The sequence below is a fragment of the Arvicola amphibius genome, chromosome 6, assembly GCF_903992535.2.
Source record: "Arvicola amphibius chromosome 6, mArvAmp1.2, whole genome shotgun sequence".
Lineage (NCBI taxonomy): Eukaryota > Metazoa > Chordata > Mammalia > Rodentia > Cricetidae > Arvicola > Arvicola amphibius.
In genome coordinates this window covers 91,444,566-91,588,744 of record NC_052052.2, presented here as the reverse complement: position 1 = coordinate 91,588,744, position 144,179 = coordinate 91,444,566, and the positions used below count along the sequence as shown (strand labels likewise).

The window sequence follows — 144,179 nt, the reverse complement described above, 5'->3', positions numbered from 1 at the left end:
GTAAACAGCATAACATAATTATGTTTCTTTTTTTTGGTCCCATTTTCAAAGTGTTTCTAGAATTCCTAACCCCAATATCTTTTTCTTTGCTTGTACAATCATCATTAACTGTTTTCATAGTTCTATAGCACACCCTTGGGTTCTGTCCACCATACGGTCAAGTATACCAGGGTTTGCTGTTGCTACTGTTGCTGTTGGTTTAAATTTGAGTATTCTTCCCCCACTCAGCCCTTCCCCGCCATTTTGTAATAGAGACCAATTCCCATCCATGCTGTCATTCAGTGGAACCCTGATTTCCTTCCTTTATAGATCTTTTCAGTTTTCAAAGCGTAATATTCAACAGCTTTTTAAAATATTGACCATTTAAATATCTAAAATGATGCTATCTTTATACTTGGTTAAAGTCTCTATCTAGAAATCTGAATTTTGAAAGAGTTCCCTTAAATTTATCTAGAAATAAAAACCGCTATTGTTATTCTTCTGTTATTCGTTGTGGGCGGGTCTTCTGTTCATGGGTTGCTTTCATTGGTTAATGCATAAAGAAACTGCTTTGGGCCTGTTAGGGCAGAACTTAGGTAGGCGAAGACAGAACTGAATGCTGGGAAGAAGGACAGAGAGAGAGAAAGAGAGAGAGAGAGAGAGAGAGAGAGAGAGAGAGAGAGAGAGAGAGGCCATGGATCCTCTGCCTGAGATGGATGCCGGTTAGAATCTCCAATAAGCTACAGCCACGTGGCGATACACACATTAATGGAGATGGGTTAAACTAATATGTAAGAGTTATCCAATAAGAAGTTAGAGCTAATGGCCAAGCAGTGTTTTTAACTGATACAGTTTCTGTGTGGTTATTTCGGGTGTAAGCTAGCCGGACGGCCAGGACAAACTAGTGGCTCCCCCTCCTTGTAACAGTTATTATTATTGTGAACGAACCAATGTTATTTTAATTCCTGATACTTTTTGTGTGGACTTATTTTTTAGAATCTCTTTTTTACTGTGTCTGTTTATTTGCAATATTTAGATCATAACCTACAATTACTGTAGGTTAGGGAACCACAGACGGTGAAGCTCCAGGTGGGAGACTACATATCTGTATTTTCAGTTTATGCCTCGAACAACTCTCCCCCACTCCCCGTGTAGGTCTTTTTTGTATATTGTCCCTCCTTGTAGACAAAGTTAGGGCTTCCACTCTGAATGCTATCTCCTCCATCCTTTCTGCCCTTTCTTTTTTGTTTTCTTAGGAAATATTGAGTTTGGAGAGATGGCTTTGTAGTTAAGAACACTGGATGATCTTCCAGAGGACTTAGATTCAGTTCCCTGCACCTGCATGGCAATTACAACAGTCTGTAACTCCAAGTCCAAGGAGTCCCATACCCTCACACAGACATATAGGCAGGCAAAACACCAATGCACATAAAATAAAAATAAACAAATCACAGGGTGACTGTGGCAGTGAATGCCTTTGACCCCAGCATTCAGGAAACAGAAGCAGACCAATGTCTATGAGTTTGAGGCCAGCCTGGTCTACAGAATGAGTTCCAGGACAGCCAGGGCTACACAGAGAAACCCTGTCTTGGAGTGTTTCGCACGGGGAGGGGGGAGACTAAAAATATTTTTTAAAAGAGATGTTAGCAGCCGGGCGGTGGTGGCGCATGCCTTTAATCCCAGCACTTGGGAGGCAGAGGCAGGCGGATCTCTCTGAGTTTGAGGCCAGCCTGGTTTCCAAGAGCTAGTTCCAGGACAGGCTTCAAAAGCTACAGAGAAACCCTGTCTTAAAAAACCAGAGAGAGAGAGAGAGAGAGAGAGAGAGAGAGAGAGAGAGAGAGAGAGAGAGAGAGAGAGAGAGAGAGAGAGAGGTTAGCATATCATCCATTTGATATTTCAAAATTTTATTTTTTATTTCTGATATTATTAGATGTTTGTGTTAAGCCCATCATATGTAATCACAATCATAAAGGACTCTCAGAGTGAGTCTTTGAAGCTAGAGATGGTCATCATTTTCTGCGGAGTTGCACATCAGAAACAGGGAAAGAACTGGAGTGTACAATTTCTCTTTTCTTTACAAATTTAACTCCCTCCTTCTGGCATACAATGATGCAAACAGTATGGACTCCAGATTTCCCTTCTGGCTCAAGGTCCAATCCTCTACTGATGTCTCCGCTTTTCCTTTACTGATAAGAAATAAATATTTACTATTTACATGCCTGGGCTGAGCAAGGAATATAGATCTATGAGTTCTTTTGCGTGACTGCTTCTAAATCTGACCTGGAAGCTAAATCACCTATGTTTGTATTCTGTTTACATTACTTGTTAGTCATATGACCTTGTACAAGATACTTAATCTCTCATGTGTCCTATGCCTCGTCTGAGAAATGGGAACACAGTAGGAAACAGCTCCTGAGGATATGTTAAAACAAAATTATGCTCACCCACTTTAAGTAATATGTGTGTTTACCATGATTATTGCTGTTCCCTTAAGTGACAGGTTGTTGGGAATGTTACTTCGGTTCTCAGTAAGCTCCTTGCAGGCAGAACAAACCAGAACAGCTGGAGTCACAGCTATTGCTGGAATACTAGACAGCTGGCTTACTCTTTAGTAACAAGGCATCAAGCAGCACATGAAGGACTTTTCTGAAGATGTATATGTTGTCAGTATTTGCTGGGTAAAGTTGGTGCTCGCCTACAAAGCCCCCACTCTCTACAAGGGTGCAGAATGGATCAAGAGCCTTACATGAATGCTCGGCACCCCACATTTCCTCTTCCTTGTCTTCAGGAAGTCCTCTTTCTCATCTGCTTCCTTCTCCATAAATAAATAGAAAATGCTTGGGAGGATGTAAGTAACGTGGGGTTTGGTGTGAAACTCTGCCCTGGCTGACTTGAGTGTTGAGTGTGACTCAACCCTGGAAGGCAGGTAGAGAGCAGATGGTGGGATGGGAGTAGGGATGAGGGTGGGGGAGGTGGGACCTGAACTCAGGGCCAGGGGTCAGCGAGCACCAGCAGACACACACTTGCCCTAACCTCAACTTTTTACCCCAAGGACCTGTGGTATTCTGGAAAGGTCCCCAGGCCCAGAGTACCTTCAGACGTCTAGTGTAAAAACAGTTTTAGTGTATGTAAAATTTGGCATAGCCCAGAGTCCTTCTACTCTCATTTCTTTCTTTCTCACTCCTTCTTATAATTTTCTAATTATGCATAATTATGAGTCCACAAATATATCTCTGGCTTCTGGTAACAAGAGGGATCTGGTCCAGGCAACACTAGAATGCACAGGTCCTGTGAGATTACACCACAGACTACATGGAGACATAGAGATTATACTATTCACTGTGGAAGAAGCTGCAGAAAGGAAGATTTTCAGGGCTGTCTTAAATGACTCCTGGTAAAGCCTGTTCTGGTTGCCAATTGAGTCATGGGCATCTGATTTAAATTTAACAGTATTTACTAAGCCCCGACCAGTGTCCTGGGTGATACAGAGGGCATTAAGGGAGAATAGATTATAATTTTTCAAAAGGACCCCCCCAAATAATACAGAGCTGAACCAATTTATTGATTTTGGTCTGGAAAATGCTGAATTCAGAGAAGGAATGGAGCCTGACGCTTGGTTTGCATAACTGCACTGCAGACCCTTGTGCTGGAGGGTGCTGTCCACACCTGGCTAGGACTTGGGTGGGGGGGTACTTGTCTGTGTGAGGCAGGATCTGGGAGCTTCTGGGAACACACACAGACTTGACTTTAGGAGCCCAAACCTTTTGAGCTCAGCACTGTTACAGTAAGGAGGGAAAACAAAACAACAAAGGCAGCAATGCAGCAGGTACAGCTTCTTCCTAGAACATTTTCCGCTTCATGCTCAGCGGCCTGTGGATTTTCACTTTGGAGATTTGCTGGAAGTAGGACCTCAACTTTGTAGGGTGCATCTTCTCTGGAGCACAGAGTCTCTTCTTGTCGGCTCCCCACCACCCCCACACGCCATGGCCCCATTTCGCTCAGAGGGGAGGAAACCACTGCTTTGGACGTCAGTGAAATACTCAATCCATCCATACCCTTGTCATCGTATAACTTCAGGTTCTCTGAAGATGGTGCTAAAACCAGCCACTTAGCACCCCTCAACTAAATGGCGATAGATGGAACTGAAGGTTCCTCTTATCTTCGTCCTTTTGATTCCATAAGAATTAGAATGCAGGCTTTGCCATGCTTGCTCCTGCTTTTTTCTTCTGCTTGTACCCTTGGCTCTGGTGTGATCCGCAATAATATTATGTTTACTTAATTCGACTGTGTGTTATTCCTTACTGGAACTTTCCTAGCTTACATTTCACAGATAAACAAGTCCAACTTTCTTGGTCCTGGCACATCCTTCTGTCATAGTATCTCTGGGACTCTTGGGTAGATATTTCTGAGAGATGCCTAGTTGGTGTTTCTTGTGTCTCTACCTATAAAACGCTAAAGGGTTGACTATTTGCTCTCCTGCTTTGGTTTCCCATGAAATGTCACCTTGGAACTTGCACCCAGGCATGAAGCAAAGGCACTGACCCTTGGACACTCTCACGAGCTGGGGTTGCCTGCTGCTCTTGGAGTCACTGGCCTGCAGTGAATGCATTGCTACTTCAGAGCTGCTGTGCCAACATCATACTGAGACAGCCAAAGCATCCTGATGAGCCTGCCAATAGAGCCGCTGCCCGCAGGATGTACTCTCTCACTCCTTCTGGGTAACTACCACCAGAGTGGGTCCTGATCTGGTGGCTGTAGCTGCTTGTTGCATCCTGGGGCTTCAGCCTCCTAGTGCCTGTGACTCCCTCTGCAGAGATGGCTTAACAAAACTAGGGCTAAACCTTCCTGTAGCCATCAGGGTACACTCTTACATGCCAGGCCAATGAAGTGTTGCTAACCCAAGGTTCTGTTGAGAATGTCCATGCTAACAGTGTTCTCCATTTTAACTAGCCTCCTTCTCTTCCCCAGATGAGATGCTGAAGCTTGCTCCCTAAGGATGCATTGGTAGGAATGACTTTGTCCTCTGTGCAGCTAGATTCTACTACAGTGAGCATGATGTTGAGCTAAACTGCTGAATAATTTCCTAGGGGAGATGCAGTTCCTCAAAACATCAATCTACTTCTAAATATCCCTCCGAATTCCAGCCATAAGCACAGTGCACAAACGTATTTCATTGTAAGGAAGTATATCAGTGTGGTTAAGGATTTTCAAGAATAAAAGTCAGTTTCATTAGGATAGAATGATATGAGTAAAATGGAACGAAGGAAAAAAAAACAGGTGGTTCCATCTCCACATAGAAACAATACTTTTCCTGTATGTTTTAGTAGCTGGAAATGGACACTAAATGATCAGACACATGTAAAAATGACATGACATTTTAAAGTCAAATGTTACTGTTTATAATCTGCTAGAAGCGTCCCTAGCCGTTACTTAAGCTTATGTGAAAATTGTTGAGCGGCATCCTTAAGACAGGTGAGAAAGTGATGAACTTTTCAAATTTCTAATTTTGAGTGGGTCACAGGGAGTGTGAACAAAATGTTGAAGGATCTCCGGTGGAGAGATTTGTAAATATGCTTGGAAGAATGGATTGCTTTCGATGAATATGTTTCACATTTTATTTTATAAATTTGTTTAGGCTTGTTGAAACTTGAAAGAGGACAATTATCCTAGAGAAGTAAGTTAAATTAGGTTAAGCATGGTGGTGCTTGCCTGTAATTGTAGCACTCGAAGGTAGGACAGGAGGATCCTAAGTTTGAGGTCTGTCTAGGCTATGGAGTGAGACCCTGGCCCTAAAACAAAACACAATGAACAGTAAGTTATAACACTTTAGTTAACCCTTGTCTTTGTCACCATCTGTTGCTGTGAAGAGACACTAAGACCAAGGCATCTCTTACGAAAGACACCATTTAATTGGGGACTTGCTTACAGTTTCAAAGGTTTAGTCCATTGTCATGATGGCAGGGAACATGGTGGAATTCATGTTCCTGGAGAAGGAGCTGAGAGCTATATCACGGTCCGTAGGCACAGAGATCCTAGGCCTGGCAAGGGCTTTGGAAAGTTTACCCTTAGTGACAGATTTCTTCCATCAAGGCCATACCTCCTAATCTTTTCAAAGAGTCTTTAGTTCCTGGGGACTAAGCATTCATATATACAGGCCTATGGGAGCGATTCCTTATTCAAAACACCATCACCCTCCTTCCCTTTATTTTTTGGATATTTTTTTCAAGACAGAGTTTCTTTGTATAACTGACTGTCCTGTAACTGTTTTTGTAGACCAGGCTGACCTCTAACTCAGAGAGCTACATGCTTCTGCTTCCTGTGCTGGGATCAAAGGCAAGTGCCACCACTGCCTGCCCCCTTCTTCCTTTTATAAGCGGTTCAGTCTCCTGCTCTGGGGACACTTGGGAGGGCAGGCAGACTGCCACTCAAGAGCCTGTCTTGCAGGGGAAACCATCTCAGCACCTCTGTTTTAGTCAAACCCAATCTTATTCTCTGTTGCCTCCCCCTTGTCTGCTCTGTTAAAAACAAGTGGCAGAACCCAGGGTTGCTTGTTGAGGAGGCTGGGTGGGACGGGAACACAACCCTCCATGTGGTTTCCTCACGGCCTCTCTGAGTTCTGAAGATGAAGGGAGGTACTCTGGGTAAGATGGGAAACTTGATTATCAAGAGCAGCCTTTTCTAACTGAAAGAGGGCATTCTAAAGGAGGTGGGTCATGGGGATGGCCCTTCCACAGCCATCCATACACTGTGTTGCTGGTAGTCAGAACAAACAGCCTTCAGGTATGGAGGTGGAGAGGCCCTTTGGATGAAACCATAGAGAAATGGAGTCTTCAGGATCCATGGCCAAAGACAGCAATCTCTTCAGAAGCGGTTACCATCAGTGGGCCATTTATGTTGGCAACAGAGAAAACCAAGTAAAGCTTAGTGTCTAGGTGCTGTGCAGAAGCTGAACATGTGCCCCAGCAAGGCCTCAGACCATGAGAAGATGCTCTGGAGTCAATGAAGTTCATTGATACCTCACACTGGCCATGAACACCAGTCACGCTTAAAATGAAAATGAATAGCCTGCATCTATATGTTTATACTCCTCGTGTGGCATTTTAAATAACATCGTCTCCAAATTTAATGCCATTTTTTTAAAAGTTGTAACTCTTACATGATTATCCTGATGAGAATACATTCATAGTTTGATATGTACGCAAACATTTAGGTATATGTATTTATACATATCTTATGGTCGGTGTTTCTACACAGACAAAATACCCAAGAAGAAAACCAAAGGCTGTCTATCCTACTTTACTTTCTGTTGCTGGGATAAACACTACCACCAGAAACAGCCTGGGGATGGAAGGCTCTATCTCATCTTCCATTTCTGTCTCACATCTTCCAGGGAAGCCAAGGCAGGAGCTTCCGCAACGCAGGAATCCAGAGTCAGGATCTGAAACAGAAGCCTTGGAGGAACTTGTTTACTGACTTGCTTTCTGTGGCCTTTCCAGTTTGCTTTTTTATCTAACCAAGGACCACCTGGTGAGGGGTGGCACTGCCCTCCCATGTCGCTCATTAATCAACAACATGCCCTGCTCTTGTGTCTCCAGGCCAGTCTGATGAAGACAATCTTCAACACAAGTTCCTTCTTCGCAGCTGACTCTAACGTATGTCAAATTGACAAAAAAAGCTAACCAGCCCTGTGCTGGACGTGGTGGCTCCCGGGCCCAGAGCCTCCAGTCTGTGGTCATTTTGCTCTGTAGCTTTGGCCTCATGTGTGACGAGGCGGGATATCATGCGGGGAGCAGGTAGTAACCAAAGGAGCTTACCTGATGTTGACCAGGAGGCAGAAAGAACAACGTAGGAAGGGACCAGCAGGCAGAGCTAGCCTTCAAAGACACACCTTAGTGGCCCTCAGTCAGCCTTTCCTTCCTAATAGCCCATAAATGAAGTTAGAGCCTTCACAATCCAATCGCCTCTCAGTCAACTAGCAGCTGGGGACAAAGCATCCAATTCTTGAGCCTTTTGAGAAGATGCTTCATATTTTGAGCATAAAAACCATCAATTCTTCAGATATTGTTATTTGTCAATTCAAACTGTAGATGCTGTGTCCAAGAAGAAATCCCAGTGTTCCTAAGACAGTCATGGCTAATACACACCTTAGTCTCATCCACAGAGGTGGTAGCTGTGGGTCGTTCTGTGAACTCATGGCCTTGTCTTCCTGTACACATGTTTCAAGCCCTGCGAACCACTATCTCCTGTTCTCTGACTTAAATGTAAGACTCCTGCTAGAGGAGCTGAAGAAAATGTGGAAAAGGAGCATGTAGGTTTCAGAGACACACCGTAGATTAGGTTTCTGGCTAGGATGGTGTCAAATGACCAGGTGGAGCATCCTCTAGATGCTGTTTATACAGGGACACCGTGTGCCCCCAGAGATGGTGGCACCAAGAGTGCTTTGTATAGTAAACTCTCATGCCTTAGGCCAAAGCCACTCCTGGCCATGTGGGCATCACCATTCCCTGCTTTGGCTCAGAGACTTGTGAATGAAGGCTTTTTGTACAGATTGTAAACTCCTTCCTCTGAAGTCTCACCTCTGAATGTCCCGGAGTTACATACAGCAAAGAGACCTATTTACTTGTTGTTCTTGGCCAAGTAGAAGGAGGAATGTTGGAAAGAGCAGGACATTCCCAGAGAAAAACAGGGCCCTGCCGTGGTATGTGGTTCACAGAGTTCCTTTCGGAGTGAAATTCCACAGCCCAGAACTGGCCCGGGCACAAGTGTTCACAGCTGCATGTAGGATGCTGTGGAGAACACAATGGCTGCTGTGTGTGCTGGCGGACAAACATTCCCGCACAGGCCCGTGCCTGGGAAACAATGGGGAAACGAATCGCCTGCTACACAATGCATTCATTTCCTGCAATAACAGTGGGCTTCACTGGTCGGCTCCACCTGATCAAGAGACCCTTCACCAGGGACCATGATTTTCAGAAGCCCACTTTTTATGGGAGTGAAAGACTTGCCTAGAAAGGGACATCGGAAATGATTTTTTCCTTTTTTTCTTTTTTCTGCAGCGCAAGATATAATTAAAATCATGATTTTTAATGTCCATATAAAATTATGTGGTAAAAATACCATAGAGATGTTCAAAGCTGTCTCAGTGTTAAGTCCTGCTGACACTAAATGCTCATGATTCACCATCACTGCTAAACAATATGAGCAGGAGGTACCACAGGCTTCTGTGGTGCTCAGCAAGTTGCTGGCTGTTCCATGGTTCTCCGCGCTAGCCTGTCTGAGTTGCTATGGTCATGTGGGTGAAGGCTCTGTGGAGAATTGGTGTGGAAGAGGCTCCCTAATGTAACAACGTTAATAAGCATCGGCTGAGTACTTGAGTTGCTGGTCCAGTGTGATTCCTGGAATCTTCACAAGAACTCTGTGGGGGGGGCACCATTTTCAGTCCTTGGTGACTTAGCCAAACTCACAGCTCAGGAGCCTCACGAACTACACAGCAGAGGCTCCCAGGAAAGCACTCTGTTGAGTAGCATTCCACTAGGAATGGGTGACTCATTCCTAGTCTGTGATGAAATGGTCATCTCTGCCATTGCCATTAGAAAGTTCTGGAGTTATCATAGGACAGACAAGAAGTCTCCAAGAGCCTGGAAGGGTGTTCTTTTAAGAGTTAGTGTAAGGGGAGGCTGCACTGGGACTCAGGATCCAAAAAAACCCCGCCTTACTCCGAGACAAATTCTCAAGAAAGTTATGGACCAAGAAAACTGCAGACAGCTGTCTTGTTGCTGTCATCTCCTGGACAGCTAACATACATCAAGAATATCATGATGTTGGGAGAGTCTTTGGGGGGGGGGGAGTCCGACAGTGACAATGGGAAGAGAGAAGGCAGGATGGAGGGAACACTACAGGGATAGAAATGGCACTTTGGAGTAGGAACTGTCATGGGAGGCTGAGTAACAATAATCATGGTGTCCTTGCTAATACCACCCATGGGGCTTTAAGATGGAGCCAGGATCCAAACTGAGTCTACTCTGTGACTCCCTGAAAGAGAAAGCCCAGTGAATGCCAGTCTTTACCCAGAGAATGTAAACATAAGGGGCTTCTGGTGCACATTTGCAATCTAGTCTCCCAAGGCTTGAACTTGGCTAAATCGCAGAGAGTCCCAGTGTCTCCCATTGCCTGTGGTCGTCATGGGGAAGATATCCAAGATAAGACTCCTTCCATTCTGAAAATTGCATTTAAATCTGGAAGTACACAGTGGACACAAGCTTGCACCGATGGGAGTGATGCAGACCTTCCCCTTACGACTCTGGTGTAAGTGTAAGAAGAGAGAAAACCAGCTCCAGGGTGATCTACCTGGGATGGTGGTAACTCAGAAGCACACAAAGAAACCTGTGAATCTGGAGAAAGCGAAAAGCATCCAATGACAAAATACCATTCATGCCCGCGGTCAAGGCAGCAGCAAAGAAGGGCCCTGATCCCAGGCAGCAAACTGGTCTGTTTGGCTGGGCCGCAGACCGTGTACTAACAAGCAATGAGAATGACCTCACTAAGACAAACCAACTTTTACAACATTCCTGTCATACCTGAAGGTAGGGACTGTCTGTCATTTGAGACACTGAAGAGTCTGCCCTGGCTTGATAGGTAAAGAATGAGGCTAATTTTAGGCAAAACAGAGACATTCCTGGCTTGCTTTCCCAGAAGACCACAGTTAGCCCCACCAGTGATCCCGAGGCTGTTAACTGAGAGCCATAAATCAGTGCCGGAAGAATAAGAGAACTCTACCGAATTCCAGGCATGGTGCTGGGCTTTAAGGACATGACAGACATGCTTTTTCTTTTTTTAATATATGTTTTGTCCCAATAGTTCTAGAGGAAAACCTACATTCTCAACGTCACTGAAAATATCCCCAGAAACAGTAAATAACCAACACATGTTTCATGCCCTTTTAAAGGTACCAACGGTCCCTGGGCTTTTTCTCCCTGTTACCTACTTGTAACATTTACTAGTAAATGGTCTTCACTCTATTGGCTAAGAGCCAAGGCAGATTTGCTGTAGACTTGGTGTCAGTTAACTCTCCATAGCTGTGGGGACACATCTAAAGACAACTTAGGACAACTAAAAAGAGAAAAGGCTTATTTATAATCACAGCTTCGGAGCTGTTATTTTCTGCTCTCTGGGCCCTTGCCTTGGACCCAGGTTACAGCATACATCATGGAGGTAGTGGCAGCTTCCTTCATGGCAGGCCAGGAAGAGAGAAGTGACCTATGACCCAATATCTTCATTCAGGAGTATGATCCCAAAGACCTAACTTCATTCAAGTAGACCCTGTCTCTTATAGGTTCTTTTCTACCTCCCAATAGCACTGTAGACTGGGGTCCAAGCCTCTGGCACATGAGCCTTTGAGGAACATTTAAGACTGTACCATAACAGGTATACAATGGTGTTGTATGGTTTCTGGACTTCATTTGACTTGTTGAGACAGGGTCTCACCATGTAGCCTAGACTGACTTTGAGATTACAGTCCTCTGTCCAGTCTTCTTAGTATTGGAATTATAGGTATGTACAAACACAACCAGCCAACTGAACTGTTGTCATTGCGAACATCCCTGGATAACACTTTGAAAGACCATGCCAGGCTACCCTCAGCTAGTTCTTATTTGCAAAAGTCATAGGCAAGGACTCCTGGAGCAGAGGAAGTTGGGGCTCATTGGAAGGGAGGCCCAATCCTTCTGCTCTAGACTCACAAGGAAGGGTCCAAGATAGTTCAAAGGGGACTCGAGTAAGGAAAGTGTTTGCATTAGTGTAGACGGTGGGGAGGTTGAACAGTGTCTCACTATGTCGCTCCGGGTGATCTATAACTTGTCTTTCTCCTGCTTGGTCTCCTCAGTGGTGGGGATATATATAAGCATGGATTACCATGCCTGGTGCAAAGGTCTGCATTTTAATAAGAAAGCTACCCCATCTTTGTTGAAGGGCGGAATGAACAGAACTGCCTTCTTCTGGGGCACAGGCTGTATCTAGGTTACAATAAGTCAGGCCAGTAAGTCAGTTTTTCAAATAAACCAATTCAGTTGTAACAAAGCATGCATCAGGTGCTTACTATGCACAATGTCTTTGGAGAATGTTGACATTTTTTTCTAAGAGCATTTCTTACCATCAGATGGCTAAAATTCAGGAATTGTTACATTTAGAAATGGCTGTATGTTTTTTTTTTCTTTATTGCTATCCCTTTGCTTCTTCCAATCTTGTTTTCTTCCAGTATCAGCTTGGCTATGGTGTGGGAAGACAACTGATGCCCCAGGGTAAGGACATGTATGTGGCCTGCAGTGTCTTTGGTGATGTGAGGACAACCAACACGGAACACCCAGGACACTGTCAAAAGAAGTTTCGAGGCTGTGGAACAGATAAGTTTCCCATGTGCATCTTTCCCCGTCTCTATGGCAGTTTGGGGTCAGGTTAATTTGGGAGCTCCCAGTCCCAGACACTGCTTTCAAGGACCTGCACAAGTGATTATGTGTCTGGAGTTCCTGTTCCTGAGAGGATCATGGTAGAGAGTAGAGAAATAATGGAAGACATAGGACTGGAGAAATACCTTATAGGTAAAAGTTCTTTGTATGCAAGAATGAGGACCTGAGTTCGAATCCCCAGAATACAAATAAAAGCCAGGTGGAAAGCATATCTGTAATCCCAGCACTCCTGTTGGGAGATAAGAAGCAGAAACAAGAGAATCTCGGGAGGCTCATGAGTCAGCTAATCCAGCATATGCAGCAGAAAATCAATGGAGATCCTGTCTCAGAATGGTGGGAAGATATGACCGTCCCAGGGCTGTTCTTTGACTTCAGCAAGAGTGCCATGGCATGTACTTGTGTTCCTATGCATTAATACACACTCATGCATGCACGCGTGCACTCACGCACGCACATGGAAAAAGGGAGCTTTGCCGAGTAGCAGCTTCTTTGCTAAAGGAGCAGTATTGTGAGGAAAAATGAATGAAATCTAGTTCCAGACAGTTGAAGACAGCCAAGAAACCTAGGCTTATCCTAGGATAGCTCAACTTCGGTGTCCCTAACGAGTCAATGTTAGCATCTGTGCAGAGAATGTCCCAGTACTTATGCGCTGTAAGGCATCGTGAGCAGGTTGCAGGCTGATGGCAGAAGGCTCTGGACACGTGGGAGGATGTGCCGGGAGAAGCAGAGGAAGGGATGTGTTGGTGAGATAAAATCAGTTTTCACATTAGCAAGTTTTTTATGGTTTCCAGAGCCTCAGTTTACTCATCTGGAAAATGGGGAGGGAGAATTACAGGTAGCTTCTTCACTTCTCAGAAGTGATCCGAAGAAGCACTTCTGCTCGTCTGAAGCTCATTTATCTCCTCCATTGTGAAAGAAGGGAGAAGGATCACTGTCATGGTCAGGGAAAGATAACGGTTGTGGTGTTCAGTAGAGATCCATGATCTATCAACAGGATAGGTTTGGAGGTAGGAGAAATGCAAGCAAAACGTTAACACACTGCTTGACATGCATGGGTAGTTAACAAGTGTTGGGTACCTGGTGACACAGTGGGTAGTTAACAAGTGTTGGGTATCTGGTGTCTTCGAGCAACCTAATATTTTTTGAACAAATGATCAAAGGAAGAATGTGTTTTTAATTTCCTTTTCTTTTCCTTCCTTTTGTCCTTCCTTCTCTTTCTTTTCTCTTTCTTTTCCTTCCTTCCTTCCTTCCTTCCTTCCTTCCTTCCTTCCTTCCTTCCTTCCTCCCTTTCCTCCTTTTTTTTTGATATTTTGAGACAGGGTTTCTCTGTGGCTTTGGAGCCTGTCCTGGAACTAGCTCTTGTAGACCAGGCTGGTCTCGAACTCACAGAGATCCGCCTGCCTCTGCCTCCCGCGTGCTGGGATTAAAGGCATGCGCCACCACCGCCCGGCTCCTTTCTTTTTCTTTTCTTTTCTTTTTTCTTTTCTTTTTTTTTTTTTTTTTTTGATGAGGTCTCACTGTGTTTCCCTGGCTGGCCTGGAACTTGTTTTGTAGGCCTAGGCAGGCCTTGAGCTCACAGAGATCTGCTTGCTTCTACCTCCCAAGTGCTGAGACTAAGGGTGCACACCACCATGCCTGGTCTAAGACTATGTCCTGCATCTGTGCTTCTCTGGCACTGGGTATATCAGTTTCTCATTCAAAGCGATTCAATATCTTGAACTGGAAGATATCTCAGACAGTAAAGAGCTTGATTACAAGCATAAGGACCTAAACTCAATTCCTAGAACCCATGTTTTAAAACAGTCAGGCATGATGGGATGGTGCAAGCTTGTAATCCCAAGACTGCAGAAACAGAAATAAGGGGTCCTTGGGGTTTGATGGCTAGTCAGCCTTACTTATTGGTGAGTCTCCTGGCTGATGAGAGACTGTCTGAAAAACCAACCCAAAAGCCGGGCGGTGGTGGCGCATGCCTTTAATCCCAGCACTAGGGAGGCAGAGGCAGGCGGATCTCTGTGAGTTCGAGACCAGCCTGGTCTACAAGAGCTAGTTCCAGGACAGGCTCCAAAGCCACAGAGAAACCCTGTCTCGAAAAACCAAAAAAAAAAAAAAAAAAAAAAAAAAAAAAAAAAAAACCAAACCAAACAGGGACAGTGCCTAAGGAATGACACATGAAGTTGCCCTCTGAACCCCTATGTGCACACATGGACATGTACAAATATGAACACACACACCCACACCTCATATAAACACAACATGTCAGTATCAATCAACAGCAATATCTGTGTCTAACTGTCCATACATTCATTCATCCACCTATCCATCAATCATCCATCCATCTTATCTATCTGTGTATGTATGTATGTATGTATGTATGTATGTATGTATCTATCTATCTATCTATCTATCTATCTATCTATCTATCTATCTATCTATCTATCATTCTAGTTTTGGGAGTCAGAAATTCAAAATGTTTTCCATAAAACTAAAACTAAGTTGTCAGGAGATCTATGCTCCTTTCAGAAGCTCATTATGGAACTTGCCTCCTTGTCTTGCCTTTTCCAGCTTCTTTAGACCACTTGCATGTCTTGGCTCATGTGCCCTTTGTCCATCTTCAAAGCTGGTCATGCCACATCTTCAAGTACCTCTGCTGATGAATCTGATGCCTTTTTCCATCATATTTTTTCTGTCTTTGCCCCGACTCCCACCCTTTCTGTCATAAGGACCCCTGTGAATACGCTGGGCCAATCTGTATAAACAAAGAGAGCCTCCTTGTCTCAGAATCTGTGCTTTAATTACTAGAAAATCCCTCTCTGCCTGGTGCAGCAGCATCACCTGGGAGTGAGGGTGTGGACCACTCTCGGGACCATTATCGTCCCTACCACTACAGGAATAAACGAAGAGCATACTACACTTCCTTCCAGGGCTTCTGCTCACTGTGTGACTTTGCCTAATGGATGTCGCACTGAAAAATACTTCTCTAGACTGCATAGAAATTCCAAGAGTGTTTGATTCTGCAATGGGCATTTCCAAATGTTGGTGGTTTAGCAGCTTTGCCTCAGTGACAAGGGCAGTTCAAGATGAGGGTGAGTATCTCAGGACAGCTCTTGATCTTAGCTTCTTTGTCCCATATTAATTTTAGGCATCTTAAAGTTGGCTTTTTTATCAATATCTTATGTTTATTAATTGTTTATATCCTGAAGCCACACAGTAAGAACAACTTCCAGATAAACAAAGTAAAAGTAAGCAGAGTGAAGACTAGAGAGAATCCACTGGTACCTAGATTGGGCATCAGTGGTACAGAAGTCAGACGTTTGGACTCCTGGCTTTGGCATTTCATTGGTAAAGGAAGGTGGAAGCTGTTGGGTCCTAACTGTTCATAAGATTGTGTATGATGAGATTAAAATTCTTGGTACGGAAGAGTTCACTTAACAGTTAGGAGTACTTGTTAACCTTGAAGTGAGATTCAGCCCCCAGCACACACATGGCAGTTCACAACCATCTGTAACTCAGTTCCAGGGGATCTGACACCACCTTCTGGCCTCTGTGGGCACTGCACACACATGGCATAAATACACACATGCAGACAAAACACTAATAGGCATAAAATAAAATACATATGTCTAAAGACCTTTTACAAAGTCTTTCTGGCTCCCCTGTCAGCTGGCACACTTTCCCTTTGAAGGCTGCTATAGTTGTTTCTGAACTGGGACACTGACCTAGTCAGGGCAGAGGTTCTCACCCAGGGCTCCTATCCTGTGTGGAAATGATGTAACAAAACATTCTGTATTCTTGATTACAAATTGAGACTCCTTTTTAAAAGTTTAAGATTATAATCAGTTCAAAGATGATTGCCAAAACAATTTGTACTTTTTAAAAGGCCATCTGTTCATACTAAACCAGTTCCATAACTGTCTTAACTATAACTTGAATAAGAGTGTCTTCAAAAGCTCAAATTCTGCATTTTTATGTCAAAACCAAAGTTTAAGAAGTCTTGCCTAGCACATCTAAGATATTAAAGGACTATTCTAACTGAAAGGGACTAATGTTTTATAATTATTAAATAACACACATGAACGTGAAATAATTCAGAGGAGAGATGTGTATTTTTTGTAAGTCTGGAGTTTGTCCTATAAAATATCCTTAGTTTCAAACTTTGGGAAGCTCACACACATCCAAGAACCTAGGAACAATACACAATGAGTTGCTTAGTGTATTTCAGAAATGAAGAAGCCTTCTAAGCTCTTCGCCACAAAATGAAAAGGGCTGAAGGGTAGCTGATGGTAGAATAAGTGCGGTAGCATGCGGAGGTCCCAGATTCCACTCCCGACACAAAAGAGAAAAAGGGGCAAAGGGGGAGGAAGAGAGGAAGAATGAGGGAAGGAGGAGGAAGAGAAGAGGGAAAGAGGATGAGGAGGAAGAGTGGAGGGTCAGGGATGGGGAGGAAGAGGAGTTGGAGCAGTAGGTTGTCTAGAGAGGAGATGTGCGGAGGGGAGAGAATCCCCAGTGGAGGTCGGTGCCGTCCCCAGACACCTATCTCCATGCTCACAGACTCCAGCACAAAGGGGACTTCTTCAGCTGCCTGGAGCCTGTGAGCACCAGCTGCAGATGAGGAACGGAGCTAAATGCCAGGTTCTTAAATGCTGCGTGTGGGAGCATCTGAAACAGATCTTAGTCACTTGGACTCTGCCTTAAACACCCACACAACAGAGATGGACCCCAGTGTATCAGAGAAGGCAGAGCAGCTGCACACCTAAGAAGAGTTGCTTGATTAAATCCGTATTCCTTCACTCTTCTCACTTCAGAAGTAGGCTCTCCATCCCCTTTCCTGAACACTGAGAATATAGACTTCTCCAGATAGGGAGGATGTGAGCTTACTGAAGCTTTCAACAGCTTTCTAAAGAAGCACTGCACTCAATTACTTTCCAGTTTCATTTTCAAGCATCCTCCTGCACCAAATCTGGGAATTTATAAAATCCCACCAGATGTTGACAGAGTGAATTATTTGACATTGATGAAGTTCAGCAACAGAACATCATATGTGGATTTTGGTTGCCACGAAACAACAGGGTTCTACTTGTTTGTCACCACTGTGGAAAAACACAAAGCATAAAACTCAAGAGAGTTAAAACCCTTTCCGAGGAAATATTTCTTTATAGTCCTGATAGCAAACACATACCAAATTTACCATCATAAGTCTTTCTAGTGTATGCAGTGTGTAGCGTTAGGTACATGCACACAAAATTCTAAAATGTTTTTATTGGTAGAAATGAAACACCATAACCATTAAACACTCCCAGCCCTTGGCAATGGCTGTTCTATGTGCTTTCTGTAGCTTTTCTTACATCTCATAGGCATTTTAGAGGCCTTGTATGAACAGAACCACATAGTATTTGTATTTTTGTGGCTGGTTTATTTCACTCGCCGTATTTTCTTCAAGGTTCACTCATGTTGCATGCAACAGTCTTTGTTTTCCTTCAACCCAGGCTAGCCTCAAACTCCCCGTGTAGTTGAGGACACCTTGAGTTTCTAGGCATCCTTCCTTCACCTCAAATAACAGGATTACTGGCGTGTGCCACCATGCCCCATTTATGTGGTGCTGGAAAAACTAACCCAGGGTCTTGTGTATATTGGGCAAGTAGTCAGCCAACTGAGCAACATCCCCAAATTTTGTTGTTGATGTTGTTATATTCTGGGTGTTGAATCCTCCATTATATATGCCTCCCATTTGTTTCTTCATTCATCCATCAACGCCTTTGACAGATGATTGGGTTGTTTCCATTTCTTTGCTATTTGTGAACTTTGTTCTATGAATATAGATGTCTAGGAAGTAGTAATTTCTTAACTGAGGTGCTGTGTCACCGCCGGGAAGAATGAGTACAGCTGAGGTCTCACTACGGGGTGAGGGCATGCACAAGAGAGGCTCACGGTGATTTACAAAATCACCGACATAGTTCAAGCTCTGCCAAGACCTCAAAGAATGTTGCCGGCAGCATCTTCAGTGTCTACGCTCATTTCTTTCAAAAACTGATGGAGGAGAGTTATCTATGTTTCTTTCATTGGTTAATTAATAAAGAAAACTGCCTTGGCCCTTTAAGAGACAGACAGAACAGAATTGTGGGAACAAGGAAGTAGAGAGGGGGAGACGCTTCAGGCAGTCGCCATAGTGAGTCTCCATGCTGCTCCTCTCCGAGATGGACGCAGGTTAAGATCTCTCCTGGTAAGCCACACCTCGTGGTGCTACCCAGATTACTAAATATGGGTTAAAGGAAGATGTGAGAATTAACCAATAAGAGGCTGAAACTATGGGCCAGGCAGTGTTTTAAAAGAATACAGTTTCCGTGTAATTATTTCGGGTGTAAAGCTAGCCGGCGGCTGGGTGGCGGAACACAGCCCGCCGCTTCCCACTACAAAAAACAAAATGAATTATTCTAAAAAAAAATTGTTTTCCTTTTGGACTTGATGACAATGTTTAGTATTCAGTAAAATGTTCTGAAGTAAACATTGCAAAGGCTGTAGAAATGTTATATTTATTAAAATCTTTCTAACCATCAAAATTGGCCCATCCATTTATGAGTAAGTTAACCTAGTTCCATGGAAAGATAAATAAAAAATAGTTTCTGTTGAACATATTAATTATATGAACATATAATCAATATTAACTTATGAATATCCTAAATTGGATGTTAGCAAATTATTTTGAAGTCATTTGGATCCTTTTAAATATCGAGTCAATTATCATCTCATTGTTATACAAATTTTTGTACAGGTTTTTTTTAAACTCCTGGATTCTCATTGGACCCCTTCCTACCCCCTGAAAAATGGATATAAAGACATGTGGAGAATAGTGTTTGTAGTTCATGCTGTTCCTTTTCTGCCTGAAGTAACAGTGGTAGAAAAGTTTAAACGCATTTTCAAATGTGCGCAATTCCTTCCCAGCAGCAAGCTTATGTTCCCTACTGCCTTTCCAAAGATTAAAGAGAGACGAGACTAAACCATGAATGTGAGAAAATCCTGGAACATTGTTAGAGCCCTCCATCACATGAATATTGTTCATATTTTATTTCTGTTGAAGAAACTGACAGAAAGGATGAATAAAAAATCTGGAAAAAAAAACTAGCTTACCTGGGGATGCACTTTGAAAATTGTGAACTTTGCCTTCTTTGCGGTGGCTATCAGAGAGACCCCAGAAATTTCTTAATATAAATTTCTCCATAAGAAATAGCATTCTAAACCAGGTGTATAAACCATACTCCCAGCTCTTGGGATGCTGAGGCAGAAGGATGGCTCTAAATTTGAGGTCAGCCTGAGCTACAGCGTGAGACTCTGTCCCAAGAATCCAGCCCTAACGAAAGTGAACAAAAAGGCCACCACATTCTTCCCTGACCTGCACAACACGGGGATTTTACTGCTTCGAATTCATTTCCAATTATTTCTAGTTTTCACTTTTTCATTTCAAGATCAGATTAACGCTGAGCAGATTAACATTGGAGATCCAGGAATCAGTCGCTGCCAGAGTTTATGGTGCACTACTTGACCAAGTTCCTGCATATGTTAATCTTCACGGGGAAAATGGAGATGCTTGTTTGACTACACAAAGAGAGCAGCCACTCGGAGGGAAGTGGAAGGCTGCCAGGTGCAGAAACACGGCGTCCAGAAAAAATCACGGATTGTGAAGATCATCCCTCCCCTTATATAAGCGACCAGATGTTGTTGAACTCAAGTTTTTAAAAAAGCTCATGAGTCATAGAGAGCTGCAGAGCTTAGCAGCTCCATTAGCTACAGCACGTTGTTATATGTGTGATAAGCAGCTTGTAAAATGAGGAGAATTGGTTCTGTACCAAACAATTTAAAACTCTTAAGTTATAAATGTGAACGACATTGAGCATGAATGCTGAGTAAGTGAATGAGAGCTGTGTACACAGCGTGTGAGAGCTGTGTACACAGCGTGTGCTCAAACGCCAAACAAACAACTGAAATTAGGGCCAACCGATCTAAAGAACTCCGGAAGACACTCAGCTCTGGATAGACCTAGTTGTACTTTATTATCAAATGTGTGTAGGTGTGTCAGGGTTTATTTCTATTGATGGTTCATGGGGTGTGAGGGGAGGCCAACAATTGGAGTGTGAGGAAGCTGGCCAGTCACCTTGCCTACACAGCTGGGAAACCAAGAGATGGCTGTTCTGCTTGCTTCCTTTTTTTTTGAGACAGGATTTCTCAATAGCTTTGGAGCCAGTCTTGGAACTTGCTCTGTAGACGAGGCTAGCCTCGAACTCACAAAGCTCTGTCTGCCTCTGCCTCCTGAGTGCTCAGCTTAAAGGCATGTGCCACCACTGCCTGGCTTGCTTCCTTTATATTCAGTGCAGGGCCTTTGAGTAGGGGGATCGTCACCAGCATCCAGTGTGGGCCTTCCTTTCTCACTTAAACCTATTTAGAAACACCTCACAAGCAAGCCTAGAGTGTTATCTCCTAGGAAGTCCTAAATTTAGTCTAGGTTAATTATCACAGTGGAGATCTGCACACATATTTTAGAGATAAGAAAAATGCCTTTGACCTTTGTCCATTCAGAGATCTTGCCAGTTTAAGAGAGCTGAAAGGACTCTGGGAGGTCTAGCCTGTTTTTAAACAGTGCAGCAGCAGAGGAGTTCACATGGAAAGGAGGCTGGCACACAGTTCTCATGAGAAACATGATTCAGCAGAAGGGATGGTGTCCAAGCAATGCGCCTGTAGGCAGGAGAGAACGTTAGACAGAAAAGGGTTCAACGTGTTAAAGACCGCTTAATGGGGGCCTTAAAGGAGAGGCTTCCCTTTAAAACCTAGAGAACTTCGAGACAAAGCATGCCACGGGAGGGGTGGAGGTGGAGCACGAGGAAGCTCTTCAGAGCCTAGGCTAGGGGTCTTCTGAGACACACCCCTTTCTTTCCAGGGAGATCAGGAATCTATCTGTTTGGCTCTCAAGAGTCAGTTTTCCCCTAGAATACAGCCTGGTACCCCCAAACCTCTACCATCCCTAAGATCTCCTCAGGGTTCCTTTATTTTTGCTTTACAGACCTTGCGCTTCCCCTCACCATTTTCTGTCCTTTTCTGTGTCTCTTATTTATTATTTATGATACTGGGAACTGAACATAGGCCTTCTCACATATTATTCCAGTCCTGAGCTATAGCTTCATAATTCTTTTTTTTTTTTTTTTGGTTTTTCGAGACAGAGTTTCCCTGTAGTTTCTAGAGCCTGTCCCAGAACTAGCTCTTGTAGACCAGGCTGCCCTCGAACTCAGAGATCCGCCTGCCTCTGCCTCCTGAGCGCTGGGATTAAAGGCGTGCGCCACCACCGCCCGGCCTGCTTCATAATTCTTATTTGAGGAAGGGCCTTATTAAGTTGCTCAGGCAGACCTGGGACTTGGGATCATCTTGTCTGTCCTGCCCTGCCCTGCCTGGCTTTCTCTGTAGTTTTAAAGTCTGCTGTTGCCAAAACTACCAAGAAGATGCTGGAAAGTTGCTTGTTCTTAGGTCAACAGAACAAACCACCTTTATCACCACCCAGTATTCAACCGGCAAGCATCTGTAAAAGCTTTTTAGCATGGATATGGGAGATTTCAATGTTATTTCTGTCTCAAGACGGATGCATATACTGTGTGGGTAGGGATGAAATACTAGTCTGAAAACCAGACCTAAAGCTTCAGAAGCATTTAACGCATGGCTGTCATGGGAGCTGTCACCTGGTCACCAGATGCAACGGACTTGTCACATGTCTAGTTCAGTCTTTAAGGTAACTTGCACTTGACGGAATGACAGTTCAGTGCGTGTACCACGCGATATGCTTCTGAGTGGGATTACACTGGCTAGTTCATTTTCTCTAACAGCTTAAGATATTTTAGATTCATTCTGTGTGTGAGGGTTTTGCCTGCATGCATGTGTGAGTATGATTACCTCCACAGATATCAGAAGAGGGCACTGGGTCCCCTGGAACTGGAGTTACAGGTTGTTGTGAACCTGCATGGTGAGCCTGAGTCATGATTCTTCCACCATCTGCCTGCCATGTTACATTTGTGACAGAATCCTCAGTGAACACCTAAGATTTGAAGTTGTGTGGTACAAACTATTTTCGAGGTTATGAATATTTTTCACATGGCAAAACCTACTTCCTTGTTAAAATAAAGACAGTTTTGGGTTTTGTTTGTTTGTTTTTGTTTTTCCTTGCAACCATCCCTTCATATTAGATTAGGAGCACTGATGGGCTTCCGCTGTAAATCCGTGACGGTTAGTACTCAGTAGCCTGTTGTTTAAGATGATTTGGTGGTTACTGTTTCCAGGAATAAGATTATAGCCCCTATCATTTTATACCACTTGCATGTGATAATGGGCTGCTGCTGTCGTATCCAACCCTATAACTTCTGTGAGTTAGATAACACCCAGCCCATGATGGGCAGGCAGCTCAGGTTGTATGGTAACTTAGTGGTTAATTGTTAAATGCTTAGTTTCCACTAAGGCTACCTATTGAAGGAAGAACAGTTGTCTGTATATGACAGTGAATCCTGGCTCCCAAATCCCAAAGGCCTCCTCATCACCTAGAGGGCCCTGCCAAAGGTTCCTAACTGCATCTCTAGTTACCATGGATACCTCAAGTACCACAGGGTCTGCTGGATTGTATGGACCAAGTAGTAGAGCAGCCTGCACAGCAACCAGGACCTGTTATAGAACCTTCTATTCCAGATATCACTTAAAACTTGTAGCTTTCTGAGTAGTTTGGTACATGGGCCGGAGTAACACCCCCAGAGGAGGAATAGCTGTCGGGGATGTAGATAGGTCCACTAGCCATTGTGCTTCCTCCCTGGTGGTGGTCCGGGCAGGTGAAACAACTCAGAAGGAATATCTCTGCATGCCCCGCACTCCTTGAAATAGAAGGTCCTTGATTTTGACTTTGAATTTTTTCTCATTGTTCCATGCAAATCCCATATTTACATATTTTTTGCATGTAATCACTCTGCTGGATAGTTTTATAAACTCGACAAAAGCTAAAGTCATTTGAGAGGAAGAACCATAATTTCAAAAATGCCTCCATAAGACTGCGATGTAGGCAAGCCTGTGGGACATTTTCTTAATTAGTGATTGATGGGGGAAGGCCCAGAGCATTGTGGGTAATGCCAATCCCTGAGCTGATGATCCTGGGGTCAATAAGAAAACAAACTGAGCAAGTCATGTGAAGCAAGTCAGTAAGTAGCCCTCCTCCAGGGTCTCTGCATCAGTTCCTGCCTCCAGGTTCCTGCCCTGTGCCAGTTTCCTCTCTCACTGCTATTGATGACACACTATTATATGGAACTGTGCGAGAAGTAAGCTCTGTCCTCCCCAAGCTGCCTTTGGTCATAGTGTTCCGTCACAGCAATAGTGACCCTAACTAAGACAATGACACATACACACATGCACACACACACAGAGAACATGCATAAGTAGATATGTTTTATTCACACTTTATAACCACTGAATAATCAACTTCTTCACTGATCTTAATAGGAAATGCACAGGACATGTGTCTTAGGGTTTCTTTTACTGCAAAAAGACACTATGACCATGGCAACTCATTCCCCACCCCCCCACTACCCCACCCCCTGGAAGGCAGACCAGGCTGACTTCAAATTCACAAAGGTCTTCCTGCCTCTGCCTCCCAAGTGCTTGGATTAAAGGGAATTAAAGGAATATGCCACCACCCTCCTGCTGCTCACAGAAACTCTTGTAAAGGGAATCATTTAATTGGGGCTGCCTTACAGTTTCAGATGTTCAGTCCTTTATCCTCATGGGGAAAGCAAGGTGGCATGCAGGCAGACATGGTGCTGGAGAAGGAGCTGAGAGTTCTACATCTTGATGGGCAGACAGCAGAAGGAGACCTTGTTACACTAGGTCGGGCTTGAGCATTTGAGACCTCACAGCCTGCCCCACAGTGACACACTTCCTCCAAAAAGACCACACCTACTCCAACAACACCACGCCTCCTAATACTGCCACTCCCAATGGGCCAAGCTTTCAAAGGCATGAATCTATGAAGGCCATACCTATTCAAACCACTACAACACATAACTTTCCTGAGGGGACTGAAGTTTGAAGGTAGTCACAGCAACATATACCCATGCCCCTGATCTTTTAATATGTTTCTATTCTTCTATTAGGTGTTGCTAGTCTTCTACCTTCCTTTGTAATGCCAAACTAAAAAAACAAAAAACAAAAACAATTGTGGTAGAAGTGAGCCTGCCATATAAAATCCAATGTAGGCCACGCCCCTTACCTTTATCACTCAGCTGCCATGTTTAGAGGAGGACTGGGCCTTCGAGAAGGGCGCGTGGGCAATACTCTCAGCTAATCCAGCTGAGAGCCAACAGTGACAGCTAAACGTTCAGGCCTTGGGTGTTTGTGTGACTTTCTATGAGCAGGGAATTGTCCATGTCTGCCCTGCCCTTTTGGGGTACCACACACCACTCCAGCTTACTGAGCAATAGTGATGTAGCTAGCTTGAATGAGGACGTGTATTGTTGCTTTTATTTAGCATTGACTTAATCATGAGCAGCTAATTGTTGCCCTGCTGGAAAGTTTAGTGTCACTTGGTTGATCTCTCAAAATTTAGGTCTTCTATCAGACCTCATAAAACCTAGACCATGCCCCTCCCAGATGCAAGAAATACCAAATAAATACCAATTGTTGGTTTACGCTCCTCAGCCTGGGGATGTTTTATTACAAAGCACCCTAGTAAGGGTTTCTATTGTTATTATAAAATACCATGACCAAAAACAAGTTGGGGAGGAAAGGGTTTATTTGGCTTACACTTACACTTCTAGTCCGACATTGAAGGAAGTCAGGACAGGAACTCAAGCAGGGCAGAAACCTGGAGGTAGGAACTGATGCAGAGGCACAGAGGGCTGCTGCCTACTGGCTTGTTTCTCATGGCTTACTCAGCCTGCTTTCTTATAGAACCCAAGACCACCAGTCCAGGGCTGGCACCACCCACAATGGGCTGGATCCTTTCCCATTAATTAATAAAACGTCCTGCATTCGGATCTTATGGAGATATTTTCTTAATTAAGGTTCTCACCTTTCAGATGACTCTAGTTTCTGTCAAGCTGACATAAAATTAGCCACCACACAAAGCAATAATTGATTCCTCCTCTCTGGATTGTGTTATGTCTGTAGCAAACAACAACAACAAAGCCCAAGTGTCTCCCCTGTCCTTTCTTGTTGTTTGTTTTCCTTTGATGGAGGTAATCACCACTGTCGTACATCACAACCCCATCCCCTAGCTTTTAAAATGGCTACTGTTTCTTCTTACCCTGGCTTCTCAAGTGAACCTTCCAGGCCAGCCTGGTCTGCTGAGTGAGTTTCAGAACAGCCAGGGACACACAGAGAAATCCTGTCTTGGACCCCCTCCCCGAAAAAAATGAGGCAACAGTGACATGTGTGCAGGCTTATTCTCTCCCTTTGAAGATGGAGGACTCTGCCCTCCCCTTCTCGTGTCTCCATGTCTTCATGTTCACCTTTCAATTCTGAGGAAAAGTCTGCTCTGGGGAAAAGCCGTTTACTTCTAGTTAGCAACTGCGCACATTAAGAACAAAACAGCCAACCTAACTTTGAATAGGTAAGAAAAAGACACCTTTTCGGTAAAAGTGACCACATCCGGGAGCCACCACAGCTATTAGCAAGGATCCTGGCTGGGTGAGCATGGAGTCCGAACAGCTGCTCAGGCAGCGCAGACAAGACTCCTGTCTGCTCCAGGCTTTCTCCCATTTCCATCAATAGTCCTACCCTGTGGTCCTCTGGGCATGGTGTCTGTGGTGCATGAAGCCTCTGGAATGTGGCCTATTGTGACTGGTGTGAACTGTCTTTTCACAACGCCCTTTCTTCCTGCACTATACACCCCATGGGTCCTAAAGTGTAATTGCTGCTTTGCCCCTCCTTGTACCAAAGCATTGACATGCCCACAGGTGCCCTTGAGCTGGGTAAAGTGGAGAGTACCACTGTCTTGACTACGCCTTCTTTACACAGGGTTCAGATGCAACCCTAAAGTCTGACGTGCAGCCCCCTCAAGAGCACCCTTTTCTCATCCCTGCACACCTTTGCATGGGGGCATGGCCACCACTTCCACAGTCCCCTCCTTCCCTCCTGGAATCTGCTTATCCACCCATCCTCTCCTATTGTCTTGGGATCTGAAGGAATTTCATGACCAGCAATTAAGTAAAATTCTCAAAATGCTAAATTTTCCAAATTAGACAATTGGGCGGAGAGTGTAGGGTTTTCTAGAATGCAGTATTTCTATTCCAAAGGGAGGGAGTAGCTTCCTGATGCCTGGGAGGGGATGAGTGATCCCTCTCTCACTGGAAAGACATTAGTGTCTAGCACAGGGGCTGAGCAATGCTAGACTACTCCTACAGGTTGCTTTCATTGTTTCAGAATGCCAGAAACATGGCAATCCATCGGAGATAGCCAAAGAACACCAGGAGAGCCGTTTATTGGCACCTGATGCCTGAGTATGAAGCTAAAAGTGTAATAAATTCCAGCCAGTTTATAACTAGGCATTTTAATTCATTTAGAAAACTCCAAAGTATTACTAACTTTATTGATTAAACAGCCCAAACATTCTAATTTAGTAACACATATATTTCCCCACCCCCTCCTTTCTGCTTTTGTGGTGTTGGGGCTGAGCATGGCCCCAAAGGCCCCACTATGGAGATGCAGTCCCAGTCCTACTCCATGTTTGTGGCATTAGTGCTGTCAACTTGACAGAATCTAGAATCATCTTGGAGGCTGGATATGCCTGTGTGGCATTATCTTGATTAGATTAATGATGTGGGACAACCCTTTTAATTGTGGCCAGGAGATCTTGGACTGTCTAAAATGAAAACTCTGAGCTGAGCCCTCGTCTGCTTTCGTCTGTCTGTTTGTTGATTGTGGATGTGATCAGTTCCTTCAAGTTGCTGCTGCTGTGGCTGACTTCCCTGCCAGGGTGAACTGCAACCTGGAATGGGGAACTAAAATCCTTCCTCCCTTACGTCACTCTTGTCAGGGCTCACAACGGAAGGGTAACTGAGATAGACCCTTACAGGTGCTAATTGCTAACTGCTAAATAAATACCTGGGTTTGTTGCTAAGCAGATCTTATGTTTTTGGAGTGATGTGACTAAACTCAGGAGCATAAACCCCAGTCAGAGTTTTGCAACAGGAAAAGAAATGTTTCTCCCAAGATGACATGCTTGCATATCAGTGTCAAAATAGTCTGATACGAAAAAATAGTAGAAAAGATTAAACTGCTGTGCTTTACTGTTTTTTTCTTTTTGATGATTAAATATATAAGCCTTCACAATTTTGAGACAAATCAGTTTTCTAATCTGAACAAACACAATTGTCACAAATGATAATGATGCTTACTTAAAATGCAAGATTTTTAAGAAAACATTTCTAAGCTGCCTACTTCATGGATAAATTTCTATTCCAAACCAAGTGTGTGTCTGTTTTTCTAGGCCTTTGGGTAGAAATATGGTATAATGGTAAAGTATATTTAAAATGTGAGTCTTATGAATTTAGTTCTACATGACTATAAATCAGTAATGTGCTTACGGAACAAAGCCAGAAGTGACTCCCTTTGTGGCTTTCCCCTTGGGGAATCTGGGCAGGGTCTGTTTTCTTCTCTGGCTGAGATGGGGATAGATATACAGGAAATCTTCCTTCACACGTGAATTCCTTGTCCTCACAAAGCAGGTTTAGGGAGGGCAACAGGGAAGTGGCAGATGGCTCCTGGCTTGACGTTTGCTTATCTGAGTGCATGTTTTGGATTTAATCCAGGCTGACCATGGGATAGCTACACACAGCCATGCATTTAGGCTACTGGCTCACACACAATTCAATGACTGAAAACATATGAAAGCAGTTGGGAAACATGTCTTTTTTATTATTTTAAAGGACTCAACAATGTAGCAATATGCCATAGACGGTTCAGAACCAAACAAAGACTATTTAGTTATTTTATTTTGCATTTTCTCCTTTTAGGAGGCAATATATCCAGCACTGTGGACTCCTAAGCTTACTTTTAATTAAAATCCTTACAAATTAGGAAGTGTCACATATAATGGTGCTAATAGCTCTGTGTGTGTGTGTGTGTGTGTGTGTGTGTGTGTGTGTTTGTGTGTGTGTGTGTGTGTTATGCACAAGGACTTCTGTATGTGTGCTTGCTTCCTCTGGCACCCTGGATTGTGTGAGAAGTCATATAAGGACATTGAGTTAAATAATTCAACCTCTGTTCATGATTAAAACAATATTTAACTGTCTTATTCTTCCACGCAAATAAGAGAAAAAAATCCACACTTGCTTAGTGCTGATTTTTGAAAACACCCTCTGCCTCTCAATCCCGCCATTTGCTCATGTCCCACGTGAATAAAAGGATTCAGCTCAGGGGGGCAGGCCTTGCTTCCATTGTGTTTTTTCTAATTAAAATGCAGAGGATTAAACACAGTCGAGTACATCCATGCACACATGACATGCTGTCATCACATACAGGAAGTGCAGCGCAAGAGCACACAGTGAAGGCTCATTTCATAACATCATTAAGGTTCATTGTACCCGCACTCCTGAAAGGCTTTGTCAAAGCAGATAATAACGTCCTGTCACAGCCCGGCAAACAGACCCTCCCGGGAAGCTGTCCTTTGGCTCCTGTGTTAGTGAAGGAACCTAGCTGCATTCTTACTGTACAGGCTCAGGGATAAGCAAAGGGGGCTGCAGGTTCTTATTACTGTAAAAATGTTATACAGACATATAGCGTTAGCAGAGTTAAGTGAACAATATTTGAGTAATCGGGTGGGAGTTTTCCCAGGAAGAGCCCCTGAGCAGTGCTTGTACTAAAGCAGCAGGTATGTTCGGGAGCATGAAGGTGAGTGGGATTTGGGGTATGAGAAGTTCAAACTGGAATGAGTCAAAAGCAGGCACAGTCTTCTCTTTCCGAAGAACTGTCGGTATTGACATTCTAATATCCGAAAAGAAGAGCTCATTTTTAAAAAGTCTTTTATATCCTACTGAGTGAAGAGAGCCATGGAGACAGATTTTACACACTGGCTTACTGAGTAGAAGAATCATATTATCTGGGAAAGAGACACTGAGGAGTTTTGTTTCATCATATTCGGTATTTTTCTTTACCGTGTTCGTTGATCACGCATATGTGCTGAAACCATAGAGGGTGAGAAGGCATCTGCATTCTATTTTCAGCTTAAAAGTTGACATAGAATGTGCTAGATGCCCTGACGACATTCCCAACAAGTGCGTTTTGTGGGACCCTTCTCCCAGCAGCATCAGCTGTGTAACAAAAGGTGAGGCAGAGAAATGTGCTTAGGTAATAGCGCCCTGACATCCTGTGATCGGTTACTGTTCATCTAAACACATGTATGTTTACACGGGTGTACAAAATGTAGAGACCCATTCAAAGCTCAACAGAGGTTCTTTGGTGGTTTAGCTTCGAACCCTACTCAGGATCTGGTTTCAGGCTCCCCAAAAGTAGAAATGTTGAGGCCACAGTATGGTTGTCCCTGGCGGGACAGTTTTCCATCAGTAAAATGACAATAGGTTGATTGAGAGTAGAAAATAAATTACTGGGAAATGCCATCTATACCTGTGGACCCTCTTTGGGTAGCAAGAAACATGTTAGGATCATGAAATGGTGAGCAGGGAAGCCATGGGAAAGGGGCAGACCTCGAGCCTGCAGCCTGCTGTATTAAGGATGCACCAGGCATTGCGACTAGAGTTTATACCCAAACCCTTGGTGAATTTGGCTTTCTAACCTCTAAGAGTGAGACATTGGTTGGTCACTTTCAGTAAGATGCCCTCTTTCAGATCACTTAGGGTTGATTAGGGTCATACCATTGGGTACCATGCTGAGGTTTGTTTCTTTGTATCCTGAGACAACTTCTTCCACGTCACTGGGATCCCAACAGCCAGTTATCAACACAGACATAAAATGGTGTGTAGAATACTGACTGCTTGGGGTGACTGGCTGGGCACCATCAATGATTATAGCAACAAAACAAAACAAAACAAAAAACCAGTATAGGGCCATTGTTCTGCTTCCCTTTTCTCAGCACAGAATAGATAAGCATGGCATGTTTCTATCATCCTGATATCCCACTTGTGGAGTACTGGAACGATTGTAAGACTTAACTGTTTCTCCCAAAGTGTTCCCAACACAAAGTATAGCTACATTTTGCTACTGTTTTAGTTATCTGTTAAATTGCCGTAAGTATTAACGTCTTAGGTATAGAGGATTTGGGTTTTCTATGCAATACTTACATTCAGGTCTCGGAAGTATTCATTGTAGTCTAAGGCATAGCCCACCACAAAGACATCTGCGATCTCAAATCCAGCATCTTAGCCGAAAGAGACAAAGAAGAAAGTTTAGAACATACTATTATTGCTCTATGCCGCTCTGGCACTTAAAAGGTAAACAGAAGTAAGAAGCATTGTGCAAGACAATCCAATGAATGCCTGGCCCAGAATGATGGCTTGGGGACACAAGGCAAACAAGCAAGCATGTATAATCAGGAAAGGGCCTGGAATGTACAGAGTTGAGGAAGGGTTCAGGAGGCCCAGTGGATGATGAGAAGTGTGTGTATGTTAGCCATGTGACTTTATTCACAACAAGCAGTATGTAAATGTCATAATGCCTAAGGAGATGGTCTCAGAAGCACAAGGCCCACTGAAGCAGAAAGCATCATGGTACTGCCATATGTAACCAGGTGCCGTGACAACTGGGAAGCCATTCTCCCCCTGTGTCTCTGTCCTCAGCCCGCTGACGGGCTGGAAAGCAAAACCTGGGAGACAAAATGAAGGAAGAGGGGCTTGTGAGCTCGAAGGAGAGGATGCTGAGGGTCATTTCTGTGCCGATTTACAATGCAGGCTCTTTATCTCTAATGAGCGTGGACCGAGAGGAAACGGATGCAAATGCGGTGCAAGGCACTCAGGTTCAACAAAAGAAGACAGTTGAGAACATGATGTTTATTAAGGAACAAACAACAGGGGGTTGGAGAGATGGCTCGGTAGTTAAGAGCACTGGTTGCTCTTCTAGAGGAATCCGGTTCAGTTCCCAGCATCCACAGGCAGCTCGCAACTATCTGTAACTTTAATTCCAGGGGATCTGACACCTTCAAACCAATACACATAAAATAAAGTTAGACAATTTTTTAAAAAAGGAAGAAACAGACAACAGTTTTCTCCCAGAGATCATCAGGCAGGATAATGTGTGTGGTCCAGTGGTTTTCAAATTTGCTTCAGTATGTTGGAATCTTGTAAATTCATTTGTTATAATACGATAGACGAGAGGTATGTATGCCTAGTTCCATGATACTGCCCTTTGGTCCAGCCTGTGGACAGTGATCTTCACTGTCACTACCATTTGGGGTATTCATTTTTTTATCTGTTTATTTCTTTGTTTGTTTTGTGGCTGTTGTTGTTTTCTCTGGAGACATTGTTTCTCTATGTAGACCTTGGCTGTCTTGGAACTCACGCTGTAGACCAGGCTGGCCTCCATCTCATGCTGGCCTGTCTCTGCCTCCCAAGTGCTGGGGTTAAGGGCATGTGCCACCACCGTGCAGCCCATCATTTTCATCTCTATGACCTAATATGTTTTCAGTTTACAAACAGTGCTAGAAGGATCAGTCTTCTAGGGGCCTGAATTATGGTGTCACTAAGTAGATGCCTGTTTGATTCCTTGAACTTGCTGTTTCTAGGAAAAATAATCCAAGAGGAACTGTGGACAGGGGTGATGTCTGTAATCTCGGTACTTGGGAAGCTGAGCCAGGAGGCTTTTGAGTTAGATGCCAGCCCGGGCTACACAGACAGACTATCTGAACAGAGAGCAACAAATTTAAAGAGGAGAAGCAAGGGCAGAAGGAAAGACATTAGCATTTGAACATATAACAAAGAGTCAAAGACGCTCAAAAATGCTGTCTCGGCACTTCAGAAAGGGGAAACAGATTCTGAGCTAGCCAACACATCAGAATTAGATTCCAGGAAACTTTACTTGAACAATAATAGACTTTCCAGGGAACAATGCCATCCCTACAGTGGTGTGGCAAAGCAGACTGTGAAAACTGAAGCCCAAAGCCGTGTAGAAGGCCGAATATTGTGAAGTTATGGAATAGGAAATTGATGAGTCAGTGGGGCTGTCAGGAATGAGAGCGGCCCATCACTCACTGGTAAGTGCAGCTCCTACTGTGTTTGTAAATGCTGTGGTCTGAGGCAGACTGCCTGGGATTATTACTGGCCCTCTTTGTATGATTACATGACCCTGGCAAGCCATTTAAGCTTGTTGTGTTCCATTTCTTTGTCTTTTAAATGGGCATATCAATAGCGGCTGTTATGGAAACTAAATTAACTTACCCTGTATGCTGTAAGAACCTGGCCTGGCACATCATAGCTTCTCACAGTGTTAGTTGCTGTTACTTAAAAGTATGTGTGTGTCCTACGAACACCTGATTTTTGATAAAGAAGCAAAAAATATCAAGGAAAAAAGAAAGCATATTTAAAAAATGGTGCTGGCATAACTGGATTCAACATGTAGAAGAATGAAAATAGATCCATATCTATCACCATGCACAAAACTCAAGTCCAAATGGATCAAAGACCTCAACATAAATCCACACTGAACCTTATAGAAGAGAAAGTGGGAAGTACACTTAAACACATTGGCACAGGAGACCCCTTTCTAAATATAACCCCAGTAGCACAGATACTGAAAAAAAAAAAACAATTAATAAATGGGACCTCCTGCAACTGAGAAGCTTCTGTAAAACAAAGAACACAGTCAACAAGACAAAATGGCAGCCTACAGAAAGAGAAAAGATCTTCACCAACTCCACACCAGACAGACATTTAATCTCCAAAATATACAAAAAAACTCAAGAAACTGGTCATCAAAAGAACAAATAATCAAATAAAAAATGGGGTTCAAACCTAAACAGAATTTTCAACAGAGAAATCTAAAATGGCTGAACGACACTTAAGGAAATGCTCAACATCCTGAGTCATCAGAGAAATGCAAATCAAAACAACTCAGAGATTCCATCTTACACCTGTAAGAATGGCCAAGATCAAAAACACTGATCACAACTTATGCTGGAGAGGATGTGGCTAGAGGGAACACTCCTCCATTGCTGGTGGGAGTGCAAACTGGTACAGGACCTTTGGATTTCAGTATGGCGATTTCTCAGAAAATTAGGAAACAACCTACCTCAAGACCCAGCAATACCACTTTTGGTATATACCCAAAGGATGCTCAATTGTGCCACAAGGACATGTGCTCAACTATGTTCATAGAAGCATTGTTTGTCATAGCCAGAACCTGGAAACAACCTAGATGCCCCTAGACTGAAGAATGGATAAGGAACATGTGGTACATTTACACAATGGAGTACTACACAGCAGAAAAAAATAACGACATCTTGAAATTTGTGGGCAAATGAATGGGGCTAGAAAACATCATATCAAGTGAGGTAATCCAGACCCAGAAAGATAAATATCATGTGTACTCACTCATAAGTGACTTTTTGACATAAAGGAAACAAAAACCAACATACAGTCCACAATCCCAGAGAACCTGGATAACAAAGAGGACCCTAAGAGAAACATACATGGATCTAATCTACATGGGAAGTAGAAAAAGACAAGATCTCCTGAGTAAATTGGGAGCATGGGGCCTATGAGAGAGGGTAGAAGGGGAGGGGAGATGAAGGGAAGGGAGCAGAGAAAAATGTATAGCTCAATAAAATCAATAAAAAAATTTTTAAAAAGGAAAAAGTGTCTCTGTGTGTCTGTGTGTCTTTCTGTGTGTGTGACTGTCTGTATATCTGTGCCTATGTGTGTGCGTCTACATGTGTGCGTTTGTGTACGTGTGTGGTGCTGGGGATCTAGGATACTTCTTGACAAGTATTCTTCCACTGAGTCACATCCCCAGTCTTAGTTGCTCTTATTTTACGTTGTTCTTATAAAATGACACAAGAGATTAATAACTAATTGAATTTGGTTTTGTTTGGTTCTGTTTTCTTGATATGAGGTCTCACTATGAAGCCCAGGATGGCCTTGAACTCGTGAACCTCTTGCAGCCTTCTGAGTGCTAAAATTATGGGCACATGTCCTCATGCCTGTCCTTAAGTGGATTTGTTTGTTTTGTTTTGCTTGTTTTTTAAGGCTTTATTTTTAACTCTATGGTGTGTGTGTGTATGTGTGTGTAGATGGCTATGGAGCCCAGACAAATCCAATCCCCATGAAAATGGAGTGACATTATGTTGTTAGCCACTGGCTCATCTCTCCAGCCCTATGTATTCAATGTTGATTGAAAATCTCACAAAATTTCTGCTCAGTAACTGCACATAATGATAGTGACTTACAGACCCGAGCCCAAGGCCAGCAACCAAGAGGAACAGGCCATGGGCTCCAGTTATCTGCCCAGAGATGACCTGGTGTGCAATTAGGAATCCAACAGAGGAAACCTGTGTTTAGAATGAAGAGACCCTGGCGCATGACCCCTCCATACTATGCTAATGTTTTTTCAGCTTGCTGATGAGAACTGGAACCAAATGATCCTAGAAACTTTAGAGCAAACGCAAGTCTGAAAGCAGCTGAAGTCTGCTTTAAGTAAGTAAAAAATTAAAATAAAATAAAAAACTCTTATTTAGAATAAAAAATAATTCAGTGGCTTTGGCCCTCCTGGGAACAGAGCCAATCTTATTGTGAAGAGGACAGCAAGGCACCCTGGACAAGGGAAGTCCCCCAGAGCATACGCCTGAGGTCAGGTATGAACATGGCATACCGAGAGCTCTGCTTGCTCTTGTTCTGTGCTCCTGAATTTTTGTTGGCGGTAGCAGGGAGATGTCTCATTAATGTGCAGGGTCTGGAAGGGGGCAGGATAATCCTTCTAAAGCTTTGTAGTGTCTCTTTGATTGGTGCAAATAGCTGCCAATCAGGGACCCTGAATATCTGAATTGGTCTTAGGGGAGGAAGGCCTTTCCACCCTAAAACTGATCAACTACATAAAATGTAACAGTAGAGTTGGGCATGGCGGGGCATGCCTTCAACCCCAGCACTTGGAAGGCAGAGGCAGGTGTATCTCTGTGAGTCCCAGGCCAGCCTGGTCTACAGAGAGAGAGTTCCAGGACAGGCTTCAAAGCTATACTGAGAATCACTGTATCGAAAAACAAAATAAAACAACAACAACAACAAAAGTAACAGTTGAAGTATCCAATGCACCAGGGTATACTGGGGAAGACCTGTAATCCCAGTACTCAGGAAGCTGTAACAGAAGGGTAGATGCCTGTTTGAGGCCAGCCTGGGCTACATAGCTAATTTGTATAGTTACCTGGACTGAATTACATACCAGTGAAGTTCTTTAAAATATAATCAATCAATCAACCAACAAATAAATCCAATACATAGAATGGGGCTGTTGTGAGAGATGCAGTCATAAGATGTGTACCCTCGAGGAGCCCGAACCTCAATCACGAGGTGGTGGACACAGAGAGTTTGTAGGACTATTTGTATTATCTGAAATGCCACCAGCACCAAAAACCCACCCCAAACCCTGAAACACTTACAGTCGGGTCTGAAGCTGTCACTTCTGGCTGTTCTCTTTACCAACAAACTGCCATTAAAAAAAAAAATCACTTTAACCACTCCAATAAATTAGGATATGAATTGCAAAGAGAATTAAACACTGTTAAGTTGTGTACTCCCCTGCCCCCCATGCCTGTGGCACACCACTGTGGCCTGCTTTAACTCCTGCCTGTGCAGCTGCAGCATGCCATCGCTGAGCTGGATAAGGGAGCATGCTGAGCAACTGCTGAGGGCTGACCTGGCTGCTCCTGGAAGCATGTGGAGCAAGGCTGCTGCTGAAGGCCTTGCTCTCTCATCCCTGTCTCCCTCAGGCTGGCATTCAGATGAGTTTTGTCAGGGAGGTCAAAGCCCAGCATCCCAGGTTCAGGGCCAATGGCTTGGGACAGTGTTCTGGGAGAAGACGCCTCTTGGTCTTGTTTGGGAAGACAGGGCACTGAGCTGTGCTGTATCTGACTCACCTGGCTACCTTCACCATGTTGGGCTTGTATTTCTCGATGCTGCTGAGCAGCGCTTTCATGGTCCTCCGAGTTCCAACAACATCCTTTGCAAAAAGCAGAAAGCTCACCAAAGCAATTTGCACAGCATACTGCTCTTTACATTTGCAGAGCTATTCCTTATTAATAAAATGCACATTCATTTCAAATGCCAACCCATAAGAGTCCACACAGAAAGCAGAATCAGTTATGCGTTCGTGGGCATATCATTTGGAAGCTGGAGATTGTGCTGGTGAATATTCTTCTTGCATCCTTCAGCTGTGTTAAAGGATTTGGTTCAGCCTCGGGGGAGCATGTGGGTCCTTCCTCATTGAGTAGACCCAGACTCTTGCATGCACAGTCAGGGACTAAATTTGGCCTGGAGGTTACATTTCACAAAACAAGAGACACATGAATTTTCATGGAGATGGGATGTACATCTGAATACACAGAGAGGATAAACGCCTTGGCCTCCCTACTCCTTAGGGGATGCCATGGCTGGGAAGCTAAGTGTGTCTGCGCGGCAGCTGGTGACAGCCAGGGGTTCCGAGCTCCTCGGCTGCAGCGAACACGGGGTCTCTGCTGCTGACGAGCTGTGGATGCACGATTACACAGAACTGGCAGCTGCAACCTATTGTCCTCCTGACAGAACTCAGCTGTCAGGGGTTGGTGAGGAGCACAACAGGTCCCAGTCTAGCCAGGGTCCAGCGACTCATTTGGCTGGAGGGGCTACTCCCTGAGCTGTGTGCAGCCGGAACTGTGCACAGAGAAGGACACACCGAAAATGTGGAGCAAAAGCCTGACAACAGAAAGATTCTTTGCATTTTCTGTGGCTGATTAGACAGGTGTCCTCCTGAGGGAACATGGCCGTTTACTGTGGGAGTCTGCTGAGGTCAAAAGACAGCCTTTCTGCATCTTTCTTAACAGAAAAACAAAAACAACAAAAAGACCCTCCACCACCAAACACCCATAACTTTCCCTTGGATTGTCATGTTGATTGATTGAATTTATGATTTTTGAGGCTTGAGAATGGATTAAAGGCATTAGAGGTCATTAGGTGAGGAGAGTTCTAGCCTTGGTTTTCCGGTTAAATAAATAGCAGTGAATGTATTGGATGGTTCCACAAGCTGGTTTACTCTCCCTCCAAATGTCTGGCTCATAAATCATGAAAGAACCGACTGAGGTGTCTGCGAGATTGGCTATAACACAGGACCAACTCCCACATAGGCATTGGAAACTGTTGGGTTTCCAATGAAGTCCAGTGACTGTAGCTGGCTTCTGTTAAACACCTTTAAAGTGTTACATGCCGGGTGGTGGTGGGGGAAACGACACTCGATACTTGGTCAATTTGATAAACAAGGCCAACATTTTGAAACTCTCCTTTAGACTCTTATAACTTCCAATATCGAAAAGGAATGGCCAGCTTACCTCAACAATGAGAACATTCTGGAGGGAAAGAAAAAGACAAAAAAACAAAAGCATTTCAGAATATGATTAAATAAATAAATCAATAAAAAGCATGGGTCACAAGACAAAGACGAGTTTTGCTTACAGTTAGAATTTCATAATGTGCTCGGTAGATCTTTCCCATCCTATAAGTCCAAACAATCAGAGGAAACGGAAGTATCCCAGATTCATTCTAACATCGCCATGGGATTACTTGGTGTTGCAATTTTATTGTCCATATTCAGGTTAGTAGCAGGCTCAGGTCAGACCTTGATGCCTGTTTGAAGTGACTATCCACAAAATTATGACATCTCAGTAGTCCATGTCCCTCTGTCTCCCATCTTTGGGATCCTAAGCTCACCAGCAGGAAAGCCGGCCAACGTAAGCTACATCATTAATGGAACTCAGCAGATATTATACACTTAACTGTGATAGCCCTCTTCCCATGTAGTCACCCAAACCTCCGCTGTGTCTCCCCTTGAATTTCCAACCCTGAAGAAACAGAGCTGGGGTGTGGTTGGGTGGGTAATTGAAAGAACTTTGAGGGACCTGCTGTGTGTTTTTACTGACATGTCAGATTCCTCGCTACGCACTCACAAGGTATTCATCGACTTTCCCTGAGAAACAAATTATGTTTCATTCCATTTCTTGTTAGGTAGCTTCTTCGCCCACTAGACTCTAAGTTTCATGTAGTAGGGGATTGTGTCTGTCTTGTCCACTGATGTATTATTCCCAGACCTTACTGAATTGCCTGCACGCAGAGGCAACAGTTATTTATTTATTTATTTATTTTTAAAAGAATAGGAACTGTTAGTTTTTAATCAATGAATTAAAATAAACCAACTATGTGAATTGGTAGTAGTTAATAAATGCTGCCCACCAAATTATGACTATGATAATATACTATTACAATCACTAAGTGGAAAGAATTTTTCTTGAAAGTAAAGGGGTTTTATTTTATGCTTTAAATTTTTATATTTATTTATTTTGTGTCAGTGTGTGTGGGCACATGTCCCATCCCCTCGATCTTTCATTCATCCTTGATTAAGTAACTGTAATATCAGATCAAAGCAGAAACTTCTTATTCATATCTGATACAAAGGAGACTTAATGAATGAAGAGCATTAACAAGCCACCTCCCCATCAAGAAAGCTGGGAAACTTGCATTTTACAGTTCATGTCAAATGCGTTGAAACGCCTGTCTGGAGGACCTTTTCTCTTAGGTATGACATTCTCATTACATCTATTTATTAAGAATATTAATTTTCACCTGGGCGGCAGATGCAGGCAGGTCTCTGTGAGTTTGAGGCTAGCCAGGTCTACGAAGTGATTGGCAGGACTGTTACACAGAGATACTCTGTCTTGAGAAGAAAAAGAACATTAATTTTATCATCAAGATGAAAGGCTGTATTATCTACTCTCAAAGCCCTTGTATTCTCTCTGTGCTAGTGGACATTAATGTCATGTGTGGGGCTCAGCCCACTATGGCCTCTAAGACTCACGCTGCCAGGAATCTGTTTAGCATTTTTAACATGGCTTGCTATGACCTTTGCCCTAGATTCATAGCACTTAACTTGGACATGTATTTTCAGTTTGACTGAGGCTTGACCAAGACTATTAGCTAACCAGGGTGCTTAGAGAATGCTGTGGTTAATTGAATTTCCTTGTTCACAATTCCTTTTTGGTTCAATTATGTAAACAAAAATTTCTTTCCAAATATGTTGGTATGCATTCTTGTCTAATTATGGAGCCCTTTTGAAAAGAATGGTCTGTCTGTCTGTCTGTCTGTGTCTCTCTTTTTCTCTCTTTCCCCCTCCCTCTTCCATTTAAAAGCTATGTAACATAGAAGTCATGTTTGAAAAGATTAACCGCAGTCCTAAGACTGCAGGTAGGAAGTGGGACTTGCATGTGCACTGATCATAAGGTACAGTATTTTAAGTTTGAACAGTTTTAAAGAAAACTGCCACCTCTAATTTCAGCTCGCCTCTCCCCACATGTTGCTGGAAGAGGCCATCAGTGTGAGCTCTGCACTGCCTTCCTGGCTGGTTTGCCTGTGTTTTTCATATGTGCGAGTACTTTACATTTCTGAAAATACATGCATTATGTATTTTTTGCAAGGCTGAGATTGAATGTTGGACCTCCTGCATACCAGGCAAGTGTTCTTGTCTTAGCCTGATATATTTATATTTACTAACACAATTTATATAGTTAATTTGGTTTTTAAATGTATCAAATCATGTTTGAAAACAGAAAACCTAAAGATTTTCCTTCTCCACTCCTTCCTTCCTTTTTTCCCCCAAAACACACAAAGTAAGCAAGTGCTCTCCCACAAAACCGTACCCCAACCCTGACCTTTTTTAAGTTTTGGTGTGTACTTAACGTTAAAGAATTTACATGTATGTATGTTTAAAAATATTAAAATTACAATAACATTCTCTATTTTATATAACCAAAATCTCACGTCTAACAAAAATGATAAATTTTTAATATCATATAAAGTCAACTACATATTCAAATGTTTTCAGTTGTCCCTACAAGGGCCTATGTAATTTGTCTCTTCAGTCTAAGACCACACATAGGATTCTACTGTGTTTTTGAATGTATTCTCCAGGATTCCTGCATCTGAAGATTAATCATCAGCAAATGTTAAGGTGGGGCCCAATAAAAGGTGATCCAACCATGTGTTCTGCCCTCAAGAATAGAGTATGGCCATCATTGCAAGAGTGGGTTAGTTATCTTAATAGCAGATTGTTATTAAAACAAGGTAGTCCCCTTTCGGTCTCTCATCCCTCTCTGTTTCTTGTTTTCCACTCTGCCGTGGGATGATACAGTATGTATGAAGGCCCAAGGTATAGAAGATGTAATGGTCCCAACCTTGGAAGCATTTGTGTTGGTATCTAAGGGAACTGATCCTTTTGTTTTCATGCACCAAGATTGGACTCAAGGGCTGAGAGACAAATAGTTGCCCATTTCCTCTGGTCAGCACAGAACACTGGCTGACAGGAAAAGATGACAGGAAAAGGCAGTCCAGAAAAGCTTATGTTCAAGGTGTGGTGGTGTACACCTAAGCAGAGCCCCTGGGAAATAGAGCCAGGAAGATCATGAGTTCCAGGTCAGTTTGGGTTATATAGCAAGACTCTGTGGAAGGGAGGAAGGAAGGGACGGAGGGAGGGAGGGAGGGAGGGAGGGAGGGAGGGGGAGAAAGGGAGGGAGGGAGAGGGATAAAGGAAGGAAGGAAGGAAAAAGATGGAGGACAAAATAAGAAAGGAGAGCCCTGTGTGGTAAATGAATAATTTTGGCTCTTTTCTTTCACTTTCTGCAACTCATTTTCCGTATGAGATGTCGTCATCTGCAGTTTTCCCTACCCGGCCTTTCATTACCATCTACTGCTTTTTAATCTGAGCAAGCAAGCAATCCACTAAAATCTCCACTTTCTGAGTGGGCAACCGTGGGGACTTTTTCCAGAACTCTCTATGCCTCCAAAAAACGCTTCCCATCTGATAACCGTGGTCGCTGAATCTGAGATGTTTGCCAATTACTGTCTTAGTCATCTCTTCACACCTAGCTCACTTCCTCCCAGAAAGCCAGTAAAAACCTGCGGGGCTGTAGGCGTAAACTCGATAGGGACTTTAGACTCCAGTGTGTTGTTTTGTTGCTATTCTGAGGTCTGAGCAAAGCCCATTGCTTTGAGTTTTCCTCATGAAGAAGGGAGAAGGTAGGAAAGAATTATACAAATATACATAACGTTCTTAAGTTGTCTGCCCCTACTTTTAACCTTTGAAAACACAAAGCAATCAACACACTACACTGTCTCAGCAACCGCAACAGGGGTTTGTGGGTGTGGTCACCCTCGGAGGGATTGGCACGGGAAGGATGAGCTGGAGGGTGGGCTGCTGACTGTGAGGAGGAGCGCGACTCTAAGTCCCACAGAGAAAGGAATGTCGCTCAGGATTTCATTTTATGCCATAACTCCCAAAGTTGCCAGAGTCATTCATCAGTGGGCATTTCCACTATTGTTCTCAGCCGAGTCACAAGCAATAAAAAGGAATGATTTAAACAGTTAAGGCAGCCCGGGAGTGGGGCAGGGGGGTTTTTGGATTTTGGCAAGTTTCAATGCTTCGTTCTGGCATTTGATTAGAAACTTACTTGGGAGTGGGGCGCTTGTCCCCTGAACTCTTGCACGGAACCTGCACAGCTGTGCGTCCGCGCTGCCAGATCCGGGCCTGGCTTCCCTGCTTCCCTGGTTTTCTTTCACCGTTCCAGGGGTTTCTCTTCACCATGAACAGAGTCTCCCTGCTTTAATGGATACACACATTTTATGAAGTGCCAGGATTAAATCAACTTGGGGATAAAGAAAATGAAAGCGAGAGCGTGTTGTGCGGACAGCTTAAGCTCACTGAGTAAATGCTTTTGAGCGCGAGAGGTGAAGGGACAGAAGCGGCGAGGGCTCATTTTGTTCAGCAGCAATGACCTACTTAGAACTGTGACTCAGCCAGCCTCCCTTGAAAGTGAAAGAAGGCAAGAAAGAAAAGGAGAGGGAAAGACAGAATCCTTTCTCTTATTTGAACTCCAGCATCTTGAGAGGACCCCAGAGGTCCCAGAGCTGTTGGTAACACACACGGCACAGCTGAACAAGGGGAGCTGTTTCCACGTGATTTCTAAGGCCCCTTCTTTCATAAACAAATCTAGGAACCATTTCCATGCCTCCCTCTTCATTCTTGCTGCATCCCTTGTCTGCAGCTTTGCACACACAGACAAGGAAGTGCTTGGGCGGCTCTGCCCCTCCTCTCTCTCACACTTCCTTCGCTCTATTTTTATTCATATTAAATTAATTAGTTAGTTAGTTGATTGATCTTTTCTACAATATACCACAATTATAGTCTTTTCCCCCCAAGTAGCTCCATGATGTCGCCTCTGCCCAAACTCAACAAGTTCAACACTTTATTGAGACAATCAGTATACTCTATAAATCCAACCCAGCCACATTTCCAGCAATTTATCATTTCCTTGTTCAGTTCCTGACTTGTTTCCTTAGTCATGCAGGACCAGCCCTGGGCCTCCCTACTTTCCCTTTTCTCTCCCATTCTAAGTCTGCTTCTCTTTTCTCTTCCTTCTTCTATGTTACTCCTCTCCCTACACATTCTCCTTAAGATCAACACAGTATGTCGTCTTCTTCTTCTTCTTCTTCTTCTTCTTCTTCTTCTTCTTCTTCTTCTTCTTCTTCTTCTTCTTCTTCTTCTCCTCCTCCTCCTTCTTTCCAAAGAAAAGGATTTGTGGAATAACTCAGAAAGCTATTCTTCTGGTGCTCAGCACTGAATGAGAGCAGCCCTACCTAATTCCTGGTAGAGTAATAACATGATAAATGCACATTTATTGACTGACGGATGGTCTGTGTGATGAGCGTATGAGAAGACAGAAGTTAGATGATGACTTGTAACAGCCTTGGCACCCAATGCAGACTTTATTATACTTCTGGACTCTTCATCCACCAAAGTAAGGGCCCATTAGGTGTTAAATTTTTATTCTCTTAAGTTTTCCCTGGCTCATGCAGAATCTGCATAACTGGGAAGAGATTCTGGAATTTATGAGATTTCTTTGTTGTCTTGAAAATTCTTCTTGGACAGACAAGACTGAACAGGTGAAGGATTGAATATAAACTGTCCTCCCCAAAGGCTGCTGTGTTGAAGGCTGTGTGCCCAGGTGGTGGCACTACTGAGAGATGATTGTGCCAGGAGGACCTAATTTCATCACTGTGCTATTTGGAAGTAGAGCCTTACTAGAGGAAGTAGGTTGCTGGGAGTGTATCTTCGATAAATGATATATGTCCTGCTTTGGAAGACTCTGCCTCTCCCACTCAGCCTCTCCTGGCAAAGTGAGCACACCCTCCCTTCACCTCTCACCATGCCTTTCTATCATCATGTTCTGCCGCACCACAGACCCGAAGGCAGTGGAGCCAAATAGATTGAGATCTCCGAAACTGTGAGCCAAAATGAATCCTTCACCTCTTTAGCTGTCTTCTTGGGTGTTTTGCTATAGCCCTAAAAAGTATGAGAACACTAGGTCCTTATTTTATAAGGAAAAGGACATCCCTAAAGTTAAATGAAAATTTTAATTCCCCACCCTCCAATATACTTGCAGTTCAACCCAGGGACTTGTGAGTGCCAGGCGAGCACTCTACCACTGGGCCACATCCCCAGCCAGGCGAGCACTCTACCACTGGGCCACATCCCCAGCCAGGTGAGTACTCTACCTACCGCAGGTACACCCAGGGCTAGGGAAACCACTGCTCCACCTCCATTGAAGCAAATGTTCTACCACTGAGCTACAGCTCCAGTTAGGCAAGCGCTCTACCACTGATACACCCCCAGCTCCAGTTATCTTCCCTCTCCCACCTTAGTGATGCAGTCTTTACTTCTGCCATCTTCCTTTTTAAGGTTCATTAATACTGAAGCCTTTTGCCTTCTCTTGGACACTCAGCACCTTTCTCCTCCAGTCCTACCCTAAATCAGCTGCTTTGATGTGTCCTTTCATAGCTACTCTCATTAACTTCTGTTGCTCTCCAAACCATTCTCTGTAAAGCTGCCAACGTGTTCTTAAAACACAAGCTGGATCCCATGGCTTGCCACCAGAAGCCTTGCCAAACTGGCTTAGACTTAGCATTTCTCTCTGTCATGTCCTTGCTCAAAAACGAACTGAAACCGTCTTCCTGATTTCTGCATAAGATGTTGCACTCTATGCTCATCCAAAATTTATTTCAGCCTGTGACAGACCAGGCTGTGTGCGATGCTACAGATGAGATGGGGAACACAAGTGTTCTCTGCGCACTTAACCGTTGACTTCCTGGTGGGGAAAGGCAAATAAAAAAGGGCCTCCTAAGTAAGAGCTAGCTTGTAGATTGTAGAAGGGGTTCTAAGGGATTGGGCTCGCATCTAGCTATATACTGGGCTGGAGGACTGTAGAAAGGCTTGCAGGTTCCCACTCCTGACAGCTCTGCAGGGGAATCATGCTGTACAGAGAGGATATTGGCCTTCAGGAAGAGGAAAGTGGGTTCTAGGAAGAAGGTGCAGCTTGTCCAGGGGGTTGGCAGGAAAGATTTAGCTAGTGAGGGTTCCAGACCATGAGGCCAGAGAAGTAAGACAACATGGTGGGGGTGCCAGCAGGAATCGAGTAGGACTTCTTGTAGTCAGGAATTTGGCTCATATTTACAAAATTATAGCTGAAGGTTTGCTAGGTAAACCACAAACATATAATTATATTTGAAAGTCAGGTAATCAGTGAATAACGTCTTAGGGCAAGTATGTCCCAAATACCACACAAGACACAACTACAGAAAGTATGTTTACTATATACTTATAATGAACTTTTATTCAATATTTAAACTTCAAATTTGACTGGGCTACTTGGTTTTTGTTTGTTTTTGTTAAGTCTGGCAACTGCTAATTAAGAGGCCACTGAAAGGTTTCAATTGGCAAGCAACTTGGCCCAGTTTGTATTTTAAGATCTCTTGGGTGAGTTTGTGGAGAATGGTTTGAAGGCTAGCGAGAGTCAGCTGGAAGCTGAAGTTCAGGAAAGCAAGGTGGGCTCAAGGGAAAGCAAGAGTGGTTCAGCGGAGGTGGTGAGTTGGGTTGGGGTGTCCAGCGCCTTGCAGGGCTCGAAGTGAGAAGAGCCCATCTAGGAAGTTGCTGTTGGGAGCTCTGGTGTGGCTCCCGAGATTCTGAATTTCTAATAAGCTCCTAGATGGTCTAACAGAACCTAGGTGTTGCTGACCTCCAGCCAGCAAGCTCCTAGAAATAACTGCGGCCCCAGGACCACAGTAGGGCCTCATCCCTGCTGATGTGAACAAACTTGTATTGGAACACATCACCGCTAGTTGCTCTCACGCTACAACAGGGACTGTTAGTCCACGCTGTCTAGAATATTTATATTTGGCTCTTTATAGAAAAACTTGCCTACATGAACTATACTTTGAGTAGTAAGGGTCACAACTTGGAAGACAGCCATGAAGGTAAAATACAGATAAACACCCAGGCTAGCTGAAGATGTGATGGTTGGGGGATGGTCTGCCATGGCTCACCTAGCCTTTCCCTCTGCTCCTGAAGTTTAGTCTTTAAAATCAAGTGAGTTTGTCAGTTGCCGAGTGGCTAGTCATTGTTGATTTACTTTAGAAGTTCTTGGCCCAAGGGGTTCTACTTGGCACCTGTTTAAACGTATAGAAATCTTTCTTTATAAACAGGAGTTTATAGATATAACTAGATAGCATGGAGTAGCCTGAAAGAAACGGTCCTGTGAGCAGGAAGCTGATGTTGACTCCCGCTTCTATGCACTCTTGGCTAGTTGTCCACTTTCTCTTGATTCGCGCCTGCTTTGATCTCTCAGTAATTTACAGCAGGAGACACCAAAGCCAAGACCGGCCCTGTCTTCTGCCTACTGCACCACTGGTAAAAAGCTACCCCACCCCCGACCCCTACTGCTAGCACTCAGAGGGCACACCTATGCCTATGAGGGAAATCACTTCAGAACAAAATGGGAAGGGAGGAGGGAGGAAGCCCAAACGGAATCCTTGGGTTGTCCTTTAATGGGTCCTCTCAGCAAAAGCACAGACAAGATGCAGGCTTTGTGTAGTGGTAACTGTATGGAAAGAACTAAGCTAAATGACTTAACGCACCCTTCTAGGGTGTTGAAAGCTATGGATTTTAGGAAATTGCTTCTCCAGGAGTAGCTTCTCCAGGCCTTCCTGCTGCAGTGTAGCGACGCCAGATGCCCAGCAATGGGCTAATGTTAACAAGTTCACTGCAGTTGCCACCGGACAGAATTTCCTGCTCCTGGGACCCACGAGGCTGTCTTCCGAGGAAGAAGAAGCTGCTTTCTAGTCAGGGTCCAGGCAGCTCAGTAGCGTTTCAAATATTGTGATACGTACTTTTATTAAATACGGCTGCTCTTCTGCTTTTCCCCATCCGGGGAATTGTGTAACGGTAACAGCTGCCAAGGATGAGAGATTAAAGTGTGTGAAATAGACTGACCGGTCTACTTAGAGAGGTGAAGTTGTTTTGTTTTTGTTTATTTGGGGTTCACAGGGGAGGGGATCAGGCTAGATCAGTATAGTTGAAGAGAAACAAATGCTACACTTGCTAGTTTCTTTCACCCCCAGTGACTCTGCATTCCAAATCACTCCAGGATCATCTGCTTCGGAAAGCTGCCCTCCTCCGAATCCCAGAATTCAGATTAGAATCCAAATAGTCCTTTCAGGACATAATTAGTCAAGGGCAAGTTTAGAACTCCAAATTAAAATACAGTTTTACTTCGCCTCCCATCCCCCGAAATCTAGTAGGTTTTATTCTTTATGTGGGGTGTGGGATGGGGTGGGGGTGGTAGCCCTTCAAAAATGGCTAAAAACTGTACTCTCAAGAAGCGCAACAGCATGTTGCACGTTTCAATGAACCTGTTTAAATGTCTCACCACAGTGTTTGCTGCAAAGCGACAGACAGAAACCCCAAAAGAGAAAGCTTTTTGGGGGTAGAGATGCCTCTGAGGTGAGTGGAAAGAAGGCCATCAAAGGCCAGGGTTTTGCTGTCTGAAATAAGACTGCAATTGGAAGCTACGAGGATTTGGCCTGCAGCGCGCCCTAGACTGTGTTTGGGACAGGAGACATTATTAAAGGGTTTCACACGTCTATTTGCATGAATTAGCAAACCCAGGAGAGCTGCTGAAATTCATTTGAAGCTCTGACCTGACATGAAGGTCACATAGATGTCCCCAGCACTGCGCGCCTACAGAGAAGTTACATTAACAAACCTTCCCAGTCAGTGTTGAGAGATCCTCGCCTCCTATGATCTGCATCTCGTCCATGGACCGGTCATTCTGCAGAAATCGGGGAGCGGGGAGAAAGGGAAGACAATGACTTTCATGCACAGGAAAACTTGAAAAGCACATTTTCCCATCTCCTTGGTTAATGGCTAGATTGTGCCTTGCGAATACAGTGCACATAGCTGGCGCACATAGCTAGCAAGGGCTCATGGTTGCCTATGGTTACCAAGAGCCACTTTCCTGCAGGCTCTTGAGACAAAGCCAGCTAATGACTGGCTGGTGGGGAAAGACTGGAGAGGGGGATGGACAGCTGCAGGGAGGATAGACAAACTTAATAAACCATATCCAGTACTGTCCTGGGGCAGACAAGTAGGGAAAGACATCACTTGTGGGCTTTTCTGAGGTGAGGGTTGGGAGCTCCAGGAACGATTTCTAAAAAACCCTAGCTAAGGGTTGCACTGAGGAACAATCCGATTTTGATTTCACAGGAAATGGAGCCCTCATCTGTTCTCTGTTCTTGAAAATTCAGCCCCTCCTCTGCTGACAAGAGCAGTGGCAACAGACCGTGGGGTCAAGAGAGACTTGGTCTTCTGACATGAGTGATCAAGCCTTAGGACCTGTCTGTAGCTCCAAGAATATGAGAACCAGGGAGATTATTTTTTTAACTTAAATCTTCTAAGAGTGAGTTTATCATTCATTGTTTACAATGTTTAAATATCAAACATTCCTGTGTCCTAAGAAAACTTCAAAAAGAAAGCAAGCACACAAACAAGCCAGCAAATACTTGCTTTTTATTTTTAAGTATACATAGCACAAATCACTTGGGGAAGAATCGAAGTGGAACTTGTTCTTTGCTTCTGCCTCTGCCTTGTGACAGACACACATCAGAGGAACTGAAGCAGACAGACTCAACCAATCCGCTGCATGACCAAAGCAAGAATGTGGTGCTGTTGCAATGCCTTGCTTGATGGAAATGATAAACTTGAGAAGACAATTGTTTGTGTGCCTTGCCGCAGCAGGAGATGTCCTCGGCTGCTGATGCAGACAGCTATTCCGATTGGTAGTCTAGCAGTCTTTCCCCTGTCTTGACAAGGGCGTCCCTCATTCTGGAAGAGTCCATCCCATAGGGACAGGCAGGGCCGGGTTTAGTGGCATAGGGAGATCAGTTCTGCCGGAGGCTACAGTCAGCCTTAGAGTTTGTGGTGTCTCAAGCTTCTTCCTGGAGGAATTTTCTTTAGCTGGCTTAAGTTGGATTCTTGATGGAGGAGAGTTATCTGTCTATGTTTCTTTCATTGGTTAATTAATAAAGAAAACTGCCTTGGCCCTTTAAGAGACAGAAAATTAGGTAGGTGGAGTAGACAGAACAGAATTGTGGGAACAAGGAAGTAGAGTTGGGGAGACGCTTCAGGCAGTCGCCATAGTGAGTCTCCATGCTGCTCCTCTCCGAGATGGACGCAGGTTAAGATCTCTCCTGGTAAGCCACATCTCGTGGTGCTACACAGATTACTAAATATGGGTTAAAGGAAGATGTGAGAATTAGCCAATAAGAGGCTGAAACTATGGGCCAGGCAGTGTTTTAAAAGAATACAGTTTCCGTGTAATTATTTTGAGTAAAGCTAGCCGGGTGGCGGGACACAGCCCGCCGCTTCACATTACAGATTCTGCTGCCTACAGGCAGCAATTTCTGTCAGTATGTAGAGTCACTTTGTCAAGGGATTGGTTGCTTGGGAAAGGGAGAAATAGCCCAAACACAGTAATGACAATTGTGCCAGTGAAGAACCTTTGTGTGACCAAAAAAAGAGAGAGAGAAGACAGACAGAGCTACACAGTGAGACCCTGTCTCTGAAGAACCAAAATATACAGAAGTGTTGCTAAAGTGTTTCCCCTTAGCGCAATGTTGGAGGAGCATCTGGAAGTGAGCCATTAAATTAGATAACATTGGCAGTCTCTGACCCAGGAGAGAGAAGGGTCATTGAATACTAGGCTTTTTGGTTCTGGTGGTCCACTCATATTCGCAAGCAGTTGTCATAGTGGCTAAGAACTTGCAAAACAATACCAAAGGGGGCTGGAGAGTCAGCTCAGCAGTTAATTGCTTTTGCAACACTCAAAGAGGACCCAATTTCTGTTCCCAGACCACACATCCAGAGGCTCACACAGCAGTTTCAGGGCATCTGACACTCTATTGTGACCTCCAGGGGCACTTGAACTTATGTAGCATACACAAAGAACATCCATACAAAAACCGAAGTCTTTTTTTCTTGTTTCTTTGTCTTTTTTTATTGAGCTATATATTGTTCTCTCCTTCCCTTCCTTCCCCTCTTACCCTCTCCATGGTCCCCATGCTCCCAATTTACTCAGGTGATCTTGTCTTTTTCTACTTCCCATGTAGATTAGATCAATGTATGTCTCTCTTAGGATCCTCTTTGTTGTTCAGGTTCTCTGGGATTGTGGACTGTAAGCTGTTTTTTTCCCTTTATGTCTAAAAGTCACTTATGAGTTACTACATATGATATTTATCTTTCTGGGTCTATGTTACCTCACTCAATATTATGCTTTCTAGATCCATCCATTTGCCTGCAAATTTCAAGATGTCATCATTTTTTTCTGCTGTGTAGTACTCCATTGTGTAAATGTACCACATGTTCCTTATCCATTCTTTAGTTGAGGAGCATCTAGGTTGTTTCCTGGTTCTGACTATGACAAACAATGCTGCTATGAACATAGTTGAGCACATGTCCTTGTGGCACAATTGAGCATCCTTTGGGTGTATACCCAAAAGTGGTATTGCTGCGTCTTAAGGTAGGTTGTTTCCTAATTTTCTGAGAAATAGCCATACTGAAATTCAAAGAGGCTGTACCAATTTGCACTCCCACCAGCAATGCAGAAGTGTTCCCTTTATCCCACAACCTTTCCAGCATAAGTTGTGATCAGTGTTTTTGATCTTGGCCATTCTTACAGGTGTAAGATAGAATCTCAGAGTTGATTTGCATTTCTCTGATGGTTAAGAATGTTGAGCATTTCCTTAAGTGTCTTTCAGCCATTTTAGATTTCTCTGTTGAAAATTCTCTATTTAGGTCTATACCCCATCTTTTTTATTGGATTATTTGTTCTGATGACCAGTTTCTTGAGTTCTTTGTAAATTTTGGAGATCAGCCCTCTGTCTGATGTGGGGTTTGTGAAGATACTTTCCCATTGTCTTGTTGACCATGTCATTTGCTTTACAGAAGCTTCTGTAGCAGAGTCTTACGTCAGGCATTGTGATATCTCCAGAAGTTCCTTTATTGTACAGGATTGTTTTAGCTATCCTGGGTTTTTTTGGTTTACTATATGAAGTTGAGTACTGTTCTTTTGAGTTCCATGAATTTTGCTGGGATTTTGATGGGAATTGCATTGAATCTGTAGTTTGTTTTTGGTAAGATTGCCATTTTTACTATGTTAACTCTACCTGCCCAAGAGCATGTGAGATCTTTCTATTTTCTGTTGTCTTCTTCAATTTCTTTCTTCAAAGATTTAAAGTTCTTATCATATAGGTCTTCCACTTGTTTGGTTAGAGTTACTCCAAGATATTTTATGTTATTTGTTGCTATTGTGAAGGGTGATGTTTCTCTAATTTCTTTCTTAGCCCATTTATCATTTGTGTATAGGAGGGCTACTGATTTTTTCGAGTTTATCTTATATCCTACTACATTACTGAAGGAGTTTATGAGTTGTAGAAGTTTCTTGGTAGAATTTTTGGGGTTGCTTATGTAAACTATCCTATCATCAGCAAATAGTGACTTCTTTTCCGTTTTGTATCTCCTTGATCTCTTTTTGTTGTCTTATTGCTCTAGCTAGAACTTCAAGAACTATATTGAATAGATATGGAGAGAGTGGAACCTTGCCTTGTTCCTGATTTCAGTGGGATTGCTTTGAGTTTCTCTCCATTTAGTTTAGTATTGGCTCTTGGCTGGCTGTATACCGCCTTTATTATGTTTAGGTATGTTCCTTATATCTCTGCTCTCTCCAAGACCTTTGTCATGAAGGGATGTTGTATTTTGTTGAAGGCTTTTTCAGCATCTAATGAGATGATCATGTGTTGTTTTTTTTCCCTCCAGTTTGTTTATATGGTGGAGTACATTGACAGATTTTTGTATGTTGAACCATCCTTGTGTCTCTGGGATGAAACCAACTTGGTCATGGTGGATGATCATTTTGCCAGTATTTTATTGAGTATTTTTGCATCAGTGTTCATGAAGGAGATTGGTCTCTAATTCTCCTTCTTGGTAATGTCTTTGTGTGGATAAACCAAAATCTTAGGAAATCTTTACAAAGTATCAAGGGAGAATGCTTTCTTATCACTCCTGGTGACACGGAGATACAGGGTTCAACATGGGATAATCTGTATATTATAGTCAGCTATGCTATAACCAAGAGAAACACAATTTCAGGCCGGGGATAATTATAGCTGCATACAACCACAAACCACAAGGCACCACATAACTAGTGAGATTTGGATTAACAAATCAGAGTACATTTTCAAATAATTCTGTTATTCTACCCAACTGTCGAATGTTTATCTCTATCTTATTGGCTTTATATTTGTTTGTTAAAAACACAATGACAACAATGACCGAAACCATGGGCCATCAGAAAACTAAATACTGTACTCAAAGTCAGACAGAGTGCTGCCAAGCCAGTCCCATTTACAAAGACCTTTCTTAGTCCACGTTTCTAAACATGTTTTTAATATTAGATTTGTCCTTAACCCATCTGGAAGTTATATCTTCCAAGTGTGTATATAGTCAATTATCCCAACACCCTTTATGGAATTATTATTTTCCCCTATGGTCTAGAAATGCCCGTTTTTAAAAGCATTATTTTTATCCTCATGTAAAAGGGTCAGTTTCTGTATTTTTCCAATCTAACATGTTGATTCTGGTAATAATTAGTCTGATATGCTCAAGTAATTGATTTTCCAATTAATTATGAGTAGGAAATAATAAATTAGCTTTTCCTACTATTAAAATTTTATTCTTATATTCACAGTTTTTAAGTATGTCTTAATATCTAATAGGGTCTTGTCCCCCTGCCCTTTTTCTGTTTCATGTTTTGGCTGTTTTTGTTCTTGCTCTTTCTCCTTGGGTTGTTTGAATTGATAGGTGTGGAATACTGGGAACAGAGACTGGCACGTGGATAGCCGCTGATCCATCAGACACCTACAGTCATTGTTTGAATGGTAAGCACCCCAACACCACCATATGTTGCCAGGTTGGTCTCCAGCTTGGTGGTCCTGGGAGGTGGTAGAACCTTTAAGAGGTGAAACTGAGCAGAAGGAGAATGTGCCACTGGGTCCTTGTCCTTGAAAGTGGTACTGGCACAATGACCCTTCCCCCCACTCTCTCTCATTTCCTGGTCACAGGGTCAGTGGCATTTGTTAGGATTCAGGCATTATGCTGGTCTGCCCTGTCATCTGGCAGGATGTACCCAGGCAGTGGGTCTTAGTTTATAGGTAGGTGCAAAGATCCCTGTAAGAGACAAACTCTGCCCACTCTCTTCTCTCTTCCTTTTTGCCATTCTCTCTTAGGAGGCAGCTTCCTCTCTCCCTCTCATCTCGTTCCCATTTTTCTTCCTTTCCCGTTCCCTTTATCTCAAATAAACTCCACACTGAAACTCTGTCTGCATGGCATATTCTGTCACTCCCCGCGGTCCTCACGGGCCATGGGATCCACCAAAGTCTCTCCCACTTTGCTTGTGTGCTCCCTTCATAATTGGCTGTCTCACCACAGGTCCAAAAACAATGGAACCAGCCAGTCCTGAACTGCACCCTCAGAACCCTGAGTGAAAACAAACCTTTCCTGTTTGTAAGCTGGTCATCTCAGGTATTTGTTATAATTGTGGAAGCTGATGACAACTGAATGTCAAAATCACTTTTTCCTTTTAAATCCATTAGGAAACGGCCTCTTTCCAGGCCCACTAGGGGCTGCAGCTCCCCTATTTTAGTGACTATAAAAATAAGTGGCCTTTTCTTTTCTTTTCTTTTTTTTTTTTTTTTTTTTTTTTTTTTTTTTTTGTTTCTTTCTGGCACAGAGAAGGGAACTGAGAGATCCTCGTTCTCCATTGTGGGCTTTCAGCCGACCTTGCTGCTTTCATTCCGCTCTGCCCTTAGTTCAGTTTTTTTCAGAAGGTCAGGCTCCTGAGCCTTTTAGGGAATGCGATGGCAGCTTCTCTCAGCTCCTCGCCTGTGGCTGATGTTTCCCTCCGTGGGCATTTCACTGGTCCCTTTCTCTGGTCTGCAGCTCCAGTGAGCCTCATCAACTTGTCTACTTTCTAAAACTCTAATGCTGACCTCCCTTGACCATGGAGGACTTCTCTTTCTACTTTTAGTCCTCGTGGACAAACATTTTATTTCGTTGCTCTCATTCTATTAGTGTAGAAAAAAAAAAATCTCCATTTGAAAGAATAGACTCTCTGGCCTGAGTGGATACCTAACATTCCAGTCAGCCAGGTCATTCACTTGGTTAAGGGACCGCACCTAGGAAGGATACCTCAATGGTCAGAATAACGAGTACTTTAATGAGACGTTGACTTTTCCTTCCTGTTATCCCCACACCTAGCGATATAGTTTGCAAGATCACACACACACACACACACACACACACACACACACCTCTTCTCTTCTCCGAGCATGCTTTTCTTAACGCTTTGAGTTTTCCCCAGCATTTTGAACATCCTATTTTCCTCTTAAAGCCTTCCCCTCTGCCTCCTGGCTGCTTGTCAGCCATGTGTCTACCTCTATACCAGCACAAGCAGCACGGCCTTTTCCCTCCTTTTCTTCTCCAACCTCTTCCTGCAGGCAGCAGCTGAAGTTGAAAGTTCCCTGCCTTGGTTTTCTTAGCAACTCTAACAAAATTGGTCTTGGAATTCTGTTTGAGTCTGTTCTTCAATTCTTTTATTAAGGAGACCAAGAACCCAAAGAGGAGTCCAGGATTTCCCCTGCAAAAATTCTAGCAAGGCTTTAGGAGGGGATAAACTTAATTGTATAAATCCAGACAATGTCTGTAGCCATGACCTACAGCTAATGGTTCTCAACTATCATATGCAAACTCTCATAAGGAAGTAGGGTTGGTGTTTGTTTTAAACTGAGGTTATTCAGCAACACTTCCTCTGACTGGGCTGCTATGTTCTGTTGTTGGACCTTCAGAGCAGAGTTGTTCTGGCCTTATAAAATAAGCCGGGTGTCTCCTTCTCCACCCCATATAATTTTTTTTGTATGAATGGGTTGATCAGATCCACTAAGGTGTAGTAGAACTCAGATGAGGTGATGGAGCCCAGGTCCATCCCAGCTGCACCTAGCAGGCATGGTCCCGCCCCTCCCTAGTGTTGCTACTTGCAAGAAGCACATGGGCTCTTGAGAGCAGTACAGGCAAGGAGTGCAGTAAGGTACAATAACTAAGTGGCCAAGAGAAAGAAACATCCCGGTATAAATGCTGATAATAAAGGACGTGTGGACAGACTAAAATACTAAAGCAAACCTCTGACATTCACTTCTGTCATTCTTAGACGAAATATTTGGAAGGTTACTTTAGGTGACTTGCCTCCAGGTACTGCTGCACCCAGCAGGTCCAGACAGTCCAGCGGGTGACATGATTCTGCACATTGCATTGGACGTCTTAGATATCACTTAGTGAGAAACAAACTGAGGAAGAATAACTACTGAAAATATCCTGTCCCGTTGAAGATCCGGAAGAGGGAAACCAATAATATAAATAAACAGAAGAACCATTCTCTAAGCCACTCACAATTTGCTTTGCAACTCCCGTGCAGCCCCCAGCTCTCTCCTCCACAGACGTTGCTACTTGCTGCTTCCCCATGCTCATCACTGCTGTGCTCCAGGAAATGGACAGCCATGCAGAACAGAAATATTTCATTGCATGAAACTTTAATGCTCACAGTGGAAATCTTCTAGTTAAGATGTTGCACAAGGCTCAAATGGAGTCCTTTCTTTCTCAGTACATTTGATACCATGGCAAATAATAAGGATGACTGAGCTGGTTCTGGTATCCCAGTTTTTAAAGCAAGGGCCGAGTGAGGTTGGACATGACTTTTAATTGGGTCCCTTAGTTCTTTAAACTGCACGGGATAGCACAACACAGTGAGGATACAACACAGAGCCTTGTGTGTTATCTGCGCCTATACCTGCTTCCAGCTGTGTAGTCTTGCTTGCCTTCTTACTGAATTCAAAGGAAAATGGGGGGAGGGGCGGGGACAAAGTTCTATTGCTAAACCCAAAGGGCTGAAAACTACCATGCTAATGTTTGGGAATTTATTACCCCTTGACATTGTTTTATTGTCTTGTCTGGTTTTGGTTTTCTGTTTATTTATTTATTTAGTTTTTTTTTTAAAGACAGGGTTTTAGGTAGTTCTGGCTGTCCTGAAACTCACTCTGTAGACCAGGCTGACCTCAAAGTCACAGAGATCCACCTTCCTCTGCCTTCTGAGTGCTGGGATTAAAGGCGTGCGTCATTACAGGTTCCTTTTAACAGGTATATGAACTTGAAACAATTTCACCTCTCTGTACTTTAGTTTTTCTGTGCATAAAAAGAGATCTTACCTAGAAGGATTATCCAGAGGAGTGGGCCAATTCCCATGCGCTACACGTTGAGAGAAGTGCCTGGCATGCAGCAGTCAACAGGACTTGCTGAACACACCTTCTTCTGCCTGTGGTGTGCAGTAACAGGTGCACCTGCTGTTTCTAAGACTGGGGCTGTGATTTATTCTTTGTTTGAGTTGCTCAATACACTGAATACGTGTTAACTGCGTGCTCTGTGGTTGTGGTCCACTGCCGATGTCTGCAGCCCACAGCTGGCTGCCTGCAGCCTGGGAGGCATGTGGTTAAGCTGACTGCAGCCCACAGCTGGCTGACTGAAACCCAGGAGGCATGTGGTTAAGACTGGTGAGCTTCCAGTGTCACTCTGAGTCATGGTTACCACGGTTTGAAACAAGTTCTTCTGGGAGTTTCTTTGGGGTTTCTTAGTGAATTCCCAGCTCCTAAGCCACAGTCCTGATGTTTTATAAAGGTTTATTTGGTTGGCATAGTTTTTATCCCCTTTTGCGATTTTCATCAACAGAAGCACTGGGGATCATGTTGGATTCATGCTGGTTTTCTATACTGTGGATAGATCAGTAGGCATGGAGCTGACCTTAGACACGCCTTAGAAGTGTACATGGTCTAGCGTGGAGTTCAGTGGCAGAGTTCATATGCAGCATGCGTAGACACTGGGTTGGTTTCCAGAACTTTTAAAACAAGGTGGTAAAAAATCTAGGTGGGATCTAATGTGTATGGGTAAGTTTCTGATTTTCCAGATTGAATTACATTATTACCTTTGGATTATAAAACTTGTTTAAATAAAAAACATTTAATAATTTAAATATTAAATATTTAACATTTAAATAGATTTGTCTACTTGTTAACAAAACAATATTTTCCAAATATCAATATTACAGAAAAATTCAATATTCACAAATTTTGACAAATATTAGGAGTCCCCTATTTGTCAACTAATTCACCACTACTGATAGATACCAGCTGCAGAAGACCCTGGGATCAGGATTCATCATGGCCTTTGTCCTCTAAGTCATGGCTTATGTTTGTTCGTGCCACATCTTGTCATCTTTTGTCACATAGGTAATTATTATTACTTATTTATTTTATTGCAGGTATCTCTGTGTGGTGCCTGTGTATGGTGTTCACATGTGTGTGCATACATGTATGTTCACATACATGTGGATGCCCAAGTTTGATGTCAGGTGTCTTCTTTGGTTGCTCACCCCCTTCTATATCAGCTTGCTGATTCAGTTAGTATAACTAGTCAGCCTGCCTTTTGAGTGCTGGCATTACAGGCAGGCTGACATGCTAGCCTGGCATCTGTGTGGGTGCAGGGAATCCCAGCTCTCTTCCTCACGCTTGCTCAGCAAGGGCTTTACTTACTGAGTTATCTCTTTAGCCTGGTAATTCTCAATTCAGTTTCTTGAACTTGACTTTTTTTGGGTTCCAACAACCTTCTACTCATGTCTGAGCGTTAACAAACCCTGACAGAATACTGTAGATGTCGAAATTGCCAGACATGAACTCTTCAGGCCCTGCCACCTATTTTCATCCCATTTGCAGCACTGTGGCTAGCGCCTGGCAGCATCCACTGACTGCTGAGGCCCAGAAGCATGTGGGCACAGCCTCTTGGCGTTTGCAGGTAGCATTGGTTTTTCTTGCTCTCTACTCCTCCTTCAGGCTACTGAAGGGGCTCATTTTCAAAGGGAATAAAATAAAAACAAAAACAAAATGATAACAAACACATATGAAAAAGTATCTATAAGACAGATGGAGGTTCAGAAATGACTCTGACTTTGGGCATCACGAGAAATGGAAAGACGAGGAACAGAGAGCCACCCATGCACCTTTCCTTGGCCTCATTACCAGTACGCATTATATCACCTCCCAGTCTCCTCAATAGTTTTAAAAAGTTGAAATGCAAAAGCCAATATGAATATTGAGCATTAAAATAAAAATCATTGACTTTATTGTCAATAGTTAATGATACATTAAAAATACCAGAGTAGCAAGCCTGATGGTAGTGGTGCATGTCTTTAATCCCAGCACTTGTGAGGCAGAGGCAGGTGGATCTCTGTGAGTTTGAGGCCAGCCTGGTCTACAAGAGCTCGTTCCAGAAAAGGCTTCAGAGCCACAGAGAAAACCTGTTTTGAAAAAATAAACAACAACAAAATCAAAGTAGCAATAGTGATCAGGAGTGTGTGTATACGTGTGTTTTATATGCACAATTGAGATATCTTTGCATTCCCTGAATTTAATGTACCTGACTTTGTAAACATATTGTGACTTTCTTCCATATCTGAGGACAATGATTTGTTAATCTTTTGTGACTGATGCTCTCTCTACCCTATCTTCAAGAGGGTTGCTGGTTAGCTAAGAGCAGTCCCCAGTCAACAGAGCGAAGTTCTGATAAATAAGGCCTGTTGGATCAGAAAAAGGGACCACAATGACATGAACAAACTGCAGACCAACAGGAAAAAGGAAGGGTCGCTAGGAAAGCAGAGAAGGATAAAAGCAGAAGCAGAGTAGCTTCCGCTTAGCTCTAGACGATTCCAAGAAAAAGGAAACAGAGTTTCCCAACAGACCCAGCCTCTGAGCTTTCCATGAACCTTGTGTGAAACCTTGGCGCAGGGCAGGATAGCCTCCTGTTTTGAACCGTGGTATGGACTTCTTGTTTTGATTTAAATTATGGTTTGAAAATCATGGAGCAGGACAAACAAACTGAACCTCTCAACACATCTGAACACCCACCCCACCCCACCCCCACGGCTGCTCTCCCCCACCCCCACATCCAGCATGCAAACACACACACAGACTGCAGTAGAGTATATCTTAACACATAAATGGCCAAAGCGCAGTGGTGGCTAGCTCTTACCGCACAATTTTCTGCAGCTTCATCCACTCCTTTAAATAATGCAGGAATGATTTCTAACTATAACTTAAAAAACTAGCTAGAGCACTCAAGGCTTTAGGGATGAGCTTACTGCTATTATTCGGCCAAACGAAAACAGCATCACACTGTCTTTTCAATGTGGACCTGTAAGTTAGGGAGCTCTTGGACCTCATCAGAGAAGGTTCTCTGTGCAGCAGATGGTGGTTGATGGGGAAACTAACACCCCAACAGATCAAAGTGAATAAGAGACTTGGGGTGTTCAGCCACAAGTGGGATATCTATTTTACACCACACCCACTCCTCTAAAGTTCAGGGACCATTGCCGAAGAAGAGGTGAATCTTAGAGATTGGGAAGGACCAGACCAAAACAATGTCTTCCGGGAGCTTCAAGGAAGGAAAGGGGAGTCAGTTTTCTGTAAGGGTGTGGCCCCGGTAGGTTGACCATGCTCTAGGAGGTACCTCATACCCAGAAGAATATGGACAGCACAAGTCAGTCTATGACCATTAAATAATAATTTTAAAAAGAGGACACTAGATTGAAGGGTAGGGAGGTGAGGTACATGAAGAGGAAGAGTTGGGGTAACTATGTATACAATGGTGAAATGCTCAAAGAGATCAATGAAAACCTTTAAAAAGTTAAAAAATAGCCAGATGAACACTATTCAAACCTTAAAGCAGTTCGTATACTTGTGTTAGGATTGCTAGTCATGGCAGGGACAGGAAAGGGCCAAGGGAGAACACCAGGGGAAGACGCCGTGCTGGGTAACATCTAGAACATTCTTCTCCTTTAGGCATTTAGACTAGATCTTTCTTCACTCCCGCCAGCTTCTCTAGAGTCACCTGTAGTATCTCGGCTCTACTCCAGCTATTTCTAAGGCTGCCATTCCTGCAGAATGAAGTCCCGTTTAGTCATGAAAATGTTTAGGCTGCAAACACGAGAACACAGACATCTGTTTCTATTCTTTTAAGTCTTTTAAGGTTTTTAGTTTGGTTTTGTTTTTTGAGACAAGGTTTCTCTGTGTAGTCCTGGCTGTCCTGGAACTCACTCTGTAGAACAGGTTGGCCTCAAACTCAAGATCTGCCTCCCTCTGTCTCCGGAGCGCTGGGATTAAAGACGTGCACCACAACACCCAGCTCCTCTGAAAGTTCTGTAGCTGAATGAGCTCGTCAGAGTTGTGCAAGGTGGACTTGTCTAGAAATGAGCCTCCTCCCCTCCCTGCAGGACTGTTTGTGTTGAGGGTGGGGATGGAGGAAAGAACTGTGGACCTGAAGAAACAAAAACGGTCCTGTATTTTCCAACTGGACAGCCTAAATCACCAGGCCAGGCTGTCTGGATAGCACTGTTCCTTCCTTCTTACCGCTTGGGTCAGAAGTAGCACCTGGGTCCTCATCAGCAGGCCAAACCTCCAGATGCTCTGCACTCTGCTCCTTTGGGGCATCACCTGTGGTGAGGAGCTAGATGCTTTAGCTCGGCCCTGACAAAGCTAGCTACCTTATCTGTTTTCAGTATTTGGACCTTCATCTATCCCTGCCTCAGGCTAGCCTGACAGTCAGAATCATCAGCTAGGAATTTCCTAAGTGTTAGCTATGCTGAGTACACAGCTGTCACGGTTCCCAAGACCTATGCAATATGATCTAGCAGTTACAGTATATGTCTGTACAGAAACCTGCCCACGACAGCTTCACTCACAACTGTTAAACAACAGAGAGGTCCTAGTGAAGGTAGTAGAACACCCACTGTGGCGCATCTAGACAGTAGACTTGGTTATTTGGTGCGAAGAAGTGAGTTTTCAAGCCATGAAAATACATGAAGAAAATTTAAGTGCATATTTCTCAGTGAAAGAAGTCACCCAGTGTCACTCTAGCTACATGACAGATAATCCAAGTGACAGGGTAGATATTCACAAGACAAAACTGTGGACATAGTTTTTAAAAAAGATTAGTGGGTAGATTAGCTGAGGTTGGGGAGAGAAAAAAAGCAAGTAGGCAGAGCTCAGGATTTTTAGGGCAGAAACCATTTCATATGGCTCTTCCATAGTATTGATAGATATAGGCCATTGTATTATTGGTCAAGCCCATAGAATGTTAAATGCCAAGAGTGAGTCCCAAGCCAGGTATTATGTCACACATTTTTAATTCTAGCTCTTGAGAGACGGAGGCAAGAGGGTTTCTGTGAGTTGCAGGCCAGTCAGTGGTGTACAGTGAGACTGTCTCATTAACACTCCACCTCCAAAACCAACCAACCAACCAACCAATCAACCAACCAACCAACCAACCAACAAATGAGTGAGCCCAGAGTGAACTGCGGGTGCGGGATGATGGTAATATGTCAACACCAGCCCCTGATTGCCATGAACACACTGCATTGGTGCAGGGTGCTCATAATAGGGGAACTTTCTTGTGTGGGTGGAGGTGGGGAGAGGCTCTTTGTACCTTCTGAGCAACTTTGCAGGTACCTAAAACTGCCCTAAAAGCAAACTATTAAAAATTCCTGCCAGGTCCGGGAGGTTGCAGGGCAGAGGGCAGATGTGAGCGGATGGGAAGATCAGAGTGTAGGATGTGAAATCCACAGAGAATCAATAAAAGGAAAAGATTATTGCTAGATAACGGGCCCTGTAACTAGCCTAACTGTGTCTCAGTTACTGTTTTGTTACTATAACCCCAATACTGGGTAGAAATGAGGAAGTCAGGATTCTCCTTAGCTTTAGAGTTTCAGAGGTTTTCTGCCCATTGTGGCAGGGAAGGCATGGTCGAGCAGATCAGCTTATAGTGGCAGAAGCACACGGCAAACGCAGGCAGGAAGGTGGAGAAGATTGAAATAGGCAGGAAGGAGGGCCCCGCTGCATGCAAACTTCCCTTCCAGCAGTGGGAGCCCATGACAATGCCACCATTACCATCAACTGAGGAACAAATGTACAAAATGTGAGCCCAAGTGTGTGTGTGGGGGGGGTCATTTCAGGTTCAAATCATAACACCTTGCTAAGTAACCTTGCCCAAGGTCTCCCAACTGCAAAGCAAGATACACAAAATTTAAGGAGCTAGAGCACCAGTTCTTAACCTGTGGCTCGCGACCCTTTTGGGGGTCGAATGACCCTTCCACAGGGTCACCTAAGACCATTGAAAAACATAGATATTTACATCATGATTCATAACAGTAGCAAAATTACAGTTATTCAGAAGTAACAAAAATAATTTTGTGGTTGGGGTCCCCACAAAGTTAATGGGTTACAGCATTAGGAAGGGTGAGAACCACTGAGCTGGAGAGATGTTCCTGTGGTTAAGGGAGCTTACTGCCCTTGTAGAAGTCTGGTGTTTGATTCCCAGCACCCATACTGGGCGGCTTCAAGTGTCTCTAACGATAGTTCCAGGGGTTCCATTATTCTCTTCTGGCCTCTGAAGGCACCTCATACACATTGTGTAGATACAGACAAATGGACAGGGACAGAGTCATAAATAAAGAATAACAGATTTGTCAAAGGGTTTCGGTTTCCCCTTTCCAGTCACTGTAAAGCTCCTGCTTGGGGGCACGCTTTCCAGCCTCTCTGGGTCTGATCGCAATCTACCCATGTGTGGGACTTGATTTCCTACATTCCTGCTCTCCCAGGGCTTCCCAGCACGGCTTTGTCACTTGCTGAAACTGTGGTTGTATATCTCTCTTCCCCTTCCTTTTCCTCGTCCCTCATCTCCTATCTTTTTTTCGCTCCCCACCTCCCATCTTTCTCTCCTTCCTACCACCTTTTACTTGTTTACTCCTCTTTTCCCACAACAGAGTCATATAATCCAAACTGACCTCAGACAAGATCCTCCTGCCTCACCCTTCCAGATGCTCCACCATGCCTGGCTAACAGACTCCCAGGAAGTAGGGATGCTGCAGGACTGTAGGCCACCCTCCATAACCATGGTGCGTGTTCCACTTACGTCAGTCTACTGGCCAAGTTGAGTACACGCTCTGCACTTTATGTCTGCTAGTGCCCCCTCCACGTAGAATGCGTCCCTGCAATAGCTCTGCCCGTTAAAACCGTAATCACTCCCAGACAGCCAGGTTGAAGTAGGCTTCATTGTGAACCATTGCCTGACTTCACCTCTCCCGCCAGCCTGCTTCCCTCAGTCAGTACCAGTTCACAAAGCATGGTGGCTTCCTTCTTGTGACAACTCTCCTCATTCACTGTAGCTGCATCTGTTCACCTCTGCTTCATTGAAGGGAACCTGGCGGAGGTTTATGTAGCTGCATCCAATAGAGGCTCTTACCACCAAGATGGTCTGGCTCCTCCTGTCATTCACCATCTTGCCCACTCTTTGCTTTTTTTTATGGATGGTAAAAGAACATTTGATTCAGCAGGTATTTATCAAAATATATGGGGTGAGGACTTTACATATGACATTAAAGGAGGCGTCATGATGACACAAAAGGAGAGACGTGTCACTGTAGGACCAAAAAAAAAAAGTTAGAGCCCATCTTCTGCTTCTACACCATGTTGTTTTCTGCATCCAAGAAATCAGTGTATTCCTGTATCCTGGGAAACTAAGTTGTAATAAAGCATGTTTAATACACACTTCCCATGAAGTGTAGCTATGTCTCTGAAACTCAAAACAACCAAATTTAAGATGAGGCGATGATTTCCAGATTAAATATGATCATACAAGGAGAAACAATTTATGACAACCAATGATAATGACGGACAGCCTTCAACCAATCGGTGGGCTGCTCCTGTGCTGTTTCCTGCCTGCTGAGGGATGAGTGTTTGTGCCGCATCCTCGTGTATTGGTTGTAAGAGAATCACCAATGGACTGGTACCAAGAAGCGGGGCCTAGCAGTGGGAGAGAAGGCTCAGTGGTTAAGAGCATGTGCTGCCCTTGCAGAGGACCAGGCTCTGATTCTCCGTATCCATACAGTGGCGCACAAACGTTCTTAACTCCAGTCCCCAAGGTCCAGTGTCTCCTTCCGACCTCCAGAGGCATAGGCCCATGTGTGTACATGGGACACAGATACACACACAGGCAAAAACACTCATACACATAAAATAAATCTTTAAAAACATTTTAAATATTTTTATATTTTGGTCTTTTGAAACAGGGTCCCTTTATGTACCCCTGGCTGGCCTGGAACATACTGTGCAGACCAGGCTGGCCTCAAACTCACAGAGATCCTCCTGCCTCTGTATCTCAAGTGCTGGGATTGAGACCATTTACTACCATGCCAGGCCTCAGGTGTGTCCTTATAAAGTGAATAGGTTTATTGTCCTTATAAATGTGATATTGAGAGCCACCATGTTCCTTCCACGGTGTGAATGCACAGACGGAAGTTGTCATCTATGAACTGGGATGCAGTCTGCAGGGGTTTCCACCCAGTACTTCCCAGGCCACAGAACGGTGAGAAATAAGCTGCCTTGTTCGTAAGCTACTTGGCTTATGGTATTTTGTATTAGGAGCCTGAAGAGATTGAGAAAATGCCTTACTTGCTTCTCAAAACTAATGTAAGAAGCAAATGACGAATATGTTTATGAACTGAAAAAAAACCCTAAGCAATTTTCCTTGGGTAAAAACTTTTAACAGAAACTTTATTCGTAATCCAGAGCTAAAAAGGAAAGGCAATTTATGTGAAATGTACATAAAACAGGAGACTGGGGAGGCCAAATGCCAAGCGCTTCAGCATCTATTTTTACTCCTTACATTATGTTTTGTGCTCAAACTTCTCCAAATATCTAGTGAGATATCAGCAATATACAAGAGGTTCAGAGGGCAGAATGCTTTGAGAGATACCTTTCATTAAAATAAAAAACAGAGTATAAGAAAAGATGGCCCATTTGATGTAGGCATGTTGATCAGTGCAGGCTTGCAAATACTTTAAGTATTGAGTCATGTCTTCAGAACTGGGTGGGGCGTTGAGCTGTTACATTTTCTCTTTCCCTCTGGAGGCCAGGGCTTGGAAAGCTGAAGACTACATGTGAAATGAATTGGGTGGTCTTGGGAAAAGTCTGTAAACACCATTGCTCATTGAAACGTAGCACCAGACTCTGCATGCGTCTCTCCATAATACCCAGGCAGGAGCTGGACCCCAACCAAGTGCCCCAGGAATCCGTTATTCTCTAACAAGTGTGCTTGTGACCACAGCGAGATGAGAGTCTTCGGGAAACGGCAGGAAATGAGGCTGGTGAAAGCCTGGAAGAGGAGTGGCCCAGGGGGAGGAAGGACCGAAGTGGAGTCTGGACCAGAAGGGCTGAGCTTTCTCCTTAAAGCGAAAAGAAGGGTCGAGTGTAAGAAGCTCCAGGAAGAGCTCTTACCCCAGCCGGCCAAGAAGGAAGGCAAGGTGTCTGGAGACGCCTGTGGCGTGATCACCCTGATGGACATTCGTCAGTGTAGCGTCCGGGCTAGACAGGCTCTGTGCTCCGAAAGTCACGTGACGCAGCAGGACAAGAGTCAGAAGCTGTGAACAGTGAGCTTGGAACTCGACTATTTCCCGTCAGGCATCACCAGCAATAGAACACCGGCTCTTCCCCTTTCCCTTGTTATATACTTACTGTAAATGACTGAAGAACACAAGGCCCCTTGTTGAATGGGGAAGGGGAAGAGAGAAGAGAAGAGTGGAGGGGAGATACTCCAAGCAATGAAGCTTTTTATCATTTGTCACAAGAATACTAATGCTGGCGTAAGGCTTCTGATGTCAACAGAAGATGAGGTAGGAGGAATTCTGGGAATCAGACCCTAGGATCCCAGAATTCTACAGTCTTGGGAGCAAAACAAAGATGTCACTTAGTGTTTCTGATGCTCCTGTAGACCTGCTGGGCCTCTCAATGGCAGCTTCTTAGATCGGGGCACCTTGTTGGGGTCCTGCTACAGATTAATCTGACCTGGCCACCCATGGGCAGATGTTTGAATGTTTCTTCTCCAGCGGGTAAGAGACAGGAAACTTTGGGAATTGGGGCCTCGCTAGTAGAAGTATACACCAGGGTTGGACTTTTAAGGTGATATCTGACCCCTGGTTCCTTTCATAGTCTTTGATAACCTACTCCATGTGTGCAACCCTGTTACACACTCCTGCCACTGTGAACTAAATTGCCTGCCAGGCTCAACCCACTGAAATCCTTCTGTGACCATGAGCCCAAGTCAATCTCTTCCCCCTTAGGTTGTTTCTGTCTGGTATTTTTTTTTTTTTAATTAGACACAGGTGACTAACACAGACCCGAGGCACACAGCTCCCCGCAGAGGGAGGCAGCCCAGGCTCAGGACGAGCCACCACTGCACTGAGGCTAGAGGTGTTGCATGAAGACACTGTACATAACTGACTTAACTCCTGGGCATGGCAACATCACGTGTGGCTAGGTCATCAGCCAGCAGCTTCTTGAGCAGCAGGGGCTTTACATCCTGACTCCCATCACCTGCTGGAACCTGGAAGATGTGCCTTGAATTTGTGATCCTTGAGAACTTTGCAAAATCTTGTCTCAAAACGAAAAAGGCTGTGATACAGCTCAGTGATATAGTGCCTGCCTAGTATGTATGAGGCCTTGGAATCAATCCCCAGCACTATGGAGTGGGAAGGAAGGGAGAATATGGCATGATTCCATGTACATTAACTCCTTACAGCAGATGGACTCATAGAAAGAAGAATGGTGGTTTCCGGGAACCCGACTCTCTCCATGGACACAGAGCTTCCATTTTGCAAGATTAGAAAGTTCTAGGATGTGCTGCACAACAAAGTGAATATTCACACTGCCACTGCCCTATATTCTGACAAATGCTTAAAACACCCAATTTTATGTTACATGGGTCTTTAAAAAACTACAATTAGATATGATTTAAAAATACTATTACACATTAGAATACTTTGTAATTTGTGACATCTGGTGAGAGATTACTAGAACAGAGGCAGGGAAATGTTGAGAACAATCAACTCATTAAGATCACCCAAGAACTGACCCAGCCAGTAGAACTAGAAGTCAAAGTCATTGCAGCAGCTATCAGAATGGGACTCTGTGTGTCCCAGCAGACATGTTGTGCTACCATGTCACAGAGAGAGCCGTGTGGCAGGAATGGGGGTGGAGGAGCAGCCCACAGCTAACAGCAGGCAAGAAAGAAGGGCTTCAGACAAGTAACCTCAGGAACAGAATTCTGCCAACAGCCCAAGGGACTTGGAAGCAGTCTCTTTTTCTAACTGAGCGTATTTGGAGGCAGCCAGATGACATCCTTGATTTCCGCCTCGAGAGGCCCGAGTAGAGGCCGCAGCAATGTCAGTCAAGACTCCTGACCATGGAAACTGTGAGCTAATAAAAGATTTCTGTTGTAAGATCTAAAATCTGTGGTAACTGCTTATGCAGGAAAAAGAAATCTACACAGCTGGACAGGGTGGTTGATTACAGACAAGACACTGCAGAAGACATTTGTGGAAGCTAGGTGACAGAAATAGGACATGCGAAGCTGGGCGTGGGGGCACATGCCTGCAATCTGAGCACTCAGAAGACAGGAGAACGCCAAGGCTGCTCTGGGCTACAAAGTGAGACTCTGCCTTAAAACAAACAAACAAACAAACAAACAAACAAACAAACAAAAACCAAAACAAACCCACGATAGGAGGCTTCTGCCCAACAGCAACACCAGTGAAAAGAAGTAGATTGGCACACGGAACTATATGCTCACATGACCGTCAGCAGCACAGACGTTCACACCCCGCAAGCAAAAATATAGCTCAAAACTGCGGCGAGAGGGAGGGCCTCCCAGATAAAGGCGCTGCATGGTCATCAACAAGCGAGCTTTGCCACAAACCCGTTACAGAGATACCTCAGGCAGAAGGAACATGGTATCAGAAGGAAACAGCTTATATGCAAAGAGAAGAATAGCAGAAATGATTCCCATCTCACTGAAAGCTGTTAAAGAGCAACTTCCAAGGAACAGTTTTAGATTTATAAAAGTTTCAATGTTATTACAAAGGATTCCTGTATGATTGTCACCCAATTTTTCATTGTTTAAACATCTTACAAAACTCTGGTACGGTTTCCCCGCAAACACTGATACATTACTGCTGCCATTAGTCTTTAATTAGATGTACTCTGCAAAGACATCTATTATATTATCAGTTTAAATGAATTAGCTATGTTCCATAATCTAACATATTTAAGAAAGATCACTTGAAAATTAAACACAACTCAGAAGGAAAGCATCTAAACTTAAAACAAAAAAAGTCCATGGGCCCATTTCTAAACCAACAAGTAACAATATATGCTAACACAGTTTATAAAAACACTGACTCAACATTCTCTTACAATTAGAATATTAACTTCATTAATTTAGAGTAGTAATTAACAATAATAGCTAAACTGATAATGGGTACTGGGGTAAGTTTTACTTATATAACCTCATTTTCTAAATGGTCAATATTTCTAAAATTTCATTTTATTGTTGTTGTTGGTGGTGGTGGTGGTCTTGCTTCCCTGTAACAAAATGAAGAAAAATATTGGTAATTGGGGGTCAAAATTCGACACGTGATATTTTAGGAAAACCTGTGGGTGGCTGGAAACTGTTGGCATTTTGATAGGGTGGCATCCATGGGCTGATAAGGGTGACAGGAGCATGGCACTCTAGAACTGGAGGGGGCTCCAGGGCTTCTTCATAACCATGACCTGTTTTCCCCAAGAAATGTAAACCAGAAAACACTGTGCTGGCCCTTTCTGCCTATCAAAGTGGAAGCTGTGTTAGAGAGCTGGAGCAGCACTATCTGGAGGTTGCAGTACCACGAAAAGAGGACACGCTCACCACTGCCCATGGAGTATCTGAAATACAACTCTTGCAGAGACAGCTGGATGTCAGCTTTCCAGGGCGCTTGATTCTGAGAGCAAACCCAACAAAAGATGTGTACACAGCTTGTATGAACAAGCATGTTTATTACAGACCTAAGAATCTGAGTGTATGTAATAGAGAAATGCTCCCAACATCTGTAACTGTACATGCAATGGGGCACTTGCCAGTTGTTAAAAGAAGCCTTATCTTCTCGATGACTGACTTGGGATTTTCTTCAGCGGACACAACAGGATCCCTATTTTTGAATCCATTCAAATGGGAAAGCGATTGGTTAAAAGGGAGAGCTGGGGCAGGGGAACGGCTCAGTTGACCAGAGAACCCGAGGAAGAGCTCCAGCACCACACGGTTTAAAAGTCTGGCATGGGAGCATATACCTGTGCTCCTAGTGCTGGGGAGGCTGAGACAGGAAGATCCTGGGGCTTCCTGGCACTTGCCGGCTTGGGCAGCTCAAGGAGAGGGAAGGACCCTGTCTTAAAAAATAAAAGGTGGTGGCACTCAAGGAGCAACAATCTGGGTTTCCCCTCTGTTCATACACATATGACACTCGCCTGCATGTGTCTACATATAGCAGAAGGACACACATGATGCGTGGGAAGAAAAGAGAGATTCCTGCTTCCTTTCTCTTGTGTCACCAAAGGGCTAAGAGAAGTCAGTACGTCTCAAGAAAGAAATGAAGGAGGTGTTTCTTTGCTGGCATCATGTCAGCAATTCAGCGGAGGAAAGGGAAGCAGCCAGTTGGATGTGTTGTAATCAGGGATAAAAGGAGAAGGTACAGACAGAAGGTTGCTTCTCAAAGGAATGACCACCAGGGCCTAGGTGCACGGATTCATAAATATGTGCACTGTTGTTTTAAGTAGAAGCAGAACAACTTCATTTCTAAGATTTCATTCTCACTATTTGCTGATAGAATCTCCAGTCCAATTCCTCTGCACTTCCTGAGCCTGGATGGATACCCACCTCCCAACAGATGGTGGATGGATACCCACTTCCCTAACAGATGGCTTCAAGGCAGAGAGTCTTGTTGCAAGTCTCACCCTCAAGGGCCATAGGCCGGGAATTTCATTAGGAATCCCCCTGCCATTCCTGCACAGTTATCTGTGGAGTGGGGAGTTGTTAGGAGGAGGCTGAGAGCAGAGACCTCTGTACCAGCCAGTTCAGTCCCTCCTGACAAAGCTGGCACTGCCATTGGTAATGAAAACCACAGCACAGGGGTGAGAGAAGAAAGCTGACGGCCCAGAGCAATAGACGACAACTCATCAAAGCTGCTAGTGCGACTGCATGGCAGCGGGACCAGACTGCCCAGGATTCCCCCCCCCCCTTAATCTTTAAATTGCTCTTTTGGAAAGCAGCAATCCACATTCAAGTTAGGCATTAATCCCTGCCCTGCTTGATTGGCCAACTCATCAGGCTGTGGACTGATGCCAACAGCTCACTTGTTCCGGGACCCCGGGTTATTTTGATCTGCTCCATGACCACAGACTTTATCCTGAACTACAGCTGTTTTAAAGTGTGTGTCGTCAGGACCTCAGAGCAGGAATGGACCCCAGCACTTGTGAGTCCTCACCTTTGACAAGTGAGGGGCTTAATCAGCCATGACATCAGAATCATAGCCAGAATCTAGAATCATAAACTCTTCTCCCGCACAAACTGTCTCTCGGGAAAGGAAGCTTTTCCTGGGTTTTCCATGGCATGTTGATGTCTCCATTTTCCTTCACGTTTGGAGCAGATAATAATGACATCTGGATTAGGAAGCATCCTTCCCTCACCAAGAAGTGGCAAGGGTCTAAGAATCAGGCCTTGTGAGTTAAAGGAAGCAGCGATCATGCTCACGTGAGCAGCATGCACTCTTTCTCCTCCACTGTCTTGGTACTTGGACATGACTGTTGGTTTAGCTATTCATTCACTGACTCTTTCAACAAACATCCAATGATTTTAAATGACTCTAATAGGTGAGATCAGTCGTTCAGCACAGATTCTTTTATATAAAAGGAGTATTAAAGTCTAGAGATTTTTGAGGACAAAGAGGATTGCATTTTCCTCGCTAAATTATTGACTAACTCTTTTAACCAAGACCAGTGTAGCAGGCAGTTGGTAAAACCCTTCAACACACCCTTCCTTCCATAATTTCCTCCTCCCTACCTTGTTCTCTTCCCCTCTCTTTCCTTCCTTCCTTCCTTCCTTCCTTCCTTCCTTCCTTCCTTCCTCCCTCCCTCCCTCCCTCCCTCCCTCCCTCTTTTCCTCTCTCCCTCCCTCCCTCCCTCCCTTCCTCCCTCCTTCCCTCCCTTCCTCCCTCCCTCCCTCCCTCCCTCCCTCCTTCCTTCCTTCCTTCCTTCCTTCTTTCCTTCCTTCCTTCTTTCCTTCATTTGACACAATATTACTGGGTAGATTTAGCTGGCTTCAAACTTGCCGTGCAGCCCAGGCTGGGTTTGAACTTGCTACCCTCTAGCTTCAGTTTCCTGAATTCCGGGGTTACAAGCACACGTTACCACCCCCAGCCTCTATTGGTCTGATGACACACAAACCTGTTCACTTAGTAGAAAACTCATTGAACTGCAAGTTTCCGATCAGTGTACATTTTTGCATGTCACATGTTAACACAAAGTCTATTAACCATGCAAGCAACAGGCACAGTTCTGTATTCAAGGAGTGACTGTGCTGGTCTAGCCACACTACAGTGCTGGATGAACACCAGTGTCCAGGAGATTGAGGCGGTGGGCTGGGCTGATCCAGCCACACTACAGTGCTGGACAAACACCAGTGTCCAGGAGATTCAGGAGCTGGGCTGGGCTGAGCAAACCCAGGCACTGCTCCTCCTGGGGCTTTCCTTCTGGTCCATGATTGTTCATCACAGCAGTGTGGTGTTCTGTGAAGTCCCCCTGCCCCATCGCTGGAGGCTACTGGAAAAAATGAACTGTTTTATTCTTGGTAGCCTTGTTCTGTTATGTTATGTTAGCCAAAACATTTAGCCTTTTAAAAATTAAAACAGAACTATTAAATTCTAAATGGGTACCTCAGCTTGCAGCATTGTGAGTAAGCTACACACTCACAATGATATATTCTCTCTGTTTTTCTCTCAGTCTGTGTCTGTCTGTCTGTCTGTCTGTCTGTCTGTCTGTCTCTCTCTCTCTCTCTCTCTCTCTCTCTCTCTCTCTCTCTCTCTCTCTCTGTGTGTGTGTGTGTATTTGGAAAACTGAGATTTTTCTCAGGATTTCTAAAGCTGACAAAAGCTAGTGTTGTAGAAAGGAACCACTTTTCTTCAGCACCAAATAGAACCAGGGCTACCTTCATCCTAGGCAAATGCTCTAGCCCCTAGCTTACTCCAGCCCTGGGGAGTGCCCACTTCTGAGACAAGTCATGTTATCATGTATCTCCATTGTGATGTCTCTCTTCGGATGTCTGTACAAACAACTGTGCTTTTCTATCAAGAGCTCCCTGGAGGCTCTGAGGTAGGCATGCCAAAGCCACTCCAGCCAGCAACACTAAAGGCTGGGCCACATCAGGCTCACAACTCTGGAACTGTCTGTTATTTTATTCATGATTTGTGTGTTTGTGCATGTGTGTCACCAGTGCATATGTTGAGGTCAGAGGACAACTTTGTGGGGTCAGATCTTCCCATCCACATATACGTGGTTCTGGGGATGGGGACCTCAAGTCTCCAGGCTAGAGTGACAAGTGCCTTTACCTGCTAAGCCATCTCAGCTTCCTTCCTCCAACCTTCTTACCTGGAAACACCTAACCATCCAGAGGCCTCCAGTGACTCTGGGATTATCTATAGAAGCCTGAAGAAGACTTAAGGAGAAGTCTCTTACTGCATTATTTCTGGGGTGGAGGCCTTTTCTTCAGTCTGAATGTGGATATTATCTAAAATCTTGTCAGTTCCTTTCTTTAGGCAATATGGCCCATGGTATCACTTTCCCCCTGTATGCTGGCGACTGTCTATTTTCATCTCTTATTAAGGAATCTTGACACTACTGAGGCTCGTCCTCCTAAAGGTCTCCTAGGAATCTACAGATAAGCATCTACAGGGTCCTTCGAAGCTGGACAAAATCATGTGCTTCTCCTGTTAGAGCTTCTTCTATGTTCCGATCTCAGTAGGGCTCACTAGGTATCAGATGCCTCAGTCAGAAGAAATGAGTTATAGAATTCTCTATCTTCCTTTTATCAAACAGACTCAGTCAGCCATCTATTAAGTCAACCACTTAAAGTTATTAATTAATTAATAGTTATTGATTATTTCATAATAATCTGAGAAAGTGGGAAAGACCTTGTGAATCATTTATATGACACCTGAATAATCATAAGGAGTCAGTGAATTGCTATGAGTCTTAGCAATGCTGCCACTATTACTTACTGTTTTGATCTGTTGCTAGATACACACATGATAAACACATAGAACGAGTGAATGAATGAATGGCTGTCAGTTTACACTAGTTATATATACATTCAGAGATCCTTATAGGAAGTTCTGTTCAGCCCTGAGCTGTCTATGGCAGCCATTGCTGCAGCCTCTGAAGCTTTTTCAGGCCCCCAACAACACAAGCAACGGTTCCCGGGATAGTGATCTGCCTGTGCACGGCATCTTCTTCTGGCTCTATATGATGAAGAGGAAGCACAGGTGAACTTGGTTTCTTAGAAGCTAACAAAATAAGATTTGAAGAAAATACATTGCAGCAAGTAGAGAGAACTGAAAGTAGAGAAGATAAAATGTACCTGAAACAGTAGCCCAGCCATGGGTGCCCTGGTGCTTTAGACCTCTGATGAAAGCTAGCACCCTTGGGACTATGATGCTTTCTTTGAAGCCTGAGGAAATAATGCAGTTCATGCCTTTTAAGGCTTGAGGTTCCACCTAATTCAAAGGTTGCAGAAGCCCAGGCAAAGCCAGTATGAACATTAGGCATCTCGCCTTTAGCTGATTGAAAACAGGTCTTCATCACATTTATAAAATAGCACAATTATTTTGGCTTCAAAAGAAATAGGCTTAATGTTAAAATAATACACTCATTGGTGTTCTTAACATAAACAATCAGGGTGAATAATAATTAAAATATGAACAAACATTACAGCAAGGAAAATGGAAAATGTAGCCAAAGCTTTAAGATGATCTCATAGATTGGTATTGTCATTTTGTGTGCTTTAAACACCGAAGAATTAAAAGGGTGGGCGTTGCTGAATAGTATCTTTAGGTGTGTTTTATTTGTTTATGCTATGGAACATTTGTTTTAATGATGCACATCTATGTTGCATTCTTTTATGTTGCATTTGTTTAACTCTGTGAAACTGTGTTACTTTGCCTGCCTCAAACACTGATTGGTTTAATAAAGAGCTGAATGAGCAATAGCAAGGCAAGAGAAAGGATAGGCGGGGCTGGCAGGCAGAGAATAAAAAGGAGGAGAAATCTGGGAAGAGGGGTGGAAGATTGAGAAAAGAAGGAAAAGGACTTCAGGGCCCAGCTACCCAGATACCCAGCTACATAGCAAGACAGGAGGAAGAAATAAAGAAAGGAATACAGAAATAGAGTAAGGTAAAAACCCAGAAGCAAAAGCTAGATGGGATAGTTTAAGTTAAGAAAAACTGGCTTAGAAATAAGCTAAGCTAAGGCTGAACATTCATAGGTAAGAATAAGACTGTGTGATTTATTTGGGAGCTTAGTGGCTAGCCCTCAAAAGAGTAAGAGTGAAAACCAATCAGCAACAGGAGGGGCCAGAAAAAAGACTTATTTCAAAATTGCCTCATTACATACACATGTACCTTTCTCATGTGTGTTGTCATTGCAGGTTATGTTTATTATGTATAAGCACTGTTATTTCTCATGTTATATTTGACATTCACATATATGAAACACATACATATGATGCATGTGTATATTGTATATATCACATATATGACACACACATATATGATAACACAAATATCATATATATTTTTTTTATAAAGTATTCTAGGCATCATAATACAGTCTTTCAAAATAGATAACTTTCCACAAGAAAAGCATTAGCTGCAGCAATGGATTCCTTGTTTAACCACATAGTGATAATGTAGCAATGCTTCCAAGTCCCTTGGGTCAGTGGAATGCACATGGAATGCTACTATCTCCTGACATCTGACCTGTTTGTTTCAGTTTAGGGAGATTGTGTAAACACATTGAAACAAGCAAAAAGATTCAATCACTATTGTGATTTCATCAGAGAGCGGAAATATCAAGCAAAAGGAGTATCTTTTGAAATATGTTTTGAAGGTTTCCCAAAAGTACAAGAAATCAGGCTCAAATCATACCTAAAGGAACCACATATTACACTTTAGTCCCATGATACTTTGTTTCAAAAGCAAACAGTTTTGCTTTTATTTTTAGTACTTCATACTGTCTGTCAGTCACAAGACATACTTTGGAAAAGCCAGCATTTAATGAAACCATGACTTTGCGTGCTAAGATATAAATAATGCCATGCTTTAAAATAAACCATGTTATAGAAACATAAAAGATATTTACAGCATCCTATAATGTAGCAAACACTCTTAGGATCTGGGGACACTGCCGTGCACAAAACCAAGTGCCCATCTCATGGACTCCTTTGGTCAGGAAAGGCCAAAAATACAGACAAGTGAACAATGTACCATTGATCCATCCTTAAGAAAGTAACGCGGGACAAAGGGATGGAGGATACTACTTCCCGTCAGGTCTAACAGGTAACATTTAGGAAGACAGCTGAAGGAAGGAAGAGGACATACACCTCATTTCACCCTGATTAGAATCTCTAAAGAAGTGCCATTAGAAAGATTTTACAGACAATAAAATTGAAGTTTGCAAGATTTAACACTTTGTGCAACACAAAGTTTCATGCTGAGTAAGGTTTCATGCTTTCCTCACCTTGGTCTTAGAACAGCCTCTGCCTATTCTTTGCATCCTTAGGTTCTTCTGCCAGAGGTCTCGGTCAGGACCATCAATACTTCAAGTCCTTCCTCTGTTTCTGGCCTTCTGAACTCACAGGGTCCCAGGCAATCCCTCAGAGGTGCAGGAGGTGCAGCCTGTCAGGTCCTATGCACATAGCGCTCCGCCCATCCCAGGTGCTGGTTCCCCCGTTTCTGAAGATGCACCATATTCTCTCTGCACTCCGTGGCTGGGCCAAGGATTCTTCCCTTGTGCTCCTCTCATCCCCTGAATCCATTCTTCAGCAGGTGCCTCATCCTGGTACCAACTACACTGTGACTGACAGGCAGTCTCAAGTTATCAGAGACCAGGTCTTCTTACGAGCTTTTGATACACAATGAAGAGTAACTGAAAGTTACTAGAGGATGGAGTCATTGGAATCTTCACAAGCGTGCCCATGCTTGTACATTACTTCACAAAGTTAGAATAAGTTCGTTTTTGTACTTGTATGAGTAAGTGATAGCCCACTTAGACACATGGACAGAATATAGATCCCACAGACAGTGCATGAAAGACTGTCTTTAATTGTCTGCTGTACACAGCCTTGGGATTTCTGACCAGTTAATGCATATTTTAATTTATCAGGGAAATAAAAAAGGAGGTTGCTACAAGACTCATTTCACAGATAAGCCACAAAGCCTACATGTAGAAGAGTCTCCTTGGGTATACCAAGGGCTAGCTTGAGGCCTAGGCACTGCTTGCTCCCATCTGAGAGCACAGCAGGCCTTGGCTCTCATAGGCCTGAGGCTGCAGAGTGAAGACACAAAGATGTCAGAGGTCCCGACATCCTTCTTGCCTTTGCCTCCAGCTCTTTCTTTGTGTTTGGAACATAGCCAGATATATGCGCCCACTTAGGGCATGCGGAGGCCTACTTACTGTTTTCTAGAATGAATACACTGCAGAAAAATGGGATAAAATAGCTAAGTATGAAAATGAAAAATTACCCTGGATGGTGACGGAGATAAACTGATGAAGACAGTGAGTCACATAAATTATTGTCTCTGCAGGATAAAGGCATAAAATCTTGAATCACCAGTTCCACAAAAGAAATGATTCCTATCAAAATGCAGTATTACTGGTTGTGATGGTTTCCCTTTGCTTGATTTCTGACTATCCTGGGTAGCTTTATCAGGGTTGGTGAAGCCATCACATCCTTTCAAATGCAATATCTAACAATAAAAAAAATATTTAGAGTATCTGCTTTCTTTCATTTCTTCTGTCCTTTTTTATTTTAAAACTACAACTCAAATCATTTCAAAGCAAAGTTTTCTAACACAGTATAAATAGAAAACATGGAATAAAAGATCATTTCATTCTAGAGCCAGGCAACGAAATGTCATGACCTTTGTCCTAGGAGTTTGAGTTTTAGTAACATTTCTTCCTAGACTTTTCTAGCAATCAAGTGTTTGGAACAGTAAATGTGGGAAAATTTTACTTGAGGACAGCACAGCTTTCTAGGATATGATCCAAGACTTTTGAAATGAATGCTGAATGGGGCCTTTTATAAGAAAGTGTATCCAGTATTGCTAGGTCCACAGGGAAAGGCCCCAGCATCCAGAGCGGCATCACACCCTTGAACCTCATCACTGATGCAGAAGACCCTCCTTAATACATCATTGTAGAATTACATTTAGTCAAATATGCCTTCTGTGTATTGTGAAGAACAGGGGGGACTATCACACTGCATTTCAAAGCACCACTTTTATGCAAAGCATGCTTATGTACTATGATGATTTCCCAATCTCATTCAAGCAAAAATAAATCAGTGAGCAGCCTGGGCTAACATTTTTTTTTCTCAGCACTGCTGGCATGGCCAGGATTTGAAGGGCTGAGCACTGGAACCTTCTATGTACTACTGTGGTGGTTGGAATTTAAATGACCCCCAAAGGGAGTGGCACTTTTAGAAGGTGTGGCCTTGTTGAAGTAGGTGTGACCCTGTTGGAGGAGGTATGTCACTGTGGAGGTGGGCTTGGTGGTCTCATATATGCTCAAGATACTGCCCAGTGTCTCAGACCACTTCCTGTTGCTTGCAAGATGTAGGACTTGGCTACTTCTCCAGCACCATGTCTGCCTGCATGCTGCTATGTCTCACCATGATGATAATGGACTAAACCTCTGAAATGTAAGCGAGCCATGCCAATTAACTGTTTTCCTTTGTAAGAGTTGCTATGGTCATGCTGTCTCTTCACAGCAATGGAAACCCCAACTAAGGCAACTACCGACCATTTCACTGGATCTGAGAGCTAATTCTCCTCTGACCCTGGAAACTGAGATTATAGGAAGGAAGAAAATAGCATGCCTTTTTCCAAATGACTACTTCGATTCCAGCTAATGTGAGAGAGAAGAAGAAGAAGAAGAAGAAGAAGAAGAAGAAGAAGAAGAAGAAGAAGAAGAAGAAGAAGAAGAAGAAGAGAGGTCTTGCTGGGATCAATACAAAGGAAGAGGATGAAATTCCTTAAATTTTATTTAAAATTACATTCTATTTATTTTTATATTTGTGTGTGCATGTGTATATGTGTGTGCCTGTGGAGATCAGATGACAATTGTATAAATCAGTTCTCTTTCTCCTCCCATTTTTGTGTTTCAGAGATAAAACTGAGGTCATCATGCAGCAGGGACCTTTTCCCACTGAGCCATTTCTCCGACCCTTAAATGTAAATTTCTGTTTCTATCCTGGGATGCCAAAGCACCCAGTTTTCTGGCCTCAGTAAGTGGAAAGTTACTTTGCACTTGGCATTGGCAGATAGTATTGACCTTGGGACCGTCTTCCCTCAGCCTCCCCAAGGTGTATATTAGACCTGCCTCTTTCATGGAAGAGTGCCCATCACTGTTACCTGGGGTGCAGGATGCTTTTGTTTGTACTGAAGTTTGCCTCACCCTGCTGGGAGTCCTTCTGAAGCCACAGACTGAGTGTGAGTTATTTTCCCTCCTGCATTCTCAGGGTCAAGAATGACTTCCCGCAAATGCTGTCTAAACGGATCCATTTTAAAATACTGCACATGTTTTTTTAAATTCTTTGACCTCTGCACAATCAAGGGTCCTGTGCTGGTCTGTTTTAGGTCAACTGGACACAGGCTAGGGTCATCTGAAAAGAGGGAGCCTCGATTGAGAAAATGTCTCCAGAAGATCCAGCTGTAGGACATTTTCTTAATTAGTGATTAATGGGGGGGGGGGCAAAACCATTGTGGGTAATGCCATCCCTGGGCTGGTGGTCCTGGGTTCTATAAGAGAGCAGACTGAACAAGTCAGTAAGCAGCATCCGTCCATGGCCTCTGCATCAGCTCCTTTCTCCAGGACCTTGTCCTGTTTGAGTTCCTCTCTTGGTGTCCTTCAGTAATGAGCAGTGATGTGAAGTGTAAGCCAAATAAACCCTTTCCTACCCAACTTGCTTTTTGCTCATGGTGTTTGGGTACAGCAATAGTAACCCCTGACTAAAACAAGACCCTTTTGGGCAATAGCGGAAGACTGATGTAGCTACACTTGGTGCTACATCTTTTGGATTTCATTTGTTCTCGTTCCCTAGTTGATCCTCTAACACAGAAGAGTGATACTTTGTTTCATCTTGCTTCCCCGTCCAAGTGCATGGAGCTCTTAGCTCCTCTGTCAAGTGACTGAGTCGAAACCCTACCTTTGTGTTTATAGTCAGACAACTGGCAACGTTGCTCTCCTATCTAGACTTTATAAATGCATAACCTTGTCCAGTGAGCTGGACAACAGCTGAGGAGTCCGGAAAATCACAAGCTTTACACATCTCATGTACAAGGGGTGGAGGTGCTGGGGATCTGACTCAGAGTCTTTTGGATCACAGGTGAAGGCTCTATTCCCTGGGCTACACCCCAGGGCGTTGCACTTGTATTTGAATGACTAGGAGGGGTGGAGCGGGGAGGGGCTTGAGGAAAGCCGGGCACTTTGAAAGCCTGGTAACCTAAGACATAATTTTCATTTTACAAGTTGGCTGACCACAAGCAAGTCAGTGAACAATTAGTGTATTTTAAAATTTATTCTGTGTACAAGGATATGAGTCCCATGTCAAGAGGCTGAGGGCAATTAAGGTAATGCACATGGAAACACAAGCAAGTAAGTGTGGTCACCAGTGTGAGCTGAGTGTGAAGCAGCTAGAACCTCACATTCCTGGCTGTCAGGATGGGGTAGAGTGCTCTCCTCTAATTACAGATCCGCCCAGCTTTACTCAAACTAACCACAGTATGCAGAAGTATAAGCCTGCAAAGTAGTCAAGCCCACTTAAATTATGCTACAAGAGAATCTAAAACAAACCACCACTGGATTGTGCTAAATTCAAACTGAACTGGATGCAGCTGACATTCAGTACAATTAAAGAAAACCACTATTACACATGGCTTTTTGTATTTAAAAAAAAAAAAAAAAACAACCCAAGTCAGTGGCTATGATTTGCACTTCACAGCTGAGGAGGCAGATACGAAGAATTAGGTAATATTTTCTTTGTTTTTTTTTTTTTAAGATCGTTTAAGCATGGTCCATCTGCATATTCATTATTAAATCTCAATTAAAATCTGCTGACCTCAAACATAAAATGCAGTAATATTTAGAATTATTTTTTCAAAAAAAAATCAGTTGCTTTGGAGCAAAAATAATGCGTCCATCAATACTAGTATTTCATCCAGTGAACTATGACAGATGCCTTCACTCTTGAGGCCATTGTCACAATCCTGACCCAGCAGACGATGTTGCCCAGGCAGCGCCTGGCATCCCTTTTTATTTTTACTTTGTTTTATTTATTTATTTATTTATTATTTTTTGAGACAGGTTTTCTCTGTTTAACAGCTCTGGCTATCCTGGAACTCACTCTGTAGACCAGGCTGGCCTCGAACTTACAGAGATCCACCTGCCTCTGTCTCCCGAGTGTGGGATTAAAGGGATGCATCACCATCATCAGGCTTGGTCCCTTTTTGAACTGCGTCTTTGCTCTGAGTGTGGCCTCTTACCAAGTTTGCTATGCCTTCTGCGATAATTGTTTTGTTTTTTCACTTAGAAGTTTCATTTAAATGCAGTCACGTAGCCTTTTAAATACAGCTATTGTACTGAGCCTAATCCATCTGAGACTCTGATGCTGCAGCGTAGCTACTCTCGTTCCTTGCATGCAGTGTGCTCCTTTTCAGATGCTGAGTGGTGTTAAATGTACGGTGCACCACCATTGCCGGCTCTTCAAATGCCGTGAATATTTGGACCGGTCTAGTTTGAGTTATTACAAATACAGTCATCATGAAGATTTGCAGACCAGCCTTGGTGGAAAAAATGTCTTCATTTCATTTGGATAAATGCCTCAATGAAGGCCTGCGGGTCATGTGAAGTGTGTGTTTACTTTATAAGAAATTGCCAAAGCAGTTTTAAACTGGCTGGACCCTTTTACATTCTCACCAGAGGGTTCCAGTTTCCCCACCCACCAATAACTCTTACTACTTCACCTCTGGATTGTGGATACCCTAGTAGGTGCAGAGGATATGGCCTCCTGATTTTGCTTTGGATTCGTCTTCCCCCGCAACCCACGCCATGTCTAATGATGCTGACAATCTTCCTACTTTCTCCTTTACTACTTCCCTGTCTTTGCCTGGTAGAGGGCTCAGTTAACTCTGACAAGTTAACGACAATTCAGTTGCTTGACCTCTTTTGAATGAGTTATGAGTGCATTACGTGTTTGGACACCTGACCTTTATCAGATTCTTTTAGAAATGATTTTGTCCCGTTGGTGCCTGTTACCCAACTATGAGGTCACTCTTGACGCACACTCGATTTTACCTCCCATGCGGTCCTGGTTCTAACGGACACTGGACACAGAAGCTCACACTCCTCAGCCCCCACAGTCCTTCCATCCCAGATGGTCAGCTCTCCCCCAGCTCTCTACGGCAACCTTTCATCTGATTTCTCTGATTCTGCCCTCTGTCCATTCCACCCTAAGCACAAAATTCCCGCCATCCTCTGAGACCACAAACCAGACCGTGCTGCTCTTCTGTCTGCCCTGGAGGCTCCTCTTTACCGACAGCAACACTACAGGTGGTGACCAAAATGGAGATGTTTCCATTTACTCTGTTTTGAAAGCAGATTCGGCAGTATGGTATAACATAATCTTTTTTTTTTTTTTTTTTTTTTTTTTTTTGGTTTTTCGAGACAGGGTTTCCCTGTAGTTTCTAGAGCCTGTCCTGGAACTAGCTCTTGTAGACCAGGCTGGCCTCAAACTCAGAGATCCGCCTGCCTCTGCCTCCCGAGTGCTGGGATTAAAGGCGTGCGCCACCACCGCCCGGCTGGTATAACATAATCTTTACACGAAGTAAAATATAAGCAAGGCGTCTAAATGTTCCCTCTCATTTATCATCAGAATGTAAAGCACTTTGTGGAGAAAACAGTGCAGTTTAAATGACTACCACCTTTCAAGGCAGAGTCGCCAACAGAGCAACTGCAGAAACGGATAAGCCGTAGTTAGCTTTCCTGGTTGGCTCAGAGGCAGCTCAGCTTAGACATGAGAGTGTGGCACGGTCAGGGAACACTGCCAACAGCTGCTCTTCTTCGCTTGAACCTTTAGATAACTGCAGGCGTATTGATTAGGTTTCTGAGGTGATCAAGTGTGTGATTTCCATTTATTATAAATTCCTCAGTTGGGAGTTATTATTGTTACTATGGTTCCAAACCCTTCAACTCATATTAAATCTAAGCTCATAATTCTATATGCTCAGATAACAGGTTAAGTAAAATTCCCCTATGAGCATGATAACCAAGGGGTTAGAACCAAGGCAGGCATAAAACCTCTTAGCTGAGTGCTTAGAAATGACCAAAATGACCCTTCCAAGTCTGCCCAGATGATTTAGCATGCCTCTATGAGAGTATATTTCCATTTTTCAAAAGACAATAGGATAAAGCCCCTTGGGACAATGATCCCAAAACAAGCTTCAGACTCTGCATTTCTCTAACACAGAGGCTGGCACTCATCTCCTGAAGGAACTGGCTTCGAGAAGCAGGACCAAATCCTCCTTGAATCCCACCTTAGAAACAGGATTTCCACGGTTATTTTTGAAAAGGGATAGAAGATTTTTAAATTCAGGGACTAATGAAATTTTATGTTTCCCCTGGGGAAACCATTAGACTTCTGGGAAATATCCATGTGTCTTAAATTTTTTTAATGTTGATAAATTGAATGACCATGAAATGAAATACAAAAACTGAAATTCAAAACCCACTCTCTTCCTTGAGCGTGTCAGCTCAAGGGCTCTAAAGCTATACAGTTTCAAGCCAGATAGACAAAAATAAATCATAGGTTCAGAACTCAAAATTATATATTTAAATAAGAAAACGACATTAGTAATAGCCCCAAGTAAACATTGTTTTAGACATTGAACCCACTTGCTAAAGCTTTAAATATTTTCTTCAAGAGTGAGGAATGTGACTGTTTCTACTAGATTCCAATTTGGTCTTAGTTTCAGTGAAAACAGAAAGAAAGCCATGATGTGCTCTCAAGAGCTTATTCCTTAGGCGTTTGCTCTCTGCTTTCTATTCTGTGAGAACAAAACCAACGCCCTTCTGGATCTAGGACGTCAGTGTAAAAATAAATGAGATCCAGAGGCAAAACAGAGCAAAGGTGAGCCTGAGGCCACTTGCCTGGCAAGTACGTTCTTAGTGGCCTGGCCACACCCTCAGGCTACAAGGTGTTCACTGGCCCCCAGTCCCCCAAAGGTGCGTGAGTACCCTAACCTTACACCTGCGAGAGCTGGTTTAAAGGGCAGAGTGTCAGAGAAGTCAGTGACATTTATTTTGGAATAGATGGAGAAAATGTGATCTCGAGTCCTCCTTTGCTTCATATAAGGTACAGGCCGTGGAAATGTCTTTTAGGGCATTTTATAAACGCTACAGCTTCTTTCTCCAGCTACGCTCAGGTCAATGCAAATAATGCTACATTGGGCTTAATTCAGAGACAGTAGCAATAATAATAGCATTGTTTGTTGATCCCATTTTAGGATGATAGAGCACCACAGTTCTTGCTCATGGCGCCCAACTTCTTCCTCATAAAATATCTTCTTGGGTCATTCGCCCCTTGCTTTTCTTTTACTGGGGAGAAGGCTGTGATCAGAAATGTTCAGTAACTTGGTGCCAAAACAGCTTGTGACTCTGAGATTTATGCCGATTACATCTTTCTTTTTCTTTAAAAAATTACTACACTTTTGTTTCTTTGTGTTCATGCTGCACAGTGCGTGTGGAGGTCAGAGGACAACTTGTGGAAGTCTGTTCTCCTCTTCCACCATGTGGGTTCCAGACACCACCGGACTCAGGTTGTCAGGCTTAGTGACAGACACTTTTATCACACACACACACACACACACACACACACAAACACACACACCCCACACACACACTTCTGCCTTGAACTCTGGTGCTGCTGGGATCAAGGGTGTGCATCACCACACCCAGCCCAGATGCATCTTTCTTCTGGGTTGTGTTTCTGGTTTCCATATTGCTTTGTGCCCTGCTTGCCTTTCTTCAAGGGCTTCTGACTTTTGGACAGGGAATCAGTCTACCTTCTCTGTTAGCATGGTTTTGACACAGACAAAACCTCCACAGACCACATCTGCTCAATGGAAACCAACACACCAGAGCATCTCATTTTCCTTTCAGTGACCCCCTCTTCCCAGAGTAGGCTTCCATGATTCCATGGATAAGGTGGGAAATGCAGGAGCTGCCCAGCCACAGAGTTACTTTCAAGCTTGACTCTGCTTGCTTTGACTCTTGGGATGGTTGCTATGGATGTCACATCACCATTTGCTATTGCTGGCTACATGTTCATCTTGGTAAGTATGGTGGTCTGATTGCAATCTTCTTTCCTTGCTTTGCTGTTTGTTTTGATGCTTTGGCATTTTTGCTTTTTGAGATAGTCTTGCTGTGATAAGCCAGGCTGACCTCAAACTTGTAATCCTTTTGTCCCTACCTCCCAAGGACTGAAATGACAGGTGGGGTTTCAGACTCCCTGATTGGTGCATCAATGGCGTTTTTCTGGTGGCAGGACAGCCTCTGTCCAGTTGGCTTCCAGGGAGTGGGTCCCTGAGGCAGGCTACTCCTCATTCCTCTTCACTGGTTTATCCTGTTTCCTAGTTTCTAAATATGCAGATGTCCCCAACTCAGCCCCTAAGTATGTTCTTCTAAGTAGAACTCTTCTCTGTGTACTCTCATTCCCTGGATCCATTCTTCATCGAGATGACATCATTTTAGATGGTAACCTCACTCAGTCTTATGACTGACATATCCAGTGCCCACCCAAACTAGATACCTCAGAGCAAATCAAACTCCCGGTTCCGTCTTCTCCTTGTCAATGAATAACAACCCAGTTCACACCTTTGCTCCAACCCAAGCCTGGAGTCCACCAGGATTGAATTTCTCAAGAACAGCTTTGTCTCTCCAAGTCCCCGCTATAAACCATGTCCTTCCCACCAGGTCTTCTGTTAGCATCCTGGCTCTCCCTGCTCTGAATTCCCAAACATTTCCCTGCTTTGAACTTTGACTTAGTCCTTAAAACACCAGTCGGATCACACCACTATACTCAGATCCCAAAGAAAACTCCCCAGCTTTTCCAAGTAAAAGGCTCAGCCCATGCCATGGCTTGCCAGACTCAACAGCATTTTACCTTGGTTTACCTTTCTCAGTCATCCAGTGTCTCCAGCCAACTTGTCTTGGCTGCCTATGCTTTCCTACCAATGCACTCCACTAAGGGCTTCTAACCTTGCTGTCTCCAGTTTCCAGAACTGACTTCCCTGTCCATGTGATTTGTACCCTTGTTTTCTCCAAGTCTCTGCTTCCAATGCCTGCCATTAGCGGGGAGCTGCCCTGACCTCTGGTCCTACTTTCTTCGAGCCCTTATCTCTCTGGCTTCCTTCACAGTATTTTCCATGGATGCATTTCATAGCTTCCATTTCATTTCCAGTTCTCATATGTCCTTCTGAAAGGTAAGGTTGGAGATGTTGAGAAGTTGATTTTGTTCACTACCTAAAATCTTGTCATGCAGAACAGGGCCAGACGCTCAGTGTAACTATTTGTGGAGAGAATGGGTTACATGACATTGAGTCCACTGGTTCCTTGGCAGCAGCATCTCTCCTTCCTGCAAGACTCTGTCTTGCCACCTAAACTTCTGATCTGCCATGATGGCCCCCACACCTCACTGGTGCCTGTGAGGACCCAGCTCTATTCCTCTTTTCCCTGCCATCTTCAGACAATAGCCATACCTTTATACTTGGTCATCTCATGACCCCAAGGAGCCCACCACAGTTCCAGTGTTCACCTAAAGCAATGCATTACTCCACACAGAGAGATTTCTTACATGCATGCATTTAACTGGGGAAGAAAATTCTTTCTTTCGGAAAGAGTCTCAATAAGTCTCCCTATGACAAAGGCCCACATCTTAGCACAAAGGAGTGTGGGAAAGCAAGGTGCTGGTGCCAGCTGCCTCTGTGATTGAGCAGGGAGTGTGGAGGGGAGTAAGGACAGCTGTTCAGTAGGAGATCAAGAGCAGCTACTGAGATGCATGTACTTTTAATTGCAGAAACAAATCTTTCTATTTGTGTTCTTTTGCCATGTTACAGACTTGATTGTGCTTAATGGATACCAATTACTTAGTCTGTCTCCATGGGAATAATATTTGGACATTTCCTGCTGTTTCTATTGTGCTCTACAAATATGAATCCATTAGTGTCTTCAGAATGTGCTCAGTACTAATGTGTTCATATTTGTGAAACACTTAAGGCAATACTTTGATATAATAGCTTCTGAAGCAATACTTACTATAAATCTAGCTAAACTATTAATAAATTAAATCAGAACTTTCATACTAGAAAATATCTGTCATCTAATGTCTATCATCTATCTATCTATCTATCATCTATCTATCTATCTATCTATCTATCTATCTATCTATCTATCATCTATCTATCTATCTATCATCTATCTATCTATCTATCATCTATCTATCTATCATCTATCTATCTATCTATCATCTATCTATCAATCATCTATCTGTCTGTCTGTCTATCTACCACAGTTCTAGAGCTCAAACTCAGGAAGTTGTATATGCTTGGCAAACTTTCTGTGACTAACATCCTAGCCCTTGGTTTTACAAGTCATGGGCTCATCATGTAGCCCAAGCTGCCTTTAATTCACTATTCTCCTGCCTCAGCCTCATAAGTGCTGGGATTACATGTACCACTATGTGAAGCTTAGAGGTTTCTTATTTTTAGAAACACTAGATTGTCAAGGAAAACCTCCATTTTTTTTTTTTTTTTTTTTTTTGGTTTTTCGAGACAGGGTTTCTCTGCAGCTTTTTTAGAGCCTGTCCTGGAACTAGCTCTTGTAGACCAGGCTGGCCTCGAACTCACAGAGATCCGCCTGCCTCTGCCTCCCGAGTGCTGGGATTAAAGGCGTGCGCCACCACCGCCCGGCAAAACCTCCATTTTTAAGAAAGACATCATTTCATCTTAAGTGACTCCCCAGAACTGCGACCATGTTCTTGGGATCCCAAGGAGGCAAGCAAAGGAAAGGGATTTCTTTTCTTGAGCATCCCTCTCTGACTGTTGTTTTTATTTTGTTTTGCTGTGGGGTGTTTCTCCTTGTCTGCCTTTCCATATTTTAACATGCGATACCAGCCTTGCCTGCTAGCAAAGGGTATACGTGCACTAGGGAGGGAAGGGTGGCAATGTACTAGGAGGTTCCCCTGGGAGAGATGTCTCTTCAACTGGGGAATTCCAGTGCTGTGTGTAGAGGTCTTTTCTTCAGATCCACTCAGTCTCTGCACAGAGCATCCACTGCCCAGGTCCAGTACCAGTGTGGGCAAAGGGCGGTAACATGTCTGGCTGATTGGACAGTACAGTGGTTGTCTCAGAACCTCGTGCAGAGACTGTAACCAAAGCTGGCCAGATGTCTGCTTTGCTTTATAGCCACACTTTGGACAATTTTTTTCATTGCTTTTTTTCCTTTCAGAAAGTTCATCTTCAGTCTCCTGCAATAGTGGGTGACTGGGTACGAGGGGAGGCAAGTATGCACCAGTGGGGTCAGTGACTGAGATGTGCAAATGGGCCATACACTGACACCGCCTATGTCTGCTGTGCCTGCTGTCTTTAGACGCCACAACTGCTCTCTGCTGGTACCGTTCCCCAGGCCCTCACAGCTGACATAACCTCCAACAGCATTAGGCTCATTATCTCTGGCCTTGCTGGCTCTGCCCTGCTCAGCTTGTCATCTGAGACTTTATGGACATAGTCATGTCATTCTAATAGAGAATGCAAAGCAAATGTGAGCGGGGAATCCAGTCGTTTTTGTAAGATTACACAAACTCGGATCTGTCAGGGAACCAAGGGAACTTGAAGGCCAGCCTTGCTGGTTCCCAAAATAAGGGGAAGCCCAGAGAAAACAAGTGAGCCAAGGTCACAGGAAGCAGAATAGAGAGGCTGAAAAATGCTGAATTCTGGGGTCAGACAGCTCAAATTTGCATCTTCTTCTCTTTCCCAACTAGTGTTTTGTGACACTGGGCACTTTCTTTAACTCCATGCCTCATTTTCCTCCTTTGTAAGATGGAGGTGATAGAAGTTGCCTAATTCATCAGACTGGCCCGTACTTAGGAAGTAATATTCCTAGAATCACCTAAGAGAGTACTTTTGAGTTAGAAATAAATTGACTATTTTAATTATTATTTTGGATACATTTAACTAAATGAGGGGTGTCTTTCATTTTATTATTTATGTGCATGTGTGTTTTGTCCACATCTACATCTTTGTGCCACGGGCATGCCTGATGCCCACAGAAGCCAGAATATGTGTCAGTCCCCTGAGATTGTCGTTTCATATGGTTCTACATTGCATTGTGGTACTGGGAATTGAAGCCAGGTCCCCTGAAAGAAAAGCAAATGATCTTAACTGCAGAGCCATCTCCAGCGCTAGAGGCATATCTTAATTAGAGAAAATGGAGAGAGTTTTCTTTATAGATTTGTCCTGCATGTAGCAAGTGAACTGGCAGTAGCTGATAAAGGGAGCGAATGACTCTGGAGAAAGAAGACTTGGCTCATCCCACTCCAACAAGAGTTTAACTTGTATCCAATAAAAGAAACAAATGTTGTCTTATCCAAGTTCTCAAAACTCGTTGACTGATCTTCTCAATTATTAACAATTCTAACTTTTAAGAATGTTACAACATATCCTTTTTTCCAGCCCAAGCTGATCTGCCCTAAAGGGCTCTGGATGTGGCTGTCGTGATCGCTGTTGTATCAATTTGGCACAAGCTAGGGCCCTCCCAGAAGTGGGAAAAAGCCTCTATTAGATTGCCAGTGAGAGGTCTGTGGTGCATTTTTTTTCTTGTGGTTGATGTGGGACCTCGCTCACTGTGGGCAGCGACACCCCTGGGGAGGTGGTCCTATATTAGTAAAAGTGATCATTCTGAGCAAGCCAAGGGGAGAAAGCCAGTAAGCAGCACTTCGCCATGGCTTCTGTTTCAGCTCTGGACTCTGGGTTCCTGACCTGGATTCTTTGGTGATGTGAAAAGCTGATCATATCGGCTCTAAGATGAAAAGAAATAAATCTTCTCCTCTCTAAGTTGCTTTCAGTCATAGTGTCTATCACAGGAATAAGAAGCTAAATAAAAAGGTGTTTGTCTAGCAGGTGCTAGGCCCTGGGTTCAATCCCCAGATCCATCCGAGACTGAAACAAAACAACCTTTTGTGAAATTGCTTTGTGGATTGATTTTGTCTTAAGTATAGGAAGAAAGCTATGATGCGCTTCTTCTGCAGCCAAGCACCTGCCTGCCTGCAGTGATATTACAGGTGAGCAAAAAAACCACAGCAGGAATGTTACTTTGTAGTGATATTTCATTTGTACTTTAATACATAAAGATCAGAGAGTAAAACAGCCACACTAGTCAGCCTTACAGACCAGGCAGTGGTGGCACACACGTTTTATTGCAGGAGCCACAATAGTTTGCCATAGAAACCGGGCAGTATTGGTGCATGTCTTTAATCCCAGCACAAGAGAGAATTACAAAACGGGAAGAGACAGCTCTCAGTCTCAGTCTAATTCTGAAGATTCAGAAGGCAGGATTGCCATTTTGGTCTGAGGTAGAGTAAGAGCCAGTGTCTGACTGCTTTGCTTTTCTGATCTTCAGGTTGAGCCCCAGTGTCTGTCTCTGGGTTTTTATTATTCGTGCTACACTACTTCCTAAGAGATCTGGGCTCTGAGATGGGTGGAAATGTGCAGGTGTGCAAAAGCCATTTCAGAGCTGGGGCTGGAGCTCAGTGAGAGCGCTTGTCTTGTTGGTTCCGATTTGCATCCCTGGCACTACCACAGAGTATTCAATTATCTAATTAATCTAAAGGCAAATAATAGCATATTAAATAAATATATACATAGCATAATTTCTTAGATTCCAAGTTGGCTGTTTTGACTTTGGGGAGTGAGGGGTGTGCTGGGGATCAACTCTTAGAAGTGTACCATGGCCTTTCAGCTGTCCTAAATAATACGATATGCTCTCTCCACTCAACTAGAGGTAGGCTTAGAGGTCAGGGAAGCCCACTCTAGTTCTTTTGTTTCATTTTGTTTATAGAGACGGGATGTTCCTGTGTGGCCCTGGCTATCCTGGAACTCACTCCGTAGACTGATCTTGAACTCAGAGATCCACCTGCCTCTGCTTCCAGAGCACTGGAATTAAAGGTGTGTGCCAATTTGTAAACTATGCTGACAGGGAATATCAATCCCTGTTATTATTAATTATTAATTAACAAAACTAAACAATTCTTGTCCATGAAAGTTATGAATCTTAGCATTTCAGTGTGTTAAAATTATATTGTTAGTGATTGTCCTTAGTAATGCTAAGCTCAGGCCATAAGAGAAATATAGCCTACAATTTAAAAAAGAAGAAGGAAACTGAAGAGATGGCTCAGTGGTGAAGAGTACGGATTGCTCTTCTGGAGGACCCAGGTTTTATTATCAGCATCCACATGAGTCTTACACCCTTTCCAGTTCCAGGCATCCAGTGCCTTCTTCTTACCTCCATGGTTACCAGGCACATGCATGATGCATAGACATACATATAGACAAAATATCCATACACATAAAACATTAAAAGAAACAGGGCATTAAATTCAAAGAATAACTACCATTAAAGATTTAAAGAGACACCATTTCTGTGAAAATTTTCTAAGTCACTTTATCGTATGTCTGATTGTGTTACATTTTCCTTTCCAAAAACCACATTATTTCTGTAAAAGCTGATGACAAAGTCCCCATATTCTCATAAAATACATATGGAACATATAAATTTATAATGACTGTTATGGTCTCCAACATCAGTTACCAAACATTGGTAAGAACAGTTGAACTTATAAAGGAAAATTGGTTTATTGCCTGTAATTATTTTTTGTGCAGGAAATTAGATGTTATGTATTGTAACAAATTACCACATTGTTACAACCCTTTTGAGACAAGTCAGATACAAATAAGAGTGAATTAACATGCTCGGTGTATTTATGGCATGCTTAAGGTCCATGGGACCACGACTGAAGAGTGCAGGTGCAGGAAATGCACTGAATCCCAGAGGCATCATGGGAACAATACTTGAGGATACACACTCCCTGTTGGGTCAGGCGCTACCTGGTTTCAAGGTTCTGCAGCCCTTTTCTATTAAGGCACTCTGTTTCTGCCTCACTGTCTGGCACAATGCGACAGACTCACCAAGACAAAGCTGGACCTTAGGTGGGTGCAGTCACTGCACATACAAGGCAGGCAAGCAGAAGCAGTACCAGGTGCCAGCATTCTGCCTCTCTGGCTGACTTTGGCCTTTCTGCCTGGCCCTCAGGGTTCAGTTCTCACTGTATGTTTTGCTTTGTGCTATGTTCTGTTTCCTACATCTAAGGCTCTTGCTTTAAGTTCGCTTAGCACACCTAACAGAGGACGGAGAGATGCTCCAAGATGAAGCTGTGGTAGTTTGAATAAAAATGTCCCCTGTAGGCCCGCCCATAGGAGGTGTGGCCTTGTTGGAGGAAGTGCGTCACAGTCTCTTCCTGTTGCCTGCAGATCTGGATGTAGAACTCTCAGCTACCTCTTCAGTATCTTTCCACCAAGATGACAATGGACTAAGCCAGCCGCAATGAAATCTTTTCCTTTACAATAGTTGCCATGGTCATGGCGTCTCTTCACAGCCACAGAAACCCTAACTAAGCCAGAAGCCAAGGTGTGACTATAAGCTGTGGTGTAGAATGAAGCAGAACATCCCCTTCCAGAGGGAGTCTTTGGGAGTGCAGCTACCACTGACCTCAATGGCATAGCCTGGAAAGGAACTATGAGTGTCCCTGACTTGATGGGGGGGGGGGGATGCAGGAGTTGGGGAAGTGCAGGACCTGTAGAAGTTTAATGAGTTGACACATACATAGCCCTCAGAGCTGTGGTTACCCGGAAATGCTCAGTGAATTGGGCTGTATGTGTAGTAATACTCACTCGCACAAGTTTATGGATATGCCTGCTTACTTCCGGGACTGCGTCCTGGATCCCAGCTAGTGTCTACAGTAACAATGCCGTACTCCAAAGTCATGTCTTCTACCTCCCTGGGTTCAGCAGTGACCAGGTTTCACTCGCTGACATTGGCAACAACTTTTCTAAGAAGACTTCCACTCAACTGGTTTCCTGGATAATTTAGTAACCCTTCCTGCATTATTCTTTTACTCGCTGTCCCACTTTTTGATTTTCATCTATAGAAAACCAAGTTTGAAATGTAAAGAAAGCATATTAACAGTGCCGGCGAGATGGCTCAGCTGGTAAAGGCACCTGCCACCAAACCTGAAGTTCTGGGTTCAATTCCCAGAACCCACATGGTAGAAGGAGGGAAGTGACTCCTGCAAGTTGTCTTCTCACCTACAGAAACACACACACATACGTACACACAGACACACACACACACTCTAAATAAAATTGTAATAAAAAGTAAATCTTCTAAAGAATGTACATTAATAAAAACCCACATTTATTTATTAAAAGAGCATAAAGTGCTGTGGGAGCACATTCTGCTCATTCAGCCAACAGACTTTAAGATACCAGCCCACTTGGGCATGGTCTCTTATAGTTTGAAAAGCGGTGGGACTCGTGCGCCAGTTCTCTTGCTTCTGGCTCCTGTTCTGGCTGCTAGACTCTGTTTCCTATTTGCGCTCAGAGGACTGTTGTTTAGGACAGTGATCTGTAAGTTTTTCTCCTTAAATAAATAACCCTTTTTATAATCAATAATTCTGAACTGGTGTGTAATTGTTTTATGACATCAATAAGGAATATTAAAACTAACTCGTATTGGACAGACTGGAGTTTCACTTCAAAGAAAAACAGCAACAAAAGCCTTTGACTTGATAGAAATCTCAAATAGCCTTGCCAGATATATGCCAGAGTGAAGGCTCTGCAACCACATATGCTGAAGTCCAGTCATAAATACATCTCAGAATCCAGAAGCCAGGGCCTGGAGAGATGGCTCAGCCAGAGGACACAGGTTTTATTCCCAGAGCCCATATAGCAGTTCAAAACTACCTGTAACTCTAGTTTCAGGGGAACCAACACCTTTTTCTAGTCTCTAGAGACACTAAGCACATATGGAGACAAAACACACATGCACATTTTAAAAAATCTTGGAACAACAACAACAAGAAAAAGCATAAGTTAAAGGAAAAGACAGGTGGTCCAAACTCACTGCTTCAGGATGTACCTGAGCATGGCCACACCTCAGCATCTCTGACCAAAGGCCTTGTAGACATGATGCACTGGCTTTCCGACCTATTTCCTATTAATTATAAGTTTTTTATGTGACTCCATATAAGCTAGGCCTATCCATGCTTCATTATTTATTGACTAGACCTTAGATCAATATTACAGGACCTAAGATTTGAGAAGAATCAAAGAATAGAGGCAATGCTTTTCCTAATACTTCATTTAGTCAAATACTTGCCAGTGATACTGTTAAAAGGTTATGGGAGAGAACTAGTACATTTTTTAAAAAAATCAAACCCACGTTTTATATTTCTTTTTCACATTTTACTATTTCCAAAATCAGGATGCAATGCAACAATCCATGTCATGCTTATGTTGTGGCTTAGTTTTGTGTGTTGTAGTACCTTTATTTCCCCCTTCTTTGTTGTTTGTTTCTTTTATGTTTGTTTTGGTTTTTGAGACAGGATTTATTTGTGTAACAGCTCTGGCTGTCCTAGAACTCACTTTGTAGATCAGGCTGGCCTCGAACTCACAGAGATCCACCTGCCTCTGCCTCCCGAGTGCTGGGATTGAAGGCATGTGCAGCTACTGTCCATCTTTTTCTTCTTGGTGGAACATAAAGAGAGGTGTAATTAATAGCCAGCGATGCTTAGATCTAATGAAGCCTTGTAGACTCTTTTTCTATGTCTTTCATTAACCTTTTTGGTTTAGGTTACCTTCCTCATCCTTCAATTTATCTCTTTGTGTGTGTGCATGTGTGTATATGTGTGTGTACTTACACACCTACTTTGAGCAGATCCAACATCCCTACGAGCTGGGGACTCTAAAGTACTGGACTCTTGTGTCCTCTCTCTAAGTCCAAGATGAGACTCCAGGAAAGACAAATTTCCTGCTGCTCTAAGAAAAGGAAGATTTTAGCTCAACCTTCTTATATGAAGGCTGTGGGGACAGATAGAGAGAAAAAGACAGACAGAGACAGAGAGATATAGAATTAACAAAGTACATTATATAGGTAGGAAAATGTAATAATGAAACTATTTTGTATGACTAATAGACTCTCATAGGAAGAAAGGAACAAAACCAGTTCAGCAAATGGCCTGGTACAGGATCAAGTGAGGCCTGTTAACACAGGATACTGGGATGCTGTTTCTGCTTTATCTAACCTGCTCGTGTTCACCAGCATGGATTACCAAGGACTGACTTAAAAACCTTCATTCTCAGCTGTGGCAATAAGAAGGGGGTAAAAACCAGATGCTTGCTTTCCTCTACCTTCCTGGGAACAGGTCTGTGGCCAGCCTTTAGCTTCAGTGTGCCTCTTTACTACTGATGCCTGCTTCCCAGGGACTCACAAAGTGATGATGTGGCTAATCTCACAGGCCTACTGTGGTTATATTTTGGATTGTGTTTTATCTTTATTGTTTCTTCTTCTTGATGTTGCCTCCACACGAGAATTATGAACTAATACAAAGCACAGTATATTCAAAGATCTGGCGGGGTAGGAGGCTGAGGATGTTGGGGGAAGGCGAGCCTGTTTAAAATAGCACCCCTCCTGGAGCTGTAAGCCTTGAAGCTTGATTATCTGTGCCCACAGGTAAGCTAACCAAACCGGTGGAAAAGCAGCCGACTCTGAGTGCTACACCCTCTCCCTGGTTTACGTGTAAGTCGATGAGCCTTTATATGAAGACATTTAAGAAGAAAAAGAGAAAAGTTTGGCTGGAAATGCACTTTCTGGCACCTAGCAGCATTTGTCCAAGCTCTCCCCAGTCTCCCATTTGTCTGCCGTCAGGTACTGCAAGCAAAAGGCCTCCACACTCAGCCGGCAGTTAGGTGAAGGCAGAGTTCATTTATAGGAATCTTGCCAGGATTGGGCTACTCCCTGCAGAGATATTTTGGACTGACTTTTATCAGGCAACATGAAGACATCCTGGACTGAGATCAGCTTTAAAATTCAGGTCTTAGAAAGGTGTTTCTGAAACTACGGAGGTGAGATAAGCCAAAATTTCAGACTACTTATTCTGCAGATCTGTGTTTAAAAACCACACAAGAGGCTGTGTGGTAGTGTGCTTGTCTAACATTGTGACAACCTAGATTTCATTCCCAGAGCCACACACACCAAAATATTATGCTGGAAAAGATCTCACTCTCTTCTAATCCCCGCCAAGAGGGATAAACTAGGTTTTGGGGTTTCCCATTACTGAATGGTGGTTTTTTTTTTTAATCAAAAATATGCAAGCATTGGTGAGGACTCTGACTTATTAGAGGGGGGTCTCATTCAGCTTCCAGTTTTATTTTAATCCAAGTCTTTTTCTCCTGTCTCTACCAAGTGCTAAAACCAACCTGCCAAAGCCGACACGCTTGGCTTCTGCCGCTGTTTACACGCTGATCTCATGCTCTTCATGTTGGCCCCTGACCATTCCTAGCCTTTTTGTGAGCACCACCAGGTACTTCAAATGCTTTCAGAGTCCACTTCCCCCAGCACTTTTAGACGCTTCTAAGAGATGGACTTCCAGTTGTCCACATCATTCCACGGAAGTGCCACAGTCATTTTCTACCTGGGAACGTGCATATGTTAGAGTTTAAAAAATCAAATATTTTAAGTAGTTTAAAGAAAATAAAACACTATAAAAATTTAAATATGTAAAGCAGTAGCAGGAAATAGATAGTCACAAGACACAGTGTACCTTTGGGTTCTCGCGGCTGAGCAGCGTGGGCCCACAGGCAAGTGGACTCCTACGAGAGCCAACCAATTTGACTTCTTATTTAATAAATGGTGAATAGTATTATAAATTTTGTCAATATTAAAAAGTTTTTGTACCCCAGTAAACCTCTTCACTGATGCAATAATTCAAATCAGACCAAATCAAACCGAATTAGAAAAAACCCAGGTTTAATGAGTATTAATGCTCCCAGGTGGCCTTTTAGCCCCCAGAGAGGAGAAGGGGAAGGAAGACCAAAAAACCTCGTGCTTGTTCTCTAGGGGGCTGTTTAAATGTCCTGTGGGAAAGGTCTTGAGCATCTCTGAGTAGGGGGGTCATCGTTTGTGGGGCTTTCTCAGGGGTGGAGTCTGGACTTAGGCAACTCCCAGGGGAGGGGACTTGGGATGGAACTTCTACACAAACATTCCAGACTCTTTGTGTATCTGGATGCCAGGGTCTGGGGTGACGTTTCCACCCAAACAAATATTACAGGACACACTACTGAGCACACTTACATGTGTGCATATGGAATGTCATGCATGTAATTTCTTTTTGTTCATGCTAAGTTTTCAGATTTGATTGTTTCTTAAAAGCAAATTTTTACATAATGATGACCATTATTTATACATACTTAATATTTCTCTTGTGTATATTTTAAGAAGAATGCATAACTGATTTCCTAAAATGTTAGCAAACATACCAATAGTTTATAAAACAGTGAAGTTTTCTCGGAAAGCCCTGGGGAATTCTGTGGGAAACGTTTGCTTGCTACAATGGACGCAGGCCTGAGAGACAGCTGGGTGTGGATTATGACATCAGTTCTACTGTTTCCTGGTTGTGTCACTGTGTGACAGGTGGGAGAGAGCCCTAGCAGGACTCCTGACAAAGTTAGAAGAGATAATGATTGCTGTGAAGCACTAACTGAGCATCAGTAGAAAGAAAGAGGAAGGAGTGGCAGGAAAATGGAAGGGATGAAGGGAGGAAGGGTGAAAGGGAGGGAGGAGGATTCAGTGTTAGGAATTCAAGTTGCCAAGGCCCCTCCTTTTTTTTAAAGAACAGGAAAAGTTACTGTGCCCATAATCCATCAGTCTTGGACTGGAGAGATGACTCAGTGGTTAAGGACACTGGTTGTTCTTCAAGAGGACCTGAGTTCAATTCCCAGCACCCACATGGTGGCTCACAACCATCTGTAATGGGATCGGATGCCCTCGTCTATCTGATACCGTCTTCCATCATACAGGCGTATATACAAATAGAGCACTCATATCCATAAAATTCAAAATAATAAATCCCAAAAGATATTTAAAAATAATACATTGGTCTCATGCTAATTTCTAAGCAATTGGTCTCTAGATTGCTATCACTCATGCAAATTTATTCTATGTCTTCTGTAAAGTTTAGCATAAAACAAAGACAAGTCAGACTGCCTAGAGCGCTGAGGTATTTAGAGCCCTCTGTCCACAAGAGGGTCCGTCCAATGGAACGTCCTTGGGAAGAGCACCCCTGATGTCCTGAGGCTGAGGACTAGGAAGGGAGAAACAAACCTTCCGCTTGCTTGTCTCAGAATCGTATTGTTTCCCTAGGACATGGTGGAAATGCCTCCTACCTGGGGAGGAAGGCAAGAGTACTAAATCATCCTTGTCATTCAGTCTCACATATAAGTCACCCCAGTTTTCCTCAGACAACAGGATAGAAGCAGCGGTCTTCATTTTCCACTTAAGAGCATTTCAAATCATCCAGGAAAGACATCTGTGGGTGTGTATGTGAGGGCATTTCCAGAGTGATTGTGTGTGTGTGTGTGTGTGTGTGTGTGTGTGTGTGTGTGAAGGGTGTTGTCATCATGACCACAGTACTTGACAGAAACCTAGGAGGAAGGACATATGGCCCAGGGATTTCGGTCCCCAAGGCACAGAGGAGTAGATCAGCTGGAGTATGTAGCACAGGCTGCTCTCATTATAGCAAACCAGAAGGCAGAGCGAGCAAGAGAGGCGCTAGGTCCAGACTATAAACTTCACAGTGTGACCCCAGCCCATGTCAGCTTTCTCCAGCAAGACCCCACAGCCTCCTAGAGTACCACCAGCTGGGGGAAAACATCCAAACAGCAGCCGTGAAGGTACAGTCAGAATCAAATTATCACTGAGATGTTTTCAAGATGCGCACATAGATGTGGAGGAGGGAAGGAACACCAGATGCCTCAGAGAAAAGTGAGCTAGTCCCTTCCTCCTCATTTATTAGTGCTTTGTTTTTATTGACCTTTACCCTCGGGCAGGTGGAAAGAATTCAGTTTTGCAAGGGGATGACCAGTTCCAGCCTGACCTAGCACTGAGGCATTTCTGAATGGAGACAGTGTATGAGCCATGGGTGGAGAATTACTCATGTCAAGGACCAGGCTATGACAATGGGTTTCCCCTCCATTTTGGATGCTATGTAATTAGAGGGATATCTTGCCTGAGTGAGCAGACAGACTGTTACACGAGGTAATGGCTTGGGAGACGATTCTAAAATTAAAATTAAAATCTATGAGATGCAGCTAGAAATGTTCTTAAAGGAAAGTTGACATCATCACATGTTTATAGTGGACAACGAGAAATCTCCCAAACCTTTGAACTAAATCTCCATCTTAAACCAGGAGAGAAAAAGCAAACATTAAGAAGGAAACAAAAACCATAAGAGCATATGTTGATGTAAATCAAAAGAGTAAGATAATGGAGAAAAATCAAGGGATTACTAACTACTATTGAAAAAATAATTTTAAAAAAGACAAACAGGCACATATGGAAGATGCTAGAAAAAGAACTCTCAGAAGAGAAAACCTAACAGTAGTTTCTAGGGCCCCAGGGTTCTAAAGAGGGACTTAGAGTAAGAAGAACAGGGCAGGTGGGGTGACAGGAAGCTACGCGGATTAAAGACTGCCACAGGGTGAGCAGGTGTTGACCTGAGAACTGTAAATTAAGGGGATAAATGCCTGTGCGTAGAGATTAAACCCCAGGAAAGCTGCCCCACTTCCACTCGTCAGCTCTCGCTCTACTGAGACCTTAAAAAGAATTTTTTTTATGTGCTAGGCCAACACAGTGAAGACCAGGGCCAAGTGAGTAGGAAAAGTCTGGTTAAGATGGAAGGACAGATATTTAGTTCAAGAAGAAAGGAAAGTAGAAAGGAAAGCTTTCATGAGAGCCTGAATCCATCAAGCAGGTGAGGATGCCCACATGAAAACAAAAGCATCTTCACTATATCCGGGAGATTCAGGAATTCAGAAGATGCATCTTAAGAAACGTTAGCCCATGTACAGCTACCCTAGACCTGAAGCAGCTGGAAAAGTGCCACATAAAAACATAGGCAGAATTCCAGGCACACCTCAAGATGGCTGTGCTGGCTGTTTCTATGTCAACTTGACACAAGCTAGAGTCAGTAGGGAAGAGAGACTGTCAACTGAGAAAGATGCCTTTGGAAGAGGCCTATGGGCAAGTCTGTAGTGCATTTCTTTGACTGATGACTGATATGGGAGAGCCCAGCTCACTGGGGACAATCCCACTCCCACACGGCCACCACATCCCACATTGAGCAAGCCAGTAAGCAGCATTCCTCCATGGCTCTGCTGAAATTCCTGCCTCCAGGTTCCTGTCTGAGTTCCTGTCCTGACTTCTTTCATCAGTGGAGTATGACCTGAGAGTTGTGAGGTGAAATAAATGCTTTTCTCTTCTAGAAGTTTCTGGTCCTGGTGTTTGATCACAGCAATAAAAATCCTAACTGAGATCAAGGCTCTTCCTGGAGCGCAGGCCCTGAGCAATCCTCCTCATTTGAGTGTGAATGGAACTTGAAAGTGTGGCCAGAATTTCCTCCTGAAGTTGGAGGTCTAGTCAGCTGACTGGGTGGACAAAGACCTAACTTGTTCACTTGTGCTTAGAAGGCTGGGGATCTTTCCTGAAGGGTGAGCTTCCAGCTGGTGTGGAGGTGGAGAAGGGACTTACAATACCCTTGTGAAATGACCTTGGGGGAGCTCCCAGGGCAAGACCTGAGGGGTGGAAGTCAAATCCAGCACAGCATCAGGGAGAAGTTGGGGAATGACACCTGGCCACAGTCAGAGTTCCTGGAAAATGACCCTGAACCTCAGCTGATCAGAATCCAGCTAGGAAAGGCAGAGACCCTAGCCAGAAACGCATTCAGATTTCTAACCAAGAAACTGTCTGTGAATAAACCTGTGTTGATTTCTGCCATTCAGTTGGTGATGGTGTGGGCATGGACTGATAGGAAGCCAATTAAGGCTGACCATAGAACTCAAATGTGCCAATGTAGTTTAGTCAATGAAGATACTGTTATGGTTTTGACCAAAGGATGTTCTAAATGAATAGCACACTAGCTTTACTGACTTATTGATCATTAATCAACAAATGTCACACAGTTAACGTTATGGTGAAAAGCGACTAAGCGAAGGGTATGTTTGGAAAACCACTGGTATCAGTTCCATCCAGAGGTGGCTAGGAAGCTATCAGAAGCTGGTGGAGAGCTTCTGTGGAAGATCCCTGGCATGGTCTCCTCACATTGGCACCCCCTCCAGACTTCCCTTCTCTATCTCAGGTGATAGTGGCAGAAAGCCATCTCCCCACAGGGCCGGATGCCCTCCCACAGGGCTCCAGGACTAAGAATAACAGCATAAAAGCACATCCGTCTCCACTGGGTTTTCCTCACTCTGGTCACACTCATTGGCCTTACTCACATGAACAAATGCAAGGATTATTCCCAAAGAATGATTTTCCACATATGTGAAAATAGAAGAATATTATTTAAATTCTTATCATTATTGTTGTTCTTTTTAAATGGTATAAAGTCCCAGGTGGTGGCTATAGGCAGGCAGCAGACTCTGGGAGTAGCCAGTCCCAAGGCAAAGACTTGCGGGTCCCGAGCGGGTCACCAAAGATCCCTGGGTAGGTCTCGAGCGGTGGCTCATCCCGGGCGAGCTGGTCCTGCCATGTAGCGAGCGGGGAAAGACAGCTCACAGCTGGTTTGGACATGCGGCAGGTAAAAGGCACATAGACACAGTAGGCAGGCATAGAACTGGACATTTATTACTTAGAGGAAAGAAAGAGAGAGCAAGAAAGAGAGAGAGAGAAGGAGAAGAGAAAAGAGAGAGGGGGACAGAGAGACAGGCATGCACATGCCAAGGGACAGGGAGAGAAGAGATTCAAGATGGCAGTGAGAGGGTCAGGGTCACTGGGATTGGGTATGGCTTGCCCCTTAAGGGGCCAACCAAAAGAATAGCAATTGTCATTTAAAAAATTATACTCAAACTGGGCGTGGTGGTACATGTCTTTAATCCCAGAAGTCAGGAGGCTGAGTCACACAGATATCTAAGTTCAATTAGAGCCTGGGCTCTCAAGAGTTTCAGCCAAGGCTACGCAGAGAATCCCTATTTTGAAAATAAACAGTAACAACAAAAACTATACTATCATTTTCATTACAATATTTAGACAAAAGACTTTTCATTTTCATAACTTTACTCATTCTTTTATTTTAAGGAATTGTGAGTTCTAATAGTAATGCAATAAAATATGGAACATGTAATGACTTACCTTGTAACTTTTTAGTCTGATGAAGTCAACCTTCATAGAGACAAATCGATCTGAATTTCAGCTGATGGTCTTAAGGTGTTCTACCAGATCAGCACAGAATTTGTAACCTCCTTTCAGCACACACAGGACCAGAATATCATGGTAGCCTATGTCTTTCATTATATCCTTAGCCAGCCGCTCAATTCTGAAAAAAGGAAGAAACGAAAGATACATTATGGGACAATTAATAAACAGTATGACGTTTCATACAGATGGGATCACTCAGGTGATTATGGAGAAAAGCTTGGGAGACAGAGAGCTTCGGGCAGATCAGTTCTGGTAAGGTGAAAGCAGAGTGTTCAAAGCACACTTCCAACAGGACATCACAGCTACTGCATGTCGTAAACACCGAGGTGCTAGAGCTCCTGCATGCTATCTGTCATTCTATCATGACAGAACCTCTTGCTAAACTTTAGGATGTTCTGATGGTATCTGGTGATCTCCTCATTTCACAGGGAAGGAAGTGGAAAGAGAGAGATTGCCAACAGGCTTTCTTCTAACTTGTTACAGACCTAGACTTATGTGGGAAGAGGGATCTAATTGATACAACGCCTCCATGAGACTGGCCTGTAGGCGAGTCTGTGGGGTGCTGTGTAGATTACAACTGATGTGAGGAGGGCTCAGGTCATGTGAGCAGGTGGTCCTGGCTGTGGAGGAAGGCAAGCTGAGCAAGCCACGAGGAGCAAGGCAGTAAACAGCCTTCCTCAGTTGCCTCTGCTCCAGCTCCTGCCTCCAAATTCCCACCCTGCTTGAGTTCCTGTCCTGACTTCCCCCAGTGATGGACTGTTACCAGGGAGTATAGGGTGAAATAAATCATCTCCTTCCCAAGTCGCTTCCAGTCCTGGTGTTTTATCACAACAAAAGAAACCATAAGACAGGAGTGACTCAGTTACCTTACGCTAGAAGAAAAGTCAAGTTCAATGTAACACAAAAGTCCTATATTCACCAAAGGAACACAGCATATATGGGAAAGATGCTCCCATGCAATGGCAAGAGGTAGGATATGGTGTAAAATCCAATATGGAGATGCTCCCTGGAGGCAAGGAACTAGCCTTGCCTGATGGAGGAGTGTCTATGTGTTACTTTCATTATTAATAAAGAAACTGCCTTGGCCCTTTAAGAGACAGAAAATTAGGTAGGCGGAGTAGACAGAACAGAATGCTGGATAGAAGGCAGGGGGCAGATGCTTCAGGCAGTCATTATAGTGAGTCACCATGCCTCTCCTCTCCGAGATGGACACAGGTTAGGATCTCTCCTGGTAAGCGATCCACCTCGTGGTGCTATATAAATTACTAAATATGGTTTAAAGCAAGATATGAGAATCAACCAATAAGAAGCTACAGATAATGGGCCAGGTGCCAGGCAGTATTTAAAAGAATACAGTTTCTGTGTAATTATTTTGGGTAAAGCTATCCGGGTGGCAGGACACAGCCCACCGCTCCTTCTACAGATTGGTGCCCAATGTGATGGACTAAATCCACTTAAAAACCTGAGAGAGCTTTAAAAAGGGGGAGAGAGAGTTTAACACAGCTTTTTGCTGTTTGCTAGGACATGCTGTAGAGAGATTTCCTGTTTCGGCAATAGCGGCAGAAAAAAAGCTGAGTCATCTTAAAACACGGCTTCCTGGTGCTGTGCTGCCAGTGCAAACTGGCTTTAAAGCATTTTATGGGACTGGATGTTTGTGTGCCCGCTGAGGAATCGGAAAAAGACCATGCCAATGGCTCACTGCTCCCTGCCTGCACCTGGGCAGATGGCGGAATCAGGCTTAGGCGAGCAGGAGAGCATGGCAGATTTCTGCTGCCATACAGAGAGATGTTTTCAGACTGCGCAGTGCTCTGCGCGTCAGATTTGGCTGTAACTTGGATGAAAAGAGTTTCTGTGCTGCATGCTCAGTCTCAGAATTAAACTGCTGAGTGCGGCTTCAATGTGGCCTGCTGTGTGCCTGGAACTGTATGCAGCTCAGGGGCACCAAATGACTGAGGCAGGAGCGTCTCCGGCTCTGCTCCGCCAGGCTGAACTGTGCTGATCTCAGGCAGGAACTATCTATTGTAATTACCATGATAACAGCGCAGTTAAGGTTTAGACTTGGCTGGAAACAGGCGGTACCGTATTACCTCTACGTGGCGCAACTTAAGTTTTTAAGAAGTGCTTAACCTTTTAAGAAGTGCTCCTGGATAGTAAAAAAAAAAAATTACAGATTCACAATAGGACAGATTCAGACATAGAAGACCCCCATATGAGTCACAATGTTGGATGACTGTACGTAGGCTTGAGAGAGAGAAAAAGAATATAGAGAATAAAGTTAATGCATTTTAAAAAAGGTTAAAGCCTTTAAATAGACAGAATAAAGTAAAGTGATAGAGTAAAAATAAGCCATGTAAAAATGGAAAATTCACAGAGTCTGGATTATGTATTTTATTGTGTTTTCTTTGAAATTTTTGACTGTAAAGGAGCTAAATAGAGAGAGACATTTCATTATATGGGCTGCCAGGCTAGACCAGAATGGACATCTTAATGGTATGATTTCAGAATTTGGATCTAAGAACATGATGCTTTGGAAAAGAGGGTCTTCTTTTGTTTTCACAGAGGATGACACCCTGTGGATTGCTTCTATCCCAATATGGTATGATAGACCATGCCCTTCTGAAAGGTTGCTGTGAACACCCTTAAAAAATTACTTCACTCAACTGCCGACTGAGATGAACCTGGCACACAGGTTACACCATGAAAGATCTGATTAACAGCGCCCCCATTCAGCAGGAAGCAATTTGGAGAGAAAAAACTGCACCCATTTTTCCAAATATTGTTTATAAATGTTCTTTTACATTTAAAGGGGGATATGATATAGATATGAATAATTTGCATTGGTATGGATTTTAAGATCAATTTTGTTATATGTATATGTATTTCTGATATTGATTAAGGTATTTTGATTGTATAGTTAATTTTAAAAACTGTAATGTATAATTAGGAAATATATGTTGCTACTGGATAATCATCGATAATAGTAAACCTTGTAGTTATGTTAGATTTTCCAGATATACAGAGATAAACTTCAGTTAGATAGGCATTCTTCATATCTTTCAAAGACTATAGAACATGCCATTTAAGATGTTTTAATAACTTAGGGTTTTTCATGACAATGAGACACGTCTGCTCCTGGCAGCACCAATCTACTTCAAGAGGAAGATGGGCATTGAAGAGGCTCCTTATGGAATTTGATAGCCATTTGGGCAAGAAACTGCTCTTGCCTGGACTGTTGCATAAACTGGACACAAAGAACCCACAGAGAGAGGACTGCTGAACTTGCCTAAAGGTGAGGTGGTCTTTTGGGGTTCCTGATTCATGAAAGAGTCTGCGAGACATTCTACAGGACACAGCAGAAAGTGACTGAACTGTCTTTGGAATTTCCTGCTTCATGGAAATGTCTGCTGGACACTATGGGCCTGAAGGCTGAAGATGGATGCCCCAACGGTACAGAGGAACTTTGGGTGACTGTCCAGGCAGCGAGTTGTCTCTGTCATTTCTAGAGTTTGACAGTTGCATATTTCTTATTTACTTAGGTAGTATTATATCCTTCTGGAGTCTTTGATGGAGTTGAAGAATGGATAGATAGTTATAGTTTTCTTTAGTTATGATAAAAGATAAAGTAGATATAAATATTGTAATTGTAATTCTTGCTTGATTAACTGTTTTGTTATATGTAATTTTACTATGTTAAAGTTAAAGCCTTTCTTTTTTGTTTAAACAGAAAAAGGGGAAATGATGAAAGAGTGTCTATGTGTTATTTTCATTATTAATAAAGAAACTGCCTTGGCCCTTTAAGAGACAGAAAATTAGGTAGGCGGAGTAGACAGAACAGAATGCTGGGTGGAAGGCAGGGGGCAGACGCTTCAGACAGTCGCCATAGTGAGTTGCCATGCTTCTCTTCTCTGAGATGGATGCAGGTTAAGATCTCTCCTGGTAAGCCACACCTCGTGGTGCTACACAGATTACTAAATATGGGTTAAAGGAAGATGTGAGAATTAGCCAATAAGAGGCTGAAACTATGGGCCAGGCAGTGTTTTAAAAGAATACAGTTTCCTTGTGATTATTTCGGGTATAAAGCTAGCTGGGTGGCAGGAAGAAGCCCTGCCGCTCCATCTACACTTGCCTGCTCTGGCAGCTCAGTGGAGCTACCTTCACAGGTTTCTACTCAGTCCACATCTACAGGGACATAGCTACTCCCCACACAAAACTAAAACTTAAACAAAGGCAGAATCTCAGGCATGCACTTCAAAAAGAAAATCCCCACTAGCATTGAAAGTTGGATTAGATTAAAAGAAACAAAATTATGTATGTATGCATATACAATTTCATAATCTCTATATTCTGCATATTATATGGATTCTATATTATACTTTGTAAGTGTTCACAAATATGCATATATAGAATGTTGGCTATGTTTTCAGGCAGTATTTATCTAAATTTTTGTTTGTATTTTTGAAACAGAATTTCTCTATACAATAGTCCTCGCTGTCCTGCAACTTTCTTTCTAGACCAGGCTAGCCTCAAACTCACAGATATCTGCCTGCCTCTGCCTCCCAAGTGCTGGGATTAAAGGTATGGGCCACTACCATGCAGTATGTTTTTCTAAATTTGATCACCAAAAGATTGTACATCGAATCTTACAAAAAGGCATTTGAATTCATAAATTTTTATGACATTTATTTATTTAGTGTATGTACACATGTGTACATATATACCACTGTGGTGTGTGTGTATGTGTGTATTTATGTGTGTGTACATGTGCATGTGTATGTGGGGAGTGTCTATACGCATATATATGCAAGTGCATGTACATTTGGAGGCCAAGGGTCAACTTAGGGTATCATTTCATGGAAGCTGTCCATCATATTTTTTGAGAGCGGGTCCTGGAGTTTATCACTTAGGATAAGCTGGCTGCCCTGTAAGCCCCAGGCTCTGCCTGTCTTTCTCACCCCAGAACTGGAACTACAGGCATAGGTTACCATACCAACCTTTTCCCTCCCTTCTGGGGCTCAAACTCAGATCCAAAGGACAACAAGCACTTTACCAACTGAGCATCTCCCTAGTCCCCCAAATCCCACTTTAAAAGTAAAGACTCAGATTAAAGTGAGAGACTAGAGAAGGACAGGCATGCGGATGCCGAACAAAAGGAAGCTGGAGAGACCATCTTACTTTCAGTTGGAATGGAAGGAAAATGATCAGGACTAAAGATGCGCATTGCATCCTCATCAGTCCTGTTGGCTCCTGAGGAAAACACCAAAGTCCTTACTGTATGCCTTGGGTGCCCCATGACTGACAGAGTGAGGAGAAACATACCTATACACTACTGCACTTAGAGACTTCTCACTCTTTCTACCAGGCTTGAAAGATCCAGCAGTTGGAAAGTCAATAAGGGTAAAGTTGAACAACCCATCAATAAACTGTTTCCAGCTGATATGTGTGCAGGAGGTTCTTCTGTCTATGTGTTGCTTTCATTGGTTGAATAAAGAAACTACCTTGGCCTTTTGATAGGGCAGCACTTAAGTAGGTGGAGTAGACAGAACTGAATGCTGGGAAGAAGGGCAGACAGAGAGCCGCGACAGAGCTGCCAGGTCAGACATGATGAATCTTTCCCGGTAAGCTACTACCTCGTGGTGACATGCAGATTAACAGAAATCGGATAAATCAAGATGTGAGAGTTAGCCAATAAGAGGCTGGAGATAATGGGCCAGGCAGTTTAAATGAATGCAGTTTCTGTGTGATTATTTCGGGTGTAAGCTAGCAGGGTGGCTGGGACCAAAAGCAGGCCCTCTCTCCTTCAACAGCCTTCCACCAAACAACAGAATATATATTATTCTCAAAAGAGTCCAATAAGAAAATGACAAAACCAGACACTGGAAAAATATTTTTAAACCATAACCTGATAAAGGATTTGTATCTAATATATCTACTTACATAATTATATTATATAATTTTATATGAATATATATATATATATCTTTTATAACTCAACAGGAAGACAACCCAATAAGAAAACTGGCAAAGGGCTTGGATAAGAACCTTTAACCCCCACAGAAAAAGATTATGAGTAGCCAATAAGCTCACAAATGGTTCAGAAAGTCTAAGTTCAAATCACAGGGAGATATCATTGTACTTATACTAGGTTATCTGTGACTCAAAGGACAGACAATACAAAATGTCAGCAAATATGTGGAGAAAACTGGACCTGCTGAACTACTACTGAGGTTACAGCCTCTTTGGGAAACAACATGCAGCTGTTGAAACTCACTAGGAAGCTCAAAATTCTACCCCAAGGACCCCATTCAGAAGAAACAAAAAGGTACATCCACACCACGAAATGTTGAAATGTACATATAATGTTCACAAGTCCAAATTAGAGTTCAAAGGTTCTCTGACTTCTGGATTGATGATTAGATATTATATGACTTTATTTCCATGACACAGTCAGAGAAATTCCCAGGGAAGGAAAACTGATTAGTAACCTGACTGTAGGTTAACGTAATTGCAAGACTGAATAGTGGAGATGGGGTCCAAGAATAAAAATGTACTGATATCGTGGGATGGTTTCCCCATATTGGGGGAACTCTATTCTGCAGTCTGTACAATGTGTCAAATGCTTGCTTTAAAGACGAGGTCTGATATCCTGGGCCCCACCCTGGACCATGACGCAGGATTTTTAGACATAAAGGGTAACAATACATACTCCACCAAGTTCTCTGGGCAGTTCCACTGTGTAGGGAAAAGGCTAGGGTCCTTTTATCTAGATTTGATCATGCTTTCAGTCAGGGCACAGTTAACTAAAGCCACAAGATTCAAGTGAGAAAAGTGAGAATTGGTTTATACACAAAGCCTCCCAAACTGATAGATACTAGGGGAAATTGCTTGTGATGTGCTTGAAAAAGTGACTAAATGAAGGTTTTTTTTTTTTTTGGCACACATTAAGCTGATGTAATTGCTGAAGGCAAGAGCCTTCATTACAATTTTGGGAGGCAATATTTCCCAATCTTTAATATGTTAATGAGATTTTTCACCTTGGAAAACTGCAAAATTCCCTAAATTTATTTAATGGATATTTTTTCCTTTCTAAGAATCAAATGTTGTTGCCATGGGAAATCCATCTTAGGCCACAATAAACTCCAAACTAGAATTTATTTTCCATGATATACTGTGAGTTGAGACAATAAAAAAAAACATACAAGTATTAAGCAATAGAAATCTTTTGCAATGTAGCCAGGTGGTGGGGGTGCATGTCTTTAATCCCAGCACTCAGGAGGCAGAGACAGTAGGATCTCAGTGAGTTCAAGGCCAGTCTGGTCTACATAATGAGTTCCAAGACAGCCAGGATTGTTACACAGAAAAACCCTGTCTCAAAAAACTAAACCAAACCAAACCAAAACAACAACAACAAAGAAATCTTACACAGTCCAGGAGTTTGTATGAGTCCTTTTTCTTACTGACAGTGACAATGTCTAGGAAAGTATCCTATGGATATTTCTTAACTTTTCTTTTGCTTTAAGGACTTGGTTCAGAGTTAAATTTAACCTCGTGAGAGTATAACAGATTAAAAAGCAATAAAGGTAGAAATACTACGGATGGAAGAAAGAGTGAGCCAGGGGATGCCAGTGCTTTACTCCACTGTCTTCCTTTCTCAGCGTCTGGGCCTCGGAGGAGTTGCTGATTCCCAGCCTTAGGCTGTGAACACCAGGAAGCTTGGCTTCCCTGTGAATGTGAACTTATTCAGTCTTGGTACAGGAACAGGCTATGTGGTCTAGGTACTGAGGTGGTTCTGTTAAAGGGCTACACCTACCAATCCAGATTCATGATAGTGACTCAGGCAGCCTTTGGAAACCAAGAGTAGCATGAAGTACTTAGGACTGACTGGAAGTGAAGGACTGAGAACGGGAGAGAAAACAGCTGTGCTCTTCACAGAGAGTTTGAAGTTGCATATTCTGTTAATCTTAAAACATTACCCCTGATGAAATAATCTGTTCTGTCCCTTTAAGAGACAAGTCCCGCTGGGCATTGGTGGCTCACGCCTTTAATCCCAGCACTCGGGAGGCAGAGGCAGGTGGATCTCTGTGAGTTCGAGGCCAGCCTGGTCTACAAGAGCTAGTTCCAGGACATACACCAAAGGTACAGAGAAACCTTGTCTCGAAAAAAAAAGAGAGACAAGCTACTTCCCCCCTCCACTGAGGCAGGCAGATCTTCCTTCCTGCTTGTAGCCTGAGTCTCTTCCTTTTCCATCTCTTCCCCCAAAGAGGCAGCTTCTGCCTTGCTCCACTCTCCCCACTTCCACCCCTCTCTGTCTCTCTCTCTGTCTCTCTGCTCTTCTCCCCTTCTCCCTTTCCCCTCCATTACTCACTAAATAAATATCCAGCTTCACTCTGCATAGTGTGTCTATCCATGTCTCTGTCTCTTGCCTGCAGCGTGGCTCCTTCCCCGGGGACCAGTGGCCTTCGGAAACTTGCAGTGTGGTCTCATGGCATGCCTATCTGTCTGTCTCTCCTTGTGGCTTGCTGCAGCCACTCAGGAAACTGAGCCTTCCATGCCTGGGACTGGCTGTTCTTGGGACCCACTGTTCGCTGCCTGTCGCCACATGACACTGCCGTTGCTCGGGGACCTGCAGTGTTTCTGCCACTGTAGTCACTAGGGATCTGCAGTGTTTTAATTTTACCATTACACCTGATAGACACAATTACACAAAGGCTGATCGTCTGACCTGTGACATGGTGCATGTCCCTTCCAAAGGGAAGGAAAGTTGCAGGGACAGTCAGGGTTTTAAGAGTGTGTCCTGGTGGAGAGATGGCTCAGAGGTTAAGAGCATTGCCTGCTCTTCCAAAGGTCCTGAGTTCAATTCCCAGCAACCACATGGTGGCTCACAACCATCTGTAATGGGGGCTGGTGCCCTCTTCTGGCCTACAGTCATACACACAGACAGAATATTGTATACATAATAAATAAATATTTAAAAAAAGAGTGTGTCCTGCGGAGGTAAAGTTCACCTCCTAATGCTCCCTGGTTAATTGAAAGTCTGTGAAAAGCGCGAGACAATGATGTTTCTGTGTGCAAAGTCCTGTTTTCTGGTGCTCATCTCCATGGTTTGTACAGGGCATTGCTTATTTGGGTGGGAGAGGGTATTATTTATAATAGCTTATACGTGTATATCCTTCTTACCAACCTTCCTGAGTAAATGCCTATGTACATTCTGTAAAGGGCCACACTCCTTGTGTTCAAATTTGCTACACTAGAGAAGTTCTCCCAACCACCAAGGAAAGTCCCTAACAGTCCTGTAAGAGTCATACAAGAGGGGGCCTCCCCAATGCAACACTGACACAGGACACAGCACTCACCTGTCCACTATGATGCCATGAGGGATGAGTACACACTCCAGATCACCATAATAGTGTTGTGGGTACGTGAATAAATCCAAGTCATATCCTGGCCAGTTGTCCGAAAGCTGTAAACCAAAGTAGTTAGGTTATGTTATTTTTCATTATTAATTTATATTTTAATGTAAATAACAAGAAAAATCCCATCATTTGAAAAGAGAAAAATGTTGAACACAGAGAAAAGGTCTACAGATCTCAATATATCAATATATTCCCTTGAACTATGAAAAGCTTAGTAAGAGGTTATAGTTTATGCAATGTGAGAGAAGAAGGCAGCACTAAGATAACAGTGTGCTCCACTCCTAACTAGGTTATTATTTATGCAATCTGATGAAACAAGGGAGTAATAAGATCAACGGTGAGCTCCACTCTACTATTGGCAATCATACAATATAAAAATGCAAACCTAATCCTTTTAAAATGATTTATTGTATTTATTTATATGTGTGTGTGCGCCTGCATGAGTTTAGGTGTGCTACATGCATGCTGGTATCCTCAAAGGTCAGCTCAGAAGCCAGAGAGCATTTGTCGCCCTGGAAACAGAGTTATAAGTGGTTGCTAACTAATTGATGTAGGTGCTTGGAACTGAACCTGGGCCCTCACAAGAGCAGTAAGTGCTCTTAACTACCCAGCCATCTCTCTGGTCCCTAAACTCAATGTCTTATAGCTAACCTGATGGTAGGGTATAGAGCTCATGTGTATGTAAGCACTATATCGGTTCAGCTCAATAACAGAGTGAATGCCCATCGTATCTGTAGCCCTAAGCTCAGTCTCTGGCACTGTAAGGATATATGGGTAAGCATATACTATGTGTCTATATTATAAAAAGATTATGGCTACATTATACACATTTATAATTGTATAATATACAGTATTATACGTTCTGCATTTCTCTTCACTGTGAATTACCTCATCTGCCGGGGAAGGTTATGATATTTATAAAAAGTATATCCTGGGGTCACAGCCAGCCCAGACTTCTATATGCCCCCGTCAGTGCAGTAAAGACTAAAAGAGGAGATTCTTTTTAAGGAACTTCAGCCGGTCTTAGGATGTGGAGCTCCAAGAAAACTGGCCTGTTCCCAGAACACAGCCTGATAGCAAGCCAGAGACTCTTAGTCTTGCTTGAGACTTAATGCACAAGTTTTCTGGTTAGCATAATGAGATGTGGAAGAAAATGAAGGAGAAAGTGGCTTTTCCTTTCACGTAAGCAAGGAGGATGCAATAGTGAAAATGTCATGCTTGAAAACGTTTCTGCATCAGGATTCATAGCTCCCCTTCTTTAACCATTTTCCACACCGTCTGGAGCACCCTATCCAGCTTTGAGCCACGGAGGGACTTTACAACACAGGCCCGTGCTGTTCGTCTGCCTCTCTTCTACATCTAATCCCTGCCCTTGGGTTGGTTTCTAGTCTAGTCATGATTCTGCATATGTACATTATATATCTGTAGTATTTTGTTAAGTCTGAGCATTTTGGACATGCATGCAATGTATTTTGATCATGTTCATCCCCAACTCTTCCTCCTAGCTTCTTTCAGATTGATCCACTACCAACCACTTCTCTAATTTCATATTCATTCTTTTAACCCATTGAGTTCAGTTTGTGTTGCCTTTGTACTGATGAACATGGGGCTGTTATTCCCTGGAGAATGACGGATCTACTAGATGCTATACCCTTAGAGAAAACTGACTTTACTTGCCCCAGAAGCCATCAGTGGTCACTAGCTCCTCAGTTTAATTCCTCTCCATGCTACAATGTGGACTGCATTGATCTTCTGTAGGAAACCACGTGTGCTGTGAATTCATGACTGCCCTCCGGTCCTCCCTGACCTCTGGCTAGTAAAATATTTCTGCTTCCCTCTTCTGAGCTGGTTCCTGAGCCTTGAGGGAAGGGGTGTGATACAGATATCTTGTTTGTGGATGGCTTCTCCACAGTCACTTATTCTCTGTGCTTTGGGAGTCTGCATTAGTGGGCTTCCAGTGCACAAAAGAACTTTTCTGATGAGGTTGAGAACTGCACTAATCTATGGGTAGAGAGACAGGATTTTTTTGTTTGCTTTTTTTTTTTTTTTTTTTTCAAGGCAAGGTTTCTCTGTAACAACCCTGACTGTCCTGGAATTCATCTTGTAGACTAGGCTGGCCTTAAACTCACAAGAAGTCATCTGTTTCTGCCTTCTAAGTGCTGGAATTAAAGGTGTGCACCACCAGGCCTGGCCCAAGGGACAGAAATTTACAGGTTAGTTTGATGCTCTATATTTTGAAAAATCATTGTAAAAGGTTCACTGCTGTAACCTACGAGCTTCCCAACTGTGGGTTCTCGGCCATATTTGCAGTACCAGACATGTGTTTCTATGGCGTAGGCCTCAAGTCCATCAGAAAGTGGTGGTTGCACCCATAAAACTCAGGTTCCTACAGGTGTATCCTGCCTTGTCAATCATTCTACCACAAAGCGCACAGCACTTTCCAGCACTGTGAACACTAGCTGGCAGGGAGGAAGCTTCTTAGTTAGAACCAACTTGACTCTTCCATGCCCTGTTATCGAGGTGTGTGATATTTTCAGCAATAGGGTCTTACCATCAAGTTCTGGTGGACAACCAAGAGCAATGGCTATAGCCTGTGGTGTCTGGGGGGGTCTCCAGGACACCTAATTCTTCCCAGTCATGATTTCATTCATCTCTCTGACACACTGCCCTTGTTTCTGCTCCCTCTGTCTCTGTGCCAAAGTTCACCTCCTTCTTGGAAGCTCAGGTCAAGCCCATGTCTTCCTGGAAGTTCGGCTGACTGCTCTCACGTTGTTGTCCTCTACCCTACTCCCTTGGGCTTCTCTGCAGCTCTGCTTTAGCAAAGGCTCCACCTCCAGCTCTTTGGAAACATTTTCACACCTCCCATTCTCCTGCTCTGTCTTATCTGTTTGTGGCTGGTTTAGAGCCCATTCCCGGTCACTCCAGGTCACTCCATTGAGTACTGAGACATTCCCCACCCCACTCCACCCTCCTCTGTATGAAGGACTCAAAACCAGCTCCCTTTGACTCAGGCTTTAGAAAGGAAGTTTTATAGTAGAACCCACACCACTCTCATTCAATTTTGGTCTCTCGTCAGACCAAACTCATGCTATTTCTCCCCAAATTTATCTCTTCCCTATCTCAGCATGTTCTTCTAGTTCTTCAGACTGAAACCGTGACATTGGCTTGGTTCCTTCCTTTAATCTTTGTGCCTCAGTAGTTCATCCTCCCAGTTCCCTCCCAGGGTGAGCAGAACCATGCTTGAGCAAGCTCCCCTGCTCCTGGCCTCTCTACCCTGATCTGGGTCTATGCGGCCATTTTTTCAGCCTGGACAACTGCGGAAACGGCCAAGCCCGCCTACCTTCTACCACCTTGGTAGCCTTAGCGAGTGTTGTGGAGGGAATTTCCCATCCTGACATAATCCTGCTCAAAGTTTATCAAGGGCTTCTCATTTCATGCTGTGTAAAACCGAGCGTCCTCACTGTGGCCACAGCAATGTCCCTCTCTTGATTCTCTATTACTTTCTCCTTCTCTCTGCTCCAACCACTTACTCCTCACTGACTGAATCTGCTGAAAATGTTTAGTATTTTGCTGTTTCTTTAGCCTGCAATATTCTTCCTGCAGATGATCACACGGCTCATATGTTATTTTTTTCCAGTCTTCGTTCATTGTTACCTTTACAGAGAGGCCTTTTCTGAGCACAAATATCAACTGCACGCCCCTCCCTTCCCATCCTATTTCTGTATCCTTTGTTTCTAACTTTACTTTCCTTCACAGTGTATATTACTACTATGTGAGTGTGCATGAGGGTGAGTGTATGCGTGTGTGTGCTGTGTGTGTGTGCATGAGTGTGTTGTGTGAGTGCATGTACATGAGTCTGTGTGGGTACGTGTGTGCGTGTGTGTGCATGTGTGTGTGTATTCTGACTTGTCTCACCCCTCTAGAATGTGCGTTCCTTCTGGAAGACCTCATCTTACTTTTTGTTCAATCCCTAGTACCGAGACCACTGACCTGAGATCTGGTGTTGAGTACTAAAAATATTGAACAATCAAATGAATGAGACAATCTTTATCTCAGAACTCCAATCTCAGCCCTCAGCTTGTCTCCTTGTGATAGAAAGAGCTACTCTTCGCAGCTCTGGAGATTCAAAGAGTGTACACCATCCGCACGCTCAGAAAGGGTCGCATTTGCTGCACCGTACCGGCACACTGGTTGGTGTGACTGGTGAACGTGTACAGAGCGACACTGGCTCCCACCTGGAAGTTCCAGGAGCCAGCTGTGACCTCTATCACCAGAATGGCTGCTCAGTGTCCTACGAGCTGCGCCGGAATGGCATTCAGTCTCTGTGAGAGCCCCTGGTACAGTGATGACGATCCAGGGAAACCATCCAATCACTTCTCCTGGCTTTCCTTCTGGACACATGATGCAATCCCTCCACTTCCTGGTGCTTGTCCGCTGACACTGTAACCAGTGGTCTCTCGAGCTAACTCCTCCCCTGCACGCGAATCCTTGCAGCTCTTTGCCTTGAATCACAGAGATTACTCTCTATGGCAAGGTCAGGGTCCACTCTGACTTTTCCTGCCACTTTTACAGATTAGGATATCCTGTTTCCCTTTTCTTTCTTTCGTTTTTGAGACAGGCTTTCACTATGTAGGCCTGATTATCCTGGAACTAGCGAGGCAGACCAGTCTGGGAGGTAAAATTCAGAGACCCACCTGATTCTGCCTCTGTCTTCTGGGTACTGGGATTAAAGGTGTGTGCCACTGTGCCTGGTCCTAACTCCCTTTTCTTTAAGATAGAATAAAACCTATGGAGCGGATAGCATCAATAGTGCGTGCAATGACTAGTGCATAACAAGTATTGAAATGCACCCCCCCAACACACATGCGTGTGCCAAAGTGAAGGAAATGATGATAAAAAATTATGAAACAAATCTTTACATGAAAATGGTCAAAGCAATCAATAGCTCAGAGCAACCTGAATAATGGTAGATATCACAGATGTCAAAGTCTACCTCCTCTGGGTAGTCTGTTAACTATAGGACCCGAGGCATATTAATGTCTCCAAAATAAAGTCAATGGCTGCCTCACATGGCTATTGTGAAGATTAAATAGGACAGATAATATAAGACTCACTAGCACATGGTCTATAGTGCTTAATGACGTTAGCCATGTAGCTATACTGAAGCTTCAGTAGTCCGTATAACTCACAGTCATTTACATAAGCAGGCTATGACTCATTTAAGAGAAAACCTCAGTGTCATTTGTTAAACTCTTACTACCCCAGCTCAAGCAGTGAATTGAATCTGGTAGGAACGCATTTCTTCCAAACTGTTCTAACAATCACAAGTGACCATTGTTTCTGGCTAATCTGAAATGGTGTTTTCACTGTGGAGATAAAACACTCAGAGACAAGAGGCTCCAGGTCTGTTTTGCTGTCTTTGCACACAAATCGTGTTATGAGTAAGTCTATCCCTGGAGGGATGCAGGGTGGCTCTGAACCTTAGGTAATGGATTCACTTGCTTTAAACCAAGAAATAAAAAACAACAAATCTTTAAATAGTTTCAGGATCACAGATAACATGCTCACAGATAATAATGTGTTTATTCCACACAATGCTTTCTCTGTTCAAAGAGGCAAAACATCTCCAAGCTGGAGAAGTGACAAACACAGAAACTGAGTCACATTATCCCACGTCCAAATCGAGAGCCCATCTGACTCTCTGTTCCCATTTAAAGCACAATGACAACCTGTTTTGTTTTTCTTCTTAGACTGTTTCTTCCCAGGGAGAAAAAATGGCTCAGAGAAACATGGCATAGCCTATGTCTGCTTCTGTCCTGCTCCTAGCTCCAAGCTCTTGGCCCTGCTCCTCCCTGCAGACAGACTATTGTCATGGGTTTTCATGCCTGTGCCTCTCTCACCATCAGCATAGAAATCCCAAACAACAACATCGGCAGGCCCAGGCCCAGAGCCCAGCTCTACCATGTCAGAACAAATGGACACAAGAGGTACTGAAAGAAGGGCCCGTGTTCTGCTAACACGAGGACAGCTCAACAGGCCACAGGACACTTTGAATCCCAGTGCAATGCCTTCCTCTTCTGCATTCTTTCTCTTCCTCGTATTTATTCTCACATATTGCCACTCCACCCGCATGGGAATGAGGATGGACGAAAGGGAAGGAGAGAGTCAAGGAGAACAAAAACTCAGAAGTAACTTTGATTTTTCTCTTCTTTTCCCAAACATTGTTGTGTAGGTACTCACTACGGATCGTTTGACAACACATTGGTAAAGCACAAACTGCTCAGACAAAGCTACCTGAGAACTTGACCCCTAAAAGCCAGGTGGGCAGAGAAGATCTTAGCTCCCTCAGAAATAACCAGGATGTGTGAACAATGCATCTGGTAACTTTACTAGCTTCAAACCAAGTGACAACCAACTTCCAGCAAGATCTCTGAACTCAGTCTACATCTTTTTATTTAACAATTTTTGTGTGCTACTGTTTTAGTCTTTAAAATGCTGAAAGTCACTCGTAGATAAGACCCATCTTAACTTTCCTATTAGTAAATTGTTATTTCACATTTTTCATGCATGTGCACTATGTATTCTAGATCTACCTTCCCTCCTTTTCTTTCTGGAACCTTCTGGCCAACCCCTCCTCTCTATAATTACCTTTCCCTATTAGCTTTGGTTTTGTTTAGTGTCCCATATTGTTTAACCAGGGTCATCTGAGTTTGGACCTCCCATCGGACCCTGGTGGGCTCAGCAGTGGGTACACACAGCCATGCTTCCTTCCCCCTCCCAGAATCTGTGGGTTGTCAATGGATGAGCAGCATGTGACCAAGTCCCTCTTCAGAGCTGACAGTCAGGAGGGCCTGACTTCTGTCAGCACACCCGCTGCTGGAGAGTACATGGCTCCCAAGCCTACATCTGCTCTTTCCCAGTCCCATTCCCCATCTTGAGACTCCCACATTCTTTCTTCCTTCTCTTGCTCGATGTTCCCTGAGCCTTGAGATCACATCCCTGTCTTGTGTGGGGGCTGACACCTCAGCCATTCTTTATTTTTACCGTCTGAATCAGCCATGGGTCTTTGCCCTTCTTTCCATCGCCGGGAAGGGGAGACTTCCCTGTCCATACACACTTTTTTTCTGGTAGAGCGGGGTTATGAATGGCCCCAGTTTCTTAGCAGTCGCTCTTCTTACACAAATCATGCTTGGGTCATGATTAAATCGTTCCACTCCCCTCCCCTAGCACCTTTGCCCCACAGCTCTCCCCACCCAGGTTTTCCTTCCTAGTCATTGCTAAACACCTTGGATGCTCTCCTAAAACCGCTGTCCTGATCTTTCTAACTAGTCCATCCTGTAGCTCCTCCAACTGTCCCCACTCAGTTATTTCACCCTAGTTCTACATGAGTAACATTCCCATGAACACGCCACTCCTCCAGAGCAGCCTTACCTCTGGAGCTGCAGTCTCCTATGTATCAGAGTTTGAAAGATGGCTCAGACCATGCATTTCTCTCAAGAAGGTGTCTGTTGACACCAATAGATGAAACTGTTATATTTACACCGTTCCTTCACTGACTTTTTAGATTTCAATAATTTACTCATCCTACATCTAAATTGAATTCCTTTTGATTTTTGACAGTGGTTTTGGGGGTGGATTTTATGGAAGGCAAATGCTCTGCCTCTGAGGCACACATCCGACCGGATCATGCCAATGTTCTTTAGAAGCAGCTAGTATTTACGAGACAGTGGTTCTCTAAGTGTTTTAGAGGTGGCTATTTGAAAGATGCCCCATACTAAAGGCCTCTTGCCCACCCCATCCTACTTGCTCCTTTGGCAGCATCTGACAGTCTTGATGATCTCATAACCCTGGCAAATCCACTTCCACCAAACCGTGTTCCCTTGGCACGTACTCTTCTCAGTTTCTCCCACACAGTTCTTCATTCTTGGTCCCTTCATCTGACTTTGTGCCACAGTGTAACACTCGCATTTGGAGGCTCCCCAGGCATCTCTTCTTTTTTTTTTTTTTTTTTTTTTTTTTTTTTTTTTTTTTTTTTTTTTTGCAGAGTGAGGTTGAATATTTATTCAGAGGGTTATGAAGGCAGAAGGGAGAAAGGGGGAGGGGGAAGCAGAGAAGTGAGGAGAGAGGCAGAAGCGAAAGACGGAAAAGAGCCCAGGCATCTCTTCTAAACAGTTTTTTTTTTTATTTCTTCCATTTTCCACTTTACTCTTCATTTGTCCCTCAAATATTAACTAACCTTCTTTTGATGGTTTTCCAAATCTACCCTATCACACTCTGGAGTTTAAGTATGGATTTCAAATTGTAAACAGGGTAACCTGATCTGTGAGCATTATAGACTTAATATGAGAGTTGATTTAATGATTTCCTCTTTCATATCTTCACCCCTTCGCGTCTGGTCTGTCATACCCATAGTGACTGGAGTGTTTCTATTGTAAAAACACATACAATGATCTCTTCTTTGCCCTTGACAAGTCTCTGTGCCTTGGATCCACACGTTTACCTTTTGTTTATGCTTCAGGTCTTGGGTGAAGTGTCACGACAACTCTCCGATCCTGTGAGCAAAGACACTGGACCTGCCCCCTCCCCTAACTGTTCTCCTCCTTCCTGTTGCCCACCTGGCTGTCTGAGTTATCTTGACTGTATTTTCACACTGCTTGCCTGGGTCCCTCCCCAAGAATGCACGTTTCAGGAAAAAAAGCCTTTGTCTTGTTCCATTAGTAGGACCAGACTAGCAGAGCAGACTAAAGGAACCCCTCCTTTAAGAAAGGCATGTCTTGCTGTTGAATTAAGAGCTGAACCCTACATTTCAATCTGAACAGTTCTATTTAAGTGAGAGGTGTTTCCTTCCCAATGCACTCATTCTAATTCAGTAGATTCATTTCCATCAACAGATTAACTGTGAATTACACACTGAACTCGGGGAAGAGAATCTTAGTGTCAAATCAGCCCCACCCACCACCTGCACACCTTTTCACACCAGTCCTGGTAGTCAGAACCGCCTTCCGCTGGAGCTTGATTCTAGGATTCCGGGAGGAATTCTGCTGGTTGATAGCTGAATCCCCAGAGTTGCACAGGTTCGGATCTGGCCCCACCCTCCATCCTTCCGTTTTGACACATTACTAGGTATTTCACACATTCAGTTTGCCTTCCTTCACAGACAGAGGCGCCGGGCACTCTGGCTGTGACTTCTGCAGAGCCGCGCCCCAGATTCAAGGCTCCAATTCCATTCACTTGTGCTAGTCTATAGCTTGGCTGCCCTGAAAAAATCTCAGTGGCTTTTTTGAAAACAAAACTTGAACCTCATTGAAGTGAGGAGGCAGCGCTGAAGGGAGGGCCGCTAGCACTGTACCCTGGGATCTTCGCAGACCCTAACTCGCAGGCCAGGTTCTTTGTGATTAGCAGAAGAGGAGACCAGGGAGGACGCAGGCTTCCAGGCCCGAAGGAGGGTGGGAGAGGAGGAGTTACTGGGAACTAGGGATGAGGGAGCAATGTTAGCAGGGGTTTCATCAGACAAGGTGGAGAGTGGAGGCCTGAATTCGAGGAAGGCAGCGATCTCCGCCCGGCGGAGGAACAAAGCCGAGACAGGTTCTCACACGAACGCATTTCAGCTACAAGAGGATGCCACGAAGGGAGGGGAAGGGAGAGAGCTAGGGAGCCCGGGGTCCGGAGTTTGCATTTACCACGACGCCTCGCCCGGAGTCTGGCGCCTTCTCACTGCTCCCGGCCATGTCTCTCGTGGGGACCGCGGGAAGGACAGACGCCGGGAGGATGTGGAGGCCCGGCTGCACGGGGGGGAGGGGGGAGAGGGGGGGATGGGATCGCGGGGGATGTGGCCGGGGCCGCCCCGCCCCCGAGCCTGCGGGCGGGAAAAGCCGCGACCTCAGCCGAGCCCCATTCCCGAGGCGGCGCGGGAGCAGCTGTGGAGCAGCGCCTGGTGCACCTGAGCGCGCTCCTGGGAGCGTCCCTGGCGACCCGTGGCCCGTCCCTCTGCCGGCTCCGCACCCCGCGGGGATATGGGGCGGGCCTGAGATCCGTTCTGGTGCGAAAACAGCCTCTTGTCATTAGCTTTCCCAAAGTCCATCGCTGCTGCCCCTAGGCCAGCAATCTCCAAGACTCCGCCCTGCCAGGTTTTAAAAGCACTTTTGTCCCAAGTCAAAGCTTAAAAGGGCGGCAGCGCTGAGCATTCTCCGGCTTTGGGAATGGGCTGGAGTATCCCGGAGGGCTTCAGTTCCTGGCGCCCTGCCAGGATTTGGAAATGGCCAAAGGCCGGCATTTCCTCTGACCAAACCCTAGTGATCTGATCGGCCTAGGGCAGGGACATTTTTTTTTTTTTAAACAAAATACTGTATCTAATTTACCACTTGACTCTAATTGTTTCAGGTTGTAGCTGAAGGCAATTGCTCTACTCGGAAAGAAAACCTTGTTTTATGAATCTGTTGTCAAACCCAACCCCTAATCCCAGCTTTCTCCTAGCCCAGCGCCCTAGTTCTTTGTTCTTTCCTCCAAGGCCGTGCTCTCTGTTTATGTGTGTCTTTGGTCTCCCACCTCTTGCCAGAGCCTGCGTATGGCTCCCTTTGGGTTTAAAGGCCTCACTTGGATAGTCTCTTGATTTAGTCTTCTCCAAAAGATTTTTATTGGGCTAGGGTGTAGCTCAGTGATATAACAGTGTTTGCTTAGGATGTGTAAGGTCGCAGGGGTTCTAAGTCCAGCAACAACAACAACAACAACAGCGTGGGCGCATGTACACACACACACACACACAGACACACACAGACACACAGACACACGGCACTTCTTCACCTTTTGGCTAAGATCAAGTGCAAAAGAAGTGTTCAATATTCATTTTCTGGCACACACTGGCAAGATGAATGCTGGTTGTATTTGGTTTGAAGGGAAAATAGTTATCCATCAGTTCATGTTGCTTAGCTTGGAATAACTGAGTAATAATATTGTATTTATGTGAGGTGGACAATCGCTTTGGCTGTTAATGTCCAAGATCTAGAACTAAGGAAGAAGAGGGGTGCAAGGAGCAGCTCCCGATGTTGTACTCGCTAACTGGCTGTACCAGTAGGTGGTGCTCCCCAGCACAGGCGCCAACCGCTTCAGTCAGCCATTTTGGTAGCTACCTTTCCCCTGCTTTTCACTTTCATTCTTCAATACTGGGCCCAGGAAAGAGTCATAAGAAATATTATTGAAACTTCCGGAAACTGGGCTGGAGAAATGGCTCCGCGGTCAAGAGCAATTGCTTCTCTTGCAAAGTGCTCAATTCTCTGTACCCAGATGGTGCCTGTAACCACCCATGGCCCCAGTTCCAAGGGATCTGATGCTCGCTTCTAACTTCTGTGGGCACGAGACACGCACATGTTGCATTCAAGCAAGCGAAGCACTCATACATAAAAAGTCTTGGGAAAATGTCCAGGAACTGAAAAGTGGCGTTGTTATGCCAACAATCTAACTCTAGAGGCCAGAGAGCAAGTTAATGCAGTACGCTGGCACACTCTTCCCGCTGGGTATGGGTAGATGTGGGTGGACCTGTGGGTAGTTCACAAACCATGCTTGACGCAATGTCACCTGAGTGTCCACTGCTTCACTGTCCAGCTCAGCCTCAAGAATCTCATTGTGAAGCCATAGGACAAACAGGTTACAGGGGGCGTCAAGGCACTTGTCTAGCGGGAAAAGCATGTGTTAAAAATGCTCATTGGCTGAAAAATGACAGCTAGAACCTTTTCAAAAGACCGTCTGTTTAGACATAAATGGCAATGAATTCACAATAAAAAAAATATACAGGTTGCTTGAAGGACAACAAGAATCTTAAGAATTCGTCTTTTAGAACATCCCATATATACTATTGTAGAACATTCTGTAAAGAATGATGAATACACTCTTTGAAATATCAAATTTAGTTTACTTCCTATCATTATGTTTTGTGTTGTCAGACTATAATTGGTACTCTGGACCACATGAATGTAATATAATATTAATTATATTTGCAAGGATAGAAAAGGAACAATATACATATCCAGGCCTTACTATTAATCTTACATTAAAAATATTTAGAGGCAGACTTTTAATTTCTGTAATAAAGGTAGTGAAATAGTTTTGGATAGGAATTTCAATTCTAGCATGACCCGTGTGTCTTTAACACACGAGTCTAAACTAGTAAGATCCATGTTTTATGTTTCAGTTCTCTCCTCTGTAGAAGGTAGGACGGTATAAAGCATTTCTGTACTGCCTATGCTAAGGTGGTTAACATGAGATAACATGCATGAAAATCCTTTGAAAATACTAAAACCTGTAACATCATCAATTCGAGATGCTGTGAAAAGAATTCACGAGCAAAGAAAGGCTCATGACTGCCAAGAAAAGAAGAAGCACCCTCTCCAGGGGAGGAGCCCCTTAACTGGTTATCCAATTCAAAGTGGTCAGCTCTGAAACCATCTACAAAGCAACAAAAATGGACTCAGCACACTGTATGTGTATATTCGTGCATACATATACATACATGGAAATGTATATAATGATAATAATCAAAATAAAAGAGGCTATCAATTTGGGGGAGGGGTTGCCAAGAAGGGGGTTGGTGGGACAGAACCTGAGAGGGACTGAAAGGAGGAGTGGGAGGGTGTAAGTGATGTAATTCTGTTTAAATTAAACATGTATAAAAATAATAAAAAGATAAAAGGGAAGATTTATGAAATTATCTCATGTAAAACGAAAGGAAGTCGGTGTTTGTGTGTGTGTGTGTGTGTGTGTGTGTGTGTGTGTGTACCTGGAGACTAGGGCAGGACACAGAGTACCCTGTTCTGTCACTATGCAACCTCATTTCCTTGAGACAGGTTCTCTCACTGTGCCGGGAGCTGGCCTGGTAGTCAGCAAACCCTAGCAATCTTCTTGTCTCCAGCACACACAGTGATGAGTTATATGTAAGTGTGCACAGTTATGCACATTTTTATATTTTTACTTTATTTTAAATATGTGGGTGGAGGGATCTGAACTTAGGTCTTTATGCTCTTACCCACTGGGCCACCTCTCCAGTTCCTGGGAATTACTCTTTAAAACTGACCTAAGGGGCTGGGAAGATGGTTCAGTAGTTAAGAGCATTTGCTTCTTTTGTACGGGACTTGAATTTAAACCCTGGCACCCACATGGCAGCTTGCAACCATCCAGTGCCATTGCCAGGGGATCCAACGCCCTCTCCTGACCTCCATAGGCACCAGGCATGCACACAGTATACTTAAATATGTGAAGGCAAAACATTCATACACATAAAATTTAAATAAATATTGTTTTTTTTTAAAGAATTGACATAGGATTCAGAGATACCTATAGTCTACAGACAACCTGGGACGGATACAACAAAAGACACAGATAAACCTCACCGAGATCCACCTGTCTCTGCCTCCCGAGTGCTGGAATGAAAGGTGTGCGCCACCACCGCCCGGTCAAAAGTGAGAATATAATTAAACTAATGGATTTTTTCACTAAAAAGTGGTATGCTAGTTCTGAGTGCCCACTAATGATGCTCTTGAGGAGCTGCAAGAACTAAGATGCACATCTCTGCATGTTAACAGCTGCTTACTGCGCTGCGTTTTCCAAGCATCTGCTTTCCATGTTTGTACTGAATGTCCTTCTTATTTTAAATTCTCACCACCACCATGGTAGGAACACAAATATTTATCATTAATTGAATCTCCTCCAAGCTGGAAGCACTTATTAATCTTGTGGCATTTTGGTGACACTTGGACCTTTGTTAGTGAAGGAACAGTTCCATCTGCCCACCTTGTGCCCAGTCATTTGGTGACACTAGATGGGAAATTCAGGATGCCTGAGTTTTTCCAAGTCCTGAAACCAGAAAATAAATAAATAAAATCCTGTAAGCCTGGGAATTGTGTTGAAATACATAAACATCTGAAACTTGGTGACTCAGACGGTTAGTCAGAATTACTGGCGAGAGTCTGGAGAGAAGCCGCTGTGGAGGAAGGCCAGTGATGATGATGATGGCAGTTTGCCTTTCCATCATGCTAAACAAAACACTTTACAAAAAAAACGACAACACACACACACACACACACACACACACACATATACACGAAACAAAACAAGAACAAAAAACTTTTACTCCAGTTTAAGAAAAAGCCTGAGACCGCTGAGGTAATTTCCCTTCTCTGCAGTAAAGAGAAGTGCAGCTGTGCAGGATTGTAGCAAAACCAACTTAAACGAGAGCCCCTTTCCTACTCAACAGCAACCCATCTTTCTGGCCTCTCATGGCTGATTGACCCCAATGTGTAGTCCTTGAGAAAAGGAAACAGCAGCTCCCACAGCTAAAGCCAGAAGCTGCTCGGCTTAGGTTTTATGTATGGCACCTTCTTTGGTAATTAACCTTCTGGTGAAGATCACGCTGAGGGGAGATGGAAGCCCATTCTCTCACGGTAGTGTCATACGTGGGCAGTGGCATCAGCAGTAAGTGGCTGGGCTGTTTCAGAACACCCTCCAACATCTGACCGGAAGAAGAACTGGATAGCTTCAGAGTTCATGTGTTACTGCAGACTCCAAGTCCTGGCAGCCGACCTCAGCTCTCTTGGCCACCGTAAAGCACTCGCTGAACGGACACAGCTGCAGGAACTCAGCTAAATAAACCGCAGGGTGGGAGGCAAAAGTTTTCTACCAGACCCTAGCACAGTGTGGTTTGGAATGAATGGATTAGCAGTTGATGATGCTGTGGCATCTTATGCAAAATTAACTGGTGCCTCAGCCATTGCTAAGTCTCTAATGGAAACGAAACAAAACCACATAGAAACCAAATGAACTTCCTAAAGTCTACAGCTTTGGCTAGTTCCTGAAGAAGACTAAATGTCTACGGGACTGGTAACAAGCTGTTTATTCTGCTTAGTTGTGTAGATACCTCTTCAGCTCTGTCTTGATGTACAATACCCACTTCGGGGAGGGGGAATGCTGGGTTCTGGATTGCATTTTAGAGTTAAGGTTGGAGATACTTAGGAGAGAGATTGAGAGCTGTGGCTTCAGGTTGGAAGAGGTTTGTCATTTTTTTAAACTTTTCAAATTTGGACTTAAATTTATGGTTTCTAATGTTATCTCCAAGTCAGAAATTAGATATGATATCAAAGAAACACAAAAATGTGCTGATATTTTGTTTGTGTTTTAACAAATAAAGCTTGCCTGAAGATCAGAGTGCAGAACTAGTCACTATAAAGGCCAGGCAATGGTGGCACACACCTTTAATCCCAGAACTCAGGAGGCAGAGGCTGAGGCAGAGGAGGAGGCAGATGGATCTATGTGATTTCTGGGTCACCCTAGGCTACACAAGATCCATCCAGTCTAAAAAAGAATCAGATCCAGGTGGTGGCGGCTTGAACCTTTAATCCCAGTTCTTGGGAGTCGCATGCCTTTAATTCCAGCACGAGGGAGATAGAGACAAGAAGGGATAAGGCTGAGCACAGAGAGAAACATAAGGTGTTTGGAGACAGGAGCTCACTGCATTCAGTCTGAGGTTTCATAGAGACAGCATTTAGTCTAAGGATTCATTGGGAGAGAATCGCCCCTTCGGTCTGAGGATTGGGTAGTGGTTAGAACTAGAGGATAGTTGCTCTGATTCTCTGATCTTTCAGCATTAACCCCTATATCTGACTCTGACCTTTTATTATTAAGATCAGTTAGAAATTGAACAACAGAAAAATGAGTAGATATTATCAACATTTTTCAAACTATATGTTGATAGTTTTTGTTGTAAAGAATATGCAGCAGGAAATTTGAAGGCTATGGCTTAGTAATATCTCAACTCCTCAAAGACCTTGACTTTGCAATCTGGTCATATTTTAAGTTGAAATAAATCTTTATTTTTTATGTCTTTTATCTTTTATTTTATACATGAACTACAGTGTCTAGAAGGCAATATCAGATGCCCTTGAAAGTGCAGTTATAGACAGTTGTGAGTGCTGGGAATAGAACCTGGGTCTTCTGGAAGAGTAGTCAGTGCTTTTAACCATTGAATTATCTTTCCAGTCTCAAATCTACTGCCCCACTTCCCATGTGTCAATAATATCAGCCTTCTAAGTAGCAGCAGAGGGGAAGTCATCGTGTTGCTCCTCTTGGCTCTCAGTGGCTTTGGAAGACAATCGTTTTTCAGCTTTGTCAGCATATAGAGCAAACTCGTGAACCAGGAAGCAAAACCGGGATGTGGTATCACAAGCCACAAGGGTGTGTGGGTGTGCTAAGATCCTGGCTGTTTCTAAAGAGGGATCTTACAGCCTGGACAATGGGAGCAAATGCAGCAATGTATTAATAGTTCGTGGTTTGTGAAGGAAAAGCCCAAGCATTTGTGTTTCTAACGAGGGAGGTTAAGGACACGCCTTCCTTCAGTGGGAGTCTTTGCAGGTTGAACCTAAAACAGAAGATCAAAGTAGCTGAGATTTAGCTATTCTGTTTATAAATTTAAAAAGAAGTTTAAAAGATATTTCTCTGTTTCACATTAGCGTGACTTCCTACCATACATTAACCCCCAGATTCAAGCCCCTTACACCCCTTCCTAAAAGGAAGAGAAAAAAGAAAATAGAGAAAATAGAAGTGAATTTCAAAGGCATTTAAAACCTGAGTTGGTATCTTGCACAGTTGTTAAACCTTAAAATTGCGAGGAGAGAAATCGAATCCACGACTGTCCAACTGAAGCAAGCTTTATTAATTACTGGCCAGGAAGATGGACACTGATCAGGTCCATATCTAGTATGCCCAGAGAAATGATGCTAAATTAGGTCAGTCAGGTGCCTATAAGCCCCAAACCCACAAGGTTACGTCTTTCTGCCTTTGTCCAATCAGGGGCAAGCATACATCCTGACGTACTTCCTGTCTATGTACATCCTGCCTACATGTAACCAAGCATATCCTGTACCATTGGGGCAACCAACTGTGTTTACAGAAGCAAAAGCACATGCCTTGTTATCTTACTTAACAACAGCATCCAGCATCCGGGAAGCTATCTGTCCTTGGACAAGTGGGGCTTACAGTTAACTTTAATGCTTCTCTGCTTTACACTCCAAGTAAGATAAAAAAGAAAGCTCACGTGTTTTACCATCTTATGCTACATTATCAGCATCTTTTGGAAAACCAGGGATATCATTTATTTAACCATTCCTTAATGTGCTCATAAGTTACTCACAAATTTTAAGTTTATAAATTTATTTAAATTAGTATGTTCGTAAGAAAATATGTGCCTTTTAGCAAGTTCTAGAGGATAAGAATTTCTAAATTAGGAGACATAAGTATTTTAAGGCTTTTGATGTGCACTGGTAAATGTTGCAAGCAATGTAAATGAAAAATTAGTAAATGTTGCAAGTTGTTTTAAAAATCAAGTAAAATTTTATTTTGAAAACATTTTAAGATTTGAAGGTAAAGTCTGCTAACTGACATATGTAAAAGCTTGGTAATTGGAACTAATAAGAAAAGTTAGTTTGAATTTGTGATTAATTCTCCTCCATAGACCACTTTAAAACAATGTGGTTTTAGCATAAAGCTATACCTAGACCAATGGACAGTTTATGGTGCTCTGTTTCAGGTTTTTGGCTCCATGCTATGGTTTTCTGTTTTAGATTCAGGTTTAAAACCAGACTCCATTTCCTGTCACCTGACTTAGGGCAAATTTCTTAATTTCTTTGCTTTATTTGCTACATCTCTTCAATGAAGATAGTGCCATCTTTGGCTTGTTAAAGGCATATATAGGGCTTGGGGGAGGGCAGCAGGTAGGAGCACTGGCTGTTCTTCCAGAGGATGCAAGTTTGATTCTCAGCACCCACACGGCAGCTCACAATTGCCTGTAATTCAAATTCTAGGGGATCCGGGGCCTCTGCACTCATGTGCACATACCCACACATAGACACATGTGCGCGCGCGCGCACACACACACACACTTAAAAATAAAATAATAAAAGTTAATCTTAAAAAATGCCCTATATAAAAAAAATATACTCGGGAGCTAGGTGTGTAAGTCAGTGGTGGAGTGCTTGTCTAACAGGTACAAGGCCCCAAGTTTAACCTTTGGAATCACAGTAAAAAAGAAAAATTAAACAATATATGCAGAGTGCCAACTAAGAGAATCCCGCTTAATACATCCATCCAGTATTTAAATAGGATTTTTAAAAATGGAATTATAGGATTTCTGCATTAAGGGGCTGAAGAGATGACTCATCAGTTAAGAGTTCTTATTCTTCCAGAGGACTCAGGTTCTAATCCCAGCACCAAATGGTGGCTTACAACCTTCTGTAACTCCAGTCCCGGGGAATCTGGCTTCTGTGGGCTCCTGGCACACATGTGATACATAGATATATGTATATACAAAATACTCAAACAAATAAAAATAAATCATATGAAAGAATGTCTGCATTAATGAACAAATTAATTGAATTATAGTTTAAAACTTAAACCAGCAATCTGAAACAGGCTTTTTTACGCAAGTGAGCTAAAAACTCTCCATGAGGTTGTGTTTCTTCCTTCCCTCTGTAGAATGCTGTAAATTTATGACCATGTATGTGCATGTAAGTACATAAAACAAAACAATCTACAAGAAACTTCTTATCTAATTAGTACAGCAATAGTCTAAGTTGAGGCCTAGTTTTCAAACCATTGTCTTCTTATTTATTTTATATTATGAAGCAAATATCTTGGTTTAAAGTTTCTAATGTTTGGGTTACAAAGGATAACCACAAAATTTAACTGCAAAATTGATGAATATGCTTCAAATCAACTACATATAATATGTAAATACCCAACTAATCTCAATATTTACAGTTTATCTATAAGGAAAATTATAGATGGATCAAATACAACTTCTGAGTTAAAAATTAAATTAAATTAAATTGTAATGTTTTCCCAAGTGTCTCTGTGAAGAAGGGCTGGGAAGGAGTTAGATACACTGTCTCTTGGTATTGAAGGGATCCTGCCCTACTTTGACTTCTGTTTCTATTGCCAATGCAAAAGCTGCACTCACCTCAAAAACGATAAGAGGTTGTTCTTTTTTTTGTTTCGTTTTGCTTTTTTTTTTTAACCCAAATTTGAGTGATGATGGCCCAGAAACACCGTTATCTCAAATCCCATGTTCCAACGTGAGAGCCGACTCATGAAGTTTCTATAGTAACGACAGAGAAAGGCCTTAGTCAAGGCACTTTCCAAGTATGCGGGTGGGAACATTAATTGCATGATTACAGCAAAGTCGAGAAATACCAGCTCTGGGCCTGAGACTTTTCTGGTGACTCTTAGGCCTTTTCGTTGGTGGAAATTGAGGTTTTCTTGATTTATCCTGAGGGTTTTATTTGTAGTCAGGATGTCGGCTCCCGTTCTGGTGAGCAGGGCACGGCTACTCAGTGGGCTAAAGTTAGCCCAAGAGAAACCAGTATTAGGCTCTGAACCTGCAGCGTTGCAAACCTTCCACAGGTGTAGAAGGTCCAGTCAATCAGCAGGACTATCTGCCCAGGGTGGCACTGCCCAAGGGAGGCGCCGCCCACAATGAGCTGGGCCCTCCCGCATCTATCAACAATCAAGAAACGCCACCCGGGCACGCTTGCGGGCCAGTCTGATAGAGCCACGTTTTCACATGAAGTTTCTGCCTCCTAGATGACTCTAGTTTGTGTCGTCTTGACAAAAACAAACCAGGGCAGACCCCAGAGTTGGCTTTTGAGCTGAAAGAGCTTTCTGCTTCTACAGGCCACTTGAGATGCAGGTTGAGTGCTGTGGTCCATGGGTGTTTGTTTGTTTGTTGTTGTTTTTCGTTCACATTGCTTTAGTTTTTTGTTTTTGTTTGTTTGTTTGGTTGGTTGGTTTTCTTTTTGGTCAGGATCCTTCTGAGCTCTACTCTCAGGCCTACATGGTCAGTTTCTGACTACTTGAAAAAGTTCCTTCAGGTTCTTTTTGGTTCCTATCAAACTCATACGTAGCAAACAATCTAATAATAAAAGTCACACAACTGAGAACATTTCAATAGGCTTTAAATTCAAATAACCCAAAGGAATGAGATACAAGAAAAAAAAAATCTCTTTTACATATTAAGGCTTCCTGCCTCCAAAACTGACACTGCTGGCTTTTCGTTCTTGGGTTTCTCAGCACCACCGGCCATAGAACAGGCTCCTGGGTGACCTTTTTCAGAGAACAGAGACGTTAGGCATGGTTGACTCAGGCTTCCCTGTGGTTCTGACGACTTTGTTGACGCTTGAGTGGTGTAGGCAGATGGCCTCAACAGTTACACAAATCATACCCGGACTTTAAGCTCTTACTTTGCGTAGTCAGGTGATGTGACTCTTCCTCTCCCTGGTATGGGACTTGAACCCTGGACCGTGCCCACGTGAAGGGAGTGCTCTGTAGTCTTTACTACGTTTCTGACCCCGTGTACATTTTATATTGAGTCTCTGGAGTCTCAGGGTTGTCTATGACCTTTATGCATTCTTTTCCAATTTGTTTTCCTAATCTTAAAGCTGGCTTGTTTCTGCGTTCTCACATGACTCACACATCCTGCCATAAATCCAGCTGTCTAATCAGCTATGTGGAATTTCTAAAGTGACATACGTAGCTTTGGGGTGTAGCTCAGCAGTTAAATGCATGCTTGCTTAACTGCTGTGTGGTCCAGGTTAGGTTCCTAGCACCCAAACTATGGAGAAAATGAAGTAGCAGAATGGAACATGGATGCTGAGTGGTCCCCTGATTACCATTTAAATGGCTGTCCAGACGTCGTTCTGTGCTCATTTAGAAATGGACACACATAGGTTTCCAGCCATTTTTCCTACTCTTAGAGACAACAGAAAAGATTTAAAGGTTTTCCCAATTTTTTTTATAAAAGTGAAAAAAGGAAACCTCTGACAATAAAAGTGAATCACACAAAAAAAATCATGTGAAATGAAAGACAACCAAAATTTCCAAAGAGTCAGTCTGAAATTTTATAGACAGACTCCAGAAGGTAGTGATGCCCGCAGAAACAGCCTGTCTTTCCCATGGCACATCCTCTGGGGATCTACAGCCTAAAGGGGACCACACAGGTCTGTTATAGTCAGTACCGCCTCTTTGGGGTTGCTCTGGGGACACACTGTGCAAGATTTTGTCCTTGGATTTGTCCAGGCCTATAAACTCCATGCATTTTGCCTGGTTTCAAGTCAGGACTTCTCCGCATTAGCAATGTAGACAGCTTGAGCTTTATAACCCTTGTTATTAAATGTCTGCTACTTTGTAGACTAGTTAGCATCAGCTCTGGCTAGATACTCCTAGTTGTTACACTGGAGAATATCTCCCGAAAGTTGCAGCTGTCTCTTGGGGTCGTGGAGAATACAGCACTGGTTAAAACCCAACAACCCTAGATCAGACAATTCTTAAACCCCTCTTTACTGTTGCTTAATTGGTTTTCAGGAAATTAAAGAGAACAACCGGTCCAGCACCAGTAGACCCACAGATTATAATAGAGCAGTGCCCCCAACCCTGTGTGTGTGGGATGAGCAGGGCTTTCTCTATTTCATTCTTTCTGAAATACAGGAACATGAATGTAATGCAAAAGATAGATGGTGTGGCCAATACAGAAAGACACAAAATTCAGATAAAAGAGCCAAACTAAAACTCAAGATTTGTACTTTCTACTTGATACTCGAGGACTTTATATTTTCACCTAGATCAGTGGTTCTCAACATTCCTAGTGCTGTCCCTCATGTTGTAGTGACCCCCCAGTCATAAAATTATCTGTGTTGCTACTTCATAACTGTAATTTTGTTACTATAATGAATTGTGATGTAAATGTCTCTGTTTTCCAATGCTATTAGACCTCCCTTGTGAAAGGATCTCTTGATCCTCCCCAAAGGGGTTGCAGCCCACAGGTTGAGAACCACTAACCCAGACTTACAAAACAGGAATTGGGAGACTATGACATATAATATTATTAATATAAATATATAATATTTGTTCTTGATTGTCAACCTGCTGGAATTTAAAATCAGCTTGTAAACAAACCTCTGATGCTGTCTGTGAGGGATTATCTAGTTTGGGTTAAGGTACAAACACTCACCTAAATGTGCACAGTACTACTGTGGGATAATACTCTTGTACACTGTAAAGATTTGTCTCTTGTATTAATTCAATACAATGCTAATTGGCCAGTAGCCAGGCAGGAAGTATAGGCAGGGTGACCAGACTAAGAGAATTCTGGGAAGAGGAAAGGCAGACAGTTAGTCTCCAGGCAGATGCAGAGAAAGCAAGATGAGAATGCCTCACTGAGAAAAGGTACCAAGTCACATGGCTAAAAATAGACAAGAATTATTGGTTAATTTAAGTTGTAAGAGCTAGTTAATAATAAGCCCGAGCCAATAGGCCAAGCAATTTATAATTAACATAAACCTCTATGTGTTTCTTTGGGACTGAATGGCTATTGGACCGGGCAGGACAGAAAGTTCCATCTATATAGGACTGCTTCATGGGCTGAATACAAAGGAGAATGAGAGTAGAATATAGGCACTTACCATACAGCCCTACTGTGGACTCCATGTGATCAGCCTCCTTCTGCTCATGCTGCCACTATGGACTATGTACCTTGGAACTGCAAGTCAAAATAAATCCTTCCATCCTTAATTTGCTTTTGTTGGGTGTTTTTGTCACAGCAATCAGATGAGTAAGTAATAACATAATATTAATAGACTTCTAAAGCTCATTAATATTCATTTCTCATAGAGAAATGCAGAGGTCTCTGCAACCTTCCTGAGCAGCATAGAGACAAGCCTTGGGAGGCAAGAATGAATTTCAGTTAGCTGTGTTGGTTCAAACTTTGAGAGTCTGACCTTGAGTAGTTTATTTTAGTTTCATCTAAACACAGCACAATCTGGTGAAGACTATTCTTGTGACGATTAACTCAGTCCTGCATGCAACAAAGTAAGCAAAATACAGATCAGATGTGACTGTATCAAAACTCTTTGTAAAGTGTACGTGACACCTTCCATAAAGATGGGTTCTATAGATTGAGGAAAACAAGTTTATGAGAAGGGTCTGGAGCAGGTTTTGATGCTGGAAAATCTCTACTGCACAGAGAGTGCAAAGGTCACCAGGCTACTAAGCATGTCTGCTTCTGCCTTCTGGGCAGAAAACAGGCTTTTCATTCCTTCCCTTGTACATTCCAGGTTCCCCCAGTGCATGCCCATGAACACATAGACCTCCATCCCCATACACAGAGAGGTAAGTAAGTTTCAGGAGGCTTAATATCATACTTAAAACTGCCAAGAACAATGCTATCTTAAGTACACAAGGCTTAAAGCAGAATTCTGTTGTGGAATACTAGTTGAAGATATGTTACATTTGTTTATGCTGCAGAATATTTGTTTAATGATGCAAAGATGTGTTGCATTCTTTTATGTTGCATTTTTTTAAAACTCTGTGAAGCTGTGTTACTTTGCCTGTCTAAAATGTCTGGTTGGTTTAATAAAGAACTAAACAGTCAATTGCTAGGCAGGAGAAAGGATAGGTAGAGTTGCCAGGCAGAGAGAATAAATAAGAGGAGAAATCTGGGAAGAGAAAAATCGAGGAAGGAGAAAAAAAGGGAACAGCCACACAACTACACAGCCAGACACAGAATAAGAAGGAAAGAAAAGATAGACAGAAATAGAGAAAGGTAAAGCCTAGAGGTAAAAGGCAGACATGATAATTTAAGTTAAGGAAAGCTGGCTAGAAACAACCTAAGCTAAGGCTCGGCATTTAAACGTAAGAATAAGACTCTATATGATTTATTTGAGAGTTGGGTGGTGGGCTCCCAAAGAGGCAAGAAGTAAAAGAAAACAAACAACAGAATTTTTATTTATTTATTTATTTATTTATGAATGAGATAAGATTTCTGTGTATCACTGTGGAGGCTGACTTTGAGGCTTCATATTCTCCAACTACACCCACTATGGCATGCATTCTCCTCCTACTGCCTGCAGATCAAGATGTAGAACTCTCAGCTCCTTCTCCAGCACCATGTCTGTCTGCATGCCACCATCATGGGCAATGGACTGAATGTCTGAAATTGTAAATCTCCCTCAATGAAATGTTCCCTTTGTAAGAGTTGCCGTGGTCAAGGTGTCTCTTCCCAGCAATAGAACCCTCATGAAGACACCTTGTGATATAAAAGAAAAATAAAAGATTCCCAACATATAATGGCACAGAGTAAACATTCCCATTACAAAGAGGAGGAATGGGAGCACAGCAAGGAAACATCGGACCATGGCTGGGCCAAGGCCCAGCAGTTAAGAGCTCTTAAGGTTCTTGTAGAACATGTAAGTTTGTTTCCCAGCACCCACATCTGCAGCTCACAGCTGCCTGTAACTCCCGTTCTAGGGAGATCCATCTCCGTCTTCTGGCCTTTATAGGCACTGCATTTAAATGCACAAATCCCCCCCCCCACACACACACATGCACACACACACACACACACACACACATTTATACATAAATCTTTAAAAATGAGAGCAAAATAAAACGTTGACCCAAAGTAAGACCAAAATACAGCAGAGCAAATACCAACCCTGTATGTCCAGCATCTGGGTTTGTAATGGCATCATCTGCCCACATGGCCTGGGCAGCCTCCAAGCTCCACGACACATATGGCTCTCTTTCGAGGCAGGTCCATGCAGGGTCTGTAGCTCTCCCTAGTGAGGATCTCATGTTTCTGCCTCACCAATATTTTGCATCTCCACCCCAGTGTGTCTTCACTGCCACAGCTTGACATGTAGCGCACTCAGGAACCCCATGGGAGGAACGTAACCCCACTTCAAATAACTTGACCACAGTGGATTTCTGGAACCTTGGTAAGTCTTGGTGAACTCTTCACTCTTACTCTGTTTGACTGGAAAACCAGCACCAGATAGATAATGTCAAGCTCCATTACCAACTCAAGACAGTCTGTCCCTCTGCCTGCTCAGACCACAGCATCTGTGAGTTCAGGGCTGACTCTGTGAAACTAGTTCCCTAGGTCCATTGTTCAGCCTTAAGGCTCTGCTTTTCAGGCATTTTCCTCTCCATGAACTGTCAGCACTAAACTGAAGAGCTCTAGACAGTGAGAACTTGCCATAAGACATCTTTCTTATTGCCCCAGAGCAAAGCCTGTAGTTTTTTCAGTGGCGCTAATCTCTTTAACAAATACAGATTCTTTGTCTGTCTGTACCGGTAGGTAAGCCTTGTTCTGCCTAAGTCTTTGATGCTCCTTTCCTTACCGAGCCACACATCTTTCACATCTTTTAGCACCATATGCTGCCCTTTCTCAGTATCTTGGCTTAGAGTCATGAGGAACAGCCATGGCACAGCCTGAGCGCTGTACTGTCTTGGGTGTTTTTCTGCCAAATTGACAAGGTCTTGTGTTTTGAGAAACTCTCATGTAATTCAGGCTGACTATAGAGATGAGTCTTACTTTGAACACTTGATCCTCCTGGCTCCACCTCTCAAGTGCTGCGACCACTAGCATGTACCTTTATGTTCAGCTTACTCTGTTATTTTATAATTCATTCTCACTCAAATATTCAGGACATAAGCAGAATACATCCAATTTTCTTTTGCTAAAATATAACATGAGAGTCTTCTGGCCCAGTTTTCCTTGGTCCTTCCTGAAACCTCATGAGCCTCCACTGCCTGCATTTCTATTGGCATTCTAGCCTTCCATACTCCTGCAGCATGGACTATTACACTCATATTATGGATTCTAGAAGTTCTTTAGACTGAACTATTTCTACAAGCTAGTTACTGTTGGATCCAGGGGAATTGCACAAAGATGGGGCCAGACCACCCAAGTCTAATAAACCAGAAGCAAACTTTATTCCAGAAACCAGAATCCAGGGAAAAATTAAAAACAAATCTCCATGGGGCACACAAAGCTTATGGGCTAGCTGAGACTATAGCCAGAGATGGATTGTTTTAGGCTTGTGGCAAAAGGCCGATTTCTGAACCCACCTTTTTATAGTAGGGGCACCAGGAATTAGGTCTGAACAAAGGAATTTTTATAATCTTGAGGTAAAACTCAGATACAGATTGCCTTACTTTACAATCTCCATTAACAGAGATTTTCAGTTAAACTAGTGTTTGCACTTAATCTATTGTCTTCCCTGGTACTTTTAGGTAGTGTTTAACTGAAGCCCTATGGTCCCCCCTTTGATGCTGACAGTTTCACATAGCAGGGATAAGGCATAACCCAGAGGTAATATACCTATTTCCTAAAAGTTGACTCAGCTTATACCCGTAGGCTAGCTCTCAGTTTGCAGAGAGATGCGTTGACCTTGTAAATAGAGCTATGGGTTGTAAAGTGGAGTAACCCATTGTTAATAGTTAATCCTCAACTGCTGACGATCTGTTCTCATTCTCCTAGGTTTACAACTTTATATTTCTTTATTTCTACATTCTTATTTATGGAATCTACATTTTTATATTCTTATTCTCGGACTCTCCAGTTACAAAACCCTTTAGTTATGTCAGGTTTCTCATAACAATGCTTCCATTTTCCAATGCTATCTTTAATATTATATATTGCTGGGATAGGGCAGAAGTAAACAATTTGTTTGGCTTGCAGTTTAAGGGAATACAGTCTACCATGGTGAGGAAGGCATACTGGCAGATGCCCTCTGGTACATGACACCTGGTACAATGATCTGTCCTGTCCCTTTAAGAGACAAGCCCTAACATGAGAAAGAAAGAAAATCAGGACCGTGAGGGGTGCGTTCACCCATGGAGACGGTGGGACAGAACTAACAGGAGATCACCAACTCCAGTTGGATTGGGACTGATGGAACATGAGACCAAACCAGACACTCTGAATGTGGCTGACAGTGGAGGCTGACAGAGAAGCCAAGGACAAAGGCGCTGATCTTTGACTATTCTGCATGGACAGGCTCTGTGGGAGCCTTCTCAGCTTGGTTGATCACCTTCCTGGACCAGGGGGGAGTTGGGAGGACCTTGGTCTTAACATAGAGTAGGGAACCCCGATGGCTCCTTGGCCTGAAAAGGGAGGGAGGGAGGATATGGAGGGAGGGGACGGGAGGGAAGAGGGAGTAAGAGGGGAGGAGATGGAAATTTTTTTAAATAAATAAAAAAAAGAATTAGTGATAGTACCTACCCCTTGCCGTGACTGTGAGATTGCAATAAAGTTCATAAAAAGTTCAGGCCACTGCTTGGCACACACACACACACACACACACACACACACACACACAAAAGAGACAAGCCCTGCCCACTCCCTCCCCCAGCAACTGAGGCAAGCAGATCTTCTTTCCCTCTCTCTGATGAAGAGGTAATTTCTCTTCTCCCCCTCTCTCAGTTTCTCTCTCTCTCTCTCTCTCTCCCCCTTGTCCCCCTTCTACCTCCCTCTCCCCTTTCCCTTCCATAACCCACTAAATAAATATCCAACCTCATGCTGCATGGCGTGCCTATCCATCTCCCACGGCGGCTCCTCATGGGATCTGCTGACTTGCTGAGGTCTCTCACCTGCTGCACAGTGAAACCACAGCATTTTATCTAAACTATTACACCTACCTGGGACTTCTCACATCCTGGCAGACTAGTAAGCAAGAAGCACAGAAATTGGAGTCAAGCCATAGATTTCATCTCTCTGATACGTGCTTCTTCCTACGAGGTTCCATTCCCCAAAGGTCCACAGCGTCCTCAGTTCTCATGATCTGACAGAAGCCAAGGGGTTAACCAGGAACCTGTGAGGGGCTTTTACATGCAAAGCATGAAAGTCTGAATAGTCAGGTGCCTATCAAACAAGAGATCCCGTGAGATGGTACGTGGCTTTGAAGCCGTTTGACCTCCTCTGCAACTGGAGCACTGTCCAGTTCTGTTCAGTTCTTTTCCCCACTGGGCCTGTTTCCCAGCACCCATCAACATCCTGTGCTACCAGCCTTGCTTCCTCACACCCTTTGCTTGTGTGTCTGCGCAATCTCACCTCACTTGGAATACGGAATAGGCCGCTCCACAAATGCAGGGATTAGCATGCATGGAATGTGGGACAGGAAACCTTAGGAAGGGGTACTTAGGTCCCAAAAGTAGCTTAAGCAGGTTTACTTAGGGGTGTGTGTAACAGTAAAAGTAAAATACTGTGGATGCCGAGTGGCAGCAGTGGGCAGTGGGCTGTGAGACCATGCTGCAGGTCCCCGAGTGGGGCAGGAAGCAGGCAGTGGGACCCCAGCCAGGCAGGGATGGCATACGAGACCATGCCACATGTCTCTGCAGACCATGTGGCTGTTCCCAGGCAGGGAGCCACGCAGCAGGCGGGAGACAGACGGATAGGCATGCCATGCAGAGTGAGGGTGGATATTTATTTAGTGGATTATGGAGGGGAAAAGGAGAAGGGGAGAAGAGGAGAGAGAGAGAGAGAGAGAGAGAGAGAGAGAGAGAGAGAGAGAGAGAGACAGAAGGGAGAGACAGAAGGGAGAGACAGAAGGGGGAAAGGGGGAGATGTGGGGAGAGGCAGAAGCTGTCTCGTCCAGAGGGAGATGGAAAAAGGAAGAACTCAGGTTAGAAACTGAAGATCAGCTGGCCTCAGCAGACAGGGGTGGGGGTGGGGTGGGGAGGGGTGGAGAAGGGTGGTAGGGAAGGAGTGGGGCATGGCTTGTCTCTTAAAGAGACAGGGCAGACAATTACAGTATGGATACTTTCCTTTTTCAGCATTATATAGCTAAGCCTCAGTGATGAGATCCTCAACAACTCCCTACATCCTCTGTACTACAGTTTCCCTATCAGTGAAATATTGCTACACTTGCATAACAAATTAGGGGGATTGAGTTAATTTAAGTTAAGCCTTTTGAATGATGCAGACACCAGCAAGCCCTTTGCAAGTCTATTACTTCTATAGAAATGAAAATGCAATCATGTTGTGTTTCATTTTGTTGTCTGTGTAAAGACTTTGAAACATAGACTAATTTTATTTTTAGCCTAATTTAATAAGCAGATTTACTTCTATGTGGGCAAGGCCCACCATTTTGTATATCAACATAATAGACTATAGGGCCCAGGTTTAGGTTCTGCCTCCATGAGTTCAGAACTTTTTTTACTGGTGTGAGTGTGTGTGTGTGTGTGTTTGTACATATGTATCTGTAAAAGTGAATACATCTATGTGTGTATGTTTGTATCTGTGTGTAAGAGTATATGTGTGCACGTGTATATATGTATATCTGTGTACAAGTGTATATGTTTGTGTCTCTGTATAAGCATGTATATATGTGTGTGTGTATATATACATATATGTATCTGTGGTCTCTGTGTGTATTTGTGTGCATGTATATGTGTGTATGTGTACCCATGTCTTTGTGAATATAAATGTGTGTATATATGTATGCTTATGCCTAACATATATATTTTATATATCTGCGTATGTCTATATGTATATGTGTATCTCTGTATACCTCTCTGTGCATGTGTCCTTGTGTGTATGTATGTCTATGTGACTGTGTGTGTGTTTGTGTCTGTGAGCTGTGAGAGTGTCAGTGATGGGTCCAGCTGGTCTGGACTGCTCATTCCTCTTGTCATTACTTGCATAATGAAACTGTGTGATCTCTTTCATCATGTGCAACTGGCACCACCTGGACTGACCTAATGGATGCCATGCCAAGAAATGATGAAAAGCCTGGTATTGGCCTAGGGAAAACAACCCTCCAAATAAGCTCAGCACTCACTATGGAGGTAGGGGTTGAAATATCAGGACTTTTCTTTCACTAAGTCTACTCTTTCTCATTGTCTTTCTCTTGACTTAAGTCTGTATTCTACAATAGATTTTTCTGTAGTCATGCTGACTCTTATGTAGGCATATCATATAGCACAGATGTAACCTGACCAAATAATTATAGCCAACACTCCCCAGACTGAAAGAGATTGTAGTAGATTAAAAAATAGATTTGTTTTATTTAATCTGTATGAGTGTTTTGTCTGCATATAGATGCAGCATGTGTATACTTGGTACCCATGGAAGAGGGTGTCATACCCTGGTGCTGAAGTTACAGATGGTTGTGTGCTGCCATGTGGGTGCTGGGAGCCAAATCCGCTTCCTCTACAAGAGACAAGTGATCTTAACCTCTGACTGCCTCTCTGGTCCCTGTTGTAGATTTAAAAGCTTATCTGCAAGGAAGGGTACAAGCTCTTTTTGCCTCCGATAAAGGGATATTTCCCCAAGACGAGACAGAGGAAGTCCTCTGTGGTCCTCTTCCTTTGTTTCTTGCGTGAATTTTTTTTCAGGGCTGGCACAGGGAAGGCAGTGTAGAAGTCATTCTGTTCTGAGATGTTTCGGTGAGGTCTGAAGAGACAGGGGCAGGTTGTACTGTGGAGTGAACATGGAAAGCTGTGGAGGCAGGAAAAACCCTCCAGGCTTTCAACCGTTCTCCTTGCAGAGGCAGGTGCTTCTGGCTTAGCAAGTGCTGTGGAGACCCGAAAATGTCAGCCTGTTTCCCTGGTGACCAAAAGCCAGAGATTTGGAACTTGTTTCTAGTTCCTTCAAGGTTGTGTGCTTCTACCTCAAAGCAAAGGTCCCACCTAGGTGTTGGTCAGAGAGTTCTGCTCTCTCAAGGTTATTGGCAATAGGTGTGGCTAATGGCTAGACCTTGTGTTCCAGGAATAGAGAAGTAGATCTGTTCCTACTTCAAACAAAAGTCTAAGGGTACAACTAAGTTCCAGTTCCATTTATGGAGATAACTTGGCATTCCACCCAGGGAGTGGTTTGCCTACAGAGTGTTTTGGTCTAAGGTGTAAGTATGACTTGTTTTGTTCTAGCTATAGAATGTTTAACTATGAATGTAGCCTGAGACCTTCAGTTAGTGTTCATTTCCTGGTATCACGTTAATGCAGTCTTTTGTCTTACTCCTACCTTTTGGGGCCAGGGGTATTTTAAGCAGTTGGAAACTAAACGTGGGTGAATTTCCAGCACCTACTGAAAAATTCCCTCCTGATACTATCTTATATGTTTCTCCATTTTATTATTTTCATTCGCATCTTCGTATTCTTTACTGTATTTCTAAATTCCCACACCTCTACTCTGGAAGAAGTTATTTTTGTGGAGGCTGGCCCCCAACACAGTGGCCAGTGTCCTCTTGGATACATTTTGTTGTCTTAAGATCCTCCCCTGCCTTGTCCAATGTTACTGTGCAGCTGTGACTTTTCTCAGTTACTTACATGGTCTCTACTCTTTTATCTGCCTCTGACTTTATCTGGGGCCCATCAACCCATATGGGCAAACAAATTCAAGTAATACTTTATAAGGTTCGATGGTGGGATTCTGGGTAGTGTAGTTAAGGATTGAAGGCAGGCAGGGTGTATAATGGTCCCTTTAAGAGACAGGCCCCCCCTACCCTCCCCTTCTGCAGGGGCAAGCCTCTGTCCTTTGGAAAAAGTGGCTGCTGCCTCTTCTCCTCTCCCCACTCCTCTCTCTCTTTCCCTCTCTCTTTCTGTTTCTCTCTCTCTCCCTCCCTTTTCTGTTCCATAACCCACTGAATAAACTATACCCAAACTATCTATCTGCAACACATGCCTATCTGTCTCTCATCTACTGGGACCCACAGAGGCCTAGGGTGGTGGGATCAGCTGTCCATCATGGCCCACTGCCGCCCCTCAGGGAATTTTATCTAAACTATTTATCAGGCATTTTATCTAAACCATTACAGGGTGCCTGAAGTTGCAAATACTACCTGGGTATCCTATATTTTACTTGGAACTTCTGTAGACAGTTGCTAGTAGCCACCTTCGCAGGTACAGAAGTAAAATCATAAATGGCCATTCTGTAATGGATTAAATAAAATGCTATGGATCCCATGCAGCTGCAGTGGCAGAAATGCTGCAGGTCCCCTATCAGTGGTAGTGGGCAGTGGTCCTGAGAACAGCCAGTTCCAGGCAGGGATGGCACAGTTCCCCAAGTGGCTGCAGCAGACCACGAGGATAGACAGACAGATGGGCATGCCATGAGACCATGCTGCAGGTCTCCGAAGGCAGCTGGTCCAGGGCAGGGAGCCATGGGGTGGCGGGCTAGAGACAGAGACATGAATAAACACACAGAGTGAGGCTGGATATTTATTTAGTGGGTTATGGAAGGGGAAGGGAGAAGAACAGAGAAGGAGAGAGAGAAAGAGAGAGAAAGAGAGAGAGAGAGAGAGAGAGAGAGAGAGAGAGAGGAGACAGAAGTGGGGGAAGGGGAGAAGTGGGGAGAGGCAGAAGCTGCCTCTTTGAGAGGAAGATGGAAAAGGAAGAGAGTCTAGCTGCAAGCAGAAAGGAAGGTCTGCCTGCCTCAGGGGACAGAGAGGGAGTGGGCATGGCTTGTTTCTTAAAGTTTCTTGGGTGTGTGTAGTGTATGCACAGGTGTGTATGTGGTGTGTGTGTGTGTGTGTGGGTGTGTGTGTGACCTAATACATGTGCTCAGATGGGCATCAGGTATCCTGCTTTATCACTTCCTCATAGCTTTGACAGAAGGTCTCACATTGAATCCAGAGCTAGTGTGATGATTACTCCCAGCAATGCTCCTGTCTCTACTCCCCCAGAATGCCAGGGTCCCAAGCTCACATTGAGCCACACTATTCTTTTTTATGTGGGTGCTGAACAGTTGAACTCAGGACCTTATGTTTGTAGGGCCAGTGATTCTACCCACGCCAGTCCTCACTCCAGTCCTCGAGTAGGCTCGCGTCTCTGTGGTTGTGGAGACTCGGGATTTCAGAGTCTGTGAGCCACGTTTGCTGAGGATATAACGAGCACATTTCACAGTTTCTCTTGAATGAATCTGTCAGAGAACTCCAA

General features: G+C 43.5%; 1 protein-coding gene across 1 annotated transcript; it reads right to left on the bottom strand.

The window, feature by feature from the left end:
• Positions 1–29,573: 29,573 nt before the first annotated feature.
• Positions 29,574–121,162, bottom strand: Prtfdc1 (phosphoribosyl transferase domain containing 1). Its single transcript, XM_038335478.1, is given in 9 exon segments — positions 29,574–29,621; positions 30,740–30,816; positions 36,037–36,083; positions 36,514–36,596; positions 37,957–37,974; positions 47,767–47,832; positions 101,959–102,142; positions 111,375–111,481; positions 121,115–121,162. Coding segments are annotated over 9 exon segments (678 nt in total).
• Positions 121,163–144,179: the final 23,017 nt, after the last annotated feature.